We start from the raw sequence: 103771 nt of genomic DNA on the forward strand, positions 1-103771 counted from the left end.
GACAAAGCAACAAGGTGATATAGTTTTTAACTTGTGTTGATAGGCCACGCAAAACCAGAGTCATGATAAACAATATATACGCAGCATTTTTTCCTGAATAGTTTCGTCACATTTACTGTCTAAGGACAGCGCAGCAAGCACTCTCTGCTTATGAGCAAAAAAAAAACAAAACAAAAAAAAAACGCCCTTTCGTGTTGGTGGAGAAATGCACCATGTCGACCAATCAAAAAATGATATGGCAACATGACATTTGGTTGTTTAGGAAGACGGGGAAGTTTTAGGAGTGATGATGATGAGAGAGAGAGAGAGAGAGAGAGAGGAGGGGGGAGAGAGAGAGAGAGAGAGTTTTGAGATGTGAGATATTTGTTAGGTTTAGAACAGCTGATTGTTATACAAATAGTTTGAAATGGTTATTAAAAAGGGTAAAAGGTAAATGGCTGCAAATAACTTTGTTGTTTGCAAAACTTATACATATGATTTTAAAATTGACAATTTATATTTGCATTTAAAGTTATGAAGTATGATTCATTAAACATGTTTGTGGTTGTTACAGTAAAAATATAACTTTTTTTTACTTGGATTTTATGTTTTCTGATTTTAGATCAGTTGTGTTAATACAGTATGTCAAAATGAAAACATAACTGTAAATTCAGACACGTGAGGTTGTGCTGAAAAGGATGATGCCAAACAAGGCAAAGTAAATAGTTTTTAAAGCTGAAATGTAGAGGGGAACTCAAAAGTAGTAAAATGGCCAATTATACCCTGGACCCCAGAGGGTTAAACATTTTTTTTAAAGTAACGCAATAGTTACTTTTCCTAGTAATTAATTACTTTTAGAATATTGTAACTCAGTTACTTCTCTGAAGAAGTGACTAGTAACTATAATTAATTACTTTTTCAAAGTAACTTGCCCAACACTGATCACACTAATCTGCCTTATTATAACAATGCCCCCGCCCCAAGAAACACTCACAAAAAACCCCAAAAACACATAAATACTGTATACTTTACTTTATATATACTGTATAAGACAGGCTCTTTGTCCCATAAAGACAACATTTCACCCTTAAAGACAAGCTTTGACATATTAAAGGTGGCTTCCATGTGTAAGCAGCTCAGAAGCACTTTATGATTCATGTCTTTTGAAGAAATAGAGGTAATGACTGACATGTAAACCTGAAGACTAAACTCTTGTATCTGACCACAGTAAAAACAACACCAACTTAGAAACGTATTAATATCCTTACACCCTCTTCCTGTATTACACTGTAAGGACTTCTTACATCATCAAAAGGGAGTACTGTACTGCCCTAAGCTTTGAAATCCTAGCAGTAACTACTCAGTACTATTGGCTTGACCGTGTTCCCTGTCACTGACTCTTCATGGCTCCCCTCTGATGATAAGAAACACAGGCTATTACATCCCTGCAAAGGCCTAGAGCCTCAATGGCTTCCCTGCCGAGAAGCCACCAAGAGCTGCTCAAAAGAGGAAGAAAAGCTTTCAACAATAAAAGCATGTGTCACAGAGCGCCCCACTTAGCTAACAACTTCCAGTGCAGACATGCAATTACATCTGAAACTTATATAAAATGTGAAACATGCAGAATATTGAATATTGTACAGCCTAAGGTGGTATGTCAGCCCCGCATCAAAAGAAGGCAACCTCAAATTGTTAGAAACAAAGATGGAAGCCGCTCTGCGAGGACATGGCGTCTGTATGGTGTTGCCCAGGAACAGTGTTGAACTCAAGGACAAAGGCTAAAACCAGCAAATGCTCACATCACACTCCTTTCACTTCTTTCACAGGCTCGGGTTACTCGTTGAATAACAGACATGCTTGTGGGCATATGATCTAACTGGAAGGAGGTGATTCCACTACACTCCCTCTCAGGGTGCTCACAGATATGCACAAAAGAAACCACTCTTACTGCAATGTTTCCATCTCCAGCTGACACCCAGCGGGCGAGGGACTCACCCCGTGAGGACGACCACGAAGTCCATTACATTCCAGCCATTGCGGAGGTAGGAGCCTTTGTGAAATGCGAAGCCCAGGGCGATGATCTTAATGGCGGCCTCAAAACAGAATATTCCAATAAAGTAGGGCTCTGTGTCGTCCTGCAGAAAGACAGAGAGAATCAGAGAGGGGATGAGACCAGCAGAAGAATATCTTTTTGTTGGAGGTAGGAGAGTGTTTACTGAAGCATTAAGTCAAAGAGCAGGGGGTGAATAAAAGACAGGGAAAAAACTTCTTTCACTTTTTATGCCGGCATGAGCAGAAATGCAGGAATTGAAGCTCTCTTTTGGATGAAAAGACAGTAAATACTGGGAAAACAAATATCCACAAACGCAGGATGATCGTATGGGGGTATTGTAAATTAATGGCGCCCCAGGCGTGCACATTTAATGCATTCAAACAAAAAAATTTAGCTTCAAGTGAATGCAGACAACTACATGTGCAAACAAAAAATTAAACAAGCTGTGTGTTCTGTTAAAATGTCACATTAAATATCATCAGTGCTGCGTGACTCCAAAAAAAGGGCAACCTCCGCTGAGGCCATGCAACAGGGCACTTTAAATGGAATAGAGGGCCTTTCTGTCTCACCAGTGAGGTAACAAAACCAAAACTAGAGGTCAGGTAGAGTATCTGGCACTAAGAAATGGCCACTTAGGCTGACCAGAGAGGCATTTGAGATACTTAGCCTGATAGGGCAGCAACAACAAAGGCACTTGGCCATTTCTTGTATGACATAAGAGAAAAATAGGGAAGGGAAATCTTGCTGCGATTATGTTGGTAGATGGGCAGAAAGAGGAAAAGGTGAGGTGGGGACTGACCAGAAGGTCACTTAAAGTACTCGTGTAGCATTTGAGGTTCCTAATAAAGAATCAGATCCAACTGAAAGGAGTCTGAGTGCTTTATTTGCCCTTATTGTGTAAAATACAAGGCAAATGAAAGGCACCTTCTTAAGATCCTAACCACAGACTGTATATAAAAGATGGATGTAGCCACTATAATGTCATTGAATGGTTTGCATGGTGATTTGGAGCCAGACATAAGAGATGGATGGATGTCGCTGAGAAACTCTCATACAGTTTTTACTTGTGACTTATGAAGCTGCTAGAAAGCACAGCCTTGTTCTTTGTCTCTACTCTTATTGTGATGAACATTTACAAAAAGAAACATCCTGATATGTTTACAACCAGCTATTGAAGCAACAACCACATCAGAAAGGTGTTTACTGAGATCATGGATCATGTAATGAGCAGCTGAGCCATTTTTCCATAGATATCTACAGAGCTGCCCCCTGCTAACCATGAGAAAAAATTCAGGTATAAGACCTCAGATTAAAGACTTTTAAGTTACGTGAGTCTTTTATAGACAGTCATTGAAGGTTAGTTGGGCACAAGCATGGCATTAGAAACTTCCAGGGAAGAACTTGACCCAACCAGAAAAGAGGTTGGACTGTTCAAATGCCCTGCTCATGTGTCATGGGAAAATATAAGCAACCAACCAGGTTTTTAAGGTGTCAGCTAGAAGTGCCAAACACTGGAGCATTTGGACAGTCAAACTGGTGCTTAGAGCAACAACAGGAACACAAAAATGAAGCATCGCACTGGCAGGCAGGAGCAATTACAATAATTGGAGATAGCAGGGCCAAAAAGTCAGTTGGACCAACAAATAGGGCCAGTGGTCAGAACACATTGGAGCACATGGAAAGGCATTTAAGAGGCCCTGTGGCGTGACAGCCCATTCTTATTTCCTGGGTGTCAAATGCTGCCATTCTGTCACAGCTGCTGGAATCTCTCAGACACGAGGTCATGACGTGCTGGGATATAACCATAGTCACACTGGTTTCACATCCAGCTGGTCAATTATACATGTTTGTAAATAGCAGCTTAATGTCACACGTAAATGCACTTCATTTTTCAGCATGCTTCACTAATGCTGTGTATTATTAACCTAAACTAGGGGTGTCGAACATAAGACCAGCTTGCTAGAAATGCTGAAAGATTTCTTTCTTTCATACGGCAGCATGTCAATGTCATGTGAAAAGAGGTAATGTTGACATTGGACTTCCTTTTTCTCATAAGATATCTCAGGAATTAAATGCTACAACACCGTGAACTGTTAAACTCCTTTAGATGAACAGAAAGGGCCGTTTCACTGGTCCGGCCCTCTTAAGATGAAAGCAGGCTGTATAAGTCACAACACTATGACTTTTTCCTAAACCTCACCACGCAGTTTAGCCTTCTACTTTCACAAAATAAGTGTAAGTACAAAGTGAAGGAAAAGGAAACGAATCAGTAAGTGAAAACAAAGCAAATCAAACTGGGAAGCACAAAGTTCCCAAACAGGACACACACTGAGCACTGAACTTTAGGAGACGGCGATTATCTCCTGGCATCTAACGCTGCTGTTGCACAATGGCTGTAAGGGACGCCTGGGATGAGAACGTGCTCCGACACGGGCCAAATGTTTGCACTCACATGGCAACACGTATGACTGGGCAGTTTATGTGAGCACTGCACTACTCTCGAACCATGTCAAACAAGCAGCTCTGGGTCACAGTGGAATAATTTGCACTACGTGGTTGAGCTAACCCTAGGATGTGCTGCAAGTAAAGGAGCTAGCTCTGGCCTGTGTGGCAGGACACTCTTTGCCTTTGCCTCCCCATTAATATCTCAGAGAGCCTGAAGCGACGCACAGGGCACGAGCAGAGGATATCTCAGGCCTACACTTTGCCTTCTCTCCCCCCTCCATTTTTTGTATCTCTCTCTCTTGCTCCCAGCATGCTACAAGCTGACAGACAGTGCCCCCAACCCCCAGCCTCACCCAGCCTCCAACGTAAATAATCACATAAAAGCAGTGTGACAGGCCCGTGCACTATAAGAAGGGTGACCTTTTCTATACCCCCTGAGTGAGTACAGGGAGCACATGATATAGATATGTTGGATGAGAGTTACTGAGGTGGTGGAACAAGAATGGGTTGGGGTTTTTTATAATTGAGGAACAAATTAGTGGCTTCTAGGCTATTAATTATAATAATTCCAGTGCCCTATAAAAGGACAATAATCATACATAAAGAAATTGAAATCTTTACATACATAGCAGGAGGAATTTTGGGAATCATAAAGAAAAGCCTTCTGAAAACAGCTAAAGAATCCTCTGCGGATCATGGCATTAAAGCCCTGCAATGGATGTGATGTACTCTCACTGAATAGCTTCTATCATCACTTCCACTTACAGCATGCCTGCTGGTCTATTGACAGAGCTTCATAAACAACAACAAAAGAAAAACCTGATCCCTTGTTCTAATTAAAAGGCATCTTGTTGCATTACATCCTCGAGGTGGAGGAGGCAGCGAGAGGATGCTTGTTTTCCTTCTTTGTGTAACCACTCTAATCACTTCCTCGTGCGCGTCTTCGCTGCTGAATTAGCATCACGACCATCAATAGCAGCAAGGTGGATGAATATGTGAGGAATTCTTTGACATTTTCCACATCAAGCTGTTGCTCTTCGTAGCGCTCTTTGCCTTGCTATTTTTAAGGCTAAATTCCCCTTCGGCCACAGCACCCTCAAACTCAAGAGGAACAAGGTGCTGGAGCATGCAGCTTTGCATGCACAATTTCTGTCCCCGGCATATATCACACTTGACCTCGCTGTGCAGCAGTCTCTTTTGTTTCTCGTGTCTCTTTTGACTGGTCAGCAGTGCGACGTGACCGTCAGAGTTCAAATGCTGGTTTAAATTGCATATGTGAGAATGGCAGCAGGAGTTGTGATAGGATGAGGAAGAAGAAGAAGAAGGGTGGAAAAACAACCAGTCACAGCTAAACACACCAAATAAACAAAAGTAATTAAGCAAGTGCAGATCAATATTTGGAAAGATGCTAATTAACTAGTTGCTTACTCTTATTGATAGCTTATTGTGCAGGATCATTTATTAGACCATAATGAAGAGCTTTGTCTTAATCAATAACCACCTGATAACCATTTATGATGTTCAGTAGGATATATTATTTCAGCATTTTTCTGCCTTTCCTTCTGGGATGCTCACTTTAGGGTTCATCACAGCAGGCCATTTGCCTCCTCTGTCCTCCTTCACTACATATGTGACCCTCGTCTGTGGTCTTTTTCTTTTCCTCTTGCCTGGCAGCTCCATCTTCAACACCCTCTGATTTCCACTCTCCCTCATCTGCACATCCAAACCATCTTAGCCTTGCCCCTCTTCCTTCTCCAAACTGCTCAGCCCGAGCTGTCCCCCTGATGTATTTGTTTCTAATCCAATCCCTCTTGCTCTGTCTTTCAACAAGGACTAACTGTTGCATTTTGAAAACATTGGTTATCGCTGTTTTCTGATACAGCTCAGTTTCCACAAACCTGCACTGCTCCTCCTAAGGCTACAGGGAACTGCTGAGTTTCTCACTCGTGATTTAATTTCTCTTTTTTTCCACATGATTGCAGAACTATCTCACTGTGGGTGTTACTTTCCTCAATTTAACATATTGCCACTTTTAGTGAATTTGTTCTTTCACTGAATCTGACTGGAAACTGTGCCTCTCAATAAGAAGAGGAGCTGCTAACTGCAGTAGTAGTGTGCCATGGTGAATTTCGAAAGTGTGAAGGAGGTTATTAAAGTGTCAAATACAAGTGAAGGAATCACTTTTGATGTTTACCACAAGAATGGACTTATATTTGTTAATAAGGATTGTAGTAGTGCCACGAAAGGCCAATACTGAGCATGCATAAATACGTAAAACCAATAAGCAGTAAACTGGAGATTAATAAGTGTCGAATAATTAGCAATTAGTAAATGTGTGCACTTAAAATAAAGTGTTGCCCAATATTTTTGTAAATCTGGCACCTCCGGGGAAGGGACAGAAAATCAACGTGTGAGGGATGCGACCTTAAAGAGATGGACTTACCAGGCGCTCTGACATGGGCGTCTTGTCACCGGCAGGTAGATGCTGCTCCAGGGCCAAGACGATGCAGTTGGCGATAATTGTGGCCAGGATCATGTACTCAAATGGAGTGTGCAGAGTTAAGGAGTAGTTATAAATGATGTCACATGTATTTCATTTCAGTATGTCTGCAAACCTTCTTAGCACTGATAAACTACTTTATACTGATGAATAAACATCACATTTTTGTAACTCATCTATTCTAATGGAATAAGGAAGCAGATTCATGGCGGTTGCACAGGAATAATCCTGCATGCCCCTGTGCTAAACTTGAATTTAGATGCATTCTGTCCAACTAAGCATAAATTTTCCATCAAGCTCTGGTTGAAGGCCTTTTGTGGAAAGAAAGCATCCTATACATGTGCTCATGATCCTTCCAGATGGTTGACCACTTCATTCTGTCATTCATTTTCACTCGGTCACTGCCCTGAGGGTCAGTGCCTATTGAGGGTCCATGAATCACAAGGGAATTGGAAGCTGATAATCGTAACAGCAAAGATATGGATAAAAATACTGAGCTGCTTTACATATCCTGAAAATTTCAGGAATGAGAGTGAACGCGGTGATTATTTTATTATCTTGTCCATATGGAATATCAGAGGTTCCGGTTCATATCAGCCCATAGAGGGCACGGACAAACTGATAAATGCTGTTATTTGATTAGAGCTAATGTTGTCCTCATTGTCGCCCACAGAGCAGATCCAGCTGTCTGGTCATGTTCATCACACAAGCCCTGTGGCTTCCCAGTCTAAACAATTTCAACACAGAAATATATAACCTCTCTCTGAGCTTATAACCTACAGTGGAGTCTTTAAGAGACATTAAAATATAAAAAAAATTTTTTTGGCTGTTTCTGGGACAACCAGGAGTAACAAGACACCAAGTTAAAACCTGAATCTTTGTCAGATGATGGCTGATTTTTTTTTGTTCCCCAGGTGTACTTTTTCCCCCCTTCACACAAATAAAGCCTGAATGTGATCAGAAAATAGAATTTAAACCCTCAGCAGCAAAAGTCGTGCCTGTTGTTTACATGCAGATATCAGTTTAGCTTTTTTTTACATTTTAAAAGTTAATGTTGCATTATTTAAATGAAAAAATGTGAAAATGAGATTATCATTATTATTATTATTATTACATCTGTAACTCTCTAAAACGTTTTTAACGTTTAACATCATTAAAACACAGCTACAAACCTACTTTAGGAGGGGAGTGAAACTGAGTCTTAAAATCGGGGGAGATGAGATTATTTCCTGAGATTTTTTTTATTGATTTTTTTTTTTTATAAATGAATGAAAGACTGAGAAACACGCTGCTGATGATCAAGTCTTTCGCTAATTTTAAGAGAGCAAACTGCGATTATAAAAGTGACCACGACTCCTCGAAGAGGACTTTTTTTCTTTTCTTTTTTTTCCCTTTCTTTCTTTTTTTTTTGCAGTGTGGAATAAACGGCGTGGAGCGGGGAGCGTGGGCGAGTTCAGCACCACGGAGAGGGCTCCCGACTAAGACAACGAGGCGTGCTGCTATCCTGGACGAGCGCTCTCTGTTTTTCTACTTAAAGTAAACTGCCCCCCCCCCCCAACACAACACAGTGTAGGAGAGCACGGGGATAGGGCGGTTAAGCGCAAGCCACATCGCCCCTTTTACGCACGCATCTCTTCATTGACTCGTAGCTGTGCGGATCAATAGCGATGTTTGATCGTGATTAACCACTGCTGTCAGTGCCCAGCGAGCAGTTTACAGCTGACATACTGATAAAAGAACTTCTCGGTATATATGTGGGCGCCGGGAAGGTGGGGGTAATAAAAGAGGCAGCACAATAGGCGGATGTGAAGTCTTTTCACAGCCCGCTGCTGTTCAGAGAACAGCTTTGTGTCATGTTGAAGGGAGATAAGAAGCGGGGCGACAGGTGTAGCCAGCGTTGCGCGGAGGGGGATAAAGAGGGGACAGTGTGTTAGCGGCTACTCCACGGGCGTAAATAGCTGCACATTCAACACTAGAGAAGATAATCCACATCTAAACTTAATAGCTTGGCAAACAGGCCTGCAGGCGGTTGTGTGGCTCTGCTTTTCAACCACTGTGCCTCTAGGCTACAGATGCACCTGCTCTGTGCGTCAGGAAGGATATGGCCACTCTGTTATTCGCTTTGCATACTTCCTGATGAGGTTGTCCTCGCGGAAGATGAAGAGGGAGCGGTTGACGGTGAAGCAGTTTTGTTTGACAGGGTTCGGGTTGTAGATGGCCATCGTCCGGGCTCTCTGGGCCATCGACTGCTTGTACATCCTCTGCCCACCCGGAGCGCCACCACCCCGGGCGCCTCCTCTCCCAGCGCCCGGTCCACCTCTCCCTCCGCCGCCTGCGCTTCCTCCATAGCGGGTGGGTAGATCTTCTGCGAAGCGAGCCATTCTGGAAACGCACAGATCCAAAAGGGGAAATCCAAAGTGGTGTCAGTGGAAATGGAGGGGAGAAGCATCACAACAAACACGCTTCATACAAACCACTGCTCAGCGTTAGTGTGAGGAGAAAGCGCCGCGTTTGGGAAATAACAGATAAAAGGTGGCCTCACTGAAAACCACGCTCTCTTGATCCTTTCCATTCATTCATCTTCGGCGAAATTTAAAACGTTAAAGTTTTTGAGCCGCAAAGCACTTCCGATGTAAATCACTCAGTTGAGGCTGTTGCATCCATTACAGCTCAAAGTGGAGAAAAATCAGGCTGAAATAAGATGAGAACATCCTGCCTCAGTCCCAAATCCTGTCAGCATCGTCTCCAAACACCAGTTGAAATGTCAGGCGCTCAAAAAAAAAAAATACCATGAGGAAAAAGAAAATCCTTTTTTGCGGCTTTTCCCCCAGCCGACAGCAATAATAAAACAAGCAAATCCAGCAGGAGTATTAGTCCTCTGATTTCTGTTTGGTCGCTCCCTGCATGAGGGGCTGTAGGTTTTATACCAAGTCCTCGGTGGAATAAGGAAGAGCGCACGTGACCAGAACGAGCCTATCAGTGACTGGAGCGCCCAGACGCGCTCACCGTCTGCTGGCAGGTTATAATGAAGTTCAGAAAAGCCCTGAGGCTCGAACATTTCCCTTTTGGCACCAATGAGAGAAGATTAATGCTTATGAAAGACGAGGCTAAGATCCACCTTTAACATCTCACACTGCAAAACAGGTTGCGCAAGTATCCACATTCAGACCGTGGTTAGAGTAACCATGTTAGAGCTAACAAAAAATAAATAAAAAGGAATTCACTAGAAGATGAATATATGTTAAATTAAGATGAACGGAATCTACAGAGGTGCTGAAAATGATGTGAACACTTTAGAAGTTCAGATCCAAAAACAACATCAGATCTCCTAAAAGAAGACAAAGATAATCCAGTTAAACAAAAGACCAAAAAAACAGTTTGTTCATTCTTTCATTCATTCAATCCATCAGTTATTTATTTATTGCAGAAACACAGGAGACTCAACGTTTCAGAAACTTTGCAACATTATTGTACCTAACTGACATCTTTTATTTTTAAGCACATTTTTACCCCACACAGTGTGTATTTGTGCATATGATAGTTTCCTGTTTGTTGGTTTTTTTTAAATTGTTTTCTTTATGCTTTAGTTCCTGTTTGTCTGTCAGCAACGTTGTGTAAAATCTGTAAATCCAATTTTTATGAAACCTTTTCTGTCTGCACTTGATGAACTAAATTAATTAAACTAGCACATTAAACCTGATCTAAAGTACTTTCATCTTATTTGCTTATATTGAATTATTTCTTTATTTATTACTATGACTTATATTTGATTTTCAAAGGTACTTACTGTAAATTTGTTTAGCTACCAAAAGAATAGCTTTGAATCCATAACATCAATGTACTGCTGTCGAATGGCTCGGTCATTCGACAGCAGTAAAAATAAATAAATAGATTTTTAAAAATCTGTAGTTGCCTATCAGATTATTAATTAATCAGATTATTTTGATTGCACGTGTCGCCTGACGGGAGGAAACCTGTCTCCAAACAATTGCAATCACTCTCAGATTTTTAACATTTGTTTTGAAGACAGCAACTAACTGTGAGTGATCGTACACCTGGTCCCCATCTCCAGCGACCGTTTTCCCTCGGGTGACCCCAGCAGGAGAGGTATCGACTAAAATTAAACTAAGACTGGACTTTTATGCAAGACCCCTTTATACAGCAATATGTGACTCTATTTAACCACATAAGTCCGTAAAAACATTCTTATTTAAAAATTTGAAGTCCCCTAAGAAAACGGGGATAGGGCCAAAAAGAAATATATAAAGTTAAAAGAACGGAAAGTGAAAAAATCTCAACATACAAACTGGTAAAGTGCTGCCCCCTGCTGTTGAAGGTTTGAATTAAATTCCGCAGAGTGGGTAATTACAAAAAGTACCTTTTAAGATGGAGCAGAGAGACTCACAGGACTGTTAATGTTTAAGTTCAGAGATTGGTGGAGCATAGTAACTGTGCTTCAGCTATGTGGTGCTTAGGTTTTTGTGGATGTGCCTGTTGGATACAGATCTGAGTTTCCATTCAGGAGTTTTTAATTCACTTGCAAGATAAATCACTGGCCTTGGCAGAGGTATGCGCTCTCAAACGTCTTTCATTAAGTTACATAAATGTTTGATGGGCCTTTTTTCAACCTGACCGCATGCTCAGACTTTTGTTTCTTTATTATTTACACACAGCATGTGTGTACAGAATGTGGGGGCATTGGATGTCAGTTAAAACTTAACTACAAGCTTTAAAGTGCTTTATTATTTTTAGGGGGTTGCCAGATTTGATCCCCTTCCTGATGCAGCTTTCCCATTTTTCCGGGGCTAGGACCGAGACGCTAGCTCATGCGCCTTTGAAGCTGGGTGTGTCCTGCCAGAGCTGAGCATGGGGATATTTCACATGCATGGCAGATGTGTTAACCACTACAGCAAAGAGCCACAACTAAAGCATAAACATCCTCACAGACACATGCGTGATGTTGTCTCCTCACTCTCTCTTTTTGCTTTTCACATGGTAACGTTTCCTATTCTTCTAGCTGGGCTTGCATATGTGATGAGCTTTATAGATGTTTTGTATTGTTTCGTTTTGTTTTCTGCATGCGTGATCATTTTAATGAGCTGCTGGTAGTTAGTTGTTATAGGAAGTGGTTGCTACCTTGATTCAGACCGCTATAAATCAGGCAGGAGTCTGCAGAGATGAACATTAATTGCCGTTTTATGTGTGCCACTTACCGGAGACGATGGTTATGCTTTTCAAATTAGATTTGGAAACTGAATCTGCTTTGCCACTTAAATCTGTAAGTATGTTTTCTTTCATTCATCATTTTCTACGACAGTATTAATGAGTCTGAATATTGAAGTAGTCTGAATCCAGTTTCCTGTTTTACTGCATGTCATTACTTCAGCTTCATGTGAGTCACCTCCTATTAATATTCATAGAAGAATTGTTGTACTGGTGTCTTTTTAAAGCAAACAGATGACTGTTAACTGCTTGTTTCTCTATAGGTTTCTTTGTGTTTGTCCTTCAGGTAGCATGTGGTGTTTAAGCTATGCTCAGTTGGTCTTCTGCCATCCAATCACGGTGAGCCCATGTGGTTTTAGTTTCCACTTCTTAGCTGCCAGGAGTGCACCGGGTCTGGTTTTCTGCTTCTTTAGTCTATCTGCTGCAGGGTTTCACATGTTATGCATTCGGAGACGCTCTTCTGCAAACATTGGTTGTAGCATTTCCACCTTCTCGGAGCAGTGTGATCATTCTCCTCTGACATCTACGTAGCAGTTCTGTATTTTAACCCAGAGGACTGTCGCTCACTGGAAATTTTCTCTTTTTTTAGACCATTCTCTGTAAACCCTATGGTTGTGCGGCAAAATCCCAGCAGATCAGATCAGCAGGTTCTAAAACACTCAGTCCAACAACCATATCACGCTCACAGTCACTGAAATCCCCTTTATTGCCCATTCTGATATTTCAGTTTCAACTTCAGGAAGTCTTCTTGAGCTGCTGCCACATGATTGGCTGATTAGACGTGCTAATAACGTAAAAAGTGGGTGTAAACCAAAATTACGTCGACACTGGAACACAAAACATGTGTCCACATAATTCACATTAGCCAAACAAACAAAATCTACATGACCTGCTCACTTTACACTCTGGTATGACTTTAATGTCATCTCATATTGGTTTAGTGTGTCATTTTATATTCATTTTCATGTTGCTTTATTTAATTTTTTATATACATATTACGCTTTGTTAAGCAAGTTTCTTGTATTATATAACGCTTTAAATAGAATTTTTAATGGATTTCATGATTTCCATTTTCTTACTGGGCATCTTTTTCTTGTTTTTCTTCATTATGTAAATGAGCTCTAATGTTAGTATTACCTTTGCTTCATCTAAGTATTTGTTTAGTTATGTAATTTCTTTTTTTTTTACCTTTATACATTATTTAAGGTTTTATAGACTACATTTAATGTTTTAGCTTCTGTAACACAGGAATTTCACAAATAAACTTATCTTATTTCATAAATTTAACCTTTGCCACTGTATTGCAACAGATTTTATAAAGGAAGGTGTTGCCTTTTCAGCCTGAGTACACTTCATTTTAAAGCTAAACTGCATGGTGCCATTTATTCATGAACATGAGACAACATTTCACCATTAGTCATAAAACTTCAGACTTTTCTTACCTTTTTTGTATCTAAAGTATTCAGTTCATGTTAAAGTAGTTGCTGTGAAATGCTGATCATGGATGCAAACTCATTAGATATGACTGAGGAGACATCTGGTGGTTTAGCTGATTTACTGCAATAAGAGTTACAGACACTTGTGCTGTAGTTAGAACATTGAGTCAGCAGATGTCTGTGCAGTTGTGTGCTGGAAAAGCTGTTAAAATAAAAATTTAAAAAAATGGAAAATATCCAGAGCACAGGATTTGGTGACAGGATTAGTCTACCAACAGTATGATTTCCAACCAGCCACACCCAAACTGTCTCACCTCTGATTAGTGGAGGTGCTCTTCAGGTTGTCATGGTTCTTTATGGCCTCCCGGACACCATCTCCCATTTCTCGTCTGCTCATCCCGTCCAGGTGCAGAACAGTCTCGTACTTCTGTTCTGGGTCCTTGTCAGCGGATATCCATGAGGACTCCCCCTGCTCTCCAGTATCTGATGGCCCCGGCTCCTCCTCCTCCTCCTCCTCCTCTCTGACCAGCTTCTCAGGACATTCTCTCCTGTCAGGTGACCGAGCCCAGGTGTCTAAGTACTCCGCCCCCATCGTGAGCATCCTCCAGGAGCCGAACGTGGCTGAGCGAACCGCTGGAGCATGAAACAAGTAAACAGGATGATATTTATTATTTCTGATGAGTTTATAAGTTTAATATTCTAAAGCTTAAGACTCACTATATTGGCTGCCATTAAGATCCCTCAGATTGTAAAGAAATATATACATTATACAGGAATATATACAGGCATTTTTTCAATTTATTTCTTCAAAATATATGGTGCAGTTTTATTTTAGCTTTTGGGTGGAAAAAAATGCACACTGATTATGTAGAAGTTTAATAGAACTCACAAAAAGATTCACTCGGCTTTAAAGGGTTATGTTCATTCAACTGGTTTAATGATCATAATACAATAAAATGCCATTAAATGCTTGTTTTAAACAATCAAAGAAAAAAAAGTTGAAAACACTATAAATATATTATACACACTGCAAATTTTCGAGGCTGTATGTGTCATGGGCTGTCACATTTATATCACCAAATGTGTATATGTTAATATTACGCACCGTTTTTTCTTCTTTACAACTTTGTTTCAGTTCTGAATGGTGCCCAGCTTCTGTGACTGCACACCAAGCCTTAGATCATCACCAATCCTCCACCGTGCTTGACAGCAGCTCACTGAACTTTAACATTTAACATGCTAACTTTACATGTGTAATGATGAGATTTATGTAGCAGCTGAAGCTGTTTGAGCATCCTGGCTCAGTAACACCTACTCGAGCCTTTTTTAATGATAAGAAAATAACTTTTTTTTGTGCTGTTTCAAATTCTTCAAGCTCAAGTTTAAATCTGTAAAATCTGACATCTTAATCTCTGTATACAAAAGTAGACTAAGTTTGTCAAACTTTCCATAATCTCCCAAGATAATCTCAGCCAATTTTACAGCAAAGATTCCCAAGAACTTCCAGAGAGCTGTTAAATTAAAGGTCCTTTAAGGCCAAGACACAGCATCATAACATGCTTTTGAACAGCGAAATGACTACACATCTCAGACCTGAACACAATCTTCTATATAAATAATTTTTAAATGCATAGTATTCATGCAATTACAATAAACTAAAGTTAATTTGTTAATCTTCTTGTCATTTCTGAGACTTTAAACAGGAGCTACTGACACTCGAGTTAATCTAGAGGCCTTTACGCACCATTTACTGCCGTTATAAAGCAAAGAAATATATGGAAGGCAAACAAACAAATACATCGAATGTGAGCAATCCAGAGTTTTACTTACCATAAACCACGGTGGATCGTCTTTCTGCCCATCTGGAGTAGTGAGGAACGGCTTTCTTCATCGCTACTCGGTAAAGCAACACCAGTTCATGCAGGTCTGCTGACAGGAGGCTGCCCTGTATGGCACCATGTGAAGGGGCACCAAAGACCAAAAGAAAACTTTCTGCCACCTTGGAATGCGGAAAGGCTGCTTCCTGCCCTGCCAAGCTAAAAACCTCCTTATCAGATAAGCCATCTGCGATGCTCGGGGAGAAATTTCTCTGATTCAATTATCGACTCAGTTTTCGCTGTCCACCCTGGTAATCAGGAAGGGAGCAATCATCAGCCAGTTTATGAGACCTACAAGGCCTCCAGATGCAAAGTCACTCGCTTCCTGTGTTGTTTTTGCTTTTTTTTTGGGGGGGGGGGGCTCCCTGCTGGTCCTATGGGGACATTTTTCAATCTTGGTCCACTGGGGGTCTTACAGCTTAGCTGCTTGAGTGACAGCATTTCAGCCTTTACTTTTCTGTTTTACATTTATCTGACAGCTTTACTGTGCAGGATAAAGTTTAACGTTCCAGTGTAAGAGCAATACAACAAGGGGATGATTTGGTTTCCCCTACTGGATCTAAATTAAAATAGTCAAGGATATATAGTGTTGATTTAGGCTGGCCAAGAAACCCTACTAAAAATGAACTTTTGAATTATTTACAAATACTAACCACTGTTAGCTGAAAAGAGGACCATTTATCCATTTAAGCAGATTTACTTACAAAAGACAAATCTATTAAAGCTACAGTTTGAGTGTATTCTTCCACGCTCGTTTCATTTATAACCGAATTTAAGAAAAAGGTGTGAAACTGATGGGTCTGCTCACTCCCTTTCACAAATATTATTTAAACTGTTTCAGTTGCATGTACACTGCAAGCTGCTTTGCAACATGGCAGCAATCCAATGGGCATGACATGCATGTAGATATGGTCACGAAGGCCTGGTGAAGTTTAAACTGAGAATCAGAATGTAGAAGAAAGGTGACTTTGAATGTGACATGGTTGTTGGTTTTGTCAGTATCTCTGAAGCTGCTGATCTGCTGCGATATTCCCCCGACAACAATTTTTAGGGTTTACAGAGAAAGGCCAGGGAAAAAAATAAATAAAATAAATCCAATAAGCAGCAGTTCAGAGGATGACCACGATGTTTCAAGCTGATAGGAAGAAACAAACCAAACAAACAATTACAACCTAGGTATGCAGAAGAGCAACAGACCACCAAACTGGGTGCCACTGTTTGGAAATTGGAAACAAATTTGAGTCTCGATTTTTGCTCCAACATTCAGACAGTAGGGTCAGGACTGGGGATAAACAACAAGACAGCATGCCTAGTAGAGCCCCCTTGGGATGTGGTAAACAGGAGATTCCCATGTGTATGTGTGGATTAGTTGTCTCATCTGTAATATGATGAATATTCGATGAATGTAAGAAACTCCCATTAACCGCACAATATACAACCCCCCACCGCCCCAACAAAACCCAGAGAAGATCCTATTTTATCGTGCCTAGTTTAGTCTATTAGGTTGTATATTTTGGCATCACACATGAAGCTTTGCACACCAATTTTTATAGCTGATTCTCCCCCCCAGAGCTATACCGACAAAGATGAAGTGAACAAAGGGTCACACATTGGTCATTTGAACTGAAACATGAGACACGAGCACTGAATAATGTTTAACTACATGACTTTTGTAGACTTGATTGGCCAGAAAGCCCAGAACATTTTGTTCCTTGTATCAAAAAGCAAGAGCTCTCTGTTAGAAGAAGTTGATTTAGGTACTTACAGTCTAAACCGCTACAGAAATGAACTCATGGCACAAACAAGTTTAAAAATCTCAACTCATTAAAAGGAGGCTGCGTATGAAGCGTCAGCCTCTCAGGTGCTGAATATTTAAGCCCATCTGTCAAACCTGGGCTGCTACTCAGTTTGTGCTGGGTCAAAGTGCCTGCAGGCTTCACCTCTTTAAGTAATGTGTTCATGGTTGACAAAGTAAAAGCTACGAGGAAGCAGTTTCTGTTCTAGCACATTTTCAGGAATGCATTCAAGCAGACTCCAACAAATGAAGCATAACAGGATAAATGCATTAGTATTAAATTTATTGAAAAAGATACAACCAATCAGATGGATGGTTCACGGTCCAGAAATATGTAACAGAACATAATGGAAGTGCATTTTTATAACCTTTTTTCCACCTATACCTTTCAAGACTTTGCACAACAGTCACTGCTTTACTAACAACATTTAAAATGACAGGTTGGCTTCTGTCGGCAAAAATCATGAAACTAAAATAGACTACGGCAACTACAATTAGAAAACTGGAGATAAAATTAAACTTAAAAAAAAACTTTAAAACATTCTCTTATTTTACAAATTATGTTCACTTGGGTAATAAAAATGAAAACAAAAGTAAAAACCTTTGTCAGCACCATTTTCTTTTTTTTTTTCCTTGCTCATTTTCACTTTAAATCAATTCGTCAACAAGAACGGCGAAAACGTCCGGCACGTTTCACACCCCGTACACATGCTCAATAAAAAGGTCAGCCAATTTATTCAGACTAGAAACGCCTCAATGCTGAGGAATGGATTAACATTGTTCCACTTTACAACCTATAACCACTTGAGGAGCAAATTAAAAGCAGTCCACTTCTTTCTCTTTAGTAAATTCATCTTCAGGTGTCGTGAAAAATGTCTGAAAAGTCCTTTGAAACACTCAAAGATGAATGACACCAAAAAAAGTGGCAACATAATTTAATATTTATCAGCTAGTTTTGCTGGAATGGTTCATGGTCAATAACGGAAAAGGTCAGAAAAGTAACACCCAGCTGTGCGCTGGGGCTGTCTTTGCAAAAGACAATATTACCCTTAATCAGTGACCTCAAATTCTTTGATGACTTTTGTAAAAGTCCACTGAAAATCGTCAGTCGTGTCAAAACAAAACAAAACAAAACAAAAAAAAAAAGGGGGGGGGGGGGGGGGGGTGAAAAAGGGAAAAACAAAAACGCACAGTTCTGCTTTCCAGCAAAGTGAAGTATGAAATGTAAAGACTGTTTTATCGTCTCTGTGGCGTTTACTGTGCGTGATGACATCACCCCCTGCTGTTCACATTACATACGGCGGAATAATAGAGCAGGAGGTTAGTCCAGGATGTGATTGTGCATCTCGTCTTTAGGTTCTCAACGAAGGTCAGTGGTCCGTGGTTTCAATCCAAAGTGGAGATACAGTACAAGTTCACCAATGAAAGTTTAAAGAGGATGTGGACTGGCGTCCCCGTGTGTCCGTCAGTACACGAGGCCAAACTTAGTGTGTGGAGCGTTTGTTTGTTTGTTTTTTTGTTGTTGTTTTGTTTTTTTGTTGTTGTTTTTTTAGGAGGGACTGGAAGGACTGTTGGAAGAGCTGGTGTCAGGCGACGCGCTGGGCTGCTGCTGGTCCTCGGGTGTGCTGTCCGCCTGCAGGGACGCCATTGCCGCTGAGGAGTACCTGCACTTGGATGAGCCACATTCACAGCTGAACACCTTGCTTTTGACTTCCCAGAAGTGGTCACCATAGTTAAATCTGAGAGGAGGACGACAGAAGAAAGGAAATGTTTACATAAAAGTGCTGCCACTTTTGTTGCTTGCAAATACAATCAGCAGTGGTTAAAAGTTAGCATTTTTTATAAATTGTCCATCCACTTTCTGCTGTTTATTCAGGTATGCCACTGACACTGTGGCAGTGTCAATTCAAAGCTCTCCAGATCCCCTTCAGCTCTTCAGCTGACATTCCAAAACCAGTTCAGAGACACAATCTCTCCAGTTTGTCCTGGGATCTCTCACCCAGGAAGCTTCATCAGCTAGCTCATTGTGATGTGGAGAAGCAGTGGGTCAACCCAGGGCCCCGTGCCTCATTCTTGCATGCCACTGTTGCCCTTAACTGCTGAGGGAGGGAGATGCTGCATTCAGGAGAAAACTGCAGCAAGTCCGGCATGTCTCAAGAGCCAGTATAAATGGCAATGGTACCATGGTGGCCACAAACCAGGAGCTCATTTCTTCCACCTGATCCATGATGTCACTCTTTCAGTCACCACCCACAGCTCATTTCCCACACTTAAGGGTTGGAACTAAATAGCCGTGCTGATCTGTAGCAATTCATCACTATGACATTACTAGACCCCAGAAACGCATTTATTTTGCTCTGCTGTCTTGTACAGCGTTGTTGTTTTTTAACTTTGTTTTCCTTTGTTTTATTTGTTCAGATTTTCTAAGGGGTGGGGGACCAAAAAAAACAAAAACAAAAAAAGACAGGGGACTGTGTTATAACAACAACAAACACAACATTGCAGAAAAACAGATGAACATAAATTAAAATAACTAAAGCTTACCCAAGCTCCTCTCCAGCTTTGATGTTTTCACTGGCAAAGAAGGCAATGTGTGGAAAGCGCAGGTCCTGGTGTTTCGTGAACACTCGACAAGCGAACAAGTTGGGCTCGCACATGTGGTTGAGGAAGCGACTGATATTTCCATAGAAACGAGCATCAATGCAATAGAGATCCTGTGGTTTGCAGAAGGGGGAATAATAAAATAAATGAAAAGCTCAAATTAAAAGATTTTTTTAAAAGAACTCTGCATACAAGGAAGAAAACCAGAAAACAATCCAACGTCTATTCAAATTTTTCTTCACTTTTACTTCACCTTGTCATCCAGACTGAACAGGTAAGCATCATTTTGCCTCATCTCTGCTTCTGCTTCAGAGATTATCTCACCGACATACCTGTTCAAAAACAGACGGGCCATGAGGGGCGGGAACATTTTAATATTCATCTTTTGTTCACAAGTTTGTGACATGAACCGTGCAATACACCAGACTTTACAGCCCAAGCTGGTTTGCAACACCCGTCCCTAGAAGAGTTTTTAAAGCACATTCAGAAAATCAGTCACATAAGGCACGAACTGCAGTGTACCGAAGGGCCGTAAAACAAGGAGCAGCACATTATTCATGACCGATTCCTCTTTGAAAAGCAGTGATTTCAGCCAGGGTCCAGTCTGACTTCTGTAGATAAAAAATTCAAGTCATTTATAACTTTCTGTGTTGGTCAGACATGATGTACCACTTCCTTTGCTAAGACAGATATTTCAGATGCTTCCATGCTCCTGTTTAAAACTAAACTTAACCAAACATCTGGTTTTGTATGTGCAATACTTGCATTTAGACTACTGACAGTCGTCTTGGGTCAGTCTTGGGACCATCTGGCAGGAGATAAAGATAAAGCTGCACGTGCAAGAATAGCATTTTAATTTTTCCCAAAATGAAAGCAGAAGTGATAAAACACAAAGTCGTGGCCACTATTCTCCTCGTTTTCAAACTATAAATTATGCTGGGAAACACTGAAGGATCGATCCCTACAAAACAAGTGTTATTGGGCTGTCTTTGACTTACTCGCATACAAAAGTCCCTTGTGGTATGTCTTGCAGTGCTTGGACACCCCAGCCTTTCTTACTGGTCCTGAACAGCTGGAGTCTGGTCCTAGAGGACCAGAAACATCTTTAAGCAACACTCATCTTTTTTACCTTCACACAGCAAGTAGTGCAGCTGTTCACATCAAAACTCTGTTATATACACACATGCTGGCTTACAAAGCCACAAATCCTTTAAGAGTTGTATTTGTTAAATCACCTGAGTCCGTTTTGCACTACGCGGTTCTTGCAGGTCCTCCAGCAGGAGCACGCATGGTTACACTCAAAGATGAGAGGAGGCTCCTCTCGGCAGAATTCAGGTAGAAGTCGACCACTCTAAACAGGACAATACACACATGTAGTGCTCTCTATGAGCTTGATGGTTTCAATGATGGTAGTTACACTAAACTGTAGTGATTTAATGTTGGGTAAAGCTTATTTTATTAAGGTGTAGGCACACTTTCAGACTCGCAGATTGCCCGTTCTTACCTTGTCGTACCAGCAGCGCAGACTGAGCTGTCCACACATGCAGATACTCGCAGAGCAGTCTTCCTTACAAACACAGTACTGCAACAGAGCAGAAAATAATATAGGTCACTTCACAATGCAAAGAAAAACCTATAGTTCTTTTTAAAATGTCTAATGGCACTGTATTACTGATGGCTTGGATCAAATGCAACACAAACAACGTTAAAACATTTAACAGAAAGTGCCGGAACAGTCTGATCATGCATCCACTCCAAAAGTAAACTTTTGACCACAAGTGTCTGCAAAATTAGGTGATCTGAATCAAAGGATTTCAACCTTAGCAACAAAAAGTGGACTGAGATAAATGAGTGAAATCACAGGACTTCCTGTGAAGTTCTGGTAATGTGCTGTAACTTGTTTCCAGGTTTCAGCTGCACCCTTCCTCCCCTTGGCAGTTATGAGCCAGCATTTGTGGATTCACAACGTGATCGTTTTATTTATTTTTTCTTAAATACAGATCCAAGTACATTGTAAGTTACGATGTGAATTCTGTGTTATGTTGCAACAGTGAAGAATTTTCCATAGATTACTGGGTCCAAATCTGGATCGCCTCCAAAACTTCATCACTTCTAAGTGGAAACGCAAATTCATCTGCAACTTTTTGAGTAAAAAGAAAAAAGTTTTCTTCTTGAACTTTGTTGAGGATACTGGATCTTTGTGTTGATGACAGGGGTTTCTTCTGTAAATCTGAACTTGCTGTTCTTCATGCAGACAGTTTCCTTTTAGTTTGTCTCTTTATCGTTTGTTGTTGGGGTTTAAGTAATGTTAAAAGCCTAATCAGATGGCCTTTAGCTCACCTGTAAGTGTGTTATGTTCCTGTCAATATTCATAGGGGAAGTAACACAGTTTTCGGGGATGTACTTGTAGCCATCTGGGTAAGGTTCACTGTCAACTGCGTTGACACAGGGGATGGGAACTCGCTCTTGCCCTAAAGCTATGTCACTGTAAATGGACAGAGAGACAGTTTAGGTGCTTTAATTTGAAAGAAACAGGTGGACAGAATCTTGACATCGCTATTTATGATGCTTTATCCCTCCCAGCCTGGTCTTTAACCTGTGAAGGGCTTTCTCTTCTGCTTGACTAAGCCTAATGTTTTTGGCATCCCTCTCCTTCCTGTTGGCCTGCAGAGCGCCCCAGGCCTTCGAGTTGTGGCTGCAGCAGTCTGGAGGAGTTTCTCCCTCGCGGTTCTTCAAAAACACATCTGCTCCTCGAGACAGGAGGAGCCTGATGAGACAAAGAACACATTTTACCGACTATCTACGACAACAAGGACTTTTTTTAGCGCCGTTATTATCCAGTAGGTGGGGCTGGCAACTCACGTGATGCAATCCAGGCGATTCTCCCGAGCAGCAATGTGTAGAGGAGAGTCTCCGTGGATGTTGACAGCTTGCAGATTGCAGTGAGCGTTCAACAGCAGCTCCGTTATCTCCACACTGCCAGAGAATGCAGCCCAGTGAAGGCAAATGTTTTCTTCCTAAATGAAGATAACCCAAATAAACCCACAATTAGCCAACATTTAATTCTTCTGCAAAGGATTTCAAACCTGGGGTGGAGAGACTTCTATGCTAACCTTGTCCCTGATGCTGCAGTCAGCTCCTTTAGTAAGAAGCAGCTTCACCTGGTCTGCATGTTTGTACTCTGTGGCCCAGATCATGGGCGTCCAGCCTCCGTCATCCTGTGGAAAATTAATAATGGGCTTGAAAATCAGCTGAAGAAATACTGAAACAACATCAATCCAACTACATATTGGAATTCCTATTTAAAAAAAAAACAAAAACAACAACAACTAAGAAGAAAAGCACAGCTTTTAATTTTCAGTCCTCCTGAGTACAGAGTAGTAATAAAGGAAAGGCTGCTTCATTACGTCAAAGCTGTCCTGATGCTACATATAGCAAGTTCATACATCTTAATCCAAGACACATGCAGCAGAGTGCAGCACGTCATGCATCAATTATTCCCAGAGAACCTTTTAAGCCCAGTTACAAAGTGCTTTACAGTAAAAATACACACTGGAAATCCATCCTAGTGTGTCACATGAATGGAAAACAAGTAAATCAATGAATATTTATTTTTTTTAATGGAAGTTACAGATCATATGAAACATATTATTCATTACTGAGCTTTGAGAGCAACAATTTTTAGTGCAGAGGACATCAGTCAACCAAAACATTTTAGCTCAGTGCAAAATGTTTGCTTTGTAGGCAGTACACTGAATAAATAAATAAACTGAATACGAACGTACATCCTAACACGAATTACTATTATATAAAACTTTGTTTATCATCTCTCAGATCTGAAATTTTAAGAAACTTAAAAGACTGGTGTGGAAGTATTTTAAACAGGTATGGGGAAAGACATTTTTACAGGGTTTCAACAAATGTAGCTAAATTTAGGATTATGTTTTAAATTCTACTTTTAATGTCTCAAAATGAAATTTTGAAAACTGTACAAATTCTCTAGGATTGAGACAAGTTTCATGTGTACTCATGAGCATCCACAACAACTTCATCTATGTTGCTTGTTAGAACTGCTTAAACCATCAGATTTAAGCAACCAGCATCAATCATTTTTGATTAATGATGCATTTGAGACTTTTTAAGGACCCTCAGGAACCTGGACACCATCTGTTTCTTTGCCCATGGATCAGAAGCTTGATACCCCCTCATCTACAAAGCAATCATGAAACTACAGCCAGAAAACCAATCTTTTGCTAAGGTTGAAATCAACTGGGAACAGGGTGACTATGGGAAGCTGAAGTAAAAGCACACATGTTTTTTTTTTGTTTTCTTATAAACTAGGATAGCTGTTTTTCACTGCTTGTTAAAGCTAAGCTAGTCTACACATGGCTCTGTAGTTAACACATAGACAGAGTGCTGCATCCTGAAGCTGTACATTTCAATCTTGCAGCCTCTCCCCTTCTTTCACAAGAGACATTTTTAAGTGTACTAACCTGGCAGTTAATATCAATCAGTCCAGTGGACAGAAGGTGCTCAACAATCTTGTAATGGCCAGATTTGGCCGCTAGGTGGAGGCACGTGAACCCTTCAACATCCTGAGAATGGCAGAGGATTTAATTATTGACCTGGATCTTTAGTTGGCTGATGGGAACCTCAGAGAAAAATCTGGTGCATATTTACCTTGTGCATGGCACTGGCTCCAGCTCTGAGCAGGTACAGGACCACCTCCATGTGGTTGTTCTCACAGGCTTCCATCAGAGGAGTCCGCTGATCTTCATCACACATGTCCAAGTTTGCACCAGCCTGAAACATCATACAAACAGCTAATGTAAAACTGCTTCCACAAAATCAGAATCATTAATATTAGAATAAACCTCTGGTTGAGATTTTTTATTTTAAGGTTTTTGTCAGAAAGTTACTCAAAGTTTAATATTTCCGTCAGAGAGATGTGAAGCACAAGGTTACCTGAACAAGCATGTGGCAGATGTCTTTGTAACCTCCCTCTGCTGCTGCGTGCAGCGGGGTGCGTTTATTCTGCGATTCCATCTTAAAGTTCGGGTCAATACCGTCCACTGGAAGGTAAAGGAAGGCGAGGAAGATGCATGAAAATACCTGCCAACGTTTATGTTTAAAAAAAAAAAAAAAAAAAAAAAAAATCCCCCCCGACACACACTTCTGTGTAAACTGTGCCAGCTGTCCAGCTTAGAGCAGAGCTAGTTTTGATGGATAATTTTCTTTTCTTTTTTTTTTATTTTTAAAAATGGCATCATTTGTGATTTTACAATTAGTATTTGGATCAAAGTCGGCAACTTCTTGTCACATGTTGGATGCACGTGACAAGAAGTTGCCAGCTTGTGGTGACAGATGGGCTGAAATTGTATACAGTGTGTGGACTGTGTATTTAGGCTGGGGGTCAAGGACTTTGTAAGTTTTCTGTGTTTGTCTAATGCTACCAAATGCATGTGGTAAAATTATTCATAATAAAATTTGAGGGTCATGAAAATTACACCAGCTTCCTGGAAGAAGCAAAACTAGTTTTGGCAGACATCACTACAAGGTGAAAAATGAAAATGAGTGCAGATGACAGAGCCTGAATGGGATTTACGTACCCAACATGAGCAGGACCTTCTTCAGTTCTCCTTGCTTGGCAGAGAGGTAAAGTTGTTTAGGGTGGAAGCGCAGTTTCTTGGGTCTGATCAAACAGACACAAAAAAATGAATTAGCTTGTAAATGGATCGTGGTCTTTTAGGTGAATTAAGGTGGGTTTACTTACTTTTCTGTGTCGAGAGCCACCAGGATGCTCTCTAGAGTTTCTCTGGGTCCTGGAGTGAGTGTACACAGGGCTGTTGTTGCCATCACAGCCTGCAGGGGGGCAGCCCTGGAGGACCCAGGAACAGCAGATGTGTCGAATCCATGTGCAGAACGAACAGGCAGCGAACTGTCAGCCCGGCCACTGACTTCAGCCCCCACAGTTAAACAAGAGGAGCTAGAAAACAAGTGAGAACAAAAGTTTAAGTTCGGCATTTTGTAATAAACAAACAAAATAGTTCCAAAGTTGCATTTTTACCTGCCAGTGGTCGTGTCTGCTCGGCCCTCGAGGGCTCCAGGCGTGGCTGGCCCATGTTCAAGAGCAGGGGGCACGGTGGAGGTGGTGTCAGCCTTGGCAACGGTGACCTCCTTGGCCTTGCTGGCCTCTTCTCCGCAGTGAGGACAGAAGCTTTGACCTTTCAGCACTGAGGCACAAGCGTGATGGAAACGGTGAGAGATGTTCACATCTGGTTGGCACTCCATGAAGGTCCCCTGTGCAGGAACAACAAACAGTCTCTGTAAACAAACATTCACAAAGCACATGTCCTCTGACCACGTCTCACACGAAAACAGTGTCTAGGTTGCTTCTGTAAACCTACAATATTCACTCATAAGAGCCCAAAGGAGGAAGAGCCCTACAACCAACATCTGCCAAAAAAGAATGGTGAATGATGTGAGAGTCCGCCATAATGAATTACTTCAAGTTTCTCCTGATAAAGTTAGTTCTTCACGATACTGAATCACGACGTGTACTTAATGAGTAAAAAGACTAACTGACATCCAAGTGTCATCCAGGACTCACACTTAGAAATCTGAGGAACAAATTAGGAAAGTGTTTAGTCAAGACTGTCAAGCACAAACTATGTGGTCTTATGTATCTGTGAACGTACTGTGTGTATAAACATATTAGATGAGTTACACGTTCCTTATAGAAGCTCCACAGATCTATTAAAAGGCCTTGAGGTATGAGTAAAGGAGCCAGAGAAAACAGAAAACCTCAATGGCTTCATTGAGAAATGGCAAACGCATCACATGCTGTGTCCTGTGTGAAAGCGTCATTAACTCCAAAGAACTGAGATTAGTGCAGCTTCTACAATCTTCAGAGTAAATGCAGAGCCATTTACCATGCAAGTGTTTCATCTGTGTAAATTGTTCCATTTGTGACAGTAGCTGCAAGTTAAACTGCAGCCAGAGACCTCAAACTGATTGGCACGCAGTTTTCACCCACCGCTCTGCAGAAGAAGCCGCAGCCCGGACAGCACTGGTGCTTCACCATGCCGTTGCGATGGTCCTCGCACAGAACGAGTAGCTGAACGGAGTTGGAAGGACGCATCATTTCATGTTTCACTACAGCGTCCTGGCAGCGAGTCAGCTGTCCATCTACACTCTCTGTGGCCATGCACTTCCTGTCTGCCAGAATGAGAATTTCTCGACTCTTGGGGGTCTCCATGCGGCAACTGCAGAGCGGAAGCTCCTGAGCCTCCTCAACCGCCAACCCTGAAGTGTCTGAAGAAAGAAAAGAGCGTGGCCAATGAAATAAACCACATTGGTCTCACCAGGAATAGAAAACTATTTATTCAAATCAACAAAACAAGACATTTAACCCTTTATCACCCAAATATCACAGAAGCCCTTTGGAGGTTCATTGGATGTTTTTTGTAATTTTGGGTGTAAAACTTGCAAATTAAAATCGAATACTCAATTTTCACCACTCTCTCAGTTCTGTAGCATTTTGGCTTTTAAAACTTTGTGGCTCCATTGCTTTGAACGTGTGCACTATAACAGCTCCTGATTGACATGAAGGGAAGGGAAGGAAAAAAAAAAAAAAAAAAAAAAAAAGATCCAGCAACCATATTAACAACCAACTTCACAGCAGAAATAAGCATGTTTACAGCCTGCTATGAACACACTTTTGGGTGGTGTTTCTTTTTTTTTTTTTAGTAACTCATCCACCTGGATACTGAAGTTAGGCGTGTAGATGCTTCGATGGGTTTTGTGGCACAGGCAGGTGGAGCCAATCTGTGTCTGAGGCCTTACCTCTGGTAACTGGAGTGACTGAACTAGACTGAATCTCACCTTTGCTGGGTGAAGGCATGCTGAGGCTGACAGGTGGGACAATCTGCGTGTACTCCTTGTGATCATGGGGTTCGGCTGGAGTTGGAGCCTGAGGCTGAACAGCCACCTCCGGCTCTGTGAGAAAGACGAAGGATAAGAAAATACTTAAGGAAGAGCCTTGGTGAAAAATGTTCAGACAAGATATAATTATGGCATTTTTCCTTTAGTTCAAAGCAGCTGCAGAAGTGTACAAACTATGTACACTTCTGCACAGTTCAAACCCAGCGCCAGTTGGGCGCTGGGTTTGAACTGTGCCATGTTTTCAGACCAATGTGGATCTGAAGTTTTAGTCAGCTTGCAATCTGACTTTTGTCATTTTAGTCAATAAAAGCCAAAGCCACCCTGTAGAGTCTCAGACAGATTTTAGGGTTTAGCAGACGCTTAAACTCACATTTTTAGAAACCAATTTTTACCCAGAAGATCACCAGCACTGTGATTATATACATTTTTAAAGCTCATTTTATTAACTGAGCAACTATTTACACAAATATAATATACTTTTAAAATTAAATTGTCAAAAATGGCCAGAAAATACAGATTTCTGCCAAAATAAGCTAACTTAACTGTGTGCTGTAATCCTGCGTGCATGTATACTGAAAAATACTGCCCGCCACCAGATACATATGTATTTTTTGCTACCAAACAGCTGGAGACGTAGCCTAGGGTTGGATTAAGAGATATAAAATGAGGCAATATTGCCAGTAAAGCTATCTCCACCTCTCACATGGGATTTCAAGCTCCCTCTAAAAAAGGAACCTGAATCAAGGAGACAGACACAGAGCTGCTGCAACAATTGAGAGCTTTGTTTATTGTTTATTTTGTGAATGTGCAGTTCAGATCTTAAGTCTGAAGTGGAGAAATAAACTCACCAATCAAGGTGAGCAGCACACAAACAATTCACATGTTTTTGAACTAAAAGGACTGTTTCTGTCAGTCTGGCAGCAGGTAAAGAGGTGAAAAGTTTATTTAGAAAAGAATCTAAATAAAGCCAGTGTATAAACCGATACTGAATCTATTAGGTGGCTAAAATCAGTTCACTGCTGAACATTTACCCAGCAGTACATAGTTTTAGTTTCTGGGGTTAATGTCGGTTTCAGAGAATTACTTTCTGTCATCCACTTGCAACATGTTTCTCTCAAGAAATAGCATCAGTCAGCCTGAGAATATTGAGATAGGTGATTGGGTGGATGTGCATATAGAGGAACAGCGATCACCTTTGGACTTCATCCTCCTTTTTCGTTTCCTGGAGGGCCGGAGCCATGCGCTGTCTGCTTTTGTTTTCTTTTTCAATTTTTTCTTCAGACTCGACTCTGTGCTCTGATGCAGGTGAGAGTTTGGCCACAGGGATGATTTTAAACAACAGAGAGAAACAAGAAAAACCCCCAAAACAAAACATCAATTCTCTTCCATTTTTAGCTAAAAGAGGTGGTATGAGATGCAGTTGGAGAAGTGGTGGCAAGCGGTCTTACCAAGTCAGATTCAGTGCCTTCCTCCTCCAACTCTTCCTCTCCAGATTCTTCAGACTCCTGCTCGTCTTTCACCTCCACCAGGAAAAGCAAACAGAATTCATCAGTAGCATTTAACACATAAGACTTTCACTGCAATGCATTGCATTCACAGTTATTCAGAGTTCCCACAAAGAAACAACCACACAAGGTTTCAAGAGAAGGAAACAACTTTTATTCTCCAACCTGAGCGATGGATTCAGAGGGTTCCTGCGCAGCACTTTCCGGTTCTTCTGATGGCTGCTGTTGTTCCTCCTCTTCAGACTCCAGATCTTCTGACTCTTCATCCTCAGATGCATTTCCCACTTTCTCCCCATTTATGCTGGCCACCTCTTTAGCCTGCAAGACAACAAATGGAAAAAAGTGGATGTAATGTCATATCTTAACAGCAGCACCTCAGCATTTCCGAGGTCATAAATGAACCTGAACAACTTCCCATTAACCTTACCATACCAACAGTCCTGGTCTGTTTAAAAAAAAAAAAAAACTAGGAAAAGTTGTCGGAGACGTTGATTGAAATATGTTCTGTTCTCAAAAATGCAATAGCACATCTAATATATAGAGCTGGGGTCATATATGACGATTTTTAATTGTCTATGTCTCAGTGGACAATGATTGGAATAATTTATTCCACATGTGGCAATTTTTTCAACATTCAAGTGCAGAAAGTGCATGAGAAGCATAAGACTGAAACACTGAATGTATGAGATGTGCCTCGAGAGGCTAAATGAATACGTGTTACGCTTTCTTTTAATTTTGCAAATTTTTGAAAAGATGAGAAGCTCAGACCTCTGGACTCTTGGCAGTCTGTTGTAGTTCCTTAAACATTTCCAGCACAGTTCTCTGCTTTAGCACTTTGGTTTTCTTCTTGGGAACCAAGCTGTACATTCCCATTCGCCTCTTCTTCTTACGGGATGACAGCGCTCCTGAGTAAGAGCCTAGAGCACAAGAGAACACCACATTTACAGCAGAGTGTTACCGCAGACAAACATTACACTCTGCTCCAATTTTTAGTGCATTAGCTTTTGTGATGTGTCGCTGGAGTCAGTCTAACCTAGCTGGAGCTTGGCTTGGACAGGAGCAGGAGAAGCCGAAGGAGCTGCCCGTTCTGCAGGAGCTGGAGGTGGCTGTGGTGGAGGAACAGGTGCTGGTGAAGCTGATGATGCAGTTTGTGCTGAAGATGGCGTATCTGGTGGACTCTGAGGTAGGTGGTTCTGAGAGGGTGACTGCGGTGAGGATTTCTGCAGGTCGGGTGCAACATGAGACTCCATTTTGGCACTCTTTGCTTCCCTTAATTCCCTGTTAAGAAGCTGCAGAGTGGCAAAAGCATTTAGGATCAATGTGTTACAAAAGGTTTCCTCATGGTTAGTTCTTGTTTTATTTTCTTGTTTTTAAAACCAATTTCCATTCAAATGGATTTGTTCCAGCTCCAGGACCCCCCCACCCCCACTCTATTCATGGACTCCTTTAGAGCAGCTTAGCATGATTCAAGTACAAAATAATCCATATTTATCGTATACTAAGCCCTGGTTCAGCTGATCAGCTCATCCTCTGTCTCCTAACTTTAAACCTGTGCTCACAGTCAGAGCTGTGGCTCTGAGATGTCAACATAAGTGAAATCTGCACGCACTGACATCATAAAGAGCCAAGAACAGAAAAAACTCCCTCAAACTTGAGTTTGTAGAAGTAAACCAATTGAGCTACAAAGAGTGACTTCATTATCTGAAACTTTGGATATGCTTAATATAAGCATATGATTGTAACAGTATATTTATGGCAGAATAAGGAAAGTAAACAAGGCCCAATTTTATTTTATTTTTTAAATAAAACCTAAATATACACACACTAAGTAAAATAAAGCCAACATTTTTAGTGTTGTAATGTCCACATAGTGAGCTACGGTTTTACAACCATTCAATTAAATATTTCCAAGTAAGAAGACTCAAATACACGAAGGCTCCATCATTGCCTGGGGCTTCATTTCAGCCAGTGGTGTTGGGAGAGTACCATCAGATTTTGAACCACCATTCATTACCATCTGCAAAGCTTCTAACTGGCAACAGCTTCATTTTTTCAGCATGAAAATACAGACTGCAATAGAACGCTATCAGCCATGGACTGGCCTCCCCAACGCCTGAACCTCAACATTACTGAAGCAGTGTGGGATCAATGCGACAGGAAATAACAAAAAGGCTGCCGACATCAAGAAAGGAACTTTGAATGGCCCTTAAGAAGCCTAGAGAGTTATTCCTTACTAGAAGGTTTTCTAAGAGAGGCCAACGTGTGTTGAAAAAGGAAGGTGGTCATTTAACTGTTTTTGCCTTATATTCATTTTATATTTGCGCATGTTTCTATTCATCACTGAACCTCCCTTTCATTTTCCTGAAAACATAAAGCAATGAGTAGTTGCTCGAACTTTTGCACAAACACATTTCCTTATATACTGCTAGCTAGTTAATCTGTATCTATAACTGAGTATCTAAAGTGTGTAAACAAATATAGTGGAGTAAATGCTGCGCCCACTCTCTAGACTCCCCTCTGCAGGCTGCAGCTATTCCTGCTAGAGAGCCAGGATGGCTAATTCCAGCCTGCAGCTATTTTATTAAGAAATATCCTAAGTTTTATTCAAAGATGCAGAAGATAATGTGCACAGATTTTATTTGAACTTCCTTATGCAGTAATGCTGTCGCTGTGTAAAACAAGCCAGTAGTGGAAGGGAGCAGCTAAAAACAATTCTTTCTCTGTCAATCTCTTGCTCTTTTAAAATAAATAAATAAAGATTTAATTTATTCTTTTATCCTTTACCAAGTGAGTGGCAGACAGGAAATGACAAGTAGTAAATAGCTTAGGGCTGACTTGAGCCTGGGCTTCTGCAGTAGGCTTCCAGCTTATGGGTCACTTGCTAAACCAGGTAAACTTCATGAAAATACTGACTGTAAGAAATATAAAGTGGTTTTACATGTCCGAGCACAATATCAGTGTCACAAATCCAAGAGTTAGTGAAGCCTGTGAAGCCTTTAGCTGTCAGCCATCTTGGCTTTTTGAAACTGAAACTAGGGGCTGGATCTGACTGTGAAACTGATGGTCACAGCACGCCCAGTAGCCAAAGAGCACACCCTGGATAATCCTCTTTTATTTCAATAATGACTGCAATTTAATCAAATTAGGGTGTTTTAAACAGCCTGAAACTACTGACTGAAGCCTTAAATTCTTCAAGGTTTTTACTGAGGTCACAGGACAAGGAACTGAGGCTGTATAAAACTAGTCACCAGATGCTGGCCAAGAATGCAGGCTTAACTTTTACTGCACTTTTACCATTGATCCCTGTGTTTGCTATAATTTGCTCTTGTTAAAATCTTGTTCAGTCGTATCGTTTATCATCTGCCTTCATATTAGATTAGAGAAGCCGCCTGTTGAGCAGCTGGCTCGATGAACCTCAGAGTGAAGAACTTGTGTGCCCCATGTCTGCTTCTGCTAATCAAACCAAAAGGTCTGAGAATTAAGCCTGCTTCCTGCTGCAGACAAGTAATACAAATCTATCTATATTTCAGGAAATGTTTAAGAGGTTTACGTTTTTACATATCTAACAAGTTTTGCCTGATAAAAAAAATAAATAAATAAAAAATAAAGTGTTGAGGAACAATTTCCTTGTTTTTTTCTGTTTTATAAGATATGCCTCAACATGTTTGCCCAAAAGTAAGTAGACATTAAAAGTTCAGGTGCCAGAACCACAACCAATTTAAGTGCTAAAAGTCGTTATCAAACTGGATGAAAAATAAAAAAAATTCAATTTAATACTTATGCACTAGACCCCTATTCTCCAGGATACCACTGCTATATGTTTTTACATGATAGAAAAATGTCATATCCAGATATCAATGACACAGCATGCAAAACGAGATTAAACCATGCATCAGACAGCCTCTGATGAGGATGAAAATAAGAGCTACTTAGACAACGTCCAGCTAAGTAAAATGCTTTGAAAAATATGCAAGAAACCCGTTTTAAACCAAATATTGCAGACAGCCAATGACACCCCTCAGCCTCCTAGAAGATACACCTATGGTATCAATTTAAAACTCCTACATTGCTTCGTTCTTGAGTCATGTCATTCATAAACTTGGGTCTCCATGATGCCTGCCTCACTGGGCAGCAGGGTGATGACACCAATCAGCCTTTAAGGGTTGAGGGGTTTAAAAACAAACAAAAAAAAACCTACTATAGTGTATTTTCCAGGCTCTGGTCTCATCAGGTAGGATTTAAAAATAAAATTTGATCAGATTGCTTTCTTTTATTTTGGGGGGGGGGGGGGGGGGGGGGGGTAAATTTCCAATTAAAAGTTTCACTTTTCACCAAGGGGACCCATTACATTTGTTGTAGTTTGCACTAATGCTGCAGGTAATTATTCTTATTGAGAAATGTGCACCCACATGAGGTGTTTCAATGGTGGCAAGTTCTTCCTTCCACCCATCTTCGTTTTAATGACAATCTTTTCAAAAGCAAAGTTCCACAAAGGTCCCAATCTCTTCCATTTCCACTCTGCTCCTTATTAAATGTTCCTGTCAGCACCTTTGTAAACAGTTCTTAGGAGGTAGGAACTTTTAGTGACATTTCAGGTAACAAAGGCAAGATAAGATCCTTTTGTGAAAAGAGCCACAGGTCTAAAAAGGAAGCAGTCATGCTCGAGTACACAATTATATAATTCTGTTTCGACAGCTTGCAGCTTTGAGTTTGGGGAAGCCGTTTTTCTGGTTCATCAGGACAAAATACACATTCGCAAAGCCAGATCTATAAAGAAATTGTTCTTTATGATTTGCCTAGTCAAATGAAGGCAAAAACCACAAGAAACAAGAAAAGACAATTGGGCTGGCCTACATAGTCACTGACCTCAAGGTCATCCAACACCCTTGGGATGAAATGAATAACACACCATTACTCAGAGGAAATGTGGTTGTGGTCAAATTGCTTCTAATACCTGCCTTTATAGTCGCAGATTAACCCTGTAAGCTCTAACATCAGGGTTAGGGTTGATGTGTTGCAGCATGCATGAACTACTACTTTAACACAGCTTTGTAACCATTCACACTCAAGTGTGAGGCACCCAAATGCTAAGGTGTGGATACTCAGAAATGACCACACTTCAGCACTGGAACAGAAATGGAAAAAGTTCAAACAGGAAACAAAATGTATGAGGAGGATGTTTTCTGCAGAACATCTCATCTTTTCCTACGTTCTTAGCATCTCCCTCTTTGCCAGCTGGGAATCTGAGAACTCCTGTGTTGATGTATGATAGAGCTGCTGATATAAAGCATAATGCAAGCCTCTAGCAGTTTAATAGTACCCTAACTATGAAACTGCTATTGAAATTGCATACAGGGCAATATAAGCTGTATTACTATAAGAGTTGCTGCAGGGATAAACCTGTTGTATATTGTAAGGGCATTTCTGACTTACAGATTTTTCCAATTTGGCCTTCAACTATTTTTATTCCTTAAGGTGTTGAAAAAAAACAAATCTAAAGCAAACATGATAATCCCTTGCTCTTGGTCATGGTTCACCTTTTGTGCAGGGCTGACAGCAGGTCTGGACATGGTCTTGCGCGCTCTGTGTACGGTGACTGGCGCTGGAACCGGGGAAGGAGATAAACTGGGGCCATTTTTAGTGTCTGGTGTCCCCTGCCCCGGCTTTGTCCCTGTACTGGGGGCAGTCCTTAGTGCACCTGAACTCTGTGCACTCCCAGATGCCGAGGCAGGGAGGGTTTTGGCTGCATGCCCCCCTGTCGGTGAGCCCGAGGGCAACCAGTTAGTCCTGTGAGGGGAAACTCCCAAACCTGGTGCCACTGCAGCGCTGCCTTCCTGCTCCGGCTGCTGCTGCTTAGTGAGAATGAATCCATTGCTTCCAGTAACAGAACCATGCGGTGGCTCCGTGTCAGACGTGCCATTTTCATTTAACAACAGTACAGTCTTGTTATTTCCTGTTGTCAGGTCCTTGTGGCTTGTGTCGTCGCGCTCGGTGCCGTTCAGCATCACCTCTGCTGCAGGGGAAAAGGCCAGTCTGTCTGCTACCTCTTTGTCCCCATCTTCGCATTCAAACAAGACAAATTAAATCACAATGTAAACCCATCATTTACACAAATAAAATACGTTCAAGCATATTTAGACAAATACCTGACTTCTCTTCTCCATTGCTTCCTGGATCTAGTCCCTCTTTCTTTGTGGATCCACCTTTATCCACGCAGCTCTTGGCTAGACCAGCGGGCTGATTTAAAGAAAAACAAAAAACAAAAAAAGTACATGTGAGGGAAACTGTTAAATTAAGCTTTATTAAATACATTTTTTGTGGATAACATTATCAAGTGGCTGCTTAGTTTGTAATGTGTCTAAAAATAGGCCCCCCAGGTGTTCCTAAAGCCTAAGACTATCTGAAAAGTGAGTGTAAAGACATATTTCTTGATAGAAATACCCCAAAAAGTCTGGTTTTAGCTTCTCAAAGCCACATTTGTGATCCAGGCCTAAGCAGGCATATCTCTGAATTAAACCATCATCCTTCGATGCACCTAATCCTGTGTAAAATCCCTTTTTATTTGTGCTTTTCAGTAATGTATCAGTGTCAGGAATACTGTAGAGCCAGCCAAGAGATTGGGGGCCACCACTATGCACTCTCATTGTCTCCGGCTTCTCTCCTTATATGCTACAACTAACCAGTGGAGCAACAGACGCCTGCCACAGCTTCAAAAGAAAACCAAATCACCCATCGACCGTCTTTACATCTCAGAGATAACAGCAGGAAACATAAAGACTCTTCCTCCGGAGCAGACCTTCATCTTCATGCTCACTCTGGAAAAACAGGCCCAAAGGAAACAGGAGGCCTTGAAGGAAAAATCATCGTGACTTCACTCTCATGCTTACTATTAAGGTCTACTTTGTTGCAAAGCCTTCTCTTTCAGCTCAAATATCAACATTTAGTCAATCTAGGCCAGTTCAACCTTGAGGAATTACACAGAACCAGCGCAGAAAATAAAGGTTTACACTTTCCCTAACCTCTTAAGACTCATTTAGGGCATATTTAGGGACAGACACGTGCTGATCAGTGGTGAGAGGTCATATCTGATGAGAAGTAAGTCAGGTACTGAAGCCAATTGCCCCAGGAAAGCAGAGGACTCATTTTCTTCTCACATTAAGCCAATCAAATATAGTCTGAGTGGTCTGCCATGCATCCTTTCTCCCTGTTTGCTTCCCAAGTGTCCACCATCCAGATAAAAGGCAAAGCCTATCCAAAAAAAAAAAAAATACACTTTGCATAAAATATCAGTTAACCTTTATGAAGGAAAGCAGAGGACACATTTTCTTCTCACACAAAGCCAATCAAAAGACCTGAGAGAGAATAAGGCCACTATAAGCTAATGGATTCAGTCAGTTACTCTAAAGCCTCTCCTCAATGGCTCAGACAGTCAGACTGTGTGAGTCCTGATCTGCTTACAACCGAGACTCCAACTAAATAAACCGTCAGGAAACACGTCCCTGTTCATGCTCCTGAGCCAAACATGAACCTAATCAATTAGCAACAAGTCCAGGCCAAGGACTGGTCTGTGAGGGTTTGTCCCCAAAGAACATCTAGTCTGGGACAACCCTCTTTGGTGTATGATCAACATGGGGGAATCTAGTGAACACTTGTGAGCGTCAAGAGAAGAAGAATCTTTTAGTTCCCCTCCCTTCCCCCCCCCAATGGTTTGAAGAAAGCCAGTTACACAAAAAACACACAAGCCTCAGCCCTCCCCCTAGTGGTGAAAAGTGGAACATACACAGTGGAGACAGGAGAAGGGGGAGGGAGGGAAGCAGAGAAGGCTGTCTGCAGATCGCCGCCATTTCGCAACCAGATTGTTTACTGACACAGCGCAGCCATTGCAGCAGTTTTCCACTAGATGGGGACTGAAGGGGTCTGGAAACTCATAGATGGGAATATGGAGGCTGCTGAAAGAAGCTCCAAAGCTGAAACCAAGGCTGTGAGAGCTAATCAGAGCCTAAGCTGCAACTATGAGTGCACAAAGAAGGCCCCAGTGGTTGAGTTACTAGTGATATTACACTATAAATATTAGAAAGAAGCTCATAGCACTATAAAGGATCAGCCTTTCCTGTCCATACAACTTAATGTGAACCTCTTATGTGACAAGGCAGGTGCTGATGTGACCTATCTTTAGATCTGCTGAAAGAGACCTGAAAACAAGTCAGAGAGAGCTACCAAACCACAAACACATTACACAGGCAGCTATCAGGCTGCCGGGGCTGGCACTAAGTACCGAGTACCTAAGTACCCAGATGAGATAAAACAATAATGAACCCTGATCCCTCAAGAATGAAGAACCAATTTGCAAAACCTGTTCTCTGCTATGATCTGCTTACATAAAAGTACCCCCGCCCCCATTACATGCTAATAAAAAAATCCTAAAAAATGCCCAATCGTACAGATCACCCTGACATTTAACTTGCTACCACTTCACAGTAACAGCCTGACACTGTGCTAAAGAAATCTGACAAAGCTCTTTTTCCAGGTGGTTTAGGGATTGAAGCTGCAGACTGTAATTGCAAAAAAACCCTCAGTTTGAATAGTCTGGGTGGTCTGTCATGCAGCCTCTCTTCTAGCTCATTTCCTGTCGTTTCCCAGCTGTCCACTGTCTAGATAAAAAGGCAAAGATAGCCTTAAAAAAAATAAAAATAATAATTGACTTGGCATAAAATTTCAGCTAACCTTTATGAATATGTCAATAATTAACCCGCCATGGGACACATTGTGCAAATGAACCAATGACCCCGAGTCAGAATCCAGCAGCTGGTAAACATAGCTCACATCACACCCCAATGTACTTCCTCTAAATTAATAAACAGCATCTGCAGTATATATCTGAACATACTGTAGCCTAGACAAGGGCCACAGTGACCTCATTACTACATACTGACCACTGAGAGAGTAGAGAAGAGAAGGGATTAAAGATAAAGGTATAACCAAAAAAAGGTGGCTGTACCTCACTTTAGAAAAATCAGGTAAATTTCAAGATCTTCAGGAGGTCACGCTTATCTTCCCATATTGAGATTGACATTTGTCATGAAGTGATTGCTCTAATTCAAAGGGAGCCGTCTCCAGTCACAGGATCCATCCATGCCATAATCACATCTCTCTGCTACCACACACACAAAAAACGCACAAACAAATCCTCTCTCCTTTAAGATCTAGTTTTCGATTTCAGGAATCCAGAGAAATCTGACAGATTAGAATTACTGACAGATGAGCAGCTCGAGGAGCACGTCTTAAATTAAAAAAACAAAACAAAACCAAAAGAAAGAAAGAAAGAAAAAACAAAAAGAGAAACCTTCTCAAAGAGAAGACAGCAAGAGCTGAAACTAATTGGTAGTAACTTGGTCTAAAAGGAACTGGGAAGAAAGACTATGCATCTCCTCAGACCACTAAAAGCCAACTAAGGGTGAAGAATACAAAGCTAACATGTCGTTTCTCTTGTGCCTCCAGGAAGCATCATACCTGCTTTCTTCTCATGGCCTCCATTGAGGAGAAGAAGGCGGCAGAGAAGGAGTGAGTGAGGGAGAGTGTGTGTTTGAGAGAGAGAGAGAATGAGGGAGGACAGAGAGGGAGAGCGCGAGGATCTGTCGAACAGATTGTTCCTCCTTTCCTTTTCTTTCCCCGCATGCACATTCACCTCGCCGGTCATGTGACCTGGTGGCTCCCTCTGTCGGTCCTCTCTGTCAGAGGGTCTCCACAGAGCATGCTCAGTCATTTCCAACTGTAACACCACTCCATTCTCCCCCCCAAACTGGAAGACCCCCACTGCCAACGAAGACCCAAATCACCACCCAAAGGCTGCATACCCAACAAGAATAAGAGGAAAAAGCCTGAACAACCAGCACGTACAGACGATTTTATATTCCTGTATTCATGCCAAATTCACTTATTCTATTTATACATATTTTGTAATTCCTTTCATCGTTTCATATAAAAATAATAAATCTTCTCGTCAGTAAAGGATTTTTAAGCTCCAAAAAGCCTCGACAGTATGCAGGCACTGCCGTTTCAGGTGGAGCAATGGAGAGAAGGAAGGAGGAGGTACAAGAAATGAGGCCCAAAACCAAACTGCTTTTCTTCATAGACAGCAGGCCACTTTTTGAACCTCTCAACAGGAGTATCTTTTGTCTCCACTCAGCTCAAGGCCAACAAACACCACTAAACATGGCCTGCCAGGCTCATGAAACAGATATTAAGTTATAGGCTGAGCAGCCATTAAAGAAGCCTGGAAACACTTAGAAAGGAAAGCACAAAAGGACCTGAAGATATCAGCCTACGAGATCAATCAAACTTAGCATAACATGTCAGTACAAAGGTTTTCCATCGTTGTTTTTGTTGTCTTTGTCGTACTTTGTTTTAATGTGATCAATGAATTGAATCATCTATCCAATAAAAAAAATGACATCAAGAGGAAGTATATCAACGAACCCTGACATTTTATTTTAGCATTTCTGCCAACAATTAACTCACAATTAATAAAAAAATCAAAAACATAAAAACAGGTTAGTTCATTGGGAGACTTCCTGGACAGGTAGGAATGCAGATGTAGAAATGCTACAGCTTATACTGTTTCACAGCTAAACAATAACAAGCTAATCCTGACATGTGAGCTATGCAACATGCCCAAGACAATGACAATGGAAGCAGGTTGGGAGGCATACCTTTCTGACATCTTGGGTGTCTAAAACATGAAAATACTCAAGTTATTATGAATAAAAAGGAGAAAACAAGCAGTTCTAACAGAAAGCATTATACTTTATATTTCATGAATGTTCATTTTAATTCTGGCTTCTAAATTATGACAGCCAAATAATCAGGACATAATTATTACTCTCTCTGTATTAATTTTCTCTACAAAGCTCTCCTTTTCCTGCTCCAAATCAAGCACTCCCATTTCCATTATATAAGTGCATTTGTGCCCCTCCTAAAAAGCTCAGTGAGTCCCTGATGATAATAAAAAATAAAAATATTTTTTAAGAAGTACTCTTTCACAAGGAGCTATTCAGCTATTCTTCAAAGATCGCTCACCAGCCAAAACATGCTCTCAAATAACATCGGCTTAATGATCCATTTATGCTCGCCACAATGGCTTTGTGCGCTGATCAGGTGACGTCATCACACAGCCACATCCATTTGTACTCGTGAAATTACTCGGCACTGCTGCAGTAATCTCTCTCCACGATTTCTGTCCTCCCATGTTCGTTGTGTCATGTATGCTTGCAGAGGTGGACATGCTCACACAGCCATGCCTGAAACATGTCCATTTTGAAAATAACTGCACCTGCTATAATTTAACTTAAATGTGCAACCAGCTGAAACAACACTAAAGGACGACTTACACCAGCGGATGTGACGTCGCTTTTGTCATTTGAAACCACTCACAATGGTGAGAATGACAAGCATAAGGTCTCAAGACCAGTTGGTGATCCCTTACAACCACTGGTGGCTCAGGAAAAATGTGTGTTCCCCGATTGGTCGCAAGTGTTTGCTGTCTGCAACCAAGTTAAATTGATTGCAAAAAGGTTGCTGCATCAAAACCTTCCTTGTGATTTTCTTTGAAGATACTGCCTGTAGTTTGCATGGACAATGACAGCAGAAGTAGGCCTGGGAGACACCCATTTTTGTCATATCTTGTAGAGATTAGCATTTGAAGCAAAAATTCAATTTGTTATTCAGTGGGACCAGACAACCTCACTTGCCAACAGCTCTCCCTGATGAACACGTGTGTAGGCCAGCAAAACAAACACTCCACCACACTCCACACTCCAAAAACTACAAATAATAAAACCCAAGGCATCAATGTGGACTAAAATAAAAATAAAAAAAAATAAAAAAAAGCTTCATATCTCAATCTGACTGAGCATTGATGGAACAAACTTGATTCATACAGACCCAACACAGAGGATGTGCTGCCAAAGTTCTGATGATAACACACAGCTACACACCCTCAGATGCTCCACGTCCATTTCCCAAAGTGTCTAAGCTTTTCTAGGAGTATAAAGGGACCCCTAAAAAAATATTAGAGGGGTAATCTAATTGTTGGCTCCTAGAAACCCTTAAAAAGCTATCCAGGATAAATCTATTATTATCTATTATTAGAAAAATGTGTTTTTGAAAAGACCCCATAGTTACTAAACCCTAGTAACCCTAAAAAGAGACTGCTAAGCCCAAATCATTTACATTGAGCAAATGTTAACTAGGGATGGGTACCGGTTCTGACATAAACGGTAGTGACCAGACCGAAAAGCAGTGCACATTTTGGTGCTTTTCCCCCCTGAGATGTCATACGCTTTGGATTTTAGCCGATCATTTTACCTTTCCAAGGATAGTAGGCGGGCCCAGGTACGTATGTTCTTTTAGAGCAGAGCTACAGATTAAAAATGCCCAAGGCGAAGAGGTAAAAAGTCTGGCTGTACTGAAACACCTCGAATCTGATGAAACTCCTGGCAACGCATAGTGTTTTTTTGAAAGCCGAAAAATGCACCGTATTTGATAGCTTGCTGCGAGACCTCACACTGAGCACATCTACTGCAGATGTGGTGCCTGTTATCGGACCCGGAGTTAGCAACATCCCCCCAAGAACCCGAGGAGTACAGTCCTGGCCCCTAGCCCTGCCAGTGTAGCAGAAATGATGACGGATGATGATGGCAGCAGCAGCCGTTCTTCTCTGGGTGAGTAGCTTAATGTTGTTCGTGTGCAATTTGTTTAAGCACCGGTTTGAGCACCGTTTAAGCACAGTCACCGTTTCAAAAGTACCGGTTTGGCACCGGTATCGGATAAAACCTAAACGATACCCATCCCTAATGTTAAGTAAAACAGAGTCATGTGAGAAATAATAAAGACAATCTCAAAGATGTCGACGACGACGATTGTACCGCATTTTGATCCGGGACGTAATCTGCATGAAAACAAGCGCTCACTGTTCCTGCTCAACAAATGACAAGGGCGGAGCCTTATACCACGTGATACAGAAGCTGTGCCGTGTGATGCTAAAATTAGCAGGGAAAAAACAACGGAGAGCACGTCAGGGATGACGAGAAAGTGACAGGAGAAAATCCGTCCCTGTCAACCACCCAAACATCAATAACAGGAACCTTACACAGCGCTTCCCTATACCCGTCGAACTCCCGCAGGCACAAAGAAATTACGGAGGCTATCACTTATCACCTGACCAAAGATATGGCTCCCATCAACACTGTGCAAAACGAGGGATTTAGGAAAATGATCAACACCCTAGACAAACGCTACAGAGTGCCGTCCCGCAACTATTTTTCTATTGTTGCACTACCTGCTCTATACACGCAGTGTCAAGCAACGGTGGAGACGGAATTTCAAGTAGTCATGTGCGATACCACTGATTTCCTTTCCGATCCGATACCAAGTAATTTTCAGGCGGGTATCGACGATACTGATCCGATACCGATACTTTATCCAAAAACCGTATTTTATTCTTTGTATCTCAAATTATAGCGTCATAATGATTGCAGGACATCAGATTACTTGTTCTTATCACTTAATAAGAATCCGAGAATCCCGGAGCCACCATTCTCCCGAATTTCCACCTGGACAACAAAATTGAAAAACCATATCGCAGAATTCATAGCGCGGCCCAGCCAATTCCAGTTTCCAACAATGGCAGCAGCTACTTAGTTTTAATATTACTCTTATTTCTCTTTCTGGGTCGCAAAAAAACCCAACTTTTAACATGTTTTCAGATGAGAATGTAGCTGTGTAAACTTCAAATATCTGAGCCGATCGACACATCGTTTTCAAACCCCCGCGGTCTTTCGCTACTCGGGTTAAACATGATATACAAGTCACTTTGATAACTTAAAAATGTTATTGTTTGGCTTTTTCAGTGTTTTATTTGTTCGTGAGTAAATCGGTTTGGCTAAGATTAAAGTTATTAGATTAGATTAAATTAAATTTAACTTTATTAATCCCTCGAGAGGGTTCCTCCGGGGTTTTCACACAGCCGAATAAACATGAAACAGAAAACTAATTAAAGAAAGTGTGAGACGGTCGAGAGTTTACGCCAGCGCCCGGTTATATTTTAGATAGCAAGGAGCAGATGGCTGAGTTTCACTCCACCGAGGGAACTCATGACGTACTACCTGGCTTTCTTTAGACCGTGAAGGGCGGGTCCTCAGGTGGAAGCAGCCTCTGAATTTGGACACCCCCGCTGTTTCTGGACCGGCTAATAATAATAACGGTGACATTTAACGTATTTTATCCGATAAATAAACACTGTAAAATGTATTTATCAACCCCCCCCCCCCAACAGCCCCTTTGAATGTCTCCCTAATTCTGAGGTCTCAAGGTTGGGAAAGTATAGCCACAACGCCTCACTCTTGGAGCACTTTTTTGCCACATGTATCGCAAACCATGACTCAGCTGTTTGAAACTGATGAATCAGAATTGGTTTGTAAAAATGCTGCAACTTCAGTGGTGTGGAACTGGTCTGGCTTTCGTCCATCAGATACACAACAAAGCACTATTTTTGGTAGAGCATGCTAGCGGGCTGTCGTTATTGCCGTGTTGTTTGGAAAATACGGCACACTTAAAAATCAATCCTTTGATTTTTCTGAAAGTCGACAGTGCTCCTTATAATCCTGTGTGCCTTATGTATGAATTCTGTTTTTGTTTACTGACCTCGAAACGATTTTATGTCGTACACGGCGCTCGAAAATCTGTCAAATGTCTTAGTACGACTTTGCTAAGCTACAAACCCGCACCGCTTGATGGATTGTCGGAGCATTACGGCTATATTAGGCAGGCGCCTCGCGGAGTGATACGTACTGTGCTTCGACATAATATTACCATATTGTGTGTGTATTAGGGCTGCTCGATTATGGCAAAAATGATAATCACGATTATTTTCACTGAAATTGAGATCTCGATTATTTGACGATATTTATTTAACCCTTTAAGACCTACCATAGAACCAAGTTCGCCAGAACTTATATATATATTTTTTTTTTACATGTTGTAGTGCCATTTGTGGGAGCATTTCAAGTTGCTATACATCAATACAACTGTTATAGCCCATATTTTAATAATATGTATGCATTAAGTCCATAGTAATTACATTAATTGCAAAAAAGTGCAATAAACTACAAAAAAAAATTGAAAATCGTTTTTGTCTTTTTTTTTTTCTTCTTTTTTTTTTTTTTTACATATATATATATATATATTTCTACTTGGGGAAATTTAAGAGGTTTATCCCTCAAAACTTTAAATACAAAAAAGTTGCAAAAAATACTTTACAACAACAGGAAATTTATTTTGAGTGTCTTCATAGTTTTATTTTAGAGATACAGCAATTTTTATATACTGCAGGAAAAACGAAAAACAATCTTATGATGCAAATTTGCAAAGAAAACAGCATGTGCATCAAAATAAACTATTTCCAGCAGTGCAATTCGAGTTCTAAGCATCCCAGAAACTATTCAGAAAAGTCAAACATTACTTATAAAAACACCAGAATAGGCTTTTAAGGCCTACAAGTAAAAAACTACATTTTCCGCGAAAATGACGTCACTTCCGGTTTCGGGCAGGAAATGGCGGACATGTGATAGTTCGCGCTGACGTCTGTTTCAATGTGGGAAGTGTTACGAACAGCTGATCGGATTGGCAAAGCGTTTCTGGAATATTATGTTTTTGTTCCTGCAAGCCTTTTTATGCAATTTTTGCAAAGCTATATGTGAAAGGAAACCGTGACCGAGGACAAGCTGATGGCATAAGATGCAAGTACAACTCCTCTGGTTTCAAATGCAAAAAAAATATTGCGCTAGCTTACACGGTTCAGGTTCTACAGGGATTTAAAAATAGTTACACAAAACGGAGCGTGCTGCTCTGCCCGGCTTTAAAGGGTTAACAATAACAATGTATTGAATAATGATTTTAAAAAATAATATAAAATAGTGTGCAAATACTGATAACAGTGCAAATGTTTGCAATATAAGAAATAAATGAAAAATGTAAACATCTATGTTTAGTGAACTTTGCAGTGTTGCTCTGTGGTGCAGCTACGACACCATAGCAAAGTTTACACACTGTGTCTACTTGATCCACGTCTGACTCCACGAACCCATAATGTTTCCACACCACTGAAGTTTTTTTTTTTACCTCTCTTTTCAACCAACGGCAGTCACTCTCCTCTCCAAATAACTTTTGCTTAGCTTTCCGAGCTTCCCTCGGGTCCATTTAATTGTTGTGACGCGTGTTTGAAACGCAGAGAGGTGCGTTCGATTTGCCACACCGAGCAGCGCGAGAGTAAAGCACGAGGGAGGGGCTAATAATCGGCTCAGTCATTTTTAAAGATCGTTGAAAGCCCAGATCGTAATCGTGATTAAAATTCAATTAATTGAGCAGCCCTAGTGTGTATAACCTCTTTTTAAGTTTTGTGGATATTATATATGGTTATGCTAAGGATATGTTGGCCAATTTACACTGGAAATGCCCTTTGGTTAAACGGTCAGCAAGGAATTTGCACTGTTAAATTTTTATATAACTTTAATGCACATAAAAAAATATATATATAGCTGCTTGTTTAAGTGAAAATACATTATTAGTGCAAAAAACCCCATCAAAGTTGTGGAGTTGTAAAGTATTTTGTCTAGTGTCAATTATATCGTCAGTTATATCGTTATCACAAATTTTCAAATGTATATCGTGATAAATATTTTTGGTCATATCGCCCTGCTCTACCGAGAAAAATAAGTGTTGTGATTATTTTGGTCAATTTTATAATTTCAATTATTTAACACAAGATATTAACTATATTAAAAAAAACTGCATGATGGAATCATCCAGAGCATCCGCTGCTCAACTGGAGGAGGTCAGAGTGCAGGAGGGACCTGCGCACCAGCTGGACCTGCCTCGTTTCTACCAGAGACCAGCGTGCGGTGGGGTCCTGCATGCCAGCCGCCTGCGAACCTCGGCTCACATCCGTAACTGCTGCGCCAACGCCGCTTGCCATGCAGCCGAGCCAACACATACCTGCTGCCGAATAGGTTCGGCCGGATGACTCCCCGGCCTCATTCAAGCGATGGGGGTATGTGGCAAGGCGTGGTCTGTGGTGTGGCTGCGGGGGAGGCAGACACACCTGAGCGGCATCAGCAATCACGCCTCACTGGCTTAAAAGCAGAATGAACTGGATTCTGTTGTTGTTAGTGGTGTGTTTAGCTGGCAACTGAAAAGCTGCCACCGTGCATAACTTGTGACAACCGGAAATAAAAGAAAAAGTGCTGAAAAGTGGGAAAATGTGGTGGAGTCTGTCATGCATTGTTTAGAGACAATGTCTAGCCTTAACAGCCTTAGCCTCTAGCATTAATTTACAACAAAATTGAATTAGTTGCCTTACCTGATCTTTACACACCCAGTGTGATTTGAAGCTCTGCAAAGGAGGCAGACAAGATAGCACACACACCCAATGCTGATGTTCGAATTAACTCAGGATGCACACGCTTTAAAGTGGCAGCACCAAGATAAAGCCAACCATGAGGTTCAAACACAAAACCTTCTTGCTTTGAAGCAACAGTCATAAATACTGGTTCACCATGCTACCCTTAGTTTTCAAATGGTTCTTTCATGTTGGTGTTTTCTTTTGGGATATATAAGCACCTAGTTGGTGAAGTGGTTCCTACAAAGAAGGGTTGCCACACAGGAAATAAAACATTTTCCCACTTTGCTTTCACTTTTACAGTGAAATCAACTTCAAAGAATCAGCAGGCGATCCTTCTGCATTATATCTATGCTGGGGGTGTGTCATAACCGCAAAGGCTTGAAACCCCTACACTGTACCCCATCATGCACCTCACTAAAAATGTAACTACACATCACATAAATGCAACCTTCAGTTACTGAGATTGGCCCATTGAGTAACATTTCCTCCTAAACAGTTCTGGTCAATTCTTCTTGTGATACCATTTTTTTAAAGTGACTAAATGAAAAAGGCTGAAGAAGAAGACGAAGAAGAACTCCACCATCAACTAATGTTTTGGCATAATAATGACCACAGAGCAATAGGGATGGGTACTGATGGTTCTGACATAATTGGTAGTAACCAGAACGAAAAGCAGCGCACATTTCGGTGCTTTTCACCTTTCCAAGGATAGTAGGTTTATACAGTTACATTCTCGCCTGAAAATATGTTAAACGTTTATTTTGTGACCCAGAAAGAATAATAAGAGTAATATTAAAACTAACTAGCTGCCGCCATTGTTGGAAACTGAGCTGGGCTGCGCTATGAATTCTGGGACGGAGCTACTTCTTCTTCGGGGTTTAACGGCAGCTGGCATCCTTGTACATGCAGTGCTGCCATCTTCTGTTTCACTCCGTTATTACAAACTTAAATCCTACTACTTATTCCTGCGTCTTTTGTGATCTTACAAAGCTTCAAACGACGCGTCGACTATTGAATCAGTCGTCGACGATTTTGATAGTCGACGTAATCGTGACTAGTCGACTAATTGTGGCAGCCCTACTAACCACGTTATTAAATTAAGGCATGTAAGGTGAACTGGCAAACACCGTCGTAGTTACATGCGGCTGTCTTCTTGTTTGATGGCAGATACTCCCTTCACCCTGGCCAAAAAGGCTAAAATGACCAAAGAAAAAGTGCAGAAAAAAGGAGACTGCTAAAAATAAAAACATATGAGGTTTTTGGACAAAGTTTGTGTTTTCCATTCTTTAAGCACCGGTTCGAGCACCGTTTAAGCACGGTCACCGTTTCAAAAGTAGCGGTTTGGCACCGGTATCGTATAAAACCTAAACGATACCCATCCCTACAGAGCAATATGGTTATGAGGTTAAATGGGGTTGAACTAGCACTACTATAAATGTTGGCAATAGCAGTGGTGCTGGACATTTCTATAGGTGCTACATAACTTGCAACTCTGTCTTACACATTTACAATAGCTTATTTAAAATAAATAAATAAATAAACACTACTAGGTTTAATAAAATCTTTAGTATCCAAATTTTTTATTTTTATTTAAAAAAAAAAAAAAAAAAAAAAGAAGAAGATAGGGTTGGGTAAAATTCATATTTTAACTGGAATCTGGAATTAAGTACAGGTACCCAGCTATACCTTTTTGGCATTTTAGACTGATCTCTAATCTGTCTTTTGTCTCTTTGGTGCTGGAGAAATTTGCTTTCTACCAGTTTCAGGATCTCCTAGGGAAAAAAATGTCATCACTTAAACATTTCATTCTGGTTTCAAAACACATAATGGCACAGAATCAGATCATTTATTGATTTTCTACTGGAGAGTTGTACTAAAGAAACTCTGCAAAGGTTTCACCACCAGGTTGATTAGTTTTTCATCATCACCTGCTCCCCTCACATGGGGGCTTTACAAGGATGCATCCTAGGTCCAGTACTCTTCACTTTTCCTGCTCCCATTAGGAAATATTTTCAAAGAAAATTTCAAAGAAAGTGTATCCCAATGCGAGTCATCTGTTATGCAGATGACTCACAAATCTATCTTGCTCTCAAAAAGAATACCACAGCCCCAATTTCAGACAAAGTTGTATTTCTTGAACCTGAATCAACAAAAAACAGAAGTGGAACTAGCCCTCCTGAGCCTTATGCGTCCTTTAAATGTCGTCTTGGCCCTTTGGATAATTTCTAAATGTCCCTTGCAAAAAAAAAAAAAAAAAAAAAAACCTGACAACAGCTTCACATTTGGTAAACAAATAAATGCTGTTGTTGGAGCTAGATTCTTCCAGTTGACGGGTTTTCTAAGGTCTAACCCCATTGTATCTTTAATTGACTGTAAGGAAGTAATTCATGCCTAAAAGCCATATACTGGGATATGGCTTTTAGGCCATATCACAGTATAATTTGAAGCATGTGCAGTAACGATATATATCGCGATATATTCTTTTCTTCTGTATAAAGTATTTTACACACTATAAGGCACACTTAAAATCCTTTAATTTTCTCAAAAATCGACAGTGTGCTTTATGTATGAATTCTGGTTGTGCTTACTGACCTCGAACCGATTTTATGTGGTACACGGCGCACAGAAATCTGTCAAAAATGTTTTAGAACGACTTTGGTAAGCTATGAAGCCGCACCACTTGATGGATTGGAGGAGCATTACAGCTGCCGTAGTCAGGAGCTTCGCGGAGTAATCTGGGTCCAAAACTTCATCTGCTTCAGGTCCCAAAGTCAAACGAACACTGAGGCATCACTGAGAGTTAAAAACTGTCTAAATTCTTTCATCTTTAATAAAATGATCAGCATTTTTGTTACACCTGGTAAAGCAGCAAAGTTTAACATCCAGGCATGAAAACAGAATTTATTAAATTCAACAGTTAGAAATTAGCAGGAAGTTAGCTCGCTAGTTTCCACCTAAACATGATATGCCATGTTCTGACTGAGAGATTTTCACTCGATAAAAGTTAACGTGAGGGATTCTGGTGGTTAGGGACAAATGCAACTGCATGGCAGGATGCTATAAATGGACCAAACTTCAGTCAGGAGAACAACTGAGATAATCCATCCACAATACGAGGTTAGTCATTAATATACTGCAACATGGGAATAGAGCAGCTGCGAGAGAATTCAACATTAATGAATCGATGTTACGGAAGTGGAGGAAGCGCAGTTTTTGGCTTTCCCCATATTCCAAAAGTGCTTCATCTCTTTGCCATTACTGCCGCCAGGCATAATTTGCAGATGATGTTGTTTGCAGCCGCTGCAATGCTTTCGACCAAAACAGGCGCAGCTTGATGATGACACCATTAACATGCGCTATCGCGGTAGAGCGGTACAGTCAAAATCTCTACAGTTGGCCAAATTTATATCATTTCTACCGTATACCGTTTATACCGCCCACCCCTACCTTCATTTCATGCATGCTTGACTATTGCAATAGTCTTTATCTGGGCAGCCAGGCTCTGCTTTCTCATCTGCAACTTGTCCAAAATGCATCATCTCGACTCCTTACAGGAACACACAAGCGGAACCAAATTTTTCCTGTTTTGGCTTCTTTCTTTCACAGTGTTTTTCAGCTTTTGTTTGTTTTCAACAAATTAAATGGGTTAAAACCTGACATTCCTGCTCTTAACTATGCACATTCCCAAAAGATTGATGAGATAAATACAATTCAGTCAGTACCCCTAAAACCTAAAAAAAAAAAAGCTTAGTACCCAACCCTACCAGTTTCAAAATGTAGGTAAATAAATAAATAAATAAATAATCTTTTAGATGTTATAACATGTTTTGACCAGTGATCTGTTGGGCAAGGCAATACCAGACCATCAATGTTTCAAGTTTTCTCCTTTGAATTTTCAGATAATATTTAGAGCACATTATGGCCCCCAAATTGGCTGTGCCACACACAGAGGTGTCACCACAACACTATCACCGTTTTTAATATCGCTGTATCAATATAATTATCTGGCGCCAGTGAGGTCGGCTGCCATGCTGGATGCTCTGCCCTAACTTCTCCACTTTTTGCAGTTTTTCGTCACTTTTTGCTATATCTGCGATAATCTTGCATGGGCATCATGCAAAACACACAAATCCGCTACAGTAGAGACACTTTGGTTTCTATTGGTCTGCAATACAAGAACATTTCACCATGTTTAACTCCGGACCCAACCTGGCCAAAGGAGATCCTGAGAGAGAACAAAGGACGCGACCCTAAGCGACGGCCTCGAGGTAAAAGAGCCGGCATCAGGAACAGGCTACGGGCTCGCGCACACCGCGCACCCATGCCCAGTATCCTGCTAGCCAATGTTCAATCCATCGAGAACAAGCTTGATGACCTGAGAGCCAGAATCAAGTTCCAGAGAGACATTCGGGACTGCAACCTCCTCTGCTTCACCGAGACTTGGCTGAACCCAGCGATACCAGACCACGCCGTGCAGCCGACGGGGTTCTTTTCGGTTTACCGCATGGACAGGACAATGGAGTCGGGGAAGAAAAGAGGTGGTGGAGTATGTTTGATGGTGAACAACAGATGGTGCGACAGCACAAACATCTCCCCACTCACACGCTCTTGCTCGCCCAATCTGGAGCTTTTGATCGTTAAGTGTCGCCCTTTCTATCTCCCTCGGGAATTCACTGCGGTCATTGCCTGCACTGTTTACATTCCGCCTCACGCGGACTCGGACACTGCCTTATGTGAGCTACATGAGGCTCTCACACATCAACAAACACTTCACCAAGATGCCGCACTCATTGTTATGAGAGATTTTAACAGAGTGAATCTCAAATGGACATTTCACAACCTTCACCAGCACATCAACTGCCCCACCCGGGGCACGAGGACATTAGACCACTGCTACACCCTGTTCAAGAACTGTTACAAGGCTCAGCCCCTGCCGGCATTTGGAAAATCGGACCATTCCGCCATCTTCCTCATGCCTGCCTACAAACAAAGGCTAAAGCAGCAACCACCAATCAGGAGGGAGGTCGCTCGCTGGACGGACCAATTGGTGGCCGCGCTGCAGGACGCACTGGATGACGCAGACTGGGACATGTTTCGGCACAGCTCTGATGACATCAACATGTTTACGGAAGCGGTTGTGGGATTTATCGGGAAACTAGCGGACGACACAGCAGAAAGAACTATCATCCGAACGTTTCCCAACCAGAAGCCGTGGGTGGATAAAAACATCCGCGACGCTCTGAGATCACGCACCGCTGCCTATAATGAAGGGCTTGTCTCCGGTAATATGGACCTATACAAGGCTGCGTCCTACAACGTGCGCAGCGCGGTCCGAAAGGCAAAGCGGAGCTACGGGGAAAAACTAGAGTCAACAGCTACGACAGTGCGACTCTAGGAGCCTGTGGAAAGGACTGCGGACTATAACGGACTATAAATGACCAGCTTCTTCAATGATGAATGCAGATGTTTCACTGGCTGATGAGCTGAACACGTTTTATGCTCGCTTCGACGCCGCAGCAATTAAAACAACAAACGGCTGCGCGCGCTCGGAGTGCACCAGTGAAGAAGATGCATTCGTCATCACAGAGCATGCTGTGAGGAACACCTTCAGGAGGGTGAACACCAGGAAGGCAGCAGGACCAGATGCAATCCCTGGCCGGGTCCTTAGAGCCTGCGCTGATCAACTAGCACCGGTGTTCACGGAGATCTTCAACCTCTCCCTGGCCCAAGCTGTGGTTCCCACATGCTTCAAACAGTCCATTATTGTCCCTGTTCCAAAGAAACAACAGCCCGCTTGCCACAATGACTACCGTTGTAAATGACCTCATTAATATTTGGTAAAGTGTTTTGTAAACTTATGAGTGGCTATTATATTGTTGGAGTGAATGCTTTTATTTTGAAAGTCACAGAGCGACAAGGTGCCGTAAATCAAGTGGCGTAAACCATATGGCAGAAGCGCGCGTTTTAATGCACAGAGAGAAGGTGTGCTCTATGGTTAATGGACGGGAATGGGAAAAAGAACGGCTATTAAGGTGCAACACTGAGTCGAAAGCAGTTTCTTAGCACCTGGTTGATGAGGGAACAAGGTTTGTAACAAAGTTTGTCCTGTAGATATGTATTTTGTTGTTTTACGGAGCATATAGCTGCTGACCGCTACTAAGCATAAAGGCTAAGTTTTCACCCACTAGAGGGCGCTAACGTACCTCGTCATGTTTAGGCAGCGATGCAACGATTTCCCTGTTATATGCAATAATTTACAAGTTTTAGTGTTATTTGTTATGTAAGGTAAGGAGAATTAATTTGTGATTAATGAATAAGTCAAAAGGTTAAAGGTAACACACTGTTTGATTTACTAATAGTCTTTTATTCTGTATGTTGTAGCTCTTACGGTGTGTTCACATACACGGCTGTTTAATAAAAGGATTGTGAACCATCAGTTTGAGAGACCATCTTTTCAACCGGGGATGCTACAACCGTCCAGTAGCACTGACTTCAATTGTGATGAAGTGTTTTGAAAGACTGATGAGAGATCACATCACTTCTTCACTTCCTGCCACCATCGACTCACTTCAGTTTGCTTACCGGACTAATCGTTCCACAGACGATGCCATATCTCACCTGCTCCACACATCCCTGAGTCACCTGGACACTGGCAGAGGGAATTATGTTAGGATGCTGTTCGTGGACTACAGTTCAGCATTCAACACAATAATTCCCTCTAAGCTTTTCACCAAGTTGACGGATCTAGGACTCAGCTCATCACTGTGTCAGTGGATCCTCAACTTCCTCACAGACAGACCCCAATCAGTGAGGGTGGGAAAACAAGTCTCCCCCTCCATCTCACTCAGCACTGGAGTGCCTCAGGGCTGTGTTTTAAGCCCCCTGCTGTACTCACTGTACACTTATGACTGTGTAGCCACATCCGACACCACCTCCATTGTCAAGTTTGCTGACGACACTGCTGTTGTGGGCCTGATCTCCGACAACATCGAGACGGCCTACCTGGAGGAGATTAGGAACCTGGAGACCTGGTGTCAGGAGAATAACCTCCTCCTAAACATCAGCAAGACTAAGGAGCTGATCGTGAACTTCACTACAAAGCAGGCGAGGAATTACAAACCCCTCATCATCAGTGGCACGCCAGTGGAGAGAGTGGACAGTTTCCGATACCTGGGTGTCCACATCACTCAGGACCTGTCATGGTCCTGTCACATCAACACCCTGGTTAAGAAAGCCCGTCAGCGTCTCTTCTTCCTCAGAAGACTTAGAGACTTCCATCTGCCACTGAAGGTGCTCAAGAACTTCTACTCCTGCACCATCGAGAGCGTCCTGACGGCAAACATCTGCACCTGGTTTGGGAACAGCACCAAGCAGGACAGACGAGATCTGCAAAGGGTGGTGCGCTCGGCAGAACGCATCATTCAATCAGAGCTCCCTGACCTGCTGTCCATCTACACCAAGCGGTGCAAGTCCAAAGCTAGGAAGATTATGATGGACCTCTCCCATCCCAACAATGGACTCTTCTCACTGTTGAGGTCTGCGACGCGCTTCCGCTCCCTTAAGGCCAAAACAGAGAGAATGAGGAGGAGCTTCTTCCCCCAGGCTATTCGGGGCCTGAACCAGGTGTAGGACTGGACTCTCCCAAACACGTCACTATAAGACTGGACTCTCACACACGTCACCACACGCACTACCACACATTTCCTATAATCCTATAATTCCTATAATTTATAATCCTTATCTTTATAATCTCTTCTGCTATTTGCACATTCTTTACTGTAAATTCCTAAGTTAATTTGTAAATTTTTGTAGTAAACTGTAAATTGTAAATATTGTAAAACTTTTCTTCTGTCATTTAATGGTCGGGCATTGTACAGCTACAAGCATTTCACCCCCATGTCATACTGTGTATGGTTGTGTGCGTGTGACAAATAAAATTTGAATTTGAATTTGAATTATCTAACACTCATGTCTTCAATCCAACTACGCTAGTTTACATAAACTTAGCAGTGCACAACAAGCCCAAATGAAACAAAGCGTGGCTTGAACCACGAGACGTGACGTTTCGGTGACTATTTACTCTATGCTATGGATACTAATTCCACACTTATACCATGATGTAGACACAGAAACCCAACAGCCAAGTAGTCCTCCTTATTGTATGGCTTTAAAGTCCACCTAGAGCTGGGCGATAGAACGATAACGATATGTATTGCGAAATAACTTTTTCTCGATAGAAAAGTTAAACTATCGCGATAGACCTCACCGCTCTTGTCCTCTTTAAAAAAAAAAAAAAGAAAGAAAGAAAGAAAGAAAGGAGCAGCCAATCCAAATTAAGTAGCGCAGAGCCAAACCAATCACAGCCGCAGCGTCACGTGACGTGACTTGTTACGTACAGCACAAGTGCCAAGCCGCACATGTGTATTTGTTTGGCAAGCAGCCAGCCGCAGTGCCACCCGGGTAATGGAGGAAATGAGTGTGCTGACTAGAGAAAAATCAACCGAGAGCATGACCGAAGGTTACCGAAGAGAAAACAGATGATGGTTCCAATGCCGGAGAGATTGTCGAACGGAAGAGCCATAGAAGTTCCGTAGTGTGAAGGTATTTCGGCTATTTCAAGTCTGACAAAAACAGAGCAGTGCGCACTGTAAATTGTGCTGAAAGCAAGTCTGGAAATACAATAAACCGGTGCATGCTCAATCTCTGACTGGAAGCGCTAATTCGTCATTCGGCTTTTGTCAGACTAAAGTAACTGTTAAAACTGTTAGAAAAGCTAAGCTATACAACAAGGAGAGATTGAGAATTTCCTTTTAGTTCTCAGTTTATTTGATATTGACAAAAGTTAATCAATTTTGTCTGTTCTTCTGTAAAACAAACTAAGATTTATTTTTTAGAAAAATAATATTTTGTTTCTAAGTGGAATTGACAATTTAGTCTGTTTTGTTTGTTCTATTTTGAAACTTAAACGCTTTAGCGGCTGCCTTTTGTGTAGTTTGCAATATTTGCCTTTATTTATCTGAAAAAGTCTCATGTTCCTTAAGTACATCTACCCTGTTGAACTTATTATGGGAAATAAATATTTAAATCAAAACAAGCTGCTGATTATTTCACATTTTACTTGTGAGCAACGGCACATTTAAATCTTACAAATATAGTTATCTGGCTTATATCGCGATATATATCGTTATCGCCTGAAATGAAAAAAAAAAACATATCGTGATATGAAAAAATCTTATATCGCCCAGCTCTAAGTCCACCTAAAGTCTACTGCTTGGACCGTATGTGTAGTTTATGGTCCATCATGTAAATTTGTGGACAAGTGCATGTGGTTGCAAAAAACAAACAAAAACAAAAAGCTAGCCATTTGTAGAGCAGGGCGATATGGCCAAAAATATTTATCACGATATATATTTGAAAATTTGCGATAACGATATAACCGACGATATAATTGATGCGAGACAAAATACAACTCCACAACATTACTAGCGCAAAAAGACAACCTTCCATTTATTTTCACTTAAACAAGAAGCTGGTTTTTATGTACATTAAAGCTTTATAAAAATGTAACAGTGCAAATGCAAATTCCTTGCTGAAAGTTTAACCAAAAGGCATTTCCAGTAGAAATGGGCTGACATATCCTGAGCATAACCATGTATAATATCCACTGAAGTTAAAAAGAGGTGCTTTGCAACATTAAACTGCAGTGTGCAGTACGTATTTTTCGCACCATAAGGTGCACGGGATTATAAGGCACATTAAGCGAAACAAAGCAGTCAGATAAATCAAACTTTATTAAACTCATTCTTCTTGCTTCCTCCACTTCTGTACCATTGATTCATTAATGTTGAATTCTCTGGCAGCTGCTCTATTCCCATGTTGTTGCAGTATATTAATGACTAACCTCGTATTGTGGATGGATTATCTCAGTTGTTCTCCTGACTGAAGTTTGGTCCGTTTACAGTATCCTGCCATGCGATTGCATTTGTCTCTAACCATGAAGAACCTTCACGTTAACTTTTATAAGTGGAAAGGTGTTAGTGTTCGTCCTCCAGCTTCACTGTTTATGTTATGCTAACATAGCTGTGTCGCTAGCGATCACGTAGCACATCATTATATACCAGCTAGCCCAACTTCAGTAACCCTACAAACGTCACTGCTGTTTAGTTTCCTGTCTTCATTTATGTTGGAAGTGATAGCAGAGCTGTACGTTTGATTTTTTTCAGAAATCTCTCCGTCAGAACATGCTATATCATGCTTAGGTAACTAGCGAAACTAGCGAGCTAACTTCCGCTAGCTTCCTGCTAACTTCTAACTCCGTTAAATGTAATAACTTTTGTTTTCATGGATGCCTGGAAGTTAAACTTTATAGTTACACCTGGTAAAGCAGCAATGCTGATCGTTTTATTAAAGATGAAAGAATTTAGACAGTTTTTAACTCTAAGTGATGCTGCAGTGTTGTTTGACCTGAAGCATACGGAGTTTAGGACCCAGATTACTCCCAGATTTAAGAGCATCTTAGTCCGACAAATATGACAATAACAACGGCCGCTTGCATGTTCTGCAAAAAAATGTGCTTTGTCGTGTATCTGACGGACAAACACCAAACCAGTTCCACATCACTGAAGTTGCACCATTTTTACAAACCAATTCTGGTTCATCTGTTTCACTCAACAATCGGCCATGTGCGTATGAAAACAAAGGCACTGCGCATGCGCGTTTTACTCCCATTCTATCGCGATATTTCATTTTCCTATCGTTGCCTAACATTATACCGGTATTACCGTGAACGGTATAATATGGCCCAGCCCTAGCCATTTGCACGAACCCTCACACTACACTCACCATCTGATGATAAAATTTATATCACAGGGAACCACACAGACCCTGTTGGTCTCACAAACATGTAAATTATAGTCCCACAATAAACTGGAGCAGGTTTGAAACTCAAACAGGGATAATGCTTAAAGTTGGTGATAAAAACACAATTCTGGGTTTAGATTGTGACTATTGAAGTGGGTGTAAAATTGATTTACTTTGGTTCTGAGGGGGTGAAGTAGAAGAAATATATTTTTTCAGGGATTTACCTTTTAGCATTCATTTATTCAAACATTCACTCAGGTTGCCTGTTAATAACCAATCTGATAACCAATGTGTCTTTTAATTTTTAAAATGAAAGGTCCAACATTTCATTCATATCATTTCTATCACATGAAAAATAAAGCCTTCCAATTCCACCGACTGTACTCCAACATGGTGCCTGAAATTATCAGCTTAAAACCATGAGATTGGCACGCATATTTCCTCATTTTCCTCCTTTTTAAAACAGGTGAAGTGGCCCATTGAGGGCAAATGCATCAAATAACAAACACACTCACACACCAGATATGAGCGTAAACGGAAGTAGCTCAACAGCTCAATGCCCTACACCTTTCTCTGCTACACCCCGAGATACTCTCAGCACTGTTGGAGCGACCTCTGCCGAACAAAGCAAGCATACCATATTTGCCATATCTACTAAAAAGAAATGAAGCACCAGAGACTGAAGCTGTGGCAGCTTTGCACATGCCGATCAGCTGAAATGATCCACCTTCACCATTAAAACCTTCCTGTAAAAGCAAATCAAATCAATGCACCTACAAAACAGCCAGCAACACTGAGAGCCGTGACAATATCCAACACAGATCAGCCTTCAATCGACGAATAATTCAAATCATAATTGAAAGGTTAAAAAAGAGAAATAATGAGTGAAAAGGTGAATCCGGATCTGGCGCCATATGTATGCAATGGGAGGCTGTTGCAGCTCTGCCAGTGCTGGCTTCATTTGACTGCATCAGTTACAGCACACCACCGTGGAGATAGCATTATCAGTCGAGCGTTTAACCGCACTGTTGGGGAATAAATCGAGACCGATCGGTGTAAAGAGGACAATCGCTGGAATCCGGGTTTTTTTTAGTAATTTAAAAGTGAGCATTCTGTTGTTAGCTAGCATCGCTGCTAACAGCTAGCTACAAAACAGTGTACAAATTAGCCACCAGTGAGCCGGAGACAAACAGTGCAGCAAGAACTTTGAGAATATTGGCTAAAAATGCAAGTTTAAGGTGTGTATGTGGTTTATTTTGAACCGCTAAAGCTGGACACAGGCAGGACAGTGACACAACCCGGGACCATGTATAATCAGACCCCGGCACAAAGCGAACAACGTGCCTGCACAGAGTATTCATTTTCCGGGGCGCAGCATCTTCCTGCACATTCAGTTGCCCTCCGGTCCAGCACAAAAGCAAAAGACTCCAAGGCTGGCAGCGGCCAATTTGACGCGAACCGACAGTTCGACACCGGCGGCTCGGCCGCTCACAGGGGGCTGGTCCACCGGTCGGGACAAAACATATTTTCCGTGGAGCGGAAAACAGGGCAAAAGGAAAACAAGCTTGGCGCAGAAAAAGCTCACACACTCACCTCGGTCCCAACCGAAGCCATGGTGCCTGGACGTAAACTCCGCCCACCGTGGAATTACGTCACACTTATTGATGCGCGCACTAAGTTAAAAAAGCCACACCTGAAGGCTGCTTTTGAAGAGCTTCTGTACTAAGACGGGGTATCAACGGCTCCGAAGGACAAAATGAGGAGCAAACAAGGGCAAGTCAATCAATTTATGGGGAAAAATGTCAAATTTCCTAGAACAAAATTTGGAAATGTACAAGAAAAAGCTCTCAAATTTCTGAGGAGAACAAAAACATTTTTTTGCAAATTTAGAACTAAATTTTTAAATTAAATATTTACAAAGAAAAAATGGAAAAGGTTACCAAAATTTAGAACAAAAATTTAGAAAATAAATGAACAAATTAGGGAGAAGGCCCTGGGGGCAGATCCAGGACAAGCTGGAGAGATATCTCTCGGCTGGCCGAGTCCCCCCGGATAAGCTAGAGGAGGTGGCTGGGGAGAGGGAGGTCCGGGTTTCTCTGCTTAGGCTGCTGCCCCCGCGACCCGGCCCTGGATAAAGCGGAATAAGATGGATGGATGGAATTAACAAAGACAGAATTACAATACAAAGTCACACATTTACTAGGAAAAATGGCAAATTTACTCAAATTGGGGAAAACAAGGAAAAAGTTGCAGATTTCTTGGAATAAAACGTACGTAAAGCGTAAAATCGTGCTTATTAAACATTCTGCTTTTGAAAGGTTTCTGTAGTAACATGGACTTTCCTTGCTACTGCTGTCAGACTCCACAACAAAGACTTTGCAGCTGACCAAACATCCACCCATGTGCAATAACACTAAGTGCAATTCTCTTTTTCTGACAACACTGTATTTTCCCATGTGTGGGACTAATAAAGGTTATCTTATTTGACTCTTAGAGGCTACGAAGGACAAAATAAGGGGCAAAGAAGGACAAAATGAAAAATGTATAAGGAAAAACTGTCAATAAGATAAAATACAAGAAAAGCCCTCAAACTTATGAGAGCAAAGTCAGAAATTTTATTCAAAAAGTTGCAAAGCTAATTTAAAACTTTAAAAAAATCAGATAAGATAAGACTTTATTGATCCCACGGTGGGGAAATTTGCATTACCACAGCTCAGGTACCAATAGCAGACGAATGCAAAGAGTATACCAAGAATATAAAGTTAAGAAATACAAATACACATACATCCATACACACTAAATATACAGTCAGGTCCATAAATATTGGGACATCAACACAATTCTAACATTTTTGGCTCTATACACCACCACAATGGATTTCAAATGAAATGAACAAGATGTGCTTTAACTGCAGACTGTCAGCTTTTATTTGAGGGTATTTACATCCACATCAGGTGAACTGTGTAGGAATTTGGCATTTTGCATATGTGTCTCCCACTTGTTAAGGGACCAAAAGTAATGGGACAGAATAAGAACCGTAAATCAAACTTTCACTTTTTAATACTTGGTTGCAAATTCTTTGCAGTCAATTATAGCCTGAAGTCTGGAACACATAGACATCACCAGACGCTGGGTTTCATCCCTAGTGATGCTCTGCCAGGCCTCTACTTCAGTTCCTGCTTGTTCTTGGGGCATTTTCCCTTCAGTTTTGTCTTCAGCAAGTGAAATGCATGCTCAATCGGATTCAGGTCAGGTGATTGACTTGGCCATTGCAAAGCAGTCCACTTCTTTCCCTTCAAAAACTCTTTGGTTGCTTTTGCAGTATGCTTTGGGTCACTGTCCATCTGCACTGTGAAGCGCCGTCCAATGAGTTCTGAAGCATTTGGCTGAATATGAGCAGAAAATATTGCCTGGAACACTTCAGAATTCATCGTGCTGCTTTTGTCAGCAGTCACATCATCAATAAATACAAGAGAACCACTTCCACTGGCAGCCATACATGCCCACGCCATGACACTTCCACCACCATGCTTCACTGATGAGGTGGTATGCTTAGGATCATCAGCAGTTCCTTTCCTTCTCCATACTCTTCTCTTCCCATCACTCTGGTACAAGTTGATTTTGTCTCATCTGTCCATAGGATGTTGTTCCAGAACTGTGACGGCTTTTTTAGATGTCGTTTGTCAAACTCTAATCTGGCCTTCCTGTTTTGGGGCTCACCAAAAGTTTACATCTTGTGGTGAACGCTCTGTGTTCATACTGCTGGAGTCTTCTCTTGATTGTTGACTTTGACACACATACACTTTCCTCTTGAAGAGTGTTCTTGATCAGGCCAACTGTTGTGAGGGGTGTTTTCCTCACCAGGGAATGGATTCTTCGGTCATCCACCACAGTTGTTTTCCATGGTCTTCCGGGTCTTTTGGTGTTGCTGAGCTCACTGGTGCATTCCCTTCTTTTTGAGAATGTTCCAAACAGTTGTTTTGGCTACGCCTGATCTTTTTGCTATCTCTCTGATGCATTTTGTTTTTTCAGCCTAATGATGGCTTACTTCACTGATAGCTCTTTGGATCTCATCTTGGCAGTTGACAGCAAAAGATTCCAAATGCAAATAGCTCACTTGAAATGAGCTCTGGACCTTTTATCTGCTCATTGTAATTGGGATAATAAGGGAATAACACACACATGGCCATGGAACAGCTGAGAAGCCAGTTGTCCCTTAACAAATGGGAGACACATATGCAAACTGTTGTAATTCCTACACCGTTAACCTGATTTGGATGGTAAATGGTAAATGGCCTGTATTTATATAGCGCTTTACTAGTCCCTAAGGACCCCAAAGCGCTTTACATATCCAGTCATCCACCCATTCACACACTGGTGATGGCAAGCTACGTTGTAGCCACAGCTGCCCTGGGGCGCACTGACAGAGGCGAGGCTGCCGGACACTGGCGCCACCGGGCCCTCTGACCACCACCAGTAGGCAACGGGTGAAGTGTCTTGCCCAAGGACACAACGACCGAGACTGTCCAAGCCGGGGCTCGAACCGGCAAACCTTCCGATTACAAGGCGAACTCCCAACTCTTGAGCCACGATCGCCCGCTGTAAATACCCTCAAATAAAAGCTGACAGTATGCAGTTAAAGCACATCTTGTTTGTTTCATTTGAAATCCATTGTAATGGTGTATAGAGCCAAAAATCTTAGAATTGTGTCGATGTCCCAATATTTATGGACTTGACTGTACATTTATACATATACATACACAAATACATGCACACGTTCATACATATATAAGATGCATTATGCATGAGGTGGTAACCGTGGATGACCAATGGATGACCACAATGTCCAAGTGACTCATGACATCATGAGGAGGAGTTATAGAGTCTAACTGCTGTTGGGATGAATGATCTGCGAAAGCGCTCCTTCCTGCAGTGACGGTGTTTCAGTCTCTGACTAAAGGAGCTGCTCAGCGCACTCCCAGACTCATGCAGAGGGTGATGTGGGTTGTTCATGATGGATGTCACCTTTACTAACATCCTCCTCCCGCCCATCACCTCCACAGACTCCAGAGGACATCCCAGCACACAGCTAGAGCTCCGCACCAGTTTGCCAATCCTTCTCCTCCTGTCCCTGTTTGTGCATCCACTCCCCCAGCAGGCCACTGCGTAGAAAAAGGTGGATACTACCACAGTGTCATAAAATGTCCTTAACAGAGTACTGCAAAGGACCTCAGTCTCCTCAGCAGATGGAGTCGACTCTGGCCCTTTTTATACAGGCTGTCTGTGCTGTATTTGTAGTCCAGTCCAGTTTATTGTTGAGGTTATCACCCGGGTACTTGTATGAGTCCACTATCTCAATGTCTTTTCCCTGGATGTTCACCAGTGTTGTAGGGGATGACTTCCTCCTGAAGTCTATGACCATCTCCTTTATCTTGCTAGGTTCTAGGTTCTTTACTATTATTTGTCACATGCATAGTTATACAAGTATAACACACAGTGAAATGTAGCCTGACACGCTCCTCGACATGTGCAAAAATTGGGGGGGGGGGTGTAAAGGAAGAACATTATATATATATATATATATATATATATATATATATATATATATATATATATATATATATATATATGTATATATATATATAGTATATACACTGGGTGAATGTGCAGTAGTAGCAGCAAGCAGGTGAATTCTGTACATTAATATGAATAGACATCTGACTATTTTACAGGATAGACAATATAAACATATTTAAAATTAAAGGAATTGAAATGTACATTGTGCCTTGGTTTAGTGTCTGGAAGAGTCCTGTCTCAGTCAATTATAGATGATGTGAGAGGGCGGGTGTGTGTGTTTAGGGCACGGATGGCTTGGGGATAGAAGCTCCTCTTGAGTCTCTCTGTCCTTGCCCGGATGATGCGGAACCTTCTACCAGATTGCAGAAGTTGGAACAGTTTGTTGCCAGGATGGGACGGGTCCTTCAGTATCTGCGCTGCTCTAGTCCGGCATCTCCTGGTGTAGGTGTCCTGAAGCGGGGGGAGAGCAATCCTGCAGCAGCGTTCTGCTGTACGGATCACTCTCTGGAGAGCTTTTTGGTCCTTCACACAGCTGTTCCCGAACCACGATGTCATGTTCTGTGTGAGGATGCTCTCCACAGCGCCTGTATAGAAAATCCTGAGGATCTTTGGAGAGACCCTGAACTTCCTCAGTTGTCGTAGGTCATACAGGCGCTGCCTAGCGTTGATTTGGAGAGCATTGGTCTCACACCAGCCAACAAAGTCACTGATGACCCTCCTGTATTTCTGATCATTTCCGTCTGATACGCATCTAATGATGGCTATATCATCTGAGAACTTTTGTAGGTGGCAATGGTCTGAATTATAACAGAAGTCAGAAGTATACAGTCTGAACAAGAAGGGTGAGAGAACCGTGCCCTGTGGCGCCCTGCGTGCTGCAGATTACCACGTCGGACAACAGTCATGAAGCCTCACATTCTGTGGTATGTTGGTTAAGTAGTCAGTGGTCCATGCAGTCAGCTGTTTGCCCACTCTGGTTCCCTCCAGCTTCCCTAGTGTAGGCTGGTTGGTGTTGAAAGCACTGGAGAAGTCAAAAAACATGATCCTCACAGCGTTCCCCGCCTGCTCTAGGTGAGAGAGGGATTGCTGCAACAGGTACATGACAGCGTCATCCACCCCAATTCCAGACCAGTAGGCAAACTGCAAATCTAAAATTATTAAAATAAAACCTGAGTTGAACAGTAACATGAGAAATGTTACAACATGTCATAATTTATTTAATAAAGCCTAAAATGCAGAAGCAGTGTGTGAAAAACACACTGATTCAGTGACTTGTAGGACCACCTTTAGCAGCAATAACTTTAAGTAATCATTTTCTGACTTTATCAGTCTCGCACATGGCTATGGAGGAATTTTTTTTTCTTTTCCTGTACTGCACCAATCAGACAGAGTACTGAACACCCTCACATACTGCTTCTTGTCTGTCATGTGCTCAGTAATATAGCTTCTCTCTCAGCAGCAGCCGCTGAGGAATCTCCCAAACAACGTGAATCCGATAACTTGAGAACTAGATGACATAGCAGCTGCAAATTGATACCAAAGATCTACTCAAGGTCAAGTTTTATGAAAATCTTGTAAGTGTGATCACTTCAGGTGATGCAGTATTTTGAAATTGATACCATAGGTATATCTACTTGGAGGCTGTGGGTAGCACTGACAGCAGCCAATATGTTTACTTTCTCCAGATGTGTACTCTGGATTGTTCTAGTACTGAATGTCTCTCTAGTAAAACTAATATGAGGCACAGCTAACCGTCTTTAGGCATTAGTCCAGTTGAACTGCATCTAATATATGCATGGGAAACTGAGGATACCTGTGGTTAAATGGTAAACAGTAACTCTCAACAGCAACTTAATTTAACAGTAGGTTTTGTTGTCCGCCAGAGGGCGCAAGCCGGACATTATCGGTGTTAAACACAGTGGAGAAGAAGGTCAGATATCTCTTAATATAAGAACTCTCGCTCTATCGACTTCTGGTTTGATAGGGGGCGCTCATGAGATGGTTCTGGTAACGAGTCGATATTATATAATTTCGAATTCATTATTATTGCCTTGGAGAACAAAAGTAAAATAACATTTTGGCTGTTTATGTAGAAGCATTTGCAAACGATTGCTTTAGCCGTTTCGTTATAATTACTCCTATTATCTGAGGTCTTGGTCGTGTGCGCCATCTGCTGGCAACCTTCTAAACTCCAGTTCATTTCTACACAATGTTTTTAACAGGAAGTAGACTCTCTTCCAAGTTATCGCCTCTGGTTGGGTGTCCGGTAGTTCCTCCTGGGTTTGAGTTGTCTGGGAAACCCGCCATGTACGGGCTCTGCTTTTCAAGGAGGTTTGCTGAATAAACAGTGCTGAATATTTGGTCCACCCCGGCTTGTTTAGTTCCTAGGGATAGATGACGAGCTAGCCGACCGAGTACCTCGCGTTTAAAGTCAGATATAATCCGGTGAAGGTTGACCTAAAATCCGACATGACCCAACAAGCTGCGGCTCTGCAGACCTACAACAACGAGCTGGTCAAATGTGAGTGAGCCTATTTACTGTCAATAACACATTGGACTGATTAGCATAACAGTGTTAGCGGCTTAAATTTAAATTGTAGTATACTTACTGGTTAATATATAAATTAAGCATATTTGCCTAGTAAATGACTATTGCGCTTTAATTTCGCAAGAGAATATGTAGACCAAGCATATTGTAGCCTGCACTGTCACCAGAGAACAATACTCGGGTTTACTTATTGTGTTAAATTCTATTGTGTTCTCCTTATGTGTGTTTTGTAGCATTTTTATTCAGATGGCTTGTCTTGTCATATTGGGTTTATTTTAATGAGCTATTCTGCGGCCGGAGTGGATTCTTTGGGAAGCCAGTGTTCTGGTCCCAGCTTGCAATGTTAACACCCTTGTGTTAAAGAAAGTTTGCTGCCTGTAATTTTGTCTAAAACCGATAAAAGTCCTTTTTTTGAGAGGTTAACCTGTGATTCTGCACCTCGCCTAATAATCTGATTAACCTCCTCAGATCACCTTTAACCCTTTGCGCTCCACACTGGCGCAAATGGCGTTAACAGGTATCAGCTCTGAGTGCTTGCAGCAGTCAATTTGACACTTTTTCTTCTTCTCTCAAAAGTTTTAGAAGATAAAAGACCAGTGAAGCTGAAGCTTGTCACATGTCAGGTGTTGGTTAATCTGTTTCTGGTCTGCTGGAATTAGGGAAGCACTAATCCTACTTTTTTAGTCCAAGTGGCTAAACCATTTCACTCACTCAAATGAAAATTAAGACCAGTAAATTCATATCGCGATATAATTTGAAGCATGTGCGGTAACGATATATATCACGATATATTCTTTTCTTCCATATAACGTATTTTCCATACTATAAGGCACACTTAAAATCCTTTAATTTTCTCAAAAATTGAGTGTACCTTATGTATGAATTCTGGTTGTGCTTACTGACCTTGAACCGATTTTGGCGTGCAGAAATCTGTTAAAAAATGTTTTAGTACAACTTTGGTAAGCTGCACTGCTTGATGGATTGTCAGAGCATTACAGCTGCAGTCGTGAGGAGCTTCGCGGAGTAATCTGGGTCCAAAACTCCATCTCCTTCAGGTCCCAAAGTCAAACAAACACTAAGAGTTAAAAACGGTCTAAATCCTTTCATCTTTAATTAAATCATCAGCGTTTCTGCTTTATCGGGTGTAACAATTAAGTTTTACATCCATGAAAACAGAATTTATTAAATTTAACGGAGTTAGAAGTTAACAGGAAGTTAGCTCGCAAGTTTCCACCTAAACATGACATACCATGTTCTGACTGAGAGATTTTTGAAACTAATTCAAACGTACAGCTCTGCTACCACTTCCAACATAAATGAAGACAGAAAACTAAACAGCAGTGGCGTTTGCAGGGGTACTGAAGTTGGACTACCTGGTATATAATGTTGTGCTACGTGACTGCTAGCGACACAGCTATGTTAGCATAACATTAGCACTCGATAAAAGTTAACGTGAGGGATTCTGGTGGTCAGGGACAAATGCAATCACATAGCAGGATGCTATACACGGGCCAAACTTCAGTCAGGAGAATAACTGAGATTATTCATCCACAATACGAGGTTTGTCATTAATATACTGCAACAACATGGGGATAGAGCAGCTGCGAGAGAATGCAACATTAATGAATCACTGTTACGGAAGTGGAGGAAGCGCAGTTTTTGGCTTTCCCCATATTTCAAAAGTGCTTCATCTCTTTGCTATGACTGTGGCCCGCCATAATTTGCAGATGATAATGGTTTTAGCTGCTGCGATGCTTTCGACCAAAACAGGCGCAGCTTGATGACATCATCAACGAGCGATAGAGCGGTATAGTCAAAATCTCTATCATTGGCCAAATTTATACAGTTTCTATTGTATATCGTTTATATCGCCCACCCCTAGTTTACTGTATCCATGTCTGTGTTTGGGCTGCGTAATTATGGCAGAAATCATCTGTCTGAGTCCCGAGGAGATCTACTGAGGCTCTAGTTTAATCCCACCTTTCCCTCTCGATCAGGTATTGAGGAGCTTTGCTCGAAGCGGGATGAGCTGAACCGACAGATCAAGCAGGAGGAAGAGGAAAAGGAGCGGCTGCAGCACGACATCCGTGTCCTCTCGGAGAAGCTGAGCCGAGTCAACGAGAGCCTGACGCAGAGACTCGCCGCACGCGCCACCTTCGACCGCACCATCGCCGAGACGGAGGCTGCATACACCAAGGTGTGTCAATGACCGAGCCTGCAGTGGTTTTCATATGCTGAGTTTTTGTTTACACAGGTATTTATAAAGGCAAAATTTAAAAAAATTTAAATTCATGTGGCTCTTCTGCAAAGTTAATCAATATCACATAACAGGTGCATGGCGAATGGAGAACAAACGGAGCTCTGCATAACAGCAAACCCAGCAAGAATTTCCATGTTGATTGATGTTCTGTATTATATATTATTCTGCATTATACGGAGGTTTCTTCCTGTTAAAAGGGAGTTTTTCCTTCCCACTGTTGCCAAGTGCTTGCTGATAGGTCATCTGATTGTAGGGTCTTTGTAATATAAAGGATCTTATGTAGTCACACCATGGCTGCTTCTACCTTGTGACAGAAATGTTATTTCTAACTCAAAATAGCAAGTAATTTTTGGCACAACAGCCTCATACCACAACTGCTTCTCACCCAAGTTTGCTGGGTAATACCAGCTGCAGACGTTCGGAGGAAGGAGAGGCGGGGGTGGGATACCTTTATTAGTGCATGAGTAATGGATCAGTGGTTATAAGGTGTTAAAACAATAGCTGTTTGTTGGACTGTCTGCATCAACCAGAAAAGCTCTGTCTCAAGCGTTGATTCAAGAACTAATTAAAAGTTGGGTATGGCCACAGAAGCTTTTGGCTGCTGTACTGGATGTCAGTAAGATCCCACCTGCTGATGCTGAACTCCCTTTGTGCTCTCACTTAATCACTGTAAACAAACACTCCTGAGCTGCTCTGATTAAAAAGCAACAAATTGGCCAAGCCTGGACCCCTTCTTTAATTGCTTCTAAAGTGCACCCCACACTTCCTCTGAGTTTCTGCACAAGTTAGTTCATGTTGTTTTGTTTTTACTCCTGCAGATATTGGAGAGCTCCCAGTCTCTCCTGAGCGTCCTAAAGCAGGAGGCAGGAAACCTCAGTAAAGCCACGGAGCCTCGGAGGACGGAGCACTGAAGGCGAGGAGCAAAACTGTGCACCTGACCTCACCTGACTGTGGCTTCTGAGGCAGTTTATTCCCCACTTTGGACTAATTTTTAATATATTTAAACCTTTGTTGTAAGTTTCTGGATTCAATAAATGTATTTCCTAACATTTTCTTTGTGTTAAAACTCCAATTTGTTTGTTTTGCTTGTTGAGTGAGAGGCATAGGCATAGTTCTCATTCAGCTTAATTGGCATTCTCCAGAGACCACCAGCAGAGTCTGGAGATGCTGTGGCAGACTTCACACCGTATGACACGTGATGGGTTTGGCAGTGGGTCAATTGGTATTTTGGGAAAGCATATTGTTGGTGAATGCCAGTGTCAAGTAGAGTGGTGACTCCTGGGATCTCTTCAACACTCTGCCATGACCAGTTGGGGTGAGGGGAGGAAGACTACCTGTGCAAGTTGAGGAGAGCGCGATGGTTTCTACTCAGTTCACCAAACAATTCCTCTTCTTTTGGGGGACGCTGTCGCCTCTTTAGTGCACCTTTTGTCACCTTTATTCTGTTTGCATGGCTCCAAAAGGGCTGCTTCTACCCACTGAGGTTTTTTTTTCCTATTTGTGTTCTAGATTAATGTCCTTGTTTTGTTGTGTATAAAAATGTTTGTTCCCATGTGGTTCATCCACCACTTTAGACTTATTAGAACTGAGATTTCTAACAGGTTTTGTTTTTTAAGGGATTTAAGCTTATTTTTTCCCCATCAGACATTCCCAAATAATAAAGTAACCCATATGCGTAGAAGTCATACTTGGCGCATAGTTTAATTCATAGACAAGAAAGGCTAGAGCACTCGCATTTCTTCAAGTCTTCTATTTATTGAGCTTTCATTTGTACAAGTATGACATCACTTTTTTTTTTTCACTTGCCCAAATCATTGACAATAACTTTACAGTAAGCACATCTGCTGCGATGTAGATTTACAGACGAGAGGAGGGTGGAAAGTAAAAGATGAGCAAGCTTTCTACCACAGTGTTGCTACAGAGTGACCAACACAAACTGCTCATTTTGCATCGGGCATAGACAAAGACGGGGTTGGGACACTGCGGCAAGAGTCGGTGTGTACACTTCAGAAGCGCTAAAGTTGAGTGTTGCGTCTCTGGCCATCAGAAAAGTTCTTGCTGGTGCCATTTAAGACGAGATCAGTGAAGTTTGCCCACAGTTTGGTCCTTCAGTTCACAGAGAGAGCAAAAAGAGTACCGCAGAGTGGGTTTTGGTCAACAGAGGCAGCAGTTACCACAGGTTGATGGATCCACAGGTGTGTCATGTGACCATTAGCCACAATTCCAAAGGAGGTCCAAGCAGGGCTCAGTTAAAGGGGACCCGCAATGCTTTTATGGTCATAAACTCTGAGAGACAAAAGTTTGTTTAAAACATTCAGTTTCTAGCAGTTTTTTCTACTCTTGGTTCTATTTGATATCAGAAAGCATGGATATCACTAGTATGGTCATCTCGAGCACAGAGGCCCCTCCCACCTGTGGTTGCTTGTGAGGGGCAGCCAATCAGAAGTAAGCTGCAGTTAAATCAGCTCATTTCAGACTAAGAATTACTTTAACCTCTCTATCATGCACAGCTATTCTGGTAGGGTCCACAAATAAGAATATGGAAATGAGCATTATGGGTCTCCTTTAATCAGTGTGTTTGGAGGATTTATATCCATGCCTACAAATCAAGCATACTTAACATTTTTTTGGTGTTTTCGTTTACATACCCAAGATTTTTGTGTTTCAAGCAGTTTTCATTCATTTCCTCTCATATGATAGAGCACTCTGTAAACACCACAGTGAACAACAAGTTTCAATCAGTGGTCCTCGCTTTTTCTGAGGTGATCCTTGATTATCTGTTGTCTTTGATCATGAGACGCACCGTAGTCGAGTTTCTGCAGATTGTGTTTGCACAGCTACAAGTGACAGGGAATTGTCGAGTGTATTGGAGGATATTGGAGAGATTATTGGGTTAGCAAGGTATAATCCAGCGTAGTTTTTAGTGTTTTCAGAGGTGGCTTTCTTTTAGTAACAAAAGCCAGACACATAACCCAATCCAGAGCAGCCAACCTCACAAGTTTTGATTTCAGAATTTACTGATTCACTTTTAGGCTTTATTTCCCTGGCATGGAGGTTCAATGGGCTAAATTTGGCTTTTTGCTCTTGAACTAGGCTTAAACTATATCTGGTAAACTAAATTTAAAGGTGATCTGTATTCCAAGTTCATATATTTTATACCTTCAATCTTGTGAGTGCCATATTACCACTACCACTGAATGAAGCTCTGCTTTCAAGTTACAGCAGCACAAACTGTGCATTTTCTTCTAGCAGGAATTTGCACAGATTTGGTTGGTGATGGAAAAAACTGATTTCCTCTTCTATTACTTCATCAGGCCGAGTACCCTTTAATGTTTAAATGATTTTCTGCAGAAAGGCTCTCTTGACTAAGCAGCACCAGGGAAGACTTCTGGGTCTTTTTGTAAGTTTTCTCTCTTTTCATATCTAAAATATTAGCAGGATATGCTCAATTGATTGATTTTGTGCAGAATGAAAGCCAAAGTGTGTCCAATGCCTCCTTGTACGTGAGTGCGCACACAGGCTGAAGCAGAAAGCTTGGACTAATAAAGGAAGCTGATAACTGCTGTTGTGAAAGCTTTTATCGCTTGATTGGGAATTGAGGCTTTGTCAAGCCACATAACACAAAGAAAGTCCAGCTATTTTGAACCAGACCAAGTAAAATGTATACTGCAATAGATGGAAATGTGTTCATTATTACTAACTTTTTGCCAGTTTGAGACCTTTTCAGAGAAATGTATTGAAGGTCAAATCCAGCCATGCTAAAGTTTGGAGAAACAATAACAGGGCTCACTGTTCAATGTGATGTTTTCTGGTAAGCTGATAATCATACCACAGGAAATTTATTGAAAAAAAAAATTACATTCAGTCTTCTGAAACAGAAGCAGTGCTGAGCAGTCACATTGAGCGCATGAAGTAAACATCCAAAGTTCGTGGTTCTTTCAAATCGGTGTACACCAGCAGGGGGTTGGAGAGATTTTGTAGGCGGACAAAGATGAAGTCCCTGTGGACCTGTGTGGCGAAACTGCACTTCGGGCTGCTGTTTTTGGTCACAGTGACAAGGCCAAACAATCGTAAGACTAGAGTGGCAAAAGAAAACAAAGTGGTCATGGCATTCATCGCGATGCATTCAATTGTGTGTGGCTGAAGAGTTTCATTTCAAATTTTAATTCATTCATGCCGACTGAGACATGGGATTGAAATTAGAAATGCACAGATTATCCCCACCTTTTTTCTTTCAGAATATCTAAATATCAATCAGTGCAATCTAAACTGATATATCAGTCCACCCCAATCAAAACCCTGACTTAGACTTAAGTCAGGCTTATCTTTGAAATGTAACTCTTCAACCAAATTTAGGTTGGTGACAAATTAAAGGAAAAGCCTGAACCCTTTAACCCCATATATGCCCTCAGGGGGCAATTTTGCTGGCATGGTTGATGGAAGTGGTCTCTTACAGGATGATAATGCCCTTCCCCGATCTTGAAAGGAAACAGGTGGGATGTCACTGAATGGATTAATGAGGATGACATCAAGAATCAAGTGCTACAGTCTCCAACGTGTTAGATGACATCATCGTGTTTTGGAGGCACGTCATTGAGACGCTTTTAACCTTCTCCTCTAATTTGTCACCAGTCTGTAGGCTTCTCATTCTTTTAAGTGCACATTTCCTCTACAGCCCACTCTTACTTCCTCATGAGGTGCAAAACAAAGCTAAAAGCATGACAGTGCAAAGACATCTATCAACCAAGACTCCCGGACGAAACATATAAGTTGTAAATCCATCAGAGAGAAAGACAAAGCTCCTGACGGCAAAGAAACAAATTGCATCTGATTGGAGAAATAAAATGTAAAAAAATACATGAAATAATAAGCAGAAGAGATGAATCCCAGTGGAGACAGTACAACAATACTGGCCGAAGAGTGGATGCGAGGCCTTTACAGGAACTCTTTAATCAGTTGGCATTATGAGCATATAAAAATATGAATAATAAAAATTAAAAAAAAAGACAGACACAGACAGACACACTTTCATTCTTTCTCACAAAACGCCTTTTTTTTTTTTTCTTTTAATGATCAATCACAATCACTGTTGCCTTCAAAGTGGACCGCCTTCTTTCCCTGTGGAATGTGAAAGTAGATGAGGTCCGACTGGTCTGGCGGGGATCTTTCGGAGCCCTCACCAGCAAACATCTGTACAAAAAACCAAAAACAAACAAAACGACCCCCCCCCTCAAAAAAAAGCAGATTTCAGACATGCAAACTTCAACGTTAAGCAGGAATAAATACACAAAGAGCTGAGGAAAGGCATCGGGAGGTCTACCAGCTTTCCAGAGCAGATATACGGACACGTGATTTCAGCAATACGGACATACAGACATTGTTGGCCAAGGTCACTTTATCAAGCATTTAATAAGGAATGAGAGGTGCTACTGATCCCGGGGCGTGGGGTGCATATGTTTCCTCCCTCGTCACATGAAGAAGTGAAGCGTGTTGAAGTTTGCTTGCCAAAAAAAAAAAAAAAAAAAAAAAATCCAGCAGCTTCAATCAGTACATAGTCTGCCAGAAAATATACAAAACCTAACAAAAAAAAAAAAAAAGGCATAGAGAAGCTTTACAGTAAGACAGAACCAACAGAAGTGCTGGACTCAAATCAAAACATGCGGATAAAAAAAGAAAAAAAAAAGAGAACAAAGAAATGCATTTGTGGCACCCTTTCACCATTTTTATGTGTATCTGCCGCCAATCTGCTGTAATGACACGCTTCCACGATAACACTGAACTCTGTCGGCTCCTTCCCTCGTCGACATCCTCCAAAAAGAATAAAATAAAATAAAACCTGAAGCTAAATTTGAACCTCGAAAGCAGCAAAAACTTCTACAGCGTGGCAAGGAGGAAGATTCTGGACGCTGACAGATCAACTGTCTGTTAGAGGATCACGGGTTGGGAAAGACAGCCCAGCTGCTTTTTTTTTTTTTTTTTTTTTCCTTCTTCTTTTCTTTTTAAGATTTGTTGCTTCAGCTTCAGAAAGAAGGTGGGCATTGAACGCCAGCCACCCGGCAGCTCCAATGCGCAGCTGGTAACGTGGCGTGTGGCGGTGCCGTGGCAGGAAATCAGCCAGAAAAACAAAAATAAAACACCCATGTTTCCTGTCTGGTCAGGAAGATGTGCTTATAGTCGGCTGGAGTGTCGAGGTGGAGGCAGTCTGGTCCCACGGGTGAGATGCTGCGATGCTACTGTACAGCTGATTGGTCAGGCAGATCAGAAGTAAAGAGCGGGCTCACTGCTGTAGTCTGTGAGGGAGGAGCTGTCCGCCGGCGTGAGCTGAGAGAAAAGAGAAAGAAATACTTTGAATTAGATAAAGTTATGTAATCTAAGATACCCTACAATAAAGAAAGAATAGAAAGAATCAAACTACTATATGAGTTTTGGTGCAGCCCCTCAGTTCACCTTCTGTCCTCTACTTTTAAGTCACCTTTCTTCTGATTGGCTGCCCCTTTACAGACATAAGGCTGGAACAGCAGGTGGGCGGGGCCTCAGTGCCTAAAATGACTATATTAGGCACTAGAGATGAGTTTGGTTGCAAGATGAGCAGATCTATTCCCCAACTGGTTGACATGTGGTCGCTGGAGGTTGCTGCAATCACTAGAATGAAGTTGGTCACACTGAAATCTTGCATGCGATTGCTTTGTTTGCTAGCAGGTTGCTGTGATTACCAGTAGTTTGCTTCTTATCTTCAAATGTTTGCAGACAAATTGAAAAAGTGTAACTGAGACCATTCACCTTCTGGAATGTGCTGGCTGTAGTTTCATAGAGTAAAGGACGAGTGTCTGAAGATAAGAGAGCAACTTCAATGCAAACTACAGGCGGTTAAGGCAATCTGCAAGTGACCAAAATAATCACACAGAGGTTTACAGTGCAGCATCCTCTCTTAAACCAATTTCACCCAGCAACTGCCAGCATCCAATTGCCAACCAGTCTCTATGCCTCTGAATGAAGATTCATGGGTAATAGGAAAAGAAAAACACTGTCTGAAACTGTTTGTTCAATGCATTCTGAAGCCTGAACCTTTCCTAATCATCACATTAAATGTATCACCTACAACTCTATAAAATGATGCCGTGTATAACAGTCTGAATTGCTGAAGTATCACAAGTTTCAGTTTAGGACCCAGTACCTTAATGTGCCATCTATAATCAATAATCCATCTATAATTTTAACCAAAATTCATTAAATCATAAGATGGCAACATACCAACTTTCATGGATGTAAAATATGCTGCTTTTCTCTGTTTCATATATTTGTAAATCAAATACTTTGAGTTGATCGATGGAGGTGAAAAACAGGGGGTCACATCTCCTCCTGTGGAGTCTGAAACCCAACTTTAAGTATGGCAGCTGAAGGCGTTTCCCTCACCATGACCTCCTCAGTTCTCTGTGTCTGCTGGGAGGCGGCATCCTCCTGGTTAATGCCGTCATCATGTTTGTGCTCCTGCCAGGCGCTGAAGTCCACCGAGTGCTTGGGAATGTAGCTGGACAGATCTGCAGACAAAAATAAATAAATAAGACTAAAACACATTAGATATTAACTGTGTAACTTCCCCCCTGCATTTTTATTTTTATCCAAGTCATTCCGACATTTAGGTTTTCAAGTGTGTTTTTGGTATAAAGAATGTGAGCTGCTTTTAATGACTGTGCTTTATGAGATACAGTATGTGAATACACTGTTGTTAAATCATTACAGTGGCCACTGTTTCTTGGAGGATGAAGTTGTTTCACACAATAGGTTGCTTCAGCCCTGCTGCACCACAGTGGAGACTGTGACAGCAGAGTTCTTAGAAACATTGGTTTTATTTTAATTACTAAGCAACGCCAAAGACTTTTGCACAGCCTCAGTAGAGGTTGAAGAGGGGCGTAACATAATCTGGTGATTTAGAGCTACAATTATGAGCTTCCTTATTGATTTCCCAGTGGCAAAGCACAATATAGTTCATTATGTAACCCAGAGGAGACACGATAGTCATCACGTTTAACAAACATACAAAAATCACCGGTTCAATTTTTTTTCTTTTTTACCTAAAAAGGCCAAAAATGCTGCTATTACAGGATCCACTTGTTAGCTGAAGGGCTTATTATATCTGAGTGAGTCAGCTGCTCTCAGATGTAGTAAACAGGGCAGCCAGTAGGGGGCTCTGCCATCACACCTATTGTGGCTTACATACTCACTTTACCTCCATACAAATGAGGAGGAGGATGATGGCAAAACAAAGCAGTAATGACCTGATTGGACTAGCTTTGCACTTTACACAGCATCTTCCCTTCCTTCTGCACATCGGCAGCTCTCTTTAATCTCTGGAAGCGCTCGCAAATTCTTCAGTTTTGAAATCTGCTGTTTTATTAATATGAACTTGCAGAATGCTAAAAGCTTGATAAAACTGGATATATGCATGTAGGTAAGTAGTCAGATTAGCAGTCTGATCTTTCAGTGCCATTTTGCCCAGATATATAAATACCCCCAAAAAACCCCAAACAAACTAAACCAGCCCCCTTTAAAAAAAAAAAAAAAAAAGATAAAAAGACCACTAGCCTATCCTCAGTTCATTTAGGATGCGAATGCACTTCACCATTTTAATCTCTGCTCCACATGCAGTGTTTTTTAGTGCTAAACCTTTAATTCTGTTAACATCTGCTTTATCTAATTTGCATCAGAATGTGGCACGTGCTCTGTCTGGTAGGTGTTTTTGCCTAAATTAATTTTGAATAAACCTAAAAGCATAGCTATGTTGGCAACAATTAACATGATTTTTAACTCATTCTAAAATTATTATGAGGCTACACATATGGCAAATATGCTCGCACTGAAAGCCTAAAGCCTTAAAGATGAAAACTGACCAAACATGCTCATGCAGACAGGCTAGCCTGATGTTTTTAAGTGATATAACTTGTCATGATAAGCAAACTGCTGTAAAGGTTTTAAGTTAATCTGGGGGCAGCTCACAATAAAAGTTCAGTAAATGCAGCTCAAGAGTGAAGACAAAGTAGGGGTGTGTTTTTTAAAGGTAGTTAATTTCTCCCACTACTAAAAATACTGGATCAATCATGAAAGGTGATTCGCTTTGATAAGTTTGATTTACATGGCTGGTCGCTTGCAAACTCTCCAGGCACTGGTTGCCTAGGTAACCCTCTAACGTCTGAAGTGAGAATTTAAAACTAAAACTAAAACTGAAAAAGTTCGTCCTTGCAAACAAAAAACTTGCAAGATAAGTGCGACTGCAAATGCACTTATCTTGCAAGCTGTGCCATTAAGTACAATCTGAGCCAGTGGATTTTAGGGTACATTGTGTTGATGATAAATAAAATAATAATAATCCTCATCGTCATCCTCTGAGGAACATGAGTATATGAAGGAGATTTGACAGCCAGCTCTTCTTTGTCTCACAAAATCTCACCGTTGCTGTTGGTGGTGTGGGAGGGCGAGCCGGTCAAACTGGCTCGAGGGATGTGGATCCGTCCTACCATGCTTGGCTGTTCGTCTGCCAACTTCTCATCTTGTTTGTCCTCCTCTTCCTCCTCCCCGCTGTCCCACACGCTGCTTTCTGATGGATACTCGTAGGTGCTCTGGAGGCTGGACTCATTGAAGGAGATCTTCAGCTGAAAGATGTGCAGAAAAATGGGTGTGATCACCTGCTGTTCTTTTTAAACATCTGTACTTACGAATATTTAAACTCTTAAAATATAAAGTCCTTTGCTGTAAATCCACATGGTCATACATGTATGTTTCATGTTGAGTGAAACATACATGTATGACCATTATCAAAGAGCTCAGTTCCTGTCTCCTAACTTGATGTTTTTGCGAAGATATGATGTGAAATGTCCAATTATGCCCCACAATATCCTGCAATAAATATAAAGAATCTTTCCAAAAGTTCCCGGATTTGGATCAGGAGCATCTACACAAATTAATCTCTTCTAAATTGGAGTAACTTCCTATCTTTAGTAAAAAAAAGAAAAAGAATACCAATCCCTTGGTTATCTGCTTGGAAATAATCCTAATGCTAACAAACACACCAATAACACCTCATCACCAGATTCAGCATCTCACTCAAGCGTTTTTGTTTGAAATCAACATTGAGCTTCTTGTAATCACTTTCTACAACTGAAATACCTCAAATTCTACCAACATGCATTTATTTACTTCCTGGCAGAATAATTTGATGCAACGCCGCCTTGACTTATAAACCTGATTTGTTTACAGGCCAAACTTCTCCTTTCCCAGCACAGATTTGAACTTGACACTCGCAGCAGGCTCCTTCAAGAAGGCTTCGTTTTACGAGCCCAGTTAAACTGAACAGGTTATTACTTCCTTATTGCTGCGTAATTATACTGTCGATACTGAGCATCGCGTGTCTCAGTCATTTGATGACACTGCAGTCATGGCAGTTTAACTCGATGCAAACCCACTTCTTCATAACTTATTCAGCAAAGCTTTTAATTAGGATTCCTGCAGAGCCAGCTGCAGTTTGTTCACTCATCTGAGGCTACGTGTGCTGTACTTTGTGTGCCCTCTAAGTGGGACAGGTGGCAGCCTTGCAGGAGCTCGAGGGCCTGTGATTGATTGTCTCAGAGTATGCGGCGAGACGCGCCTGTCTGGCAATGCTTCAGAGGCTTGCAAACACAGATCTGCGGGGTGAGACGAGCCCTCGCACTTTGCTGGGCTGTGTAATGAATGCAACAGAGGTTTAAGCTGTCAGGGAGCATTTATTCTAAAGGGAGACATCTCACCACCTGTCTCCTGTCGCCTGTACAGAAATCTACAGGTGGTGTGATCAACATGTATGTGCATCAGCTGTGCTGCAATCAGATCTGCCTATCTTGCCGACAGATCCAGGTATCTCTGTATGTGTTTGCCCATTTTTCACAGCTCTCAAAAACCATTCCCTTGTAGACTGGACGTAAAAGACGTTCGTAGTCACCGTATCATCACACCCTGAACAAGCTACCCTGCTGGCTATTCAAAGAAATGCAAGTTCAGGAAACATCCATTCTGGCTTTTCTTCTACTGTGTGTGGGCCTCACCTGTGTCAGTACTCCTGTCAATATATCCTCAGATTTTGCGATTGTGTTTCTCCTGTTCTGCACTTTGTGTCATTCAGCGACTGTTTTGGATTGAAGGTGACTTGACTATTTGATTATTTATCAACATTAGCTCGGCTCCTCTGGCTCACTGAATGCATTTTATGTTTATTAGTAGCAACACGTACACACTTACACACACTACTGCCTGCATGTCAGATGTTGTGGCTACAGAAAAAAAGCTTAGTTCACTAGTTCATACAAATTAAAGCTAAAATACATCTTCCATTTCTGAAAGCTAACAGGAATTAAAAAGCACAAACATATGCAAAGACACCATCTTGCCATCAGTACACGCCTACTGCACATGATTTTTCTGGAGTCAAGTGTGCAGCTCTCTTCCTGAGGGCTTTATTTTGAAGTTGGCAGAAAGTCTATAAATGGTTTATAATAAGTTCCTATTTCTGTCTTCTGGTCGGATGTAGGCGTTGCAAACTCAAAAAGCTTGTATTTTTTCCCCCTGAGTTGCCATGGCATTCAAAACTGACACACACACACACACACACACACACACACACACACACACACACACACACACACACACACACACACACACCTGCTGTTTGTCTGTGTCTTCTCTGAGGCGATCAGCTGACTGTTCTTAACCTGCTGTACCTGGCTCCATCAACTCTGCAGGCCGTGATCTAAATCTGCTCTAATCTCCATCACAAGGCCGCCCTCCACCACTCAGAGCTCGCAGTTAACCTATATTATAAAACTTCTTTCCCCCGGATCCTTTATGTCCTCTCTGTAATTGATAGTCGGAACAGGAGCGTTTCCAGGTGTGGCACAGAGGATAAAGAAATCTTGCCGAACTATAATACTAAACCACTTGTAAACTGATTGAAAGTTAAAATGGTTTTAAGTGTGGACAGACCTCCTGCCTCCATAAATATGTATTAAAAGATGTGTAACAATATAATGACTGCAATTAAACACAAGGTTCAAAATTCAGCCTGTCTGTGACCATAAAAAGAGGATGCAATAAATAAGGTGAGCTGTGCATTATATATACACATGTTGTATTAGGTTCACCTTCATAAAGTAAGAGTTCAGTTTGTTTATTTTCAGCATTATACACTGAAATATATCCACCCATCCAGTAGATCAGTAATCCTACAGTGTTTCTATAACCTCTTACACTACCCAAAAAATACAAGCAGGTATATCTATCCATACAGACATACACAGTAAAGAAAAACAAGAATCTTGATTCTTCTAGTGTACACTATGAAGACAATTACTCTCTCTTGTGCACTTTGGCTAAGGTAACAAAGAAGCTGATGCCAAAAAGAGAGCAAAAGGAAGAAGCAGGTGGAGGATGATTAAAAAACCCATCCATAAATGGGTTATAGCCAAAGGCGACATTGTAAGTGATGGCATCCAACAAAAATCTAAGTCTTTAATGAATTTTGTTGTATTTACTAAGCACTGAAAACCAAAGTATGATCACACCTCAGCGAAAGAGCTGCCTATTGGAATAGGTCTATAAAAATGTTTTGTTTAAAGCTGTACATTTAATTCCTTATTATTCTGTACATTGGCTTGGAAAACTGGTAATTATGGTAGTTAAGGTTAGAAAATAAAAAATAAAAAATATAGGGCAGCACAGTGGCACGGTGGTTAGCACTGTTGCCTCACAGCAAGAAGGTCCTGAGTTCAATTCCACCATCAGGCCGGGGTCTTTCTGTGTGGAGTTTGCATGTTCTCCCCGTGTTTGCGTGGGTTCCCTCCGGGTACTCCGGCTTCCTCCCACCGTCCAAAGACATGCAGCTTGTGGGGATAGGTTAATTGGATAATTGAAATTGCCACTAGGTGTGAATGTGAGTGTGAATGGTTGTCTGTCTCTGTGTGTTGGCCCTGCGACAGACTGGCGACCTGTCCAGGATGTACCCCGCCTTTCGCCCTATGACAGCTGGGATAGGCTCCAGCGCCCCCCGCGACCCTGAAAAGGATAAGCGGAAGCGAATGGATGGATGGATGGATGGATGGATGGAAGGTTAGAAAATATTGATAAATGCTGAAATTTGAGAATGAGGCCAAAAATCTTGGCCCGACCACTGTCAAGTGTTTACGTGTGAGAACATCCAGACAAGTATCTATGAGATTTCGAACTTTAGAAATCAGTTTTAACTGCTGAAGTTTAGTGACAAACCACACCTGCCGTACGTCCGTTATCATATCCTGATGATATGACAGTTACCAATATCTGATTAAGGTTAACAGAAAGCTCATAAAAAAATAAATAACAACATATATTAAGATAATAATATCAGTAGGATTTGTGCATATTTTACAAATCTTATTATCTTATTGGTATTAATGTCACGTAAAGCACATTACTGAACAGCTGATGAGTGTAATGCTTTTAAAGTTTTTGTCTTGTCTGTTTTTCAAGGCAAAATATTATTAAGAAATAAATTAATATGGCACAAAAATCCATGTTAAGTCCAAAACAAATGAGGGGTGGGGGTTAATAGGTAAGTAACAGTAACTTCAGCATTTAAATAAAAGGACTTATTTCTTCCTCTCAACACTCAATTTTACAGTACAAGCTAAATCCATAAACATCATTTATGCCTTTAGACTTTTGTTTTTAATGATCATGGTATTAGATGGAAACTTGGGGTTCAGTATCTTGCTCTGCACTTTGAGAGCAGACTGGAGGAGCTGGTGACCTAACCAGCGACCCCCTGTTAGCAGGCGACCTAGTCTACTTCCTTAGCTAAAGCCACAGTTGGTGTGGAAATGACAAGCCAAGGGTGGGTCTGACTGAGGACCTGAGAGGCACTGCATGCTTATAGGCATCACCATGTGGTAAAGCATGCCCCATTTTACCCTCCATTTTTACTCTTAGTGGGCCGTAATGTACAAAATTAACATTATCCTGAATTCATTAAGACTTGGAGCTAACGAATGAGAAGCAAAACTAATCGGGAGAGTGCATACTAGATGGGTCTCCCCCTGCTGTTCGTTAAGAGATAATGCCAGCGTAATTCACTTTAAACCTGGAAGCTACGCCCATCTTTTATATACAGCCTATGGTTCAAACCTCAGTCTGTGACTTTTAAACTAATCATGAGTACTGTTTTCCCAAATATGCCTCCTGACAGCCATGACGAAACATCAGTATTCAGCAGTAGTAACAGCAGAAACCACAATGTCATTTAAATCCTGTGTACACACACTCTTGACACAGTGTGTTAGCATCTCTGAAAAGGGCCCTCACTCCCAGAAATCTCTTATTTTTTAGCCCCAAACCTCGTTTTTTTAAGTTCCTCTGTTAAATCCTACCCCACATAAAAAAGGTTTTCCTTGCTAAACTGGCATCCTGACTTAGAGGAAGTCTCTGGATGCCAACAGCACGTCCCATCAATAAATCAGGCTTGCTGCTGGGCTCGCTTCCCCTTTCACAGTCTTTCACTTTTTCTTTTTGTCTTTCTTCTTCTCACATGAGACTCGACGGTTAGACAAGACTCCTCTGCAGCGCCTTACTCCGTATCCTCTCTCTCTGACTTGCTGCTTTAGCTGTCCTTTCTTTTCTCCGTAACATGAGAAAAGATAGGGGAACGAAATTCTGTGCAATTTAATAAAGACCACAACTTAACGGGGATGTTTGTTTAGGGGCCGCTCCCTTCCTGCTGCAGTTAGTTGTGTGGCTCTTTTTTCTATGATAAAAGGCTGCATCATGCAGACAGAAGCGATTCGTCTTCTGTCCTCAGGCTATGGGACAGGCCATACTCACGCCTGCTGTCCTCCTTGCTCACCACAGGGTGCCAAACAGACGCCATTAAACAGGACACTGATTTAGATTCATTTCCACTTTGCCTTGAGAAAGACGCTTTTCATTTTTCATTGTTTCAGCAGGGTATTTTTTTGATATACAGTCTACTTTTATATTATTTATTGATAAAGTTTAACGTTAGAAAAACAGTCATCTTCAGGCACTTTTTTGAGCCAGCACACAAACACCCACAGCGATGACACTCCCCAACAGCAGTGGCCTCCTGAGAGAAATACGTCTCAAAAAGGCTACAAACGCGTACGCTATATAAACTAAGATTTACAAACGTTTGCAGCAATTTCGATGTAACTTTTGGAGCACATGCTTCAATCCACACACAAATACAAAGCAATTTGAACTTTGTAAACTATAATTTATCTAGAATTGATCAATTTCAGCTTCACGAGTTGGATAATTCTCTCTTTCAAAAAGCCCCCTTTGCATACAAATTCCTAAAAATGCACTTGACAGCCCTCTTGCTCACTTACAAAAAATTAAATATGAGTGCACGAATCACCTGAAACACACATTTACACTTCATTTTTTCATATAAAGTGGGTATTTCTATGCTGTGTTTTTATTCACTTTGCGATGCACATATTGACAGCTGCACACACAACGTGCAAGTAAGGCAGGGTCCAACTTAGGTCACAGTCACACAGGCCTAGAAAGCACTCAGCAACCCGATGGCAACTTCCGGTCATTGGGCAGGACCGGTATCTGCTCCATTGTGTAAGGAGGTACAGATCGAGCACTGCCAGAGTCCTGAAAAATTACCTCCAACAGGCTGCACACACCCATGTGTCAAAAAAAGACTGCGAGAGTAGTTTAAGTTACCACCATCCTTTAGTGGAACCTGTGGCAGCCTACATCAACACTGTGCAGCTGGTTACTGGTGCCCCATTTTCTTCGGGTTCATGTCAATGCAACGTGTAGTGACATTTCTAGAGAGGCCACATATGCGGAAATATAAATCTCACTAAAGTCTCATAAAGGGGGATTACCGAGGGGATATTTGCTGGCTAACAACTTGTGACTGACAACTTGTGACTGACAACTTGTGACTGACAACTTGTGACTGACAAGTGCCGTTTCAGTGAGATTTCTGCCAGGGTTCAAAACACAAAGATGGAGATGGCAAAAACACTTGAGGCTTCGTAACAGGACTTCACAAACTGAAGTTAGGGCTCTGACAAATACTTACACTACATTAGACAGGTGGTTTTAATGCTGTTGCCAAGCAGCGTGCACAGCATGTAGACCAAATGTAAAGAATCGTCTGTGTGATAAGATTAATTGTTTTTGAACCAGTAGTTAAGCTTAATTATGATGAAGACTTCCTGGAAGGCTGATGTACTTTCACTTCGTGGATCAAAAGTCAGATGATGATGTGCATTTTATAAGCAAAGTTACTGATTGATCTGAACTGAAAAAGCACTCAAATATGGGACAGTGTGTGAGACTGCAATAGACAACCTTGTGTCAGGTTTGTCAAGAAACATCTTGATGATCTTCGAGACTTTTGGGAAAACATTCTGTGGGCTGACAGGACTTTTTGGAAGGTTTAAGTCTTGTTACATCTGGCATAAAACCGACACAGCATTGAATAAAAAGAAAATCACACCAACAGTCAAACATGGTGGTGGCAGTGTGATGGTCTGGAACTGCTTTGCTATTTTAGGACAGCTTTCTGTAACTGATGGAACTGTGAATTCTGAAAATCCACCCAAAAAATGCCAAAAAATCCTGAAGGAGAATGTCCGACCATCAGTTCATGCCTTGAAGCTCAAGCTCATTTGGGTTATGCAGCAGGATAATACAAACGCTTTTGGGTTTTGGGTCAAAGTCTGGACTTAAATCCAATTGAGATTCTTTGGCATGACTATGGCTGTGCTGGCAAACTCTTCAATGTGGCCAAATTAAAACAATTCTGCAAAGACGAGAGGGCCAAAATTCCTCCACAGAGACGTGAAACACTCACTGACAGTTACTGCAAGCACTTGATTACCATTGTTGCTCCCAACGGTAGCACAACCAGTTATTAGGTTTAGGGGCAAACTACTTTTTCACACAGGTCCAGGTAGGATTGGTTTGTTTTTTTTCCCCTTTAATTAATGAAATCATCAATTAAAAAGCATATTTTGTATTTAACCAGGTTCTCTTTGTCTAATATTAACATTTGTTTGATAATCTGAAAGATATAGGTGAAGTCATATCATTTCAGCAGTGTGGTTGATGCTTTTCTTGCACTGAAGAAAAAAAATATTCATTTAGAGCTCAATAAATCAGATTTCTTCCACAAGTTGTTTCCACCCTAAGTTTCATCAGCTGTGTTTTTTGCTCTTCATGCTTTACGAAGCACAAACAGACGCAAGAGAAAGACAAACAAAAGAAGTAAGGGAGAAAAGGAAGAGGCAAGCCAGCTGATGAGATTATGTCTTTATGATTGTGCTTCGGCCAATAAGCGAGATGGGAGCAGTGCCACACATTTTTTCCAGGCCACCCAGCATGGCGTGTCCTCGTTTGGTGAAAAGTGGCTCTTGCTGAATGGACACACCGAACTGGAAGGCTGCAGACTTACAGCAGAGCTTCAGCACAATAGTTCAGCCCTATTGAGTTTGTTGCAGCATGGGTGCGTTTGTATTTACACGGTGTGCCAGTCTTATGTCGGTATTTCCAGGTGGTGAAGGGTGCGGCGTGTACAGTCATGTTGGTATTAACCATGCAGCTGTTCATTTATAATATGTGTAGAAGAGTGTTTGATACCTATTGTCCATTCAATAACACATAAAATCAAGTCATCAGGATCTAATGTTGGCACACTGATGCCCACCACAAGGACTACACGCATGCAAGGCTGCTGGAAGAAGACTGACCTGGTGCCTGATTAGAGCTAATCTCCAGCCAGGTAGATAATATTAGAACAGCACCACAATGACCCGACTGAAGAGTCTGGCTGCAGAGGCATTAGCACCAACAAGAGAGATAACAAAACGTAACGTAGTTATGATAACTAGTGCCAAAAAACACAAAGTAGTAAGTGCATGATTATCAAAAAGAGGATAATCACATTTTCACGTTCCTATCCGGTTGTTCAGTCTGACGTCACTAGCCGTGTCTGGGTCTAAACTCCGCTGCAGGTCCATATATCAAATGATCACTATGGAATTACTGAGAGTTGAAAAACTGTCTAAAGTCTTTCATCTTTAATAAAATGATCAGCGTTCTGCTCTACCAGGTGTAACAATTGAGTTTAACATCCAGGCATCCATGAAAACGGAATTTATGACATTTAACGGAGTTAGAAGTTAGCAGGGAGTTAGCTCGCTAGCTTCTATCTAAATACAATATAGCATGTCCTGACTGCTGGGTTTTGGAAAAAAATTAAAACGTACAGCTCTGTTATCACTTCCAGCATAAATGAAGACAGAAAACTAAACTGCAGTGATGTTTGTAGGGTTACTGAAGTTGGGCTAGCTGGTATATAATGATGTGCTACGTGACTGCTAGCGACACAGCTATGTTAGCATAATATAAACAAGCTAACTTTTTTTTCCACTCGATAAAAGTTACCGTGAGTGTTCTCGGTGGTCAGGAACAAATGTAATCGCATGGCAGGATGCTGTAAAAGGACCAAACTTCAGCCAGGAGAACAACTGAGATAATCCATCCACAATACGAGGTTAGTCATTCATATACTGCTGCATGGGCTGGGCTGTAGTTACATCCTAAGGTTTTAAAAACTGAGCTTAAATAAATGATTAGTGGTAATAAAAGCTGAGGGAGGTCAACAGTGATCACTGACTGTTTTAGGAGCTTTTTGAGATCAAATAGAAGAAAATACATAACATTAAACATGTTAACAACACAAAAGCCATATTAAACGCAGACTACTTTAGACCCGGAAGTAGGATTCGTCGCGTCATCACTGAACAACCGGATTGGAACTCTTCTATTTTACTAGCTCTGACACTTTCACTCCAAACTTGCTAATAATACCTGCTTTATACAGTCAACAGGAGATTTGTTGATTTATTTTTAAAACCTTAACTAAGAAAAATTAACACCATAACATCACCAACTGATGGAGTCATCACTGGTGACAACCTTAACCCTAACTATCAGAATCATCTTTTCCCCTATACTGCAAAACTCATGAGCCACCCCTCATTTCCCTAGATCTTGCTAGAAAAATGGGAAATAGCTGCAGTAATGTACTGAAACAAGAAAATAAACAACTATAACAAGCTTCAGAGACAATATTTGCAAGATCACCTTTATTTTTAAACACAGGCTGAACTCTCTTAGGAAAGCTTTTTTGTAATTTCTTTAGGTAATCTCCAGGAATAGTTCTCCAGGCTTCCTGAAGGACATTCAAACTTCTTATTTACATGTTGGCTGCTGTTCTCTGCTGTTGTCAAGATTATCCCACACTGCTTCAGTAATGTTGAAGTCAAAGCTCTGGGGAGCTTTTCAGACAGTATTACATGTTTGATCAAAATCTGAATGCACTTTTCAGCATTCATAATTTCATCTGTTTCGACAAGATCCCCGCAGCCCCAAACCCTGGCAGAGCCTCCACCATGTTTTACAGACAGCTGTAGACGCTCACCTGTCTCCTGTTTTCCTCCATACAAATTTGGATTCCTGTTACAACTGATATTCAGTCCAGTTCTTGTGTAATCTGCCATACATGAGCTTTTTCTCCCCGTTTACCCTCCATAAGTAGTAATTCCAGACAACCACCCTTCCACTGAGACCACTGAGACTTCAGTGAACAGCAGATAAATGAACTGGACCAGATGCAACTCTCAGGTCCTGCATCAGGTCTTTGCTGTTTCCCATTTCCTGAGGACGTGACTTTCAGACACTGTTCATCTACTATAGTTTTAGACACTTCTTCTCTTGTCATCCACTTGTCCAATTTCCTCAAATTTTGAGGACACATTAAAACATTATTTCTTCTCTGTCATACTGGCTTATAATACAACTGAGAATTGGTTCTTTACTAAGCAGTCTGCTATTTGAAGACACAACACTGGTCCATCTCTTTTTCTGCTTGAACAATTCATAGGACAGTGTAATGCGGCTTAACAAACAACAAACGACTAACAATCTTCTGAAAATGGTCAGGTAAAAGGACTGGACCGAAGATGAGTGTAAAAGTAGCCATTGTCCAAAGAAAAGAGCGCCAGTAAGCCCGGAGAACTCTTGAATGTTACCCCGAATGTTAATTTCTGACAATCAACTGGTGAAAACACAAAAAGTGCCCTTTGAAATCACTCTACAAGCGTTTCATTTAACGCATGAAAAATGAAACACGCTGTCTTTTTTTCTTAATCATTAGCTAATGTTGGTGCAGTACCCAAACCTCTATGCAGTAATTATGAGTCAGATTTGCTGAATGCCAGCACCACCCAGCAGCAAATTACATTCAATCATTTTACAACAGGGACAGCAGATAAATTAACTTGTTGGATTCAACGCCCAGTTCTGGACCAAATATCCAACCTTTGGGATACCAGTGTCCTAAAGTATTTTGGTTAGAAAGAAAACAAAAATAAATATGTGCAGGTTCTTATAAAGCTGTGTAGATTTCGCATCACGTGTGAGTTGGAAACGGTCCGGCATTTGGAAGCGCTTCAAGTGATCATCAGTGATGACAACACTGATATAAATGTGGAAACTCGCGTGTAGGTGGCTGACACTCGAGGCTGGGGTTGGCAGCGTGGGCAGCAAACAGAGCCAAATGTGAAAATCAGTATTTACACTCAAGACTGAGTGAGTCACAGTTGTAATAGTATGCCCTTTGTAGCCTTGTGCGTGTATGTTTTGTGTATTTAATCCTCCCTGTGCTATCAGTGCTCACAGATTATCTCACAGATAAGAAATGAGATGCAACAGGGAAGACATTGCTTCTATTTCCTTGCATCGACAACTGTTATTGATCAGCCTGAGATCATTTTAATAACCCTTTTGCTCCGTCTAAGGACGCTTTCACTCACGTAGTGACGTGGCACGCTCTAATGTAATTGCGCCAACTTTATATGAAAGGTGACACCAGCAGGGTGGAGATCGAAACCTTTCAGCGCACAAAAACACGGTCATTGTGGGAGCAGTCAGGCCATTTAAAGCTCTCTGCTGGACTCTCATGTGAAAGTACTGATGGTCGGGTGTGTCCGGAAAGCCACAATCAAGACAAGGCACATGACACGATGACGAATATTTGTCAGGTGAAGAAATCTGCTGGATCACAATCGTGTTTGCCCCCCTTGTTTTTAAAAAGCTTTCACTATCCAGCTTCTAGAATCTTAAATGATGAAGGGGGCTGCAAACTCGCCTCATGAGGCTCTTTTGCCCAACTCCGGTGGCTCCCCGTGGATTTGATGAGCATTTATTAGCAGGTGATTAAATAAATCTTTTTACAGGAACACATCCGGCACTGTTTACGGTTTGGACGGGCAGTTGGAGCCACTGTATTAACCTCCTAGGACCTGGCATCCACATATGTGGACATCACATTTTGGGTTATTTAGACCAAAACACTCAATTGTGCTCTACAGGGGCCTGATATCCACTTACGAGGACATTATACAGCTACTGTTCTATCGAAATTTCAAATGCATATCCTCATATGTGGCTGTCATTTTTCTTAGAAACAAAAATCAGGTAAAAAAAAAAAATTAATAAATAAAAATCTGGTAATTCTTTGTTTTTACAATCACCGGGTCCCAATCAGCCCAAATATCAAAGAGAAATTAAAAATGCATGCCGTGGAAGAGTTCGGGTCTTAGGAGGTTAATGAACTTTGGGATCTGAGATGAGTCAGCGACTGACCCATTTACAAGGCGGCATATGAGAAAGATATCACGTAGTCAAAAAAGGTGAACACCATGTACATCCAAGGTGGGTCAAAGTTCAGCATCATTAAACACAAACTGTTGATTATATGCAAGTGTAATAGCTAGGTTTGCCCCCCCCCACACACACACTCTAACTCTTTTCCCCATTTAAACTTTTAAACACTTCAGCTAATAAAAATAAAGAGCAATTATTGTAAAAAATAATCTCTAGATTAAGTTACGTGCTCAGTGCAAGTAAAGTGAAAAGTCTAGCTTAAGGCATAAAACACCTCGTACGTGCCATTTCACACTTCCTGTTACAGGAAATATAACTTAACGTCAATGATCTTTCATCAGTGTAACAATCAGTGTGCCCAGTATCATCAGTACTGCCAGTTATCTCATATTCCTGTCCTTACTGCTTGCATTTCCCTTCTGTTGCCAGCTTCTCTGCGCCGTTAGGAACCAAACAACTAATGACTAATAGGCACAGTGAGGTGTGTTTGTTAGGAAATGTTCCAAACTTAACACCCCTCACAACTAAATTTGATGTTTTTAAAGGATCAGTGGAAACAAACAGAGCTGATTACAGATGATGAGTTTTTAGCTACATTTATGTTTTTGTAAAATGCCCAGTTTATGAACTACACTAAGATATCGGTGCAATTTAACGATGCACCTCTTACAAATACATAGACGGCCACTTAACACGAATATCTAATCACACAGCAGCAACTCATGCATATAGGAATAAAAAGTTTCTGACAAAATTTGGGCATTTTTAAGAGTATTTAGGAAAACTGTGCACTTGCATCTCCTCCTTGTCTAGGATGAAGTTAATACTGATACAGAACAGCTCACAGTCCAGAACAGAACAGGGTTTAATCTGGGCGAGGGATGGCAGGGTGCAAAGAAGAAGGTCGTAGATTTTGGATTTTTATCTGTATTTTTGTCTGTTTTACAAGCAAATTGAATATTGATGGCCTACCATACACCACAATATGTAAGTAATAGATAATTTAGGTGTTTTTTATTGTTAAAGTTGCATCAAGTGACAAAAGTTTATGGGGTTTTTTTTCTTCATTTTCCATTATTTAAAGAATGAAAATCAACAAAACTGATATTTTCTGTGAATTTCTGTTGTCCAATAAAAGGACACAAATCTAAGTGATGCGCTGCCAGTACTTGTTCGATAATTTTACACATTTCACTTAAAATCAAAGCCAACTGAACTGTTCTTATGATATTCTCAGATTTACTACATCAGCATTTCTTTATAACCTAAAAAAGCTGAGGTGTATTATTAAAATTCTTTCTCTTCTTCCTGTTCTTAAGGAATCTCAGATTGAGATTGAGTGTTTAGTTACACTTCTTTACAGTGAAGAAAGAGGAACAATGATTTAAGATCTTAAAATGTGAATTTGGGTTGGGTGTTTATGCATGAGAATCTTTTACTTCTCTTATTATATTTTTTTAAGTCACGCAGCAGAAGAACTAACCTCTGCTTTGCACAGCCTCTCTTAAACATCAGAGTGCTGAGCTGTTTGCATCTCCACCCACAAAAAAAAAAAAAAAAAAAACCACAGATTCCGCTTTGCTGATTACAGAACTGGCTCGCCTTTGACGCCCAACATCTTTATTAGGCTGCGTTTTACTTTTACGTCAGTCGCGTCGAAGCGCTGCTCCACCTACCTACAAATTACACGATCTGCAACATCAATGCTGACGTCAAAATGTGTATGTGACGAAGCGAGAGAGAGAGAGAGTCGGAGAGACAGTCTGTGTCCTTATCCAGGAATCCTAATGATGGGATTGAATGGCCGCGGCTCTCGTTGCCCTGGTGACAGGCGCCATGAATATGTGTGACCGAGGGGAAGGAGAGCGCAGAGACGCAGAGAAGCACACAGGATTTTGATCGTGTAAAGAGGAAAGCAAATTATTAAGAGCAGCTACTGAAATACAATTTACATACAGGACACCCGGTCCGTGGCCTTGATGTTATCAACCGTGGGAACACTGAGGCGGATTGCACACAGGTTTCATGGAGAGAGCATTTGAATAAAATTTACATCCAGCACCAAATTCACGTATTCCCAGAATTTGTGTTTTGCATTTGTTATCAAGGAAGCAGAGGCCGAAGTGTTCAGTTATCGTGACAGCGTGGTGGGTTTCACAGATGATTTTACCTGCTTAATTAGAAATGCAAGCAAACAAATAAATCCAGGAATCAACAAAGGCTTTGACCTCCTCTTTAAAGGAGACCACCCTGAACTGTAACACAGTTTTGTATTTATGAAACACATTTGTTTAACAAATTACCAAGAATTGCAATAAAAGGCACGCATTTTCTGTAAATAACACCCTTACTGCCTTCATTTTATGCAGCACCCCACAAAAGGTCCATACTGAGCCAGTTAAAACCCCGAGAAACGATGAATCTCAAACAGATAGCGGGGGAAACGGTGCAGCTGATAAAAGTGAGCATCTTCTACCTGCTCCTTACACTCGCCCCGCTCTGGTTTCTTTTTATAAACTTCCAAAAAAGCCCGGTCTGTTAGCGTCCTGTGCTTCTAGTATTTTCAGCTTCATGTACTCTAAAGACACACAAACACAATGAATTAAACATGACTATGATAGTGGGGCTTTGCTGGCTGAATTCTAATTACACTGACTTTGCAGGGGTGCACATGTGTGTCTGAGGGCTGTGTGGGAAACTCATGAGTCTACATCTCTCTATATCTACATGTTGTAATGCCTGTACAGAAATTAGACTTGTTAGTGTGTTCTCGGTGAGTTTGTGTGCGCCTGTCCACATCCTGCAGCCACGCAGAGAAACCACATTTTCACCACCTTTGACATGAATTATAAAAACAGCAGTAGCACTTCTCTTATGTGACAGACGTTAAGATACAAAATCTTTCTTTAGAAGCAACTGCTGCTTAAAGTCTATTGCAAATTATAGACCGCCACCGATTTTACGTACACAGTTGCGTTTTACTTTCTGACGTAGGAGTTTGTCCAGCAATGAAGAAGAAAAAAGGAAGCCCACAAGTACAGGAAAAAACTACAAATGGAAGATGGCAACTGATTAAAGATGTAAGGCAGAATCGGCTTAAAGTCGAATTAAAGATAAGTCATTTGGAAAAAAGATACTATGCAAACAATATTATCGTGTTTTTTGGACCAAGAGAGGAAATCATTCCAGATCTGTTTGAAGAATCCTGAAATGCAAAACGCTCTGGTTGTGAAATCATCGTTCCAAAGGCTTCATTTGCAAAGCCTAACATAAAATCCTTATGTTAATGTAATGCAACTGTTACATTAGTAGACTAGTCTGCAACCATCCTCACATTTTAGTTTGTGTCTTGTCTACAAAATATGTCGTTAGCATATTAATTCAATGACCTGCCATCACATCAGTGTTTTAAAACAGCTTTTTAATAAAGGAGTTATTGTTGAAGTATGTGAGGTCATCTTTGTGCTTTGGTATCAAACTAAGAATTGAACAGTTCTACTGGTGCTGGCTACTAAATTTCTGGCATCCTTCTTCTGAAATAATCCTCCTGTCTGACTCTTAAAGGCAATAACGTACAAAATTAAATTTTTATCAATAGGATCTGATTCTGGGATTTACTACAACAGCATTTATTAATATTGTACAGGTTAATAGTCTAAATGTACACAAGTTAGAGGAAGTGGAGCTACGAGGCCGCATATTTCACCTTCTTTAAAACTACTCCAGTCATAGCAATTAACTTTATAAAGTGGCGACCAGAATCAGCTTCTTTGTATGAGGTATAGTATGGTGCTTATGCATATAATCAACTAAATTAATATTAGCCTGTTTAAATAAAAGGAGCACTCATGCAGTACAGAGGTTGGGCCTTTTTTTAAATGCAAGGAGGTTGGGTGGTAAATCTTCAGGAAGTGTAAGGGAGGAGAGGTGGGAAATGTCTGCTGAGTGGTAAATAATTAAACACAATGGACTTTCACACCTGTAGTCCAGGAGCACAATGTAAATGTAGGAGTGTGCCCTTTCACTGGCCTTCCTGTGTTACAGGGAGCCTTTAACTATTTAACTTTGGGTATTTTTAAGCTTTCTGCTTCCATGACATTTAACCGCACACAAAAAATATAACAGCAGTGGTTTGTCTAACCCCACATGCAGGAAACATACTTCAATTTAATGCAACGTGCTCCCTGCTGCAGAAGCATGACTTTGAAGTTCCTTAAGGACTTGTAAAACATGCTGGCATGTTTTTAATTTTGTTTGCTTTTAGTGTTAGTAAAATAAACCGTGATGACTTTTAGTCACAGTTTGATTCTTGCATTCAAGCCAAGAGGTTGAAAACAAAGTTATATGGCCTGACGGGAAGCACCTTTATCAGTTTTGTTGGTGCCAGTCTTCATTATCGCAGATAATCAGAAGCCAGTATTTGTCTTCACTTTTTAAAAAAATGCTTATCAAATGTTACCTTAGTCTCTTTCTATCTCTTTTATCATAATAATTACAAGCAGTAACATTGCATGTTATCATTCAAGACAACAAACTGGCTCACTTCCTGATTATTTACAGTACACAAACTGTATTTGTACTTCATGACATCCGTACTACTAAACCTCAATATCTAATTTGATTCGTTTAAACTTTCACACAAAATATTTGTTCAAGAAGAGAAAAATTAAAGAAAAATTCATTTTATTTTTACTTCATGAAATCTGCATTTTGACAGGCACATTATTGCACACTGATCTACACTTAACTCCAAACTATTAATTACAAATCAATCAAATCAAATCACTTTTATTGTCACATCACATGTGCAGGTACATTGGTACAGCACATGTGAGTGAAATTCTTGTGTGCGAGCTTCACAAGCAACAGAGTTGTGCAAAATACAATAATGTAAACAAGCAAAATAATTACCCTAATTATGTTAACCCTACAATTTATGAATTTTTGTATTTTCTGGATGTCTTGTTGACAGATTAAAATGTCCTCATGAACTTCACTATGAATTTACAAAGAGGATTCTGCAATTTTACAGTAAATCGCTGTTTCTTCTGCAGCTGTAAATGTTGCTATTCTTGTGGATTACAAATTCACATTTTTTTAAGATTTGATCTGCTCACTGCCGCCATCGTGGGTTGGGACTTACAGGAAGCTTTGGGAACTTTGTAAGGGGTTCCACGTCCTAAAAAAATAAATGTTTTCATCCAGCACGGAGGGAATTTAGCTACTCCTGCAGTGTTCTCTCTCTCTCCTCCACCAAAACCTCATCAAAACCAGCAACAGGTATTTAGCAGCAGTTTAGACTGAATTATTTTACATTTTTACAATTTTCACTTTTCTTTGAATTTTGAGTTTTGAAACGGGACATTCCCTTTTTTGCATTCTTTTCAAATGTAAACGTAAAACCTGGGTATGAGTATAAACATTTACTTTTGTAAGTTTGTTATAGGTCATTCTGGCCTAAAATTAACAGATCCCTGGAGCTTTCCAAGATTTTCCAAGCCACTAAGGTCAATCTCAGCAAGTGCCATAGATCATTAGGAGAGAGCCACCGTTAGTGAATGTGGCTGCGCCTTACTCAGGGTTGCTAATGGGGTGAAACATCTAGCAGACTGCAGGGTAGGCTTTCAGACGGAGGTAGTGAGTGCTGGGTGAATCCCCCCCAATCATAGGTTTAAATCAGTTTCTGTTAACCTACTGTGGTAATACCCCTAGACTCGGACTCTTTGAACAGAGAGCCGGTCCAGACTTCTATACAGAGGTAACTGTTAGCATTGTTTAAACACAAAATGTGACCACTCGTTTTTTCCTTCCCATCCAAGTAGGTTTTGTTCCTACACTTAACCAAACAGTGACCGAAAATGAAATTAAAGTGTAGCTAAATGCTAAATTTAAAAATGAGTCAAAATAAGTCAGATCCGTTTCAGCGCCCTCCGCACCAACTTCCTCCTAACTCTGCCTTTGCTGCACTAGTACTGCTATGTGTCACTGCAGGGACAAATGATCAGTATGACTATTGAGATGGAAGATTTGATGATGAATATGCTACACATACGTAGAAACTTAGTAACACCGGAAGAAACTGGAGACCATCGCGGCTCTTAGAACTGATTTTAGGGTCTTTTCCCCCTCCCACTACACAGTAGGTGCTTTCCTAACATATAAGGAAGCAAGAGTGGTGTAGGTGTATGAATATATGATGCAGCACCACTAAATTACAAAGAATCATTAACACTGATAAATAGATAGAACAAATTCCAGAGAGGTTAACTGCAAGTGAAGCCCAGGCTTTATTAATCATCAGAAGGAACTCTAAAAATCTTCATGAGAAATTCCCCTCAACTACCTGTCATCCACCACACAGCTGAGGACATCTACAGAGAAACTGAAGAGACTGAAAGAGAAAAAAAAAAAGACCACAAGAAGAGGTGACGCTGCACTAACAACCACTGAAAGCTAACTGGGTGCAGAACTATGGTCTGAAAGCAGCTCAGTTCCCAGCCAGTTCTCATGATCAGCTAGCGTTTCTAATAATACTTGAAACGACACGTATCTGCTATAAGATTTAAAACCAAAATTCATACAGCTTTAAACCACAGGTCGTCCTAAACTGAGCTCAGCTGAGAGCTTTTACACCAGCGTAAACTCACTGAACCAAACAAGCCCAAAGCTCCAACCATTCAATCATCCAATCACAGGTTAATATAGACTGACTTAAAAGAAAAAACAAAAACATAACTAATCTGCTTTCCATGATAATAACACTCATTCATCTGAATAATCATCCCTTTCGGTCACAAATGCATTAGCGTCTTCACTAAAACCTAATCGAGTTTAATTGACAGAATGATCATATTTACATAGAAATATGCAGCAACAGTTTAAATATTAGCAGCGTTACCGTTTCCTCTGTGAATACCAAGCAGAAACACCCAGGATATGAAGCAAACACAAAAGTGCAAAAACTGCAGTTCCTGGCTCTAGAACTGCAATTTTTGCAGATTTACCACAGTTAATCATCATGTTATCACAAACAGGACTAAGAATCATAAAGTTAATCCCACTGTCAATGGAATTGCTCCATCTTATTGCTGTTTATGACTGTCCAGATGCATCAAAATCGCTTTGAGCATGGCAACTGACAAGTAGTCGCAGTTTTTGGTTATTATCTTCGAAGTAATCATTTCAAAGGCAATGAAACTGCAAGTTAATGGGACATGGTCACGGTAATTTTGTTTGTCCTAATTAAGGTTAGAGTGCAAACATGTGTATTTCTTGACCTGACCTCTGCACAGCCATTTAAAGCTTCATGGTGGCTCTGTCCATCTTTTACATACAGTCTGTGGCAAATACACAGAAATGCCTCTCTCTCCATTTCTCTCTTTGGATGTTATGCTGACAAACGCTTTGGCTGCTCTCGTTTTTCCCATAATAACAGTCATAAGGAGCAGCAACTTAAAAAAAGAAACAAATCACTCCACCTCCTCCTGTGTCCCGCTGCCAACTGCATCTCTGCTTCACAAAGAGCTGCAGCGTATAACAAAAAATATTCTCCAAAAAAAAAAAAAAAAAAAAAAGTCAACCAAGAGAGCCAATCCAATCAAACTGCAGCTGGAAAGTGAGTCGAAAACCCTGAGTCGCTTTTATGCAAATACAGAAGTGATAGTGCTACAAGAAGCTGCACTTGACCTACTTACTCTAGCTCTTCCACAATTCCTTCCCCAACAGAGAGGAGATCAGAGGAAGCTAGGAGCGAGGGGACAGGCCTTATTAACCACCACCACACAGGAATAAAGCGTCACTGGTTAGAGAGAGATGGGGGAGACAAAGCAGAGTGGAAGAAGGCTAACAGGAGAGTCTTTGCTGGATGTGCTCCAAAAAGTCTTGGGAGAAAACCAGTAAAAAGATTCTTGGAAAATCTAGCGGAAGAGTTGATGATCTGTTCCTGACGTACATGTGGATCATTCAGTGTCAGCCAAGCTCCTCATAAAAAAAAAAAATTAAAAAACAATTTAAATGGTTTGGGTTTGTTGGAAAAAGAGAGCTCAAATAAAACCAAACCCCAATCCCAGCCCATAATTCAAAGCTGAGGCCGTTCTCCGAAAGGCTGCTCTCACACAGAAGCGGCCCTGAACAAAAATTCCACACAAATTATACAGGCTAGGCCTTGATGCTTTTGTAATTGCTTGTGCAGCCCTGCCCAGAAAATAAAAGAAGCAGAAGAAGAAGAAGAAGAGGACAAACAAAAAAAACAAAACAAAAAAAATCCGGGCCTTGATGATGACCAAGAGGAGCGGGCAGAAAAACAAAAGAATAAAGTGTTTTTGTTGGACACAAAAGGACAGGATGTGATCATGTGTCGCTGCCATGGTCTACATGTGCACACAATAAAAAACACAGACACACACACACGTCACAACCAGGCTGCACGGAAGTGTCTGCAGCCTCCTTATCTCTTTTATGACATTAAATAGGAGCAAAACTCAGGTAATTTTATTCTAGTCAGTTTCCACTGAAACTAAAAATACAAGTTACAGGAACATATGGAAAAATTCCTGCTAAGGAGCTTTAAATTCATGTTTAAAACAACACTGCTACAAACTTCCGTTTCACTTAGACTCAACATGGCAAAAATAACTGACAATACTGCTGTCAGCTTATTTATTTCGGTACAGTAACTTAACAGGTACTTATTTTGCTCATTTCCACCTCCATGTTTTTTATTCTTAGACTCTACTCGAGTTGCTTTGCGTGATTCACAGCTTTAAACAGCCACATAGTTCAGGATAAGCTCCACTTTTCTCTTCTGACTGGCTGCCCCTCCAAAACAACAGCAGGTGCACCGAGCTTCTGTTCCTAACATGGACAAATGAGGGATAACTTCTTTCTATGACATCATTTAGATGCCTGAGAAACAACATCAACAAGTAATGTCATATAAGTAATGACATATAAACATGTCTACTGATCCCAAACTGGGAGCTAGTCCCACAGGAGAAGGGTCTGACAACTGAAGGCTCTGCCTCACATTCAGCATGGAGGGAATGAAGTGCTTTGTTAGGATAATATGATAGTTTGAGGTCTTTAGGACCAGACTCTTCAACTCTGGATTTAACAGGGAGCCAATATTCTCTTTTACATGACTGCAAATACTTATGATGGCTATGAACATAATTAACCAAGCATGCAGCGATTATGCTAAAAAACACACGGTAGAGTTGTGAGCTTCAGGTTTCTTGGCCTGCTTGTACAGGTAGCTGGATTTACTCGCAGAGATTACAGTTCACCGGGTCGAGGAAGCACACCTGCAGGCTGACGTCTGAGATGCTGTAACACTGGCCTACATCGAGGACATGCCAAATGGCTAAAAATATTCAGGGGCTGAAACAAAAACAACCCCCCCCCCAAGCAGAACAGTGAAAAGTAACATCCTGCTGAGGTTCTATACCACACCCCCTCCTCAGCATCTGAACCACCAAGACGTCAATAAAATATTCAAATTCAAGCCACAGGCTCTCTTCCCTTCTCCCTTTATTGCAGATACCCGAGCAACATAAACACCAACACGCTTAACATTACACAGACTCTGGATGCAGCCTGCAGCACCTTGCAAAATTAAATAGAAACACTGCCACAAATTTAATTAAACCCCTAAAACTGTTAAAAACAAGGCAGGACGTTCACCAGATACATTAATGTGACATGAACATGCCTCCAACATGCTCTGTGCTATGATTTAATTATGATTCATGAGCAGGATTGGGAATATCTCAGCTCTTCTTGCAAAAGAAGCAATATATTTGTACCTACAGTGGACAAAAAACTGAGAACAGCTGTTCAGTCAATAAGCTTGGAGGGCCATTTAACCTAATGCCGCACTAACATGCTGTTGTTGGACAGAAGTCCACAGCGTGTTGTTCCAAGTGACTGCATAAACACACGCTTTTAATCCACTTAAGCTGGCAGCGGGTCAAGTGATGGGCCATTTAAAGGAGCCCAACATGACAAAAACGGTCAGGATAAGGTGAAAACAATCCTCCAAAATAAAACTCAGGTGACCACAGTTTGGTAAGGATGCAAAAGAAACGCACACAGAAAAAAAGAGAAGAAAAAATAAACCCCACACACAGCGGCCCCTGCATTTGTGACGCTCAGCTGCTAAATTTAGATCACATGAAACTTGCGCAAGTCTCCTGGGAAGGCTGCAAGGCATGAGATTGCAAGGTAACAATAATATTAGTACTTTGTGTGTTTGATTGATCTATGAAGAGTTCAAACCCCAGAGATTTTCAGCAAACAAGCACACACAGGCAAAATACAACCCGACGTCCTAGAAGGAAAACTAAATAACACCCAAAACATAGATAAAAACCAGCATTGTGTTAATGAATCTCGAGGCTACTGACTGCAAGTCTGCAATGTTATTCCAAAAGAAGATACCCCGCTCATACAGACAGTATTCCCTCTGTACAACATCACAGTACACTTAAAAAGCAAATGCACACTTTCAGTTTTGATTCGAGGAGTTTAGCACAAATGCATTGCATTAACCATTTGGGAATTACAGCCATTTTTTGCACAGTCCCCCACTTAATTTGGACAGACACCTTAATGGCCAGATGAGGCCTGCTCCCTCTTAAATTCAATAGAAAATTATGCACATAAAAGATCTGGAGATGTGCTGAACTTGTATTCAGTAGCTGTTCACTGGACCTCTAAATGTGAGGTCCACAGAGATGTGGATGCAAGTGATACAGGCTGAAAAAGCAAAATAAACCAAAAATCCACCACAATGCTGCATAATTACACCATGCAAATATTTGTGCACTTAACTGTATGCTCATATACACTTTTGGCAGGTTGCAGCTGATTAAACATCTGTCTTGCATGTGTCAGCAACAGAGGCCATGATTTGATGGTCTCGCAGAGAGGTTACTGTCTCAGTTGTTTGCACAGTGTCAAGCACGGCATCATTGTAATGAAGTAAAGCATTCATGTGTAAGGCCATGTGCTCATAAATAGCCCATATTTGCTTGCTTTTTGCATGCATGTACCCAGGCCTGTTGTAATGCATCGTGTAGTGTTAAAGTGCTATAAATCACCAAATATTCACATTTAACAAGCCACAAAAATAATTAAATATATTGTTTCATCTCACCTTTTTGCCCGTGGAGCCAGTCTTGGAGAGGCAGGACTTCGCAAGGGAGAGGTACCCGCCGATGACTTCAATCTCCTCCACAGCAGGGTAGCGCTTCTTCAACAGGGAACCCAGCTGGGCGTAGGGGGCCTGGGGAGGGGTTGACCCCGGAGGGGCTTCACTCGGGGCTTCCTGCTGGGGCTCAGGTGGGCTCAGCTGGGCGTCAGACTCCACCCGACGTTTAGGCACCACAGTGAATGTGTTCCCCTTTTTCCTCTGCACCAAGGGGCTCGGAACAGGGACACGCTGGGGTGGGGGCTCCACCTCGATGTCGTCAATGTTTGTTACTGGCAGCTGATCCACTGGAGGTTGCACTGGAGAAGAGACTGACTGGGTGGGAGAGAAGGGAGGTGAAGATGGGATAGCTGGAGAAGAGGGGGGTGAAGAGAGGACAGGCGGAGAAGTGGGAGCAGGGGATGGAGATAAAGGTTCAGAGAGAGAAGGAGCAGGACTTGTGGCAACAGTGAGAGGAGATGGTTCAGGTTTGGATGGCCTCTCCACCTCCTTCTCCTCCTCCTCTTTCCTCTTTAACAGGGTGGGGGAGGTTGGCACTCCAGGTTTGGACACCTCTGCTGCTCTGTGTGAGGGGGAGGACTTGATGGGGCCAGGTGTCACCATGGGGCTGCTTGTTGAAGATGAGGCAGCCAAATGGCGCTTGGGGATCACTGTGAAGGAGTTTCGGGACTGGAGGCGAAGGTTTGCGAGGGCCCGTGCTTGGGTGTCGCCATCAGGAATCTGGGCGAGGTCTGGCTTTGGAGCGGGACGGATTTCAAACTCGTGTGAGGAGCAGGTCACCTTGGATGAGACAGGGCTCAAAGGGGCCTCGGCACGGGCACGGCGGGTCTCCGGAGAGCATGGCACCTTAGGTTTGGGGGGCACCTCAGCGGCCTCCCAGTCTCTCTCCCTGGTGGGCTTGTTTGTCCCCCTGTCCGGCTCGTCTCTGGGGGTGACGGCTGCGCTGTGGTGGACTCCACTCTCCTCAAAGCGCTGACGGAAGGAAGACACGGGCTGTGAACGCTGGGGGCTGCCCGGCCCAGAGACGGCAGGCTGTGGCTTTGGTTTGGAAGACCAGGGACCCTGGAAGACAGGCGAAGATGGCTGGCTACTGCCCGGGCTGCTGACCCGTGGACCCGGCCTGGGCTTTGGCACCAGATCTGGCTGCGTCTTGGGCCAGAGTCTTGGCCTACTGCTGGCACTACAATCCAGGTCCAGGAGGTTCTCTGTGCTGTGGGACTTCTTCTGCAGCTTCCCATAGTTGCTGTCAAACTTCTGGAGGATCCGGCTGACCCTACCTTGACCGTCACCTGTATTATAGGGGACCTCCTGATCAGGACGGCCCAGGGTGCTCAGGTTCTCCTCGCTCTTGCTTAACGTGGTGTCATAAATGACGACTTCCTTGGCTCTTATCTCGGTAACAGCACTCCCTCTGCGGTCCAGAAGGTCGTTTAGAGAGCTGTAACTACTCACACCGTTCTGCTGCCATTGGCACTCGCTTTTCACGCCTCCACCTTCCGCAAAGTAATCCGGGTCCGACTCGATGATGATGATGTTCTCCGCTCGGATAGTCCGTATGCCGGGGACACTGCCGTACAGCTCCAGGATGTGCTGGACCGGGCGGGTGGCGTTTTCTTGCTCCTGCCGCCTCCTCCGCTCCTTCTCCAGCTTGATGAACGGGTTCTCCTCCAGCGGCCCCAGGCTCTCCTGCAGCACCAGACTCTCGTGTCTGCCCTCCTCCCTCGGTGTCGCCGCGGCCGTCGCTTGTGGCTCTTTGTTGTGGGAGAAGTGCTGGGTGGCCGGGGTGATGGTGTAGTTCCGCCCGGTCGCGCCACCACCTCCTCCGTTCACATTCCCCGTTAGTTCGCCGTTTACCCGCTGCGGGCCCGCTCCCCCGGGGCTAGCCTCCGGAGCACCGGTTCCCCCAGCCCCGCCGCCGCCTTTCGCCTTCCTCCTCTCCAGGATTTCTCGCTTCCAGGCCGGCATCCTCGGGCTCTCTTGGCCGCCCTCTTGGCGGAGGACGCGAACCTCTCCTCCGCCAGACATCGCGGAGGGTTGTTACTGGAAGAAATGAGGAGGAGAGAGAGAGGCAGGCAGGCTCCGAGGCGGTCTTGCCGCGGTCCGGTGCGGCTCTTGAAGCTGTATCTCCGGCTGTGACTGTACCTGCAGCACCGATCACCGCACACTCACACACATCCCTTTTTTCTTCTCTCTCTCCTCTCCCTCTGCTGTCACACTGTCTGGCTCCCTTTCTCCCCAAAGGACCCTGAACGCGGCTCCGCCCCCTCAGCGGCAGCCCGAGCGTCTGTGATTGGTATCTGTGTGCTCTGGGCACGCCCCCTCCCTCCCGTTTCTATTGTTGACGGAGCAAATTAGGCCTGCCAATCAAAAGTGCTGCGTTCAAGTTCAAGATATTTTTACAATATGTGATTAAATATAAATTTTGTTGCTGTTTAATTACAAAAACGCTGTTTAATTTGTAGTTAATCACAACAAAAATGTCGTTTACATAACACAGTAGAATTATAACCACTACACATTATTATTGTTGTTAAAATTGAATTAAAACCCTAATTTACCTTTGTTGTATTTACTAAATGGGGAACATTTCTTAAACTTTACCACCTATTATGTCCCAGTAGTGTTCAAAATAATTCTTTTTGTGGTTTTTCCACAGTTTTTATCCCCAGTCTCACTGGATAGGAATCAGGTTATTCTAAATGGTTTTGGTTGCGATGTCGGAGTGTTAAATAC

At 41.6% G+C, this 103771-nt stretch overlaps 5 protein-coding genes across 7 annotated transcripts; 1 reads left to right on the top strand and 4 right to left on the bottom strand.

The window, feature by feature from the left end:
• Window positions 1-1502: 1502 nt before the first annotated feature.
• On the bottom strand, window positions 1503-8053 carry LOC145430090 (voltage-dependent P/Q-type calcium channel subunit alpha-1A-like). Its single transcript, XM_080304474.1, has 2 exons — window positions 6921-8053; window positions 1503-2114 (listed from the first exon to the last, which is right to left on the bottom strand). Exons 1-2 carry the CDS (start codon window positions 7011-7013, stop codon window positions 1971-1973), a joined length of 237 nt encoding a protein of 78 aa, XP_080160600.1. The 5' UTR covers window positions 7014-8053; the 3' UTR covers window positions 1503-1970.
• Window positions 8054-8369: 316 nt separating this feature from the next.
• LOC145430089 (uncharacterized) lies at window positions 8370-16078 on the bottom strand. The gene is made up of 3 exons (XM_080304473.1): window positions 15467-16078; window positions 13951-14269; window positions 8370-9359 (listed from the first exon to the last, which is right to left on the bottom strand). The coding sequence occupies exons 1-3, from the start codon at window positions 15525-15527 to the stop codon at window positions 9068-9070; spliced, it is 672 nt and encodes a 223-aa protein (XP_080160599.1). The 5' UTR covers window positions 15528-16078; the 3' UTR covers window positions 8370-9067.
• A 1496-nt stretch (window positions 16079-17574) lies between these two features.
• On the bottom strand, window positions 17575-59407 carry ehmt1b (euchromatic histone-lysine N-methyltransferase 1b). Of its 2 annotated transcripts, none has more exons than XM_026174419.2 (26): window positions 59267-59407; window positions 35505-35595; window positions 34896-35416; window positions 30392-30647; window positions 30127-30275; window positions 29524-29676; window positions 29302-29373; window positions 29047-29149; window positions 27794-27907; window positions 26946-27223; window positions 25977-26209; window positions 25683-25895; window positions 25519-25601; window positions 24875-24981; window positions 24590-24712; window positions 24403-24504; window positions 23023-23127; window positions 22772-22926; window positions 22506-22676; window positions 22250-22394; window positions 21414-21491; window positions 21145-21260; window positions 20908-20994; window positions 20163-20241; window positions 19853-20022; window positions 17575-19047 (listed from the first exon to the last, which is right to left on the bottom strand). In XM_026174419.2, exons 1-26 carry the CDS (start codon window positions 59285-59287, stop codon window positions 18858-18860), a joined length of 3915 nt encoding a protein of 1304 aa, XP_026030204.1. In that variant the 5' UTR covers window positions 59288-59407; the 3' UTR covers window positions 17575-18857. The 2 variants fall into 2 exon arrangements, with proteins under 2 accessions (XP_026030204.1, XP_080160601.1); XM_080304475.1 differs by lacking the exon at window positions 59267-59407 and adding an exon at window positions 38869-39161.
• A 6060-nt stretch (window positions 59408-65467) lies between these two features.
• Window positions 65468-69107, top strand: ssna1 (Sjogren syndrome nuclear autoantigen 1). The gene is made up of 3 exons (XM_026174432.2): window positions 65468-65771; window positions 67796-67995; window positions 68877-69107. The coding sequence occupies exons 1-3, from the start codon at window positions 65720-65722 to the stop codon at window positions 68967-68969; spliced, it is 345 nt and encodes a 114-aa protein (XP_026030217.1). The 5' UTR covers window positions 65468-65719; the 3' UTR covers window positions 68970-69107.
• A 4887-nt stretch (window positions 69108-73994) lies between these two features.
• On the bottom strand, window positions 73995-103249 carry tprn (taperin). Of its 2 annotated transcripts, none has more exons than XM_026174422.2 (4): window positions 100985-103249; window positions 77504-77705; window positions 75472-75596; window positions 73995-74379 (listed from the first exon to the last, which is right to left on the bottom strand). In XM_026174422.2, exons 1-4 carry the CDS (start codon window positions 103061-103063, stop codon window positions 74317-74319), a joined length of 2469 nt encoding a protein of 822 aa, XP_026030207.2. In that variant the 5' UTR covers window positions 103064-103249; the 3' UTR covers window positions 73995-74316. The 2 variants fall into 2 exon arrangements, with proteins under 2 accessions (XP_026030207.2, XP_026030206.2); XM_026174421.2 differs by having other exon boundaries at window positions 74174-74379; window positions 75439-75596.
• Between the last annotated feature and the right edge of the window lie 522 nt (window positions 103250-103771).

The sequence above is a fragment of the Astatotilapia calliptera genome, chromosome 7 (assembly GCF_964374335.1).
Source record: "Astatotilapia calliptera chromosome 7, fAstCal68.1, whole genome shotgun sequence".
In the NCBI taxonomy this organism is placed as follows: Eukaryota; Metazoa; Chordata; class Actinopteri; order Cichliformes; family Cichlidae; genus Astatotilapia; species Astatotilapia calliptera.

Bases quoted from the DNA above. Each gene is read 5' to 3' on its own strand.
- ehmt1b (XM_080304475.1), bottom strand. From the start codon at position 39,039: ATGTGCATGCGGGGAAAGAAAAGGAAAGGAGGAACAATCTGTTCGACA. The intron at 25,896-25,976 runs GTAAAAATGCAA...CTTGTTTTCTAG, and splicing joins GCAGACACGACCACTGGCAG to CTCCTCTTGTTTAACTGTGG. The intron at 20,242-20,907 runs GTAAGTCAAAGA...GTTTTTGAACAG, and splicing joins CAAGGGACTTTTGTATGCGA to GTATGTCGGTGAGATAATCT.
- ssna1 (XM_026174432.2), top strand. From the start codon at position 65,720: ATGACCCAACAAGCTGCGGCTCTGCAGACCTACAACAACGAGCTGGTC. The intron at 65,772-67,795 runs GTGAGTGAGCCT...CCTCTCGATCAG, and splicing joins CAACAACGAGCTGGTCAAAT to GTATTGAGGAGCTTTGCTCG. The intron at 67,996-68,876 runs GTGTGTCAATGA...TTACTCCTGCAG, and splicing joins CGGAGGCTGCATACACCAAG to ATATTGGAGAGCTCCCAGTC.
- LOC145430090 (XM_080304474.1), bottom strand. From the start codon at position 7,013: ATGATCCTGGCCACAATTATCGCCAACTGCATCGTCTTGGCCCTGGAG. The intron at 2,115-6,920 runs GTAAGTCCATCT...GTCTTTCTGCAG, and splicing joins CGCCCATGTCAGAGCGCCTG to GACGACACAGAGCCCTACTT.
- LOC145430089 (XM_080304473.1), bottom strand. From the start codon at position 15,527: ATGAAGAAAGCCGTTCCTCACTACTCCAGATGGGCAGAAAGACGATCC. The intron at 14,270-15,466 runs GTAAGTAAAACT...TTCATGCTCCAG, and splicing joins ACGATCCACCGTGGTTTATG to CGGTTCGCTCAGCCACGTTC. The intron at 9,360-13,950 runs GTGAGACAGTTT...GTGCGTTTCCAG, and splicing joins AGCACCTCCACTAATCAGAG to AATGGCTCGCTTCGCAGAAG.
- tprn (XM_026174421.2), bottom strand. From the start codon at position 103,063: ATGTCTGGCGGAGGAGAGGTTCGCGTCCTCCGCCAAGAGGGCGGCCAA. The intron at 77,706-100,984 runs GTGAGATGAAAC...CACATCTTTCAG, and splicing joins CTGGCTCCACGGGCAAAAAG to CTGAAGATCTCCTTCAATGA. The intron at 75,597-77,503 runs GTGAGATTTTGT...TTTTGTCTGCAG, and splicing joins CCACACCACCAACAGCAACG to ATCTGTCCAGCTACATTCCC.